This window comes from Eucyclogobius newberryi, unplaced genomic scaffold, assembly GCF_026437365.1.
Source record: "Eucyclogobius newberryi isolate DKJ021-1_F unplaced genomic scaffold, fEucNew1.0.hap1 SCAF_18, whole genome shotgun sequence".
Taxonomy (NCBI): domain Eukaryota; kingdom Metazoa; phylum Chordata; class Actinopteri; order Gobiiformes; family Gobiidae; genus Eucyclogobius; species Eucyclogobius newberryi.
Genome location: NW_027315812.1, coordinates 14,924,846 through 15,069,024, shown reverse-complemented (window position 1 = coordinate 15,069,024; position 144,179 = coordinate 14,924,846). Strand labels below are relative to the sequence as shown.

Here is a 144,179-nt window from a genome sequence, read left to right as displayed (position 1 = left end):
TTGTGAGTGTTGGGGGAACTTTGGGTCATAAATATTCCAGGATATGTACAATGAAGAGAATTTATTTAATTTATCACATGGCTTAAGTGTTTTATTCAACAGCAATGAAATGCAGTAAAACAGGGCCTGCTTGTGAATAATAAGAGTGTCGGAAAGACTGATCATGAGTGTGAATTTCTATCAAACAGAAAAGTGAAAAAGTGCAGGCTACAAGCGCCAGACAGAATCGGGAAGTAGTATCTAAAGTATTACACGATTTCATCATCCATACACAGTGCAGCAGGGCTGGAAGTTTGTGAGAAGTGAAGGGGGTCTCGAACCAAGTGGGACTGTATCCTCTGCACACTCTCTGTTGCGATACAGGCCCCCTGACCAGTCAATTTCAATAAAACTTCAGACAAAGAAAGGTTAGCCTATATGGATTTCCCATCGTAGTCACGCACATGATCGTGAACTGCCAAGCCTTTTCTCTGAACTCTAAATGCTACTCACTCATATTCTCCATCCTATCCCTTACCTCTTCAATAATTCACAAATGGTAGCTTTCTCTGGCCTTTCAAACCTTTGAAATCTAACCTACATCCCACAAAAACACCACTCTTGTTATCCCACTGATGACATGTGTTTATTCCAGCCCTTTGCTTGTCGAGCAGGAGGAGGAAAGGAAGGCAGAGACTTGACACTTCAAACACTATTGATTTTTATTGACAACTTGATAGCAGATAAAACAAAATCACATTTCAGATATGTCTACTTAAATATGTCTTGATATGCCATTTTTTATTAGATTTCTCAATATTGATTGAACAGCAACATTCCCTAACAATATTTCAACCTTGGGCGCACTTGAGGAACTTTTGCTATTTTTTGTGGTGGTTGAAAAATGAAGAAGCTCGTTCGACTAAGAAAAGAGGAAACTACTAAAAGATTAAGCATTTTTTTGTATGTTATGTCGCCAAAATGATTTGAACTTTCAAATTCAACTTTTTAAAACTTTAATTAAAGGTGATTAATATTTAAAACTATTGAACAAGACATTGAAAATAGAGTATAGTATATAAAAATGCATTGCACAATGACAGGTAGTACTCGTAAATCCATTACGCAGGACACAGCTAAATCCCATTATACGCGAAGAACAACGTATAAGCCAAGAGAAATCTACGAACTCGAATGAATTGTGAATATAAAAATGTATTTTCAGTCTAGGGAGAAAGGGCTCTTCTCTGCCAGTCCATCACTCTTATCCTATCTCGTTCTAACACTCGACTTGCCTTTGCACAAAATGAGCTGTGAAGCCCTACAGCAAAATAAGCGCCCATACTGTCATAATGCACATACCTGGACACGGTAATGGACTTTTTGCATTCAATTGTAACATCAGAAATATAAGGGCTATTTAGAATAATATGATATGCTTTGAGCTGCTATAGTGTTAAGAAGCAATTCCAATAAAAACATTAGATAAATGGATAGTTCATTTTGCGTCAATCCCAAGTGTGGATAAAACACATAAAGGTACACCAGAAAGAGCATCTGTTGTAAATATAAATGCCAACTATTTATGCAAATTAAAACACGCTAGAAGATTATATATTTGCTGGAGGAGGAAATTTATTAGAAGGCAAAGGTAAGGAATCAAAATTCAGAGTTTTGAAATATGAGGTGTCACTAGTGTATCAATGTCCAGGATTGCAAGGCCAGGCCAGGAAATAGCAAAAATAATAAATAAAAGCTAACAAAGAAATTGATATTCTGGAAATATTCCCTTGAGACAAAGTTTGGAAACTTATGGGCAGAAACAGCAAGTGTATAGTCTATCGCAGTTTTGTTGGGAGTAATAAATCAGTGCAGCAGGGCTCGTGAAATGGAGGACAGTTGGAGAGTGCAGTATAGGCAGTCGGCGCGAACAGCTCTGTCCAAGACAATCATATGATGTATCATTCATACTGTCAGTGTGGTGTCTCTGCTCCCCCTCTCTCTCCCGCTCTCTCTCGCTCCTCAGACCGTCTCCCTGCCCGTGGACTCCTCCAATCTCCCGCCGAGGTTATGATGAAGCTCGCCTCTCTCCATCTCACGCTGCTCCCCGCCTGCTAAGGGATTACACATTTCAATGATGCATTCACACACGCCGCACCATTCAAATAGGTGCTTGTGTGCCGCAGTCCCCGCAACAACACCAAACTGATTCTCCGTGTCAAACGCACCTGCTTCATGCTGATAATTACCTCCTAAAAAGTCATTTGTAAGTGTGGATATCTGACTTAACATCAAGGACATAACACACAGTAAGTGAGTCCATTTGAACTGTGGGACTAGTTTGGCGGTATGTGCATTCAGCTTAGCACTCCCTTTTACCAATTTATTAATCTCGGAAAAAGCAAAAGGTGTTTTTCCAAAAGAAGCTGCGTCTGAATCATCTGACCTCCGTGGTTTGCTAATGAATGCTGGGAGCAATCACCGTTTTCCAGAAAATGGACAAAAATGATCCCTCATCTGTGAACCTAATCACTCGGTGCCATTACTTGGTGCACATGTGTGTGTGTGACAGTCTGATTACCATCTCCTGAATGAAATACTTGTTTGGAATGATCCCATGGGGTAGGAAGGGGGGTCTCTTCAAGGTGAAACGCAGAGCCAAGGTGGGACGCGACCCTCAATTTTTTGTATTAGCAATTGAAAAAAGGGCGGTGGGGCTAAAATGACCCAAGAAAATTCAGAGTCAATGAGAAAAAGGGGGTTGCACATAAAATATTCCGATTAGACTAAAATGTTTCTGTTGATAAATAGCTGAGGCTGGTACTTCTTTGGTTACACAGCCGAGTAGATGCATGGCCGTGTACGGAAGGGCATCTGACATCAATAAAGGGAGGTGGAACAACGTTTGAACTCTAGAAGTAGACAAATTAATTGAGGGTTTAATGAAAATTAAATAATAGTGGAAGAAGTCATTGTTAGAAGTAAGGAATCCATTTTGTAGCTGAGAGAGATGTCACACAATACTACATGGCCATAACTAGGATTGCTTGTTCAGGCCAGGAAATAACAAAATAAAATAGAGACATTGCAAAACCAGCAACCCTAGGATTCAACAGCGTGTTTTGGGAGGTAGTACCTGGCGTTTCAGTGGCCTCATTTATAAAGATTGCTTGCGCACTCATTTATAAAGCTTGCTCTGCGCCATCCATGGTATTAAATAAAACGTCCACTAGGCGCAGGACCTTGCTTATAACTATGCAAACTAAGATCCTCTTGTATGTTCTGTGCAAAGTCTGGATAAAGTAAGTGTTCATCAGGAAATTGTCAGCAAATGCGATCTCATTTAAACAGATGTTGGCCATGGCTTTTTAATTCCATTCATTATTCTGGACAAAACATAACACATATGAAGCTGTGTCCGAGCGCGTGCACATTCCCAGTGCTCTCTCTCAGTCCACGCGAAGATCCTCCAAATCTGTGAATCTGTGAAACAATAATCGGAACCGAGAGAGAACTCCTCCTCCAGACGGAGCACATGAGCGAGGTTTAATCACGTTTAATGAGGTTTAATCATGTATAATGAAGACCGTACGCAAAATGTTCCTTTGTATTTAGTGCTTCCTGGAGTGAGGATCGACTCAAATGATCCAACCTGAACCTGTGTACGACATGTAGCTCAGTGTGCGAACCTGACCCAGAATTCCCTTCATTATTTTGTAACAGAAAGCTTGCTCTTAAGGGTCATAAATGTCATAAATTTACATAAATGAAATAATGTCTGTGCCAGATCAACGCGAGTGTTTTAAATATCAGGAGTTTGTGTGGCATAAGCCTCTAGTGGCAACTTGGAGAATGTCTACACAATCCTTTATAAATGAGACCCCAGATCCCTCATCCGGTACGATCTCAACGTGTTTTCACTGTGTGGGATGACTGGATAAGAGAGAAAGCAAAAAGCAAAAAAAAATATTTGTTTATAACCAAACGCTGACATGATCTTGTAATAAACGCTCTATTTCCAGTGGTCACAATCTGGTTTTGTCTGCAGGAGCTTATGAACGATTTGTGTTTTTCTGCTCACATAATCAGCCTAATTTCAGGTCTATGAAGAAGACACGCTGGAAAGTTAATGTGAGGTTTAGATGCAGAAAATCAACTACTGACTGATTTGTGTATCAAGCAGGCTTTGGACCAGGGTCTCCTGAGTACTAAGCAGAGGCTGTGACAATTTCAGTGCACTTGGTTGTCCCACAATGAACTCTAGCAAAAGATGCATATTCTGAAAGTGAAAAAAAAGTGGTGGCAAGAAGACAATAATGGTAAAACACGCTTCAAGGATGCAGAATCAAATGTTACACAGACTATTTTGAACAACAATGCCTACATCCACACTTTCTTCTTAACCCCAAGGTCTCTGTCTTACAAGAGGCGAATCTGTTCCCTACAATATTTTACCAGTTCTGCTTTGTTTCCCATCTTTGCAATCAAATGCACATCAAAAGCATATTCTTCCAAAGAGTCTACAGCTGTTTATGCATACAGTAGCAACACAGCAAGACAGACAAAGAGATCCACATAGAAACAGAAGCAAAGCAAAGGTCACACTCGGCATTGTGGGATAAAGCCAGTCTTTTCCAATGTCCAAATCAGATCAGCACCTTCAATGTGGACACAGCTTTAAACCAATAACGCCATAGAAAGGGAATAGAAGGATGAGGTGAATAAGTCAATTACATTTACTTGGCTGTTGTTTATCCTGAACGCTAAAGGCTGAGAATTTAGCAAAAATCACCTTCTGCCATCTTCCAGATTATGAATGAGAACATGGGGTTGGCTGCCTTTTCTCTATCTCTTAAGTAATTATGTCTCTTAGTTCTTTTGTGCACATACATGCAAAGGTCCTGATGCCAAGCCAGTTACTGGAACTCAAAAGATGTTTTTCTTGTCTCTTTCTGAGAGCACAAAAAAGCTATTCAGTGTTGCAAAAGCATCAAAATTAAGTGGTAAGTGAGTATTCATGTGAATTCTACTTTATGTTTCAATAGAGAAGACATTGGTTCAAAAGGATAAAGGGCAAAAGGAATGTGCTATAGAGGGATTCTAGGCAGTGTCAATGCTATTAATGTTATCAGCGTGACAATTGGGAAGCTGCTTTGCCGACTTTCACGTCAGCACTATATAATCCATATTTGTGGCTGGGACTCACCTGCGTGTTTTTGATTAAATGTTCTTTTGGAGTTGTCCGTCGAGTGTCTCCTTGCCCTTGTCCGCTGTAGTGTTGATGTGGCAGAGGATGTATGTGATGATTGCATGTGTGTCTCCGGATAGGGGTCACCTTGTATCCAACTCACCGTTTAGAAAAGACCCCCCGCAAGGATAAAAATCATCCTCTGAACCTAATCCAGGCTTATGCCCAAGATTTCTACCAACCTCACCCAAGACCTGCACACCTGTGATGACGTTTTCACTCTGTTATTAGGACAATTATTGGGCATATTATATTGTACAGCAACATTATATAGTAATGGACATTGGGAAAGAGATACAATACATTGTTGCTTGATAAAAACATCTTAAGAAAGCTTTGTTTTGGATAAATTTGTAATAGATATGTTTCCCATGGTCATGTTAAAAAGCAGGACCCTTGGTTGAGCAATGAAACATCTTGTGTTCTATGTTTAAGTATTGGCTTTTTACTTTATTTGCTAATGCCTGCTTTGTCAGGTAAAAAAATTAATATTTCATCACTCTATAGCACATTTTTAGTTACACCTTACAAATCTTCCGGAATTCATTCCTGGAAGATTTCAGTACATTTATGTTGCGATTTATGTTTTAATATTAGGATTCTGTTCAAAGTTGACATTCACCAACACGTCCATTACAATAAACAGCTCCGAGGGTACGAGGAAGCAGGAAAAACGTGTCCGAAATGCTCTCTCAGTAACCCTGTGGTTACCCCGCTTGGGCTCACTTATAGCCCCGCAGCTCAGCCGCCATGTGCTGGAGTTCCCCCCAGTGAACGAAAGCGTCCCTATGCCTTCAGGTTGGGACAGGTCTCTCACTGTTGTGTCCGCCTACGGGCCAAACAGTAGTGCAGAGTACCCGGCCTTCTTGTCTCTGGGAGGGGTACTGGAGAGTGCACCAACCGGGAACTCCTACTGAGAGACTTCAACGCCCACATGGCCAACGACAGTGACGCCTGGAGAGGGATGATCGGGAAGAACGGCCTCCCAGATCTGAACCACAAATTGTCCATAACGAACACAATGTTTAAGGTATAAGGGTGTCCATTAGTGCATGGGAACCAGGACACCCTGTCGCCTCATCTGACCTCTGGCCGCATGACTTGGACACTCTGGTGAAGAGAGGGGCAGAGCTGTCAACCGATCACCACCTGGTGGTGAGTTGGATCCGCTGGCGGAGGAAGCCGGACAGAACTTTCAGGAAGGAGGAAGCCGGACAGACTTGGCAGGCCAAATTGTGTTGACTGTGGGTCTGTTGGGAACATCTTGTGGAGCCCACTGTCAGCACGGTCTTCAACTCACACCACCGGGAGAGCTTCTCCCAGATCCCGGTGAAGGCTGGGGACATTGAGTCCAAGTGGACCATGTTCTTGACCTCCATTGTCAATGCCCTCAGGCTGAAGGTGGAGGCCTAGCAGGCCTCTTTGGATGCAGGACTCCTGAGGCCGTTAACAGGTATTGGCGGGTCTGGCAGCTTGTGCTGTCGCAGAGGCAAAAACCCAGGGCTAGGAGGAGTTTGGGGAGGCCATGGAGGAGGACAATTGGTCGGCCCCAAAGATATTCTGGCAAAGGAGGGGGAAGCAGTGCTTCACCAACACCATTTATGGTGCGGGTGGAGACCTGCTGACCTCGACTTTGGATGTCATTGGACAGTGGAAGGAATACTTTGAGGACCTTCTTAATTGCACTGTCAGGTCTTCTGAAGGGGAAACAGAGACAGAGGACTTGGAGGCTGCCTCATCCATCACCCAGGCTGAAGTCACTGAGGTTGTTGGCAAACTCCTCGGTGGATGAGATCCGCCCTGAGTACTTAAAGTCTCTGGTGGTGTAAGACTGTCTTGGCCAACACGTTTCTGCAACACGTCTCTGGGTGGTGGTTCCTTGTTCAAGAAGGGGGACCGGAGGGTGTGTTCCAACTACAGAGGGATCACACTCCTCAGCCTCCCCAGTAAGGTCTATTCCAGGGTACTGGAGAGGAGAATCCGACCGATAGTCGAACCTCGGATTCAGGAGGAGCAGAGCGGTTTTGGTCCTGGTCGTGGAACACTGGACCAGCTCTAGACTCTCCATTGGATACTTGAGGGTTCATGGGAGTTTGCCCAACCAATCCACATGTGCTTTGTGGATCTGGAGAAGGCTTTTGACCGTGTCCCTCGAGGTGTCCTTTGGGGGACGCTTCGGGAGTATGGGGCCCGGGGCCCTTTGCTCAGGGCTGTCCAGTCCCTGTATGCTCGGAGCAGGAGCTTTGGTTGCATTGCCAGCAATAAGTCAGACCTGTTTCCAGTGCATGTTGGACTCCGCCAGGCCCTTTGTCACCGTTCTGTTCATTATTTTTATGGACAGAATTTCTAGACGCAGTCAGTGGTTGGAGGGTGTCCGGTTCTCATCTCACAGCTGGGATGAGAATCAGCACAACTAAATCTGAGGCCATGGTTCTCAACTGGGAAAAGGTGGCTTGTCCTCTCCAGATGGGTGGGGAGTCCTTGCTCCAAGTATCTCTGGGTCTTGTTTATGTGTGAGGGAAGGATGGAACGGGAAATTGACAGGCGGATTGGTGCAACGTCTGCAGTGACGCGGTCACTGCATCGGACTGTTGTGATGAAGAAGGAGCTGAGTCAAAAGACAAAGTTCTTGATTTACTGGTCATGAGCTTTGGGTAATGACCGAAAGGACAAGATCGCAGATACAAGCCGTTCGAAATGAGTTTCCTCCGCAGTTATCACTTATCAACGGTACGATCAATAAAATCAACCCAATGGCATCAGAAGTGTTACAAGGAGCATACTTCAATGTGAATGACATACTGAACCCAATCAAACATTTTAACAAAAATGAAAAAAGAAAAAATAGACATTGTATATTTACAAGTGACACATCTAAATGACACTGAACATCAGACACTAATGATGTGTACTGGTTAAAGGGAATATTAATGGAAAGGTTTTCACTCTTTTGGATGTGTATGCTCCACCAGGGAGTGATATCACTTTCAATGCTGATGTCATGGTCCCAATTGTGAATCACTCTGAGTGAACCCTAATTTGTGGTGGCGATTGGAATCTTCGCATTCAGCCTGCATTGGACGTGTCAAGCCCAGGAGGCACTGGAGGGACGATAAATAAGAGGTTCTGTATCTTATTGAAGAATATAGGATTGATTGACATATGGAGGGGAAAGAACCCTAGGGCATGCCAGTATACCAATTTTTCTAATCCACATACAATCTATTACAGAGTAGATTACTTTTTGTTCTCAATAAAGACAGATCTAAAATCACTCAAGCAGATATAGGCAATGGACTTAAATGATCATGCTCCTATATACATTTCTGTAGATTTGGAGACAGACAAAAAAACACTGTGCAATGCCAGCTTTCTTAATGAGCCTTTGTTTAAGAAAAAAATGTCCAAAAACATTAAGGGAAATTTGTCCACCCATCCTTTGGGATGCTTCAAAAGCAGTCTTGAGAGAACAAATTATAGCCATAGCCTCCGAAAAAAGAAACAAAGGGAGTAAAAAGCTAAAAGATCTGCAAGAAAAAAAAATATTCTTGGAACATAGCCATGCCAAAAAGGGGTGTCCTGAAATGCTACAGGAGTGAAAAAGTTAAGAGGAGAAATTAATGATCTGGCTTCACAGGAAATAGTTAATAAAATGCTCTTTACTAAACAAAGATATTATGAGAGTGGATCAAAAGTTTCTAAATTATTAACTCAGAAAACAACAAGCTGAGAGAACAATTTTTAAAAGACGGGACAGGCAAAATTATGTTATCTTAATCAAACATGACCAAATTAAATCAGAATTTGAATCTTTTTTATAAAAAAAAAAACATCTTCAAAAATTCCAAACGATAAAGAAGGTGATATTGATTCCTTTCTGGACACTCTCAATTTCTGGACACTCTCAAAAAAAAACTAACAAAGGCCTATGAACTGACAAACAATGATCACGTATATTTCAGAACATGTTTGTACAGATCTATACAGAATAGGACAGTATCTTTTGTTGTTTGTGGAGGAAATAATGGCACCTCAAAAATTGTAGCCCTTGCGACTTGCCAATTGCAACCATATAAATTACCATTTGTATTTGATTGTGGCTAATCTTGCAGCGCAAGTATCCAGACAATAGTTCTTAAATGAAAAGTGGCTGAAATTCTGTTGCTTTGTTTATAAAACTGTTCTTAAACTAACTCCACATTTGAGATTGGAAGGCATTGATAGTCAAAGCTAATCTGCGACTCTACCAATAAAACTGTGCACATTTGGAAGGAAAAACACTTAGTTAGACCCAACAGAGTTTTGATTTTCTTTGATACAAGGCATTACCACATCTCCCTGTGATTGCCTGAAATGAAATGTTCTCACTGAGTTTAATTCTGAAATAAATTAAGCAGGTAGCAGTGAGAAACAGCAGAGTAATCAGACAATAAGCTGAGTGCCAGACACAACATTGATTTCAAACTATCTCTAAGCAGCCTCAGAGGCGCAGGCCATATCCACCTTATGATATTGACCCTGCCGCTAACAAATATGCTTATATTTATATTGCCTTTTCTGACTGAGACAACAGCACAACCTCTCCTTGGGTGGATATTGGCTCATACACACATGCTTAGTTCCAAATTCATTATTCATTTTCTAACTCTTGAAGTAAATATTTATATGGTGATAAGCTATGATATGGAAAACTAGAAAAAAATAAAGGGAACAAAAACCTAAATTGCCTTGCGTCAAAAATCAATAATAAAATAGTGGGTCTGTTTTCTAGGTCACATTTGAATATTTCTTTTAAAGGTATTGATTTGTGTTGTGTGACCTAGCCGAGCCCATTCTTTGTAATTAAAAGGGAGAGTGGGGTCCCGAGCGTGTGGCTAGTGGCTGTGTTGGTGTGTGCGCGGGGGTGGACGCCGCTGAGGCTAATGAATGAGAGGCAGTTATGATGAAGAGGGGGAGGAGCCCGGCCTTAAGGAAGATTTATACTCGGCTGGATATGACTTGGTGTTGTGCGCGCAGGAGCAGCTGTGTAGATTAATTTCACTATATTAAACTCAGTCTATGAGCCAGACTAGTATGTGACATGGACAAAGGGGAATTTGCAAGTCCAAATATGAAGAACATATATACAAAATAAGTACTATATCATTCTGATACTTTATAATGAGTTAAGTTATTATTATTTTTAGACTGCATTGTTCCTATCCAGTTTTTTTTTATTTTTAAACTAAATCTAATCAATATTAAAACAAATAAAAAAAAAATAGATACTCACATAAACAAAAGCCAGAGAACAGTCTTGATCTATATAACTTGACAATATTAAAGAAACTGTAATTAAGATGGAATATTTTTTTTTGAATGATTAGTATCTGTAGTATCGAGTATTGAGCATTTAGCTATCAGAATCAAGAATTGTGATAACATTAGTCCTAACACAACTGTTATTGCTACTGTCATTGATAATACCATAACTGAGCTGAATGACAATTATTACTAGACCTAATACAGCTATAACTATGACTCTAAATACTCTAGAACTATGTACATGTGTATGTATTACTTCTCTGTCATAAAGTTGAATATTTGCTTCAGTTCCTTTTCAATATTTAAGCAAAGAGAAAGTACAGTATGTTTTGGAAACTGTAACATAAACACAAAATAAAATGCAAGAAACTTATAATGGATTTTATGCACATGGCAAATAAAAATGTTGCTCCAGGTTTTGCTCACATACGACTATAAGTTATATTTCTGCACCTGCTCGCCCCGTTCTCCCCTTAGAATGGAAGATGTCAACCAGAGCATAATGAAAAAGAAATCAAATCATATGCAATATTTTAAAGGGTAGTATATCACATATTTTTTGGTTGTCTATGGGGAAAACTTTTGCAACAGTATATACCGAGAGTTACTTTGCTTCATCCCACACTTTTCACAAAATAATCTAGATTTTCCTTAAAACAAATGCCAAAACTCTTAAATTTAATGGGGATTTGATGTTGTTGTTGATCCCGCTGATATTTGTTAGTATTATTAAAGCTCACAAATTAACTTAAAATGATAACAAAATGTATTTGTCTGGATTTAAATATCTTGATGCATAAATCTATTAACATACATTTTAGCCCGAATCTGATGCACTGAGGAAAAACTGAGAATGAAACATACTAAACAACTAATACTACAATCTAATAGTGATTGTGTGTGTGCCATTGCCCTGTTGGCCCTTTTGGTGTCACCTCCTCCACTGTCTCTGGGCTGTCCCGACCCGTTTGAAGTGTCTATTAGTCCAAAATCAAAGCGTACCATCAAGCCCATCTCAGGCCGCTGCCCTTTTAGAATATTCACCAATGCCCCTCTGGCCTTTCGCAAGCCCCCTGGAATAAAAATAATCAAAATCAGGATGGACCTTCATGTGCAATAATTCTCTGTCTACTCTTATGGCCTCCACTGTCAATGCCATTTATAATTCATGACGGGTCCGGGGCACGTTCAAGAGGTGCGCGCCTCACTGTTTCACAGCGGCTCATCAATAGCTTCCATCCAGGTAGGAGACTGTATTATTGACCAGTGACCATGCTAGTTCTACGCAAACGCCATTCTATAATTATTAGGACTTCAAAAAACTTTGGCTTTTCTCAGACTCCCCACCGCTGTATGAGGCGACCTCCCCTCTCCAGTCTCTTCTCTCTGTTGTTAATTTAAACACTGACCGTTTCATCCCTCCCCATAGGTGTCTGTTTTACAATAAAAGGTCATCCTCATTTGTCTGTCCGGCACAAAAGAGACCACCGCCAGGGCTGGGGTCAGACAATCAGACAGTCGGACGGACAGAGGGATGGCGGGCGCTACACGCTGGCATCGGGCTAAAAGAAAAGAGGAATAGATAGATGGCTAAGATAGATAGTGATAGAGAGACGGTAGAAGAGAGAGGGGGAGAGCACTGGGCGGCAGCGATAGTCAGGTGCGCTGCGACGGAGAAGTCTCTATAACTAATCACAACATCACTTCCAGGCCTCTTCCTCCTCTCCAGGTCCTTCTTCACCTCCTCCCTGTGATTGACGAGGTGCGCGCCAGACCCACAGTGTCCCAGTCCCCAGATTAGAAAGCCCTCAAACAAATGAAGCCTGGAAATGTTGCCCCAGAGAGCACACTTGGAGAAAGATAGACAGGCAGGCAGGACAGGGGGAGCTCTTTGGCTTTTTACCCACATGGAGATGGAGGAGAGCAGGGAGATGGGAGATGACATGTCGTCAGGCTCAGAGGTCCAAGATAGTGCTGAATAAGTTTGAGAGTAGTTTATGATACGAACAAAGACAATTTCCAAAGTCTCCAAACCTCTCGGAAGGATACATGATTTTGGAACTTTTGAAGATACAACACAACTTTCAAATATAGTTTGTAGTTGATAATGTTGCACAATAGATACTTAAAAAGTTTGTAAAAACAAATACATTCTAAATTGCGGAAAGGAGGAAAAACAATGGAATATTATGCAACTTAGCAGTAACAGAATCAAGATGGTTTTGGCAAATAAAAAAACACAACTTTGTGTAGGTAACATCAGCAGCTCTTCAGAAAAAATGTACTGCTATATTTTACCTTATTTTCTAATTTAATTTAATTTAGTAGGCGGTAATAATACACATATGACTTTTTTGATGAAGGCAAATTCAGATTATTTTGGTTTTACTGCACAAATACTTGGCCCATAGCAGTTCTTCACTATACACTGATTTGTTACATACTACTGTTTATTTGGCTAAAAGAGTATTGAGAAAATCATCAATCATGGAAAATGTGTAACGTCTACTTCACTTTTTCCTCCGGTCGGTTTCCGAATTTTGAACATCCTTTTCACGTAGCATTTCAAAGAACTTTCTCTGAGCATTTATAGGCTTACAATGTAACTACTTGATACAGCCATTTACCTACAATGTCCTAAATCATCCCTTGCTTCTTCTGTCAGTCAATAAAAGTAGAATGAAAAAAATATTATTATTTTCTACAAGGTCTGTAAGATCAACAACAGCAGCTCTAATCTAGTAGCATTAGTTTTATAGACATTTATTATGCAGTTGTTGTATTTTTGGTAGTTGTAAGGTAGCGATAATAATAGACTTGAAATTATTACCTGTACACAATAGTTCACACATTTCGATATACAAGCAGAAGCAAAAATAAATAAATAAATGGTAATAATGGACTCAGACTTGAACTTTAATAGCCACGTCAAATCAATAACATCAGCAGCTTTTTACCATCTAAAAAACATTGCCAAAATCAAAAATATAGTGTCAAAACCAGATTTAGAGAGACTTATCGGACTCGGACTCTGAGGACCTCAGGGACCGGCCTCCTGCTGGTGCCAGAGTCAGGACTAAACATGGTGAATCTGCGTTTCAGTTTTATGCAGCTAAAATCTGGAACAGTCTTCCTGAAGATGTGAGACAGGCTTCTACTCTGACAATGTTCAAATCTAAGCTAAAAACAGTTTTGTTTAGCTGCGCATATGACTGAAAGGATTTTTTCTTTGCACTCTTCTCTTTTGTTTGTGATTTTATTAGTTTAGAAAATCAGTTGGATTGATAATTTTTAATTTAGTTAATTTTATTGTAGTTAATTTTTATCTTTGCACTCTTCTCTTTAATTTGTGATTTTATTAGTTTAGAAAATCAGTTGGATTGATAATTTTTAATTTAGTTAATTTTATTGTATTTCTGTAATTTCTTTGTGATTTGAATGCATTTTTCCTGCTGTGAAGCACTTTGAATTGCCTTGTGTATGAAATGTGCTCTACAAATAAACTTGCCTTGCCTTGCCTTGCCTTGCCTTAATGAAATTCAAAATAATGAACGTCAAAAGATCACCTCATCTGACTAATTAAATAGCTTTGTTATATTACAACAGTATAAAAAAATAAATAAAAATAAAGAACAGTTCCAGAGTACTTTCCTCACCATGACTGCTTGTCCACTGTAGTTTGCAGAATAGCCAGAAACTTTGAAAGTGCACTTCATTTAAGGTCACCAGACATTTGGACGCTACACAAAATGGTGCCGCGAGGATCCGGCTCACTCCGCAAGAGCGAGGGTGATTTTTGACTGAAGGAAAGAAGGAAGAAAGTGCGCAGGAGACAATTATACGTGTAAGGTGAGTGAAGGGGAAAGCGTGAAGTCACTTTAATTAGGTTACCTGTGGAGAAGGATGAGATGAGGAGCTGAGCATGACAAACAGAGAGGAAGAAGGAGTGACGGAGGAGAGGAAAGAGAGAGAGGACACCAGCTATGGCTTCAAAAACACACTTGTTCTCTTCTTTCAGAAATTATCAAGTGCACTTTGTCCCTCTTCCGCGCGCCTTTACTAACCTTATGTTACATTTGAGGCTGCGCAAAACATGATAAGAGAAGTCACCGGTAAATATTATAATGGAATTATTGAATGTACCAGTTCAACAAAGAGTAATATAGTTAAATTGATGGTGAAGTAAGGGTGGAAAAAATATGATGTCCCTGTATTTTAGTCATATCTGTCACCGAATGTAAAAACGAATAAGGTTTATCCATATTTACTAACTCAATCAACCAATCAATCAATTTATAGAGCGCCTTCCAACAGCCTAAATGTGTAAAAGGTGCTTAACAGGACAGATTAAGAACACATATAAATAAAAAAGATAAATAGTGGTAAGCACAAAACAAACTAGGTGTCAAAAGTTAGTCTGAGAAAATGTTTTGGTCATTGAAGAGAGTTAGCCTAGATTCACTCCAGATTATTTATAAGAAATCATTTGTGAAACATGACAAACATGTACGTGCTATGTTTCTTTAGTGTCGCTGCAGTCGTAGTAACAGTGTCAGTGGTAAAAGGAGGAGTATTATATTTAAAAAAAAAACAGGCAACACCGTCAAACACACACACTTGCTCCTATCTCTGTTAAATGATCAAGTGCAGTTTGTCCCACTTATGTTCCCCTTTGTAGATCTGATATGGAACATTTATCAAAAGTATCACATCGCCCTCTTACCCTTCGTTCCTTGTCCCTTCTCTCACACACACACATGCTCCGCCTCTTGCATCCTCCCGCACCATATTGTTTAAGATTCAAACATTAACAAAAAAGACAGGGGGAAAAAATCATGTTGATATACGACGGGATATTAGGAAAAGTTTGATTTTATGGCCGTCACGTGACCCTAGCATGAGTGACCTCGATTTTCCCCAAACGGCTCCGGTCCCGGGTTTTTAATGGAGTCCGGCTGAGCTATATATCAGCGCGCCTTGTCTCGTAAAGCTCTCCTCGCGCCGACCCCGCAAACCACCTCCACCTTTATCGTGACACTCGGGGAGGCTTTCACAAGCAGAAAATAGATGTATTAACAGGGAATGATTTTAATATAGTCGGTGGGTGTAGGAAGCAGAAAGGAAGGCGTGGGGAGGTGTTCTCGCGGCTGCAGTTTGCTTGTGGTATATATATTTGGACTTTTTATTGTCAACTGTTCTTTTCCTCTCTCCCGCCCCCTTCTTCTCCTTCTTCCTGTGTCTGTGGAGTGTCACCGTGATACAGCTAGTCAACATGACACTTTCTAAAGTTTGCAGAGGAGGCTGACAGAGCACAGGGAAGATTAACCTAGCTGCCTGCCATAGCACCTGTCCCTCCACCGCTGCCATTTTCCAGTGTGCGCCGTAAAAATAACACAAAGAGAAAAGCACGAGAGATGCAGCTGCCTTAAATATTTTTGTTTGAAACATGCCATGAAAAATGATGGAGATGACGTATGCAAAGAAAGCATTGTATTTTGAGAATGAAAGTGGTATTCAGGCTGTCAGTTGTTGTTGTTGGTGGATGTTCGCGTCGTGCACAAACACAGTCTTGTATTTTATGTGGATTCTGTGTTTGCTTTGTGACGCATTTAAAGATGAAGATTTTTGTTATTTTTGACAGATACAATGACCTTAGTATATAGAATTTTTGGAATCGCTTTTATTTTCATAGCATAGAGTCAATGCAATAGTTGTTGTGTGGTGCTATAGCTGGTGCTCTGCAAAAATGTCGAGGAAACAGTTTGGTTTGGTTTATTTTAGCAGCAGTGGCATTTGTTGGTAGAAAAATGATGGTACTTATTGCAATGGATGAAGTAGTAAGTCAATTATCTGTTACATGAAGAAGTTCTACATGAAAAACGTTGCAGAAGAGTCCAGCAAAAGTGCTATATTTTGCTGAAGCATTGTTGTTGTATTGCAGTTGTCAATTGTTACTGTTCAGTGCATTTTCTCTGCACCATATCAAAGCCTACCTTCCCTATGGCGGTGTTTTGGTGGCTTTGAACACATCCTTTTAAAGCATGATATGTAATCTTATTTATTCTTTGCATGGCCCTGCGTGGAGCAAGACTACACATTTGATAACAGCGCACGCCGAGGAATACAAATTGAGAAAGTCGCAGAGAACCTCTTCCTTTGCCGAGCGACTGTAGAGAGGAGCGCATTGTGAGTGAAGTAAATAGTGAAAGGCGCGTTTAAAACACAGTGCCCCCCAGTCAGAGCCTGCTCTTCATCAGTCAGAAAGCAGAAATGAGAAATGCATCTGAGCGACGCTTTAAAAGGCAAAGTTCAGTAATTGGGAATGACAGATACACACAAAGCATCCATCACTTCTGACCTTTCCATTTCTCCCTTTTCTCTCTCTTCTCTGTTCCTCCCTCCTGGCTCCGCTTTCCGGACGAGGACGAGAAGAGCTGCTCCGGACCCCGTTTATTACTTCTGCGCAAGCGACATTGTGACGGCATTAACCTGGAATCAGCTTGCATCTCTATTTAAAACAACAAGTGGGTACGTTTTATGCTTGCGAGCGCCAACACAATCAGGATTTGGTTGGAAATCTTGGCAATGCATGTCAAAGTGTTGTCAGAGAAAGTGGGAAAAGATAACCAACCTTATTTTGAAAATGTATGTTTTTAAATGAGGACGTTTTTGACACATCCAGGCATGTAATTATACTGAAAGAAGTTGAATCAAGTCCCGCTGTGATTGATTCAACGTATTTTAGTAAAATGTCATCATATTTGTGTCGAAAATAATTGTATTTGACAGAAGTTTACTCCTATAAAATTGTTTTATTGTGTCACTAGTGGAGTTGGTCAAATTAAACAAGTCTAAACTAGATTATTATGTAGATGATTTCTGAAATACACAAATTGTCAAAGCTTACAATGTTGAGTTGTTGTATGGTGCTTTTCAAGAATAAATCCAGCTCCTCTCTTTATAAGGACCGGTCATTTTTCTTCTTTGTCCATCTCATGCCGAAAGTGCACATGAGACATACATGCTTCACATCTGGACTTGTGTTTAATTTTACGTCAAAGGCTGAACAGGAAGCACCTGTCTAGATGAAATCCTGTTGCAGAGTGAGAGAAAAAAAGAAAAGAAAAAGCAGCGGGAAGAGCGTGCACGGGGCAAAGACAAACATTAATCCATCTGTTGTGGAAATACGCGTCACACTCGTCAAATTAAACCCAACGTCAACAAACAGAGCGAATACTAAATTGGTCATGTGAAATTAACACACATTTGGTCCTGTCTAAATGTTATCGCGCTGGTCTGTGTTTGGGAGCTGAATGCGGGTCATTCTATTGCTCCCAAAGCTCAAGGGGCCTCTGCACAATTACACAGCGGTAAAACTTCCAGATGTGGATTGTTCTTCCCCCTCACATTAGCAGATTAAAAGATCACTGTCTGGACTCAGTCACCCACCTGTTACGAATGCTGCACCGTGACAGTCACATCGGTTCAAACTCGGCTCACAATTGTGTTTTTTTAAATACTCTTATTACCTTCATTTCACTCGCTTACGTGCAGGCTTTTCATTTTATAGTACATTATTTGTTACAATTGTTACCGCTTGTTTTATGATGCAACGCATCACCAGAGCACATTCCTAGTTCATGTTTAATAATGTAATAAGGCTTTTCTGATTCTGTATTCATATGATGTAATTCATTAACAATAATGGTTAACTAATCAGTTGGATCAATCACAAAAAAAAAGGTGATGCAAACTATGAATTCATCCGTAAATTGTGATTATACACAAACTGTTCATAACTGATTTCTTTTTTTCTTTTGAGCCAGGAGTTTGGCAGTTCCCAACATCAGATGAACGGAGAAGGTTATGCCAAGGAAGGGCATCTGGCATAAAACCCATGCCAAATCAAAACCGCTTTGACAGTGATGAAAATTTGAGAGTTTTGCTGTGTGCATGTTGAGGGGTCACAATTATTTCTGGGTAGCAACATAGCAAATCACGGTCCAATTCTTGATTCAACTTCATGTTCCCATTACTCTCCCGTTTGGACGAGTCCTTTCCATCGTTCTGTCATTAAAATAATATTTGATTAGTGCAATTACCCCCTTCCTGTTGCAGATTTACAATCACTGACATTTGAAATTACAGCGGCGGTTCCTCAAAGTTCAGCCGGGATTTGGTCGTGCCACAATGCCGCTCCTCCTTTGACATCACACAAGACATAACTGGATGTTTATGAGCCTATGTCAGAACACATCTGTTAATTGATTTGGTGTGTGCTCCGGGTAAATGTTCCATCACGAGAGAAGGGTCCAGCTGTGGCCCCGGTCCACAGCCCTTGTTCCAGTTCAGTGTGCAGCCCGAGACGCTCAGGTTTAGGGGTGCCAAAAAGCGTTAACCTCAGCACATGGTCTCCAGGTGACACAGGACACAGACAACACCAACTTTACAAAGTCACAAAGTTTAAGTCCAAGTTATTTGAGTTCACACTGTGCAAATCCACTCATTAATGGCATTCCAAGGCTTGTCTATTTGCTAAATTAACTCATTTTCTTTTATTGGTAAATCAAACTGACATGACAAACTCTCACAACAATGAATTAATGTTGCAATGCTGCTGATGTAAATTTATCAAGTCTATTACTTTAATTTTCCATCTGCGTAGCAGTGTATGACAATATCTGGCCGTGAGACAAATTCACCAATCAACTGATTAATTAGATCGCTTTTATTGGCCGTAGTTACTTCTAATGTAATAATTAAATACTGGACTGCCAAGAAATATCATTAATAACACGCAATCACAGCCAATATTGACAAAATGCATTCTGAGGTTTGCATTAGATAGAATGAGGCTCAATTAACTCTCTTAGTCATCCATTAGTGTTTCCAGCATTTAAGGCATGCAATCAATACTTCTCTATATGGAATTAGAAAAGTAAACGTATGAACAAGTGTGAAAATACATGACTACTATTTTGTAAATACCTCAATACATTTATTGTTAAAATGTACAGTGTTGGCAATCCAAACATGATATTTGTGGCATGATGGCTCTGCATGTTTCACTGGACGGTGTTTCCTCTGTCTGTGCCTCTAACCACTAAAAAAGTAGGCCACTTGCAAACAAGGCTGAGGTGAAGAAAACTAGGTCGATCGATAAAATGAGTATTTAAAAAACTGTTTTGTTAATTTATTTTGAAATGGATTAAGTGTTCATAGTATAGCATATTTATTGTAAGGGTGTAGGTGATGCAAGAGCAAATATATATTGCCTGGTATGGCCGTATCCGTGTCTCGATAAACACAGGAATCACACCATCTCCACATCAGATTGTGTGCCCGAGACTGTTGCAGTTGATTTTCAGTTGCCTCCAGAGAACATGTCTGGACCTGCTCATGCAGTTCTATGTTTGACGTGTAGGTGGGGACAGTATTTGTGCCAAGGAGCAGGGATAAGAAAAGGATAATTAGTCGAGCTAGGACACATCTTTATACCGTCTACCGTTTTGCAGTGACATTGCTTTAAGAGTTGAATTTTGAAACAAGTGCCCATTGTGTGTATCCTCCCTCCTGCCCTCCTCTTTTCTCTCCTTGCATCCTTTGGTCCTCTTCAAGGTCAATTGTCAGAGTAAGGCTGTGTGTCACTGCTCCTTTGTCTATTCAGATAAAAATTGCTGCATTCATTGTGTGTCAGATAAAACTCAAAAAGCAGGCTATAGTGAAGGCAGAAAGGAAGAAAACGATGAATGTGCGGTGTTGGTGAGCTGGAGGAGGCAGTGGTGACTGGGAGGGGGGCTGAGGCGACACCCCCATATCACGGCGTCCTCCAAACCACAGGCCCAAGTCTGGTTTTATCTGTCCGTGACAAATTCAAGTCTCTACCCGGCTCTTCCCCGCACATTTTCTCTTCAGCTTATCTACTGTCTCAGCACTGCATCACTTGCCATTTTAGAATAATGTCCCCCCATGTCTATAATGACATTGCCTTTGTGTTTCAGATTACCTTGGGATTTTCAGTTCCTCCCCCCACAACTAAGACACACACCACACGTGCAAGGCTGGAATAAAGATACACTGCAGCGCGCTAACATGCAGGTGTCAAAGAAAAGCCTGTCAGTAAATCCGGGAGAGACTGGATGGAGCAGGTACAGTAGACTTCAATCAGCTTTAGATTGGTAAACAAAAGTGTGCCTGTCAAATAATATGTAGGAAATGGTTATTCTCACAAGAGATTAGGAATGCATTCACATTCAGCTATCTGCATCGCGTACTTCAGACGTTACCAGGCAGCAATGCCATGTCTTAGTGTGACAAAAGAACAAACAAACATCACCTACCAATGAGTTACATGCATGTACAGGGGCAACAATAGTGTGCTACACACTCTTAATGCAATAATATGTTAAAGATGAATAATGGATTGAAGTATTTGACTTTTACTTATGTGTAAAGAACCAGACTGGTTAGCAGGCCTGGATATCATCAATAGGAATTACCGTATTTTCCGGACAGTAAGTCGCACCTTTTTCATGTTTTTTTCTTCTCTATTTCTTTACTTTTAGTCCGGAAAATAAGGTAGGTATAAATTACTACTTTGCGACTACTAGTGCGATTCAGTTCAGTTCAGTTCAGGCTTCAGTTTGTTTGTTTATTTGTTTATTTATTAATTGTAGGCTATTTTAGACAGGACTGGTGGAGCGTGAAATGGGAAGAGAGGGTAGAGGCATTCGGCAAACGGTTGAAGCTGGGAAGCAAGTCCACAGATAACAACCACATACAGTAACGGTTCAAACTACCGCACCGCCAGCGAGCACAGTTTGTTTGTTTTTTAAATGTACTATGAAAATGATCTTACCTTTGCTAATAAAGCCATTGACGTAATGACAGAGACTGTTCTGTTCACACATGACTCCTCTCTCCCACATGTCATATTTCTGTTCCCTGATGAGCTTCTTAAATTGTGACAGCTCCTTCTCTCCCCTGCCTGGCCTGTCATTTAATGAGATGGTAATCAGCCAGTCATCAACAATAGGAGTGTGCAGGACACATAATGAGAACATTAGGCTGCAGAGTGAAAGAGCCCCCCGCCGAGTGCCGGATCAATGGGCCGACCCGATGAAAGCTGGATGATGCAGATGATAGTTGGACCTAAAGAGGGAGGTAGTCATAGTGTTGATTGTGCCACACATTATCTATTGTAGCCAGGCTTTGATTCTCAACAAGTCAAAACCTGTGTAGGGAGAAATAATGGTACAAGAAAGTCACAGTCAAAAGTGCAATACTTGCAGTACAGGTGGAAAATGTATCAATTTTATTTTTTGAATGTGGACACAGTATGAAGATTTTGTGTTGACGTTGACTTAAACCCGCACTACTGCAGGCCCAGGACATCATGGACACTGACTGTATAAAGCCAACTATTTACTTTCAATGCTTCGATTGACTCATACTGAATAGCCAGTACAGTTCAGCTATTTATTTCTTTACCTAATGTATTAAGTATAATTTTTGGTGCAAAAATAGTGACTTGCCAAAGCAATTTTGTCAAAAATAAACGTAAATCCTACATCCATTAGCTATAAAATGTACATTAAAGCATTTATTTTAAATAGGCAAATTGTACAATTAATGTAAGTTGCATGCGTGACCACATTGATTATCTGCCAATTTTGTAATAAAATCACCACAACATTTCTGTATTCTGGGTTCATGATAGTTGGTATTCAAACATGGTCGAAGGGTGGAAAAGCAGCAAATCTATTATAAGTATATGGAAGCACACTGGTACCATTGAACAAATCGTTTTATTATTCAGAAATGAGACCTTTAAATGGATTGTATGTCTGTCCTCGAGAGTATAAAATGGATTCAAGAACACAGTGAGAAGTCCTTTAGTTGCATTTACATGCAGTTGTTCAGAGTGCCCGGCACATGTGGAGCCCCAGTACACGACCCCCACTATGATGTGCATCATAAAACTGCTGTGACAACTAATATGAGGCGGATGAACTCTACCCTGACTTCCTCTCCACATATAAAGCATTGGCTAACCCTTTATGGATTTCACATATGTATATTCTTATTTATGTCCACTTCGTCTTCTATCATCACTGTGAAACGCAGCCGCCCTTTGGATCCGGCCGTAAAAACCTGGTGCAGTCACGTTAATTGTCAGACACAGACGCAAGTTCTGATCATAAACGCTGTACTGCACACTGTGACTTTAAATCATGAGCAAATCTGGCCCACCCCTCTTTGGTGCCTTCCAGAGTGATTTGGTCTCAATTTGTAATAAAACGGCAAGCAGCAGAGAAAGGACTTCCAAAAGCTTTATTCTCCTTTGTGTTTTGCATTTTCACCTTTCCTCTGGTCTCAGTGACTGACTTTTAATCTAATAAACACTGCATGAGTCCACTGACCAGAACAAAGGGGGATGAAAAACATCTTTCTGAGCATTTATCAGATCATTCTTGTAAAAAAAGGGTGGTTAATAGGAATAAGAAATATAAGGTTTCATGCCAAGGCCATAAAATTACTGTAAAATATAAGCCATTCATTTCACATGACATCACCGCCAGGATGTGAGCCTGAGCAGCTTCAAAAACAGGACTAACTGCTTTCCTCATTCAGTCCAGTATGACTGCTGTCTTATGAAATACAGAGAAAGTAGAAGCAGGGCCTGGGCCTCAGCCCTTAAATAAATATATAACACTCTTATTACATAGTGCTTTGCTTTGAATGGTCCAAGTGTGAGTTTTTGCTTCAGGCTTGTTTTTTCTTGTAAGATGTCACCAGTGTCTACTAACCACATGCATCATATGGACTCTGGTGGTATCATTTGGAGGCAGAAGCAGCACATGGACACCTGCCTACACTGCACTACTGTTTTAATTGAGTATTTGCACTTATTCCATCTACTGTGTGCCATAAATGCTTCCTACTGATTTAAGCCCCTGCTTCCCCAAGGATTGTGACCATTACATTTATGCTCATGGCTGCCAGTCAGTCTCCATGAGCCCAAGTCAAACCGGTCCTGTATGCATGACACAAATGATACAGGACTGGAGCATGCTCCAGGGTACTAATGGTCGGTCTGAGTAGTTTAAGTCACAATGTCAAAGAAAACACATAATTTACAGCGTGTTCACTCAAAGAGATACATTTGCTAATGGCAAATGCATTGGCACACACAGGTGGGTTTTGTGGCTGTAGTGCATCTGGCTATTCTGATACAGGTTTGTATTTGCAATAGTTCAATATACAACCTGAGGTACTTAACAATGTGCAACATAAACACTCTAATGGCACGCTCACATTGCACTGCACACTGCATTTAAAGACCAGACCTTTGACTGCAGCAGTAACCTCATATCCATTTACTAAAAGAAAATGTTTAGTGGATCTTTTTTACATTTAACAGACAATATACCAACATTTCCTTGAAATGCATTTATGACTTCAGTAGATTACTTTTGAATACAGAGTTGTCCATGTATTAGTCCGGGAGAGTCCATAAATCTGTGTATGCCGTCACATTCGTTTACAGGCATAAAACAAACATGTCAGATTTAAATAAAGCCTGGCGATGTTAACAAAGTATGAAAAGGAGAATTTTTTTCTCTTTCCCAGAGAAATGTGACACATCATCTGGCACAGTATTGTGTTGCCCGGGGTAAAGACCTTGCGCAGTAGATGGACCGCTGTAATTTCTCATCTATCAAATTATGGTTTATTGTTCAGCACAGCGACCCCGGGCTACACACAACCCTGTGCACTGACAGTTATGAAACATTAGATTTCTACTGTCATAGGCCCAAGACAAACCTTAGAGCGGGAAACAGTGAGAAATGAAACTCTATAGTAGTCTTAACACCCGCTGTGTACTAAACAGAGGTCTGATCACTGGATGTGTGGCTATTTGCGGGTTTTGTTAACAACATTAAGTTACTCAAATTGCTATTAGCCACTACTGTATAAGCTTGTTTATTATTGTTATGGTAATGATTTTTCTACCAAATTAAATTTGTTCGGCAGGAAATTGTGTTTAATGCTGGTCTAATGAGTCTGCTGTAAATTAGATGGTATGCTGTGTGGATGACTAAAAGGGCTTTAAGTAACCTTTGGTCTTTGTTGAGGGTAATTTGATACTGCCACTGATGATTCACTTAGTGAGGATAAAAGCTGTAGGCTGGCATCTCAAGGAGGACATGTGAAACTATGATCACGCTTAAACTAGAACACAATGTGAAAATAATCCAATCAAGATGCTCCAAGACAAATGGAGCGACAATCTGGGAACTCACAAATGTATAACACAAATCCAACTAATATTGTTCTAAAGAGAAAAAAGCAATTTAATTCAATCACATTTCATTCTAAAGGAGAGTTTTCATGTTTATATGTTCAAGATACACTTTATTGTAAAATCAAATAAATACTACAAATGCAGAATACTGGTTCTTTAAGACACACACACAGACACACATCGTGTAAAGTCATAAAAAGTGGAGCCCCAGTGTAGCAGAGCATCAAACGTGTGTTGTTTATGAGACTGTGCATGTTTGGCTGTGTGCCAGGCAGCAGCAAACACTGATCTTCCTAATGGAACACCCAATTCATAAAATCGCAACAATGTGTGCACATATGGCACCCCCACAGGTTTGGGGAGGCAGTGAAGTGTATGTTTTGTCACTAAAATGGCGACCACGCCCCTGGTTTATCTCCTGAGAACTGACAACAAGTGTGCATGAGGGAGGTGGTCCGGGCACTGGGCTTTAATGGTGTCACATTCCTCCGAATGCAGGTGGTTCTCATGGTGGGAAAGCCCTTGATCTTAGATACCCACCTGTCTGCACTCAGCGCCTGGCTTCTAAACCCCACACCGCCACTCCCCCTCTTCCCCTCAACACGTGCCCCCTTTTAGTGCCAACATGGCCTAGTCCCTCCCCTTAGTCCCCCCTGTCTTGTCGCTGGTTCCCACGCCCGCCTCTCTTTGTCGTGGCGCGGTAGGAGTGGTATGACGGCACGTGCCCTCTTTTTAGTGCCAACAAGCTCCCCTGTGGCCCTGGCGCCCCCCGCCTTCTTGTCTTCCTCCTCTCGTCATGTTTTACCCCCTGTTTAGCACCCGCCCCTCGACACCTCACACTGTGCTTCTCATTGCTATGTAAGTGGCTACCAGACTGTTTTGCATATGCCTGTTTAGTCCTTAGCGGCAGGCGGGGCACAATGCGAATATGCAAAACGGTGATAGGGAGGCATTTTGTAGTGAGATGTGGAAAGGCAGAGGGCGGCTCTGAGTAAAATGCTGATGTGTGTGTACATGCTTGTGTATGTCGGGGTTTCCCACCATGTTCTTAAGCTAGTCAGAGGATGGCTGGCACAGGAGCGAGTGCCACCACAACCATAGCCCAGTGCAACGTCATGGCGATGGAATAACAGCTTTGGCAGCCATACATGCTACATGGAGGGATTCCGTCATCTTCTGTGGCCTTATTTCCCATTGATGGACAATGGAACGAAGGGGTGTCATATTTTTTCCAACCTGCGTTGTTACTGTAAATCCTCGCAACGCCGAATCTGCAAATATCAGCGGCAAATTAACAAGAAAGGTACGAGGAAGTTCTTGATGCTTCCCCCACCTCTTTGCCCAGATCCTTCTCTCTCCTACTTATCTGTGGCGGAGAGCCAATGGTTCATTATAATTGGTCGTTGTCATCATGCAGATGACACACAGTCAGCGCTCTGAATATCATTAGCGCCTTTGCATACCTTCGCTCTTTTTTTGTCCTTTCATCCTGTTCGTTCGTTCCGAGGCTTGTTTTGCGATTCAATATTCCAAAAGGTAATTATTATCCATGAAGCAGCCTATCAACATGCACAGATAGGTGTAATAGCGAACAAAGCTGCATGCCAGATTGTCGTTTTCTCGTTTGCCATTTCCAGCGCCAACGTAGAAGAGTTCCAACGGGCAAAAGAGAATGAAGCTGTATTTATGTGATTGTATTTGACTCTCCTAAGCAGTACAGTCCATTGTATACGCATCTCTGTGGTTACAGAGCATTCTTTGCTCAACCCCTTCCCCTCCCGTCTCCCTCGTTTGCATACATCAGCTTCTCTTCGGGTAGAATAATAGCTCTTAATTCTTCGCCGCAGCTCTTGCCTTCTGATCCATGTCACAGAGAAAGAGCCAGCAGGTCCATTTGCATACTCCGCATACTGATGAGGTGTGTTTTGCCGGCTGCCTAATTACCAAGTCCTCCAGTCATTCTCTCTCTCCTCCAACAGCTTTCACTTTTAACCCTCGCTCGCCCATTTGCCATCCGTTGTAAACGATTGTCGCATTCAGCATTAATTCATCTGGAGCAGCATTTAGAAACAATAGAGCGATCGGAACAAAACAAACGCATATTGCAATAGCAGCGACTTCGTTCGCTCACCTTCGTTTACTCCCCCGTTTCTTTATTGACTAATTTGCGACTCCTCTCGCTGGCGGCAGCGCTTCCTAAGCTACCCTCTTTGTCTTTGCCTTTGAAATTTACAAAATCTTACAAGAAATCAATACTTAATTGATTATTCACTTTCCTGCAGCCTCAAACGACCGGCGAGTGCATGTGCATAGTAGATCCGGCGTGTGTCTGCTGAGTAGTGTGAGTGGTAGATCCCACGGTATCCCAGTTCTTTCGAGGCAGCTGGCGGGTGAGGTGGCAGAGAGCTCTACTGATCTACATGCACAAGTTAGAGAGAGTGTCTGGGTTAGTGGGCAGTGCAGATGTGCCAGGGTCCCTTTGGTAACACAAGTCAGGGAAGTTCCACAGTGCTCCAGTAGTTTGTCTTAGCCATCCAGAAGAAGATCGGATTGGATAATATCCTTAATTTTTAAAGTCTTTTTCTCCTTTCTTTGTGCGTCTTTGTTTTTCATCCAGCCTTCATCTATGAGAGAGGGGCAAGATGCCACCTGGACCCTTTGGAGAACTCCGTGGCAAAGTGGGCGCGGAAAGAGGGGCGTGAAGAGAGGGGCGTGTGGAGGAGGAGGAGGAGGAGGAGGAGGAGGAGGAGGAGGAGGAGGAGGAGGAGGAGGAGGAGGAGGAGGAGGAGGAGGAGGAGGAGGAGGAGAGAGCGGGGTAAAGGTTGCCTGGTGCCTGCCTCTGATATGCCACAAGGATGGCAGACACATAATGACAGCAAAAGTAGAGCAGATTGGCTTGGTGCGGGAGGAAAGGGAGGAGGAAGCACAGGGAGAGGAGACAGATGGCAGAGCTGGCCTGGTGCCAACGATACCAACACATGACTATGCACAGGAAACTCCCCCGTGTCTAAACACTTGTTGCAGCATGTGTACATACAGGAAATGGGGAAAACACTGAGCCGAGTTAGCAGGTTACAGTGTGGTTTCATGTCCTGTCCAGTTAGGCTTTATATCAGGATTAAAATGACAACATTGCTTAGTCAAAGTATACGCTTTTGGGTGAATTTTGTGTACTAAAGACAAAATGTAAATACATAGAGAAGTGATTGTAATGGTTGGGTCTGGTCTTTTATTGAAGTAATGTGGCAAAGGTCAAATATTGACTTCTCTGGTATATCTGTTATTTTCTATTGACAACAACAATATATGTCACAGCAAGTCTCAATCACCTTTCTCTAGACTTTAGAAAAAATTAATGTGTCTTTGTCTCAGAACGTTCAGGAATAAAAACTGCTGGCCTGTGTAGGTTTCTGACAAGCAGACAGATGGCAGCTAGATAGAGTATTATGATGTTCATATTGAAATGTGCTGAGCAAACACCTTCCTGCATCAGCAGACCAACAGAGAAACACGGAGGGGTTGGGTACAGAGACAGATGAGACAGATTGTTTATGTTATGGGGATACAAATATATTCTTTTCTATCTTTGTGTTCAGCTTTTACAGAAAAAAAGGAGAGATGCATTATATTCAAGCCATTAGAATGTGGACAACATGAAAAAAAAAAAAAAGTTTAGTTCAGATATGCACATTTCCCTTGTTCTGATCATAAATAAAAAGGAACTGTCGGCAGTTAAAACAATGTACATGGAACAAGGCTGGCGTCTGTAGATAAGGCATAAGGCAGTTTGCATAAACCGTAACCGTGTTTGGGGTAGAAGGGTGCAAGGGGAGGGGGCATTCAAATCCAGCTCCACATTTGAATAAGAACGACCAGTCGAAAAATGGAGAAGCGAGGGAATAGCAAAGCAAAGCGATTTGACTTGCGAATCAGGCGATGCATATCTGCATGCTAATTATGTAGCAAGAAGGTGGAATGAGAAAAAAAGCAGCCCCCATTCAGCAGACAGGGAGAGGGCGAGAGAGGAAAGATATAGCAGACATACGAGGCAAACGAGGAGGGACGTACACCAAACGGACAAAACGAAGCATTCGCCGAGGAGCATAAACAAGACGGGTAATTAATTCCCGATCAACCTTTATCCTTCAGCACTCGATTTTCTTTGGAGACAAATCGACGCGCGACGAGAAGGAATATAACGGGACCAAAGAAGAGGACGGTTAGAGGGATGAAGAGGGGTTGGCGGGCATCCGAAAATTAAAATTATTGATTGATCTTAGTGTGTTGGGGGCTGTGGAGTGGAGGGCATTTTGAGGATGTAATTAGAGCGAGCTGGATCTAAGGCTGGAATGATAATAGATGACGTCGGAATTCTCCACGGCGATTGGCCATTAATCTCCATTAATGCGGACCCGGATATTAAAATTTCTAATTGGAGCGACAACAATGATGTGGATGGCGTTCGTTTGCATTTTTTGCAAGTGTGTGCGGCGGGCGGGCAAATGAGGGTCCTGGGTATTTCGCTTTAATTGCCACCAAGGGGGAATTGTGTCTAGAGGTACAGTATATATCAACTGTATTAGCTCATTGATTCCAATTATGAACCGTTCACTATGTTTTCTGCTGTGCCATATCCTTGCACTTGTGCTGGCGGAGGACTTTTCTTAACGCCATATTTTAATTGTACGTCGAATTAGCTCTGTTCAGTTCATATGGATTCACGCATCATTACAAAAAAGTTACTGTTCGTCTTGTAACGCTGTTAAAAATGATTCCACATACATGTTGTTTAGTGTAAAATTAAATAATGTATATTTTAACTGTTTTATATGGACCCTTTGAGAAACTGTACATGTTTTGTGTTAATAAAGCACAATAAAAATAAACTTTATCTGTATTTTTCTCTGTGTGTTTTGCAATACATGAACAAAGCCCTGTCAAATGGTAGTTGTTGCTTAGTGTCATATCCCTGGGGCGTGTATGACGTCATCAGTAAGGGCCCTGGGTTAACTGTAAACCCTAAATTACATCAGACCAGATTAAAGAACATGGATGACAAACCAATACAGTGTTTATCAATAGGCCCACCACCTTGCATGACGATGCTTTGACACTGTCGATAGATTATGAAATCCTGCTGTGTCAGCTATTCAATAATACAAATTGCCTGTGTGTAGCCAGCTCTCCAGTGTCCCGGTGTGTGCCATGACGTAAATATGCAAGAGGTTAATGCATATGTTCCTGTAATGTCTCCATGTATTCACTCTGCATGATTAAGAACTGTCCTTGAATTAAGATGAAAGCGCAACCAATGCACCCCCTGGAAACACACACACACACACAGTGCCGTCTGCTTTCCCACAAAGTTTAGTACAAAGATGTCGCTGGATTCAAGCAAGTCTAACTATGAAAAACACTTCACTGTTACTGCAAATTCATTGTTCATTAGTCAAAGAAGACAATGTCACTGTTAAGAGTTGGTATGGCTTCATGTGTGCTCGCTGGCCAAATGTGTGTGTGTGTCTGTGTGTGTGTGTCTGTGTCTGTGTGCGTGCATGACATGGGCAGTGTGATGTCATTACGCTAATGGTCTTGTGCTAGGGCTAGTCATTAAATGTGGATATTAAAGCGGTAGGCTGTTTTTATATGCATGGAGGGGGTCAGAGTCGCTTGGAGTCATCAGTCATGCACAATGGGAGGACACACAAATGCGCACAGCAACACAATCACACATGTATACAAATGAGAAAAACATGCAAGTTGCGGGGTCAGTTGTCTGTTTATTCCCATGGTTTCTCTGTGAAACGGGCACAAACACTTGAAGAGGACTCGCTCGCCTCCTGTTTGATTACGTGGTCTCCTCTCAAAGCAGATTGATCCTGGTATTTATGAGCAGGGGCTTGACGTGCATATTATTATTATCATTACTGTTATTAAGCATTTGAGGGAGGGAATAGCATTAGGCATGAAGGGAAAGAACCGGAGCCATCACAGCAGCAATCATCAGATGGTGTGATTTATGATTTATGGAGAACCGCACAGTGCCCCAGGTAACGCCCCCGGAGGATTGGGGTTGTAAAAATTTGTTTTAGCCGATTGATTAATCAAGACTAGTCATATACGTTAGTAGCTCATATGTATATGGGCTGTGAGGGGAAATGCGTGTTTATCTGGCGTCTGTATCTGTGGGGGCCATGCGGACGTCTGGTTGGAGAAAAGTCATTTGTCAAGTCTTGTTTTCATTCAAAGACAGCAGGGATTGGTTTGGTTTAAAACATGCATAAATTGAAAGTGACAAATTGAAAACGCCAACCCCCTCCAGCTGATTTGGTTAAAGTATTGTCATGCAAAATAAAAATAAAAAAAATGTTGGATTTTATTTTATTTCATGATCAATGCAAACAACATTATGAATCACTACAATAAACAAGAATCGATACAGGCCTTTGTTTTGATGTTTGTTGATGCCTTTGTAATGCCCAGCAATAGGCATTAGGGTCATGCTCGAGAAATGAAAATAAATTGTATTTATTATTCATAGTGTTAATGGATGGTGAAAAACACACACAATGCCAGTCAGCATTCTGTAGATGTTTTTTTCCTTTAAGCTGGAGGAGGTCAAAAGAGGAACAAACAGAACATAATGACTGTCCTGTCTGAAGCACGTCAAAACATATATGGATTTTACATGCAGTACATTTAGGACAATAAGTCACAGATCTGACATGAATTTTACTCTGAGACATTTTGAGGTGAGGGAGATTGAGCCCACAGCCTCAGTTTCAGGTCAGATTCAACTTTGTTGTCCCCAAAGAGAAATGTGTCTCATTAGTACAAGAAAGGAAGCTAAAGGAGGTTAACTTAACTGCATAACACAATGCAAGTCGAATTTCAACCATAACATTATTTTTAGATCTTTGCCAAATAAACACATTTTAAAATGTTGTTAAAAAATTGCAATTCTGGCTAACTCTTTTAAATTTCTTTGGATACAAAGTTATATACTGTATATACTATAGTTGTTCACAGGAAGTGAAAAATATCTTTATTTTGAGGGTAAGGGTTGTGTTCTTGTAACCCTCTTGCTCTATAATTCTCATCACAGTGTGTATCCCTGACCCCCGGCAGTGTTGCTCTTATTGCTTCTTATGGTAAGAAGCAAAGGTACAGTTCGCCACATGCATGTAGTCCTTACAACCACAAGTATGTTATTTAAGCACAAAGGCGGCCCACATGATTGCCTTCTTTTATTGTCGGTATGTGTCCTTGTAATTATTGGACCTATATGGAGACAATCCAGCCTATAGCCAGGCTGCAGAAAGTGGGGCCAGAGCGTGGCTGTGGGAAAACAGATGAAGAAAAGTACAGCTGGTCATGGTCAGGAGGAAGGAGGAAGCCACTGCTCAGGTGATTACCCATTCTGAACACAGCGCTGGACTCCGAGGCAGAGATTATTATGAATTTGGTCATTGGCAATGAGGACACTACGGGGGAGGGAAAAACAAATATTAGGGCGCCCTTCAATGCCGGGGCTAGTGCGGGCTGTTTTCCATTTTAATGCATTATGTGTGTATAAAGGAAGGAGGAGAGATGAGTTTTCTCCTTTGTGTGGGAGTGTGTGCGTGTTGGATTCAGCAAACTCAGATTTAGATTGCCCTTGTTTTCAGATGTGGGCATAGTGACTGCAATAATAATATAAGGCTGGCTCACGCTTTCGTAGACACGCAGCAAGAGAAGACAGTTTTAGACAATGCTGATAGGGAAGCTGCTGTAATTGCCAGGCATGCAGCCCAAATGGAAATTTATACTTAGACCAATACTTCTGTACTACTCCTGCACTTAAGCTCATATAGACACTGGGATTGAAGTGAAGGTCCCTTAGTGTCAGTCTAACACATCGGTTCAACAAACAGAGTATATAGGAGAAAAGGCCTTTGACACAAATTACTTTCACATTTCTGCTTCCAATTAAATGGAAAAGTAATAATTTTTGGCATTCTTAACATTCACCACATGAAATACTTTCACATGAAGATATCAATAAATGTATAAAGTGAGAAAGCACAGGCTGTTCAATCAATTGTAATAAAGTATGTGACCTAACTTTAGCTCCTTACAGGGTGAACTCCCGTCAAGTTAGATTTGAATTGGTCTTTTACACAAAGCCCCTACATATAAAAATTATAAGGTGTAATAATGCTGCTACATGCTGCTACATACTTCTATTCACGTCACACGTCTGCAGATATTTCAACTATGGATAGGTAGTCTCTGCCCGTGGGATTCAGATTTGCACGGATCTATCACACATCCAAAATCACAGCCATTAAGTATCCACAAATCCATCCATGGAGTCAAACGTCACCCTGGGGCAGTGTTTCCTGCACAAGCTGCGTCCAGCACTTTGTCATCTTAAGTGTAACGCTGCTATTGATTCCATAAGTTTGAATCTGGCTGCAACTTTGTCTTCCTCTGAGAGTTGATTAAACCATTTTGGTGTTGATGCTCATATACTTACATTATACGAGCCAGTGAGAGCCTGGACTGGCCTTCATTTGAATATATGCAAATTAAACCCCAAATGATCACAGAGAGAGAATGAATACAGATGAGTTTGAGTAGATATTTGTATGTTTGAACCAGTCAAATTTGCACTGTGTAACTGCCACCTGCATGCCTCTATAGACATGTTATTGACTTGTCTGGAATGTTCCACAGTAAGGAATTAAACAGCTCTATCTCCAGACAGGCAGGTGACACAATCAGGCCAAGTTAAAGCTCAGTTCTGTAGAGAGGGAGCATGTTTTAGTTTAGTTTTTCTCTAAAAAATGCTTTGGTTTATGGAGACAAGCAGGTGGCGGCCCTCCCACCATAAAAATCATAAAGTGCTTTAAGTTAAATAAATGAAATAGCCACAGTGGTGACCTTATTGCAGAATTATAAACATTTTCTTGTTATCCAACTTAAGAACCTACGATGATCATAACACTTTCTTCCGGGATCAATAAAATATGATATTATTAGATGCAGACAATGTGCTGTGGTCGGCTTTTTACAATATTCTCTCTGGGGGGAAAAGTACATTTTGTAATTTGCAAGCATAACGTTGGATATTCCACCTTTAAACTTTAAATAGATGAGATGTGTTTAATGAAAAAGTAGTGATACTCCAGTCCATGATGAAAACAGTTTGAAATAGCTATGATACTTCTATGGAATAGTAATTATCCATCTATCCATTTTCTACCGCTTGTTCCCTTTCGGGGTCGCGGGTGACTGGAGCCTATCCCAGTGACTTCGGGCCTTAGGCGGGATACACCCTGGACAGTAGCCAACTCGTCGCAGAGAATAGTTATTAGTTAGTTATTATTGGCTTTGTGATAACGTCATCTAAATATGTACCTTACTGGATCACCTTTATCTGCATTTGACCCATATGTGCCTGGAGGAAACCCAACCAGACATAGGGAGAAACATGCAAACTCCACACAGAAAGGCCTGGGCATCGAACCCAGAACCTTCTTGCTGTGGGTCGTGAGTGCTAGACACTAGATTCAAATGTTTAGCCTTTACCTGAGTCACATGGCTTTCTTGCTTCCTGGGAGGCTGAACTTACCTGGTCATCCACAAAGTAAACATCACCACACGACGGAACTAAAAAGGGAAACAAAAGTGAATAAAAAGAAGAAAAAAAAACAATGAAATGATATACAGGAAATAGGTATTAAAACAGTGCAAATTTACAACTTTATTTGGCAGTGGTGATTTGTTTTAGTTACTTGTATAGCAAGAGAGGCAGCCAATTTGATGAAAGAGCAATTTTTATGATCACCAAAGCAAAAACCTGCAAAGAAATCTTGACAAAAAGCAGAATCATCATAGATTAGATAAGAAGCAAAGCACACATTCCATCCACTAAATCCGCTATAACGTGCTACGTAGCACCAATCTTGTGTTTACTTGTGTTTCTTAAGGGTGCTGGCTTAAGAATACAGGAGACCAATCCCTTAAACATATCCAAAGGCGTGTGTGAAGGCCCTTGAATGATAAGTAGAATAGCTCTTTGCCATTTATTTAGCAGTTGAAAATCAAAGACACATATTCACATGAGCAATAAAACTGCTTTTGCATTATCTTCCCTGGAGGAGCATGCATCTTAGCGATAACACTAATCTCAAACTCGCAGCGCTGACTAAAAAGGGCAGGTTTCACGGGTCAGTAAATTAACTTTTAAAGAAATAGCTTATATCCCTGAAAAGCGACATGGCAACATTTTAATTTTGGTGCAAACAGATAAAGAGGAAGAATGGGAGTGAGAAAGAATGCGGCTGTATTTGAGATAGACACAAGCACAAACACACTGAAACGCAGCAGACATCCACCTTGCCCAGGTCCCCAAAGCTAATTAAAGGGAAGGTAGGCGAGCTGAGATGTGATAACTCTGTGAATCATGTAGAATAGTTGTAATGGGTGACCTTTTTTTCTCTCCCCATGCAGCGGGCAGAAATCTCATTTGAGAGTGAGCCATTCCAATTTGCCGCAGCGAGGCAGGTGTCAAAGTCTCAAGCAGCAGAAAAACATCCCTGGTGCCTCCGCTCTTTGTTTGAGATCATGTGATGGCCTGTGTGAAAATGCAAAGAGTTCCGAGAGAGGCACAAGGCACGCTGTATTTCATCCAAACATACGCCTTCAATTCTTCCTCTGCACTCCCACTTAAATGAAGACTGTTTTGTATAGAGAAAGGATTATGTTAGTGATCAGAGCAAACATGAGAATTATAAACACAGTCCATCTTCATTAGGCTGTGGGCCAGATATTACTGAGCTGGACAGTCTGGAATGTTTGGTCGTCCATTTAGCCAAGGGCAGGAGGGCTGCTGTGCATGGCTCCAGCTCCTTTGATCCTCTCTCACTGTGTGTGTGTGTGTGTGTGTGTGTGTGCGCGAGTGCAATGCAATTTCACAACCCAAGTACACCAGCTGGTCCACGTTAAAGTTCCAAGGTAACCATGGCGCCCCGCGGCTGCTGCAGAGTGTACGTGGGTGATAACATGTGGTATACGTTTGGATGCGCTTCTCCACTTGTTCCCCTTTGGCTTCGACTTTTAAGGAGTTTCAGCACTGAGCTCCTGTCTCAGGTAAACAGGATATGGGTCACTGATAAAACAATATATACAAAAACACAGCTCCGCCATGGGAGGATCTGTGAGTAACACCCAACTACCACATAGCCGGGATAGGTCACCTAAAATAGACTGCTTCTACCACATCCAAGAGATTTTAGTATCACCAGTGTAAACAATCTTTGAGCTACACTGCCAAGAAATGTCTCCAGTGAAAACACTGATACAGAAAATATGTACAGGACAAATCGGGCTGTTCTGATGTCCTGCAATAATAATATTATTATGATTATACTCTGAACATTTCATTATTTCATTACACAGCAAAAGTCTGCAGCGTTGGCTAAGAGGTTCTGTTTCTCTGGTGTAATTGAGTCCCAAACCATTTAAAACAAAGTAGAAGAAAACAGTCCTGTTAAAAAAATATATGATGAGTTGTAGATGAAAAATCCCACTCTTGGTTTAAAGTGGATCAGGCTGGAGTAATGGAGTCCAAACTGCCAGGGTAACTTCAAACACAAAGTTCTCAAAACATAATTTCATTGCTGTTAGTTGTCACATTTAAAAGACGGGACTTATGCCTCATTAATCTTCAAACCAGAATATGCATAAAACAAGTCTGTTATATGTGTGTTTCTTTAGGTAAAAACAGCTGAAATGAAATGAAGGGCCTTGTGGTCTTTCTACAGGACAACCCTTTGAAAGCAGCTCACACCAAACAACAGCCTCAGCCCAAATCTACAGGGACCTTTCTCTCTGTAAATAGCCACAAGCTTGCACATTCGCAGGACTGCTGGGCATTAACATGATGAAAGAGCATTGACTTATACTTTATAAATTCATATGTTTCTTCTGCACTATTTTAATTTAAAGTTTTGACTAAAATAGTCATAAGCATCCAGGCTGTAATACAGAGTAAATCTAACCATGGATAGCCATAAAGATGTTTAATCTTTTCTTGAAATGAAAAATCATCCTGCTATCAAGCTGTCCAGAGGAGAGAGAAAAATCTAATGAAAATATAGTGCTACATATTGATAATAATATTCTGTATCTTTCCCCCACCTAATCAGAGGAGGAATACGACGGCGAGTCTCCCCTCTCTCTGTCATGACAGCAACAATTCATCACTGCTTTAATTTAGTCTGTTACTGGGTGTCGATAGGACCAGCCCTGCCCGCGACCCTCAAACACGCACACGTACACACGCGCACACACACACACACGCACGCACATAAACACACACGCACGCACACACACACGCACGCACGCACGCACGCACACACACACATGTATAGGAGTGAGAGCAGTGTCTATCCCCAACATCTCATCACGAACACACGCTTCTACCCTGGTCCAGGAGAGCTATCTGTTGTGTGCTTGGTTGTGGCCCCTAGCTCAAGGCCCTTCTGCCTGGATGTATCATCAGTCATTTAAAGCAATTAAGCACTTCTCAATGAGAATAGCCCGCTCTTCCTTGAGCAAGACGGAGAGGAACGATTCACAAAGCCATTTTCTACCAAATCCTATTAAAGGTGGGAAGGGAGGGGGAAAAACGAGGTTGAAGACTTAAAATGGAGGGCTTTTATTTAAGGACTAGGAGGTATTACAGGCCAGATTACTCTTGGCTTATGTTTCTAGTCTGGGAAATTACATTCCCACTTTTTTTTTTGGAGTGCCCAGGCTTTGGAGTCGGAGATGAGAATCACCTTAAGTCTCTTGTTTTTCACTCTCACTTCAGTGGGGCTACGATAGTGTTGCATTTTACTACAAAGATTTTTGTTCTCAAACTTTTATCCACAGCATTTTACTTGTTGGGCTGTAAAGTAGAGAATTTATTTGTATGTATGAACCTACCATTTCAAATTCTATCATGTATCACAAACTTTGCAGGACTTTTAAATTATACCCTAACATGTAAACAGCCGCCTGTGAAGTACTAAATTCTAACTGTACTTTTCTTCCTGGTGTAAAAAGCTTACTAGTCAATATATGAAACCGTTAACTTTGGTCAAAGCATACTCAGAAGTGTGTTCCTGCCTTTAACAAAGTGTATCAAACAGGTTGTGGTTTATTTTTGTTAAGTAAAAAGCCTTGCTGGGCTGCGCGGGCAAACATCTGCAAAGCATAGACTCTCATTTGCCGTTAATCAAAACAGCCTGCCTTTATCCATGGAGCTGCAGTTATCTCCGAGCCTCTGGCAACAGGAGAGAGGTGTGCTCCAAGACACACACACATTTGAATAAAAGGTCAAATAGCTTTATCAATAACTGTGGAAAATGTGTTTTGTGAGGAGAAGGAGCAACTGATCTGACAGTGGCCACCACCCTGATGAATAACCACCAACACAATCAATAGCAAAGAGGAGTTGAGGTGGAGTGGGGGAACGTTTTGTCATCCAACGGTACACTCCAATATCTTAGCTCATCCATCAAAGACTGCAATGGCACTCCGTCCTCCGCTTTAATTGAAAGCACACCGAAACAAGTTATTTACATGACGGGGAGAATTTGAGCATCTGCCGTCAGACGGCGGCGCGGCTAAATGTTTGTTTCATGAGCTGACGCGTGACTGTCTCCAAACATGGCTGACTGTCAGATAACGATGGAAGTGGAGACAAATAGGCTTGTATCAAGTTTGAACTGGCACCACAACAGAGGGATATTTTTGTCAAGAGGTGGGTGTTTACAACCTTGACAATCAAAAACTAAGAAACAGCGAGGCTCCTAATGTTTTCAAATAGACCCACCAAAATAGCAGCAGGTTTAAACTGAATGTTCTTCAACGACTCACTGCAGCACTTAAAGTTCCACAGGTTCGTTTGACAGCTTACCAGGTGCCCTTCCACATTTCCACATTCTGCCTTGTCTACCTTGGGACAGGAACACGTCTTCATGTGACACACAACATTCTAGATTCCACATAGCATAGAGGCCGGTCACTAATAGTCGGACTCCGGTCTGGATCCAGACACAAGCGCCATCCTGTTCAGACCCAAACCTCTGACACGAAAGTTTTGAGTTAATTGCGTAAGCCCCGCATTCACAGAGAACAAGCGGCCTCCCTGTGTTTGAGATGAAATGAAAATGAACTGAGAGGTGTGCGTCTTTCCTTCGTTCCCCCTCTGTCTCCCACTCGCTCCAAACATGCAGACGTGGAGGACGGCCGACACAGGGAGGCCGACAGTGGGGACAGCACAGACATGTACTCCTCCTCTCTGACCACCCGGGCCTCGCTCCTCTCTTTTACGCTCTCCTTTTCTTGGCTTGTTCACGCCTTGGTGTTTGACTCACTTCTATTTCACTTCAGTGCCATAGCTTCTGCCAGGCTTCCACCGCGTGATGGGCAGCGTGCACTAGACTTAAGAGTGATATGGCATGTTTGTGGAGCCAATCGCTAACAAATAATGATATGGCTAAATATTTCATACATTTTGGTATCTCGTTCGTAAACATTGACTTTAGAGTTATAAAAAGGCTCCTCCCCTCCAACTGAAATGATGACATACTCAAATGTATGTGAATGCAACTCTTTCTCTAAGACCCCTGGTGGTTGTATTTTGTATTCATATTCACTAAGATGACAATTGTCTTGAGTTATTTGGCGATTTAATGCTGCCAAAAGCCCAATGTTTCTTGCTTTATAATGAACAGCAGAATACAAAATCATGACATTTCCCAAACTCTACAAAGTTGATGTGTTTTTAAATGGCACGGGAGGCTTTTCCACAGTGGGACTGGCGCAGTACAGTATATCGCAGCGACTTGCCCTGAGTGAACCTCTATGAACTCCAGATGCTACTGTGTGTCAGTGTCACTGGCAGAGCTACAGAAGGCCACTGGAAGGAGAGGGAGTCTGCATGCGAGTTAGCCAACATCTGTCCAACATATCCACATGTTCAGCAGGTCCGGGGAGCTTGTCACAGCGCGCTCACAAGAAAACACTGATACAGAGCAGGCCAACGGAGGGGGAGTTCAAACTGAATGTCCCCGCCTTAGTAAGGTTGTCAATAAAATCTAAGCGCGGATATTAATCAGTACAGACACTAGTATCAACACTAGATTTGTGAATAGTTTCGAATGCTTTTTGTATTTATCTGAACCATGTAGACCCTTCCAGAACTATAGCAGGTACCGTTTAATTTTGAGAGTGTATATTAATGACCAAAATTGTGCAAAAACTGTTTTCCCAACATCAAATAATTCTGTAACTGTGTTGAATTTTAAAATATGTTGGGTTTTCCTGCAACTTTGCATGGACTGCAAACTGGAGATGCACTCCACGCTGGATTTTACACACACCCCATTTACTGTGAGATTACACTCTTACCTGGACCAAGCGCAAGGACTATGCAAAATTTGGATTATATTAGCCGTGTCTCCTTCTTCACGAGGACTCTGCAGGCGGTGTGGATTTATTATAAAGCACACGCAGACTTTTGACACAGGCTCTGAAACTGAAGATTGTATATACCGCTGTTTCTTCAGCTTTTCTGTCAATGGTAAGATAATACACACCGTCCATCCATCTAAAATATTACCAAAATCAAAGGTATAGTGTCTAAACCAGACTTGGAGAGACTTATCCATGCGTTTGTCTCCAGTAGTTATTGTAACGGCCTGCTCACTGGCCTCTCCAAAGAGCTGTAAAACAGCTGCAGTACATCCAGAACGCTGCTGCTCAGGTCCTGACCAGAACCAGGAAGTACCATCACATTAGTCCTGTTCTCAGGTCTCTGCACTGGCTCCTGTGGCTCAGAGAAGATACTTTAAAGCAGCTCTGCTTGTGTACAAGTCTCTCCATGGCCTAGCACCAAAGTACATCTCTGACATGTTAGTGCCATATGAACCATCTTGGACTCTGAGGACCTGAGGGACCGGCCTCCTGCTGGTGCCAGAGTCAGGACTAAACATGGTGAATCAGCGTTTCAGTTTTATGCTGTGCGTATGACTTGAAGGGTTTTATCTGCGCTCTTCTTCTCTTTTATGTCTTTTATGTCTATGTTCTGTGATTTAAATTTTTTTTGCCTATTATGTGAAGCACTTTTAATTGCCTTATGTACAAATTGTGCTGTACAAATAAACATACCTTGCCTAGATAATATATTTTAAAAGGACATCAGCAGTTTATTTTGACACTATGCTGGTATCTTATGCGTTTCTCTTGCTAAAATACCTAGAAAAGCTCTGATGATGCTTAAAAAATAGAATTCAAACCTAATTTAAGCAGTGTGTAGCGTGATGTAAATTGGGGGTTACTGATCCGATCAGTGGAGATGTGAGCTCAGCACAGAATACATGTTTTATTTTATTTTTCTGAGCAATGTAAAAAAAAAAAAAAAAGCAAGAGAGTGTGGAAAAAATCAGGCAAAGCAAGAACACCACGCTCCACTAAAAAAGAGACATAGTGCGTTGTAAAGTATTCTAAGTATAAATCTAGGCCTGCTTTTAGACTTCAAGCTCATTTTGGTGTATAAAATATTGTTCTTGTAAAGTATGTTTTCAATGCTGGTGAAACATTGTGTGAAACTGTTCCAAATAACTAATGTCGAGCCTATGGAATTATGTTGGAATCTTAAAGGCCGGAGCCAGCTATCCACAGTATTAAAAACTAGATTTCCCCTAAACAGTTAAATTGATTGTCAAACTTAAAACAATAAATTTGACGTGCCAACTGGCTTATATAATATTTCAGGAATGGTTTGCTCGTGCCAATCGTGGCTTGAAGATGTTGGCTGGTTGAATGCTTCTGGCAAATGACCCATGGCTTTATTATGAGAATGTGCAGATTGGCCCAGGAGCCTGTGCAACCTATTAGCTGGGGGTCCAAGGGGAAATGGTCAGATTTGGACATTTTCTTTCTTTCCTTTTGTGCTTCCAAACCAATTAAATAAAACAAAACTGAAATTCTCCACAACTTCGAGCCCTTGGATATCAAAGGTAATAGATAAAACATATGTGTCTGGCAAATGTATGGTCTGAAATTGATGTACACTTTATCCCAAAATGTTAAACACTCTTTCCGGTTATTGTCTGCTTCCTGGTTGTGTCACCTACAGTGGATGAGGGATATGGAATGCACAAGGAAACCACAGTGAATCGGGCCAGCCAAGTTCATGGGGGAGTTCAGGGCTAAATCAATGCAGCCCTTTTAAGTCTATGTAGGAGCCCAGGCTAAACAGTGCTGGGAACAGACTCCATACAAAGGGATGCATTTCACAAAACATAATTAGCCATCCACACAATACCACAAATTCTTTATTTCTCTGCCTGCCTAACTTCATTGTCAAACTTATTAACAGGAGATGGCTGAGGGCCACTGTTTGTCTACAGCAGATGCACTTATGCAGCCGACATGGGAAAACCTTGGCCGCTCTTCTAAATAGGTTTTACTCAAGTGTCCAGATATATTTTCTCTCTGGTCGGAGCTCTGAAGCAGCCTTGGCTCGGCCTCTCTTCGTACACATGTTAATGCTGAAAAGGTTCACATATTTTAGCACCACGTTTAAAGTATGTTGACATAACGCCAAACTCTGCCTCACCACTGGCCTTGTTCGATGTTCTTGGAACAAATAGGGCTGTGCATTAAAGCTGCACTCCAAGAGCCGCTCTGTCTCTCAAAATGATAGTTGCTGCATGTGCATAATCCACACCCACCTTTTAAATGAGTTCTTTTTCATAATGGTTTTATAGACCCGCTGTACACATATACAATATTAAGGGAAAATAAAGCTCTGATTTATTCATAGACAAGTTGGAAAGCAGGCTCTATTGTTTTGGTGGTTTCATTTGCTCTGCCTGAGGCTTTTTGGGGTAAATGAGCCTTGACAATTATTTTCATAAAAAGCAATAAAGACCAGTAATTATAAAAATGCCAATAAGAATTCATCTTTCAAAAATCTATAAAGCTATTAAGAGCGTAATTAAAAAGATGAGCAGCTAAGACTGAGAAAATTGCATTTTCCTGCACAAGTGACTGTGAAGCCCCGGCTCATGTTTGTTTTGCAAATTCTTCAACAAAAACATTAACTTTGAAATATTAATCCGATCTATGGTATTGATAGAATTTTCCCATTACAAGAGAGGCCTGTACTTCATACACATATGCTTCATTAGGCTCACCTCAACTGAACACCCAAAGGGTCATTAAGCTCCATATAAAAGATTGCATACACAAGCAGACTCACACACACAAGGAGGGAAAATGACCAGTGAAGCCTTTAACCTACTAAAAGACTGTAAAAGTGGTCATTTACATAGATGACACGGTAACTATCATTCATCACTGACCTTTCTAATATAACAGCCCTTTTGGTATATTATTTCCTGACTACACAGCTAACGCATGTTGGCTTCATAAATCTCAGATTGTATGTTTGTTGTTGCTCTAATTGCAAAAAGTATAAAAGTTTAATCTTACTGTAGTAATTAACTGTACACATCAAACTGAATGTATTGGAATTACACAGAGTCTTGAAGGATCAAAGCTGATTTGAACATATTTATTTTTCATCTGTCCCCTGTGGAAACATGAGTGTTTCAGCTCTCATCTCTGAGCACTACACAGCATCTTGTTTGCACCAAGTATGTACATGCGGGGCTCATCCTAATGTTTTGATCTGCTGTGTGTTCACAGTGGACATTAGGCCATCTCTCAGCGCAGTAATGGGCTTTGATTCCCCAGGGTTGCAGTGAGATGGCCACTCCTTACATTAGCCAGTCAGGTATGACAGCGCCACGGCCTGCCTTCCCCTCGGCCAGCATGGATAAATAATAAATGAAAGTGGTATTTCAGTCCTCCAAATCATCCGCAGGGTCAAGACTCTCTTCTCACAGTGAACTTTGTAAGATGCGCCCAAGCGCAGCAAGATGCTAAAGGTTAGCGTCTCGGACAAGACAATGGTGCATTCGGCCTGCAAGCACAAGTGCTTTATAAACATCCCCCACTCCAGCCCCTGAGCCGGTGGAGAGGGGCTTCCTGCCTCTATCTCTACCTCACAGGGTAAATGGCCCGAACCAGGACAAGGTTGCATTCTCACACACATTTCGCTACTACATTTTCTATTGACTTTCCAAAAGCATGTCATTTCAAATGTTTGTAATAAAAAAAATAGGCAAATCATTTAATTTGTTCAAATGGTATTAGATTTTATTATTTAAATTTAAAAGGCAGAGAAAGGCTAAGATGTAACAATTTTGTATAATTGTCTTGGACCATAATATATTAGGGTTATTCTAAACTGTAGATTAATGGCCTGAAATGGACTGTGATATGAGAAAGCACTTACTGCTCAAGTCACTGACAAGTTTTAGACTGAGCTGACAACTTTCCACCATGTCTCTGCATTTATCCAGCAGTCCAACAATCAAATGTAAAAGGCATCTTTGAAACGAGGAGCGTGCTCAAACTATAAACTTGTCTAGTAAATTGTATACATCAAAGGCTTGGGTCATTATTAAACATGTATATTTTGTGTCTAATCTAATTAATCTTCCCAAAGGTCTTGAACCCTTTAAAAATCCTTGTGTGCACATTCACAAGTGCCAGAGCTTAATAACCGTAGAGTATACTGCGAACTGCCTGTTCATTTTGGTATTTATCCCTGAAGGTGGAGTTAACCTTCTGCAGCTCATTGAGGACGCTGGTTTGTGTTGGTCATGGTGATGTGACTGTGCATAAAATAAACGCTCCGTGCTTGGCCGATCAGTCAGACTGCTCACACAAGACTTTACATTATCACTGTTCAAAACTGACATCGCTAATATGTACATACCATATACATCTTCCATTAATAAATAAAGGTGTATCGAGGAAATAACTCACAGATATAAGAACGAAAAGATAGAGCAGCTGAATACAACTGTACTTAATATTGATCTTATCTTTCAATGGGAATTTGGGGAAAGACTTACAATAAATAGTGTTTTGTTCTCTTGTCTTTGGGTCATAACACCATTACAAAATGTTTGGCTTTATAAAGACACCCTTTACACAAGAACATTGAGAACCAATGTTCTTTACACAAGAACATTGGTTCTCAATCTTTCTATCGCAAGTACCACCAAAGCCCTCCAAGTACCACATGGATCCAACCTGGTTTCAATCAGGACCATTCAAGTTCTGAACTAGGGCTGGATAGGACAAAATGGGACTACACAATGACCTAAATGTGGATTCAATTAATTAATCAAATTCAGTTCACCAAAAACTTGGAACGGCAGAGAACCTCAAGTGCATGCACACATACTACAGTTTGAGAAACACTTCTCTAGAATTTAATAAAATTTCTACATTTGACTACTGGATATAAAATGTCTTTTCACGACATGCGGATCAAATAAAGTATTTTTTACATTTTACACTTCACTAAAACTTTTGCACATGACTACATTTGAATAAAATCTTAATATTTCAATAAACAACAAAGACCTTGAGTTTTCTTCCTGCAAATTGACACAGCAGCGCTCTTACCTTCAAACAGTCATCCATCTTTGTGTTCACGTACACATCAATCAAGGCGACTACTTAAGCGCCAAACTCATCGGAACAAAGCAATCTACAGCGTATGTCCGTCCTCTTTTCATTAGCTCGCATATAGACCACAGTGAGTCCAAGTGTGTGTGTGTGTGTGTGTGTGTGTGTGTGCACGTCCAAAGTGCTTATTAGACGGGGTCAGCTAATTATTTGTCCAGGCTAATGAAGGTCACTGTGCTTGTCTGTCTACGCACTGATGGCCAGTACCTGATTGAGCTGGGTCCTCTTGATTAACAGTGGACACTTTAAGCTAACCTTTACATTCACTTCTGGACAGTATGCTCCCTTCATTTATGATATCGTGTGCTGCCTTCATGTGCACACAATAGGGTTTAATTACAGCACATATAGAAAATGGTCTGTCATTAAACGGGCTGGGGTTTTAAAAGGTATATGAACAAACAAAGGTCCATCACTTAACTGAAAGACAAATACAAGACAAAATAATAATAAAAACGATAGCAGTGTTTGGAACAATACAGAAAATGTATGAATGACAACGTTTAGTCACAAAATACTGAACAGCTGAAGTAAAATGTATATTGTAACATATTCTGTGACTTGATCTAATCATAATTCTGTATTCTGAAGTAATAAAAATGCTATATATGTGTTTTCAATAAAAAAATTAACCATAAGAGCAGTGTTAGTAATATCGTTTTCAGCTTTCAGTGTATTCCTTTGATTTTAGAAAAGTAATTGTTGAAAAAGTAACGTTAAAAGTCAGCCAAAAGCTCAGCCAAAGCACTGGTCCTACTTTGCAATGTATAGTTTGTATATATCCCAAATTTACAGTGCAAATATTGATTGTATATTATTTTACTGTCCTCAATCCGATTTTCTTTATCAGTGAAAACTTTCTTCATCACCTCATAATTTCCCGTACAGAAAGGTGGATATTGGTAGTATTGTTCAAATGTACATTTAGTGTCAGAATTGAAAATATCTCCAAGGCCTGCTGCCATTACAGTGATGGATGGCTCAATCAGAATTAGCCAGATTTGAAATTACAGCTCCACTTACCTGGATGCTTAATGAAGTGAAAGCGACATTGTCTATTATTCTTGTATCATGCTTGATTAGAAGTCTTTATGGATATGTCGAGCTATCTCCGAGTCCAGATCACAGCAGTACCTGCCATTATAGACTATGAACGTAGGCTTATTGTAACAGAATCAAAGGAATACTTGACCCTGGGAGAAAGTCATTCAAAGCAACAAAATTAAAATGTCACACTTCAAACTTGAATATCTATTAACCATGATTAAAACGTTCCTATAAAGACCAGTACTTGTTCATAGATGACAGGGTGTAGTATGCTCTGCTGTACAGTGTATCAGTTAGTCAGAGGTTTCAAATAGCGCGCATATGAAGAAAGGGCTTAGTCTTTTGCCATTAGTTTTAGCCCACGACTGGCTACCTCTGCAGCCCTGTGCCGAGGCCCCAGCATCTCTAACAAGCAGCGGATACAGCGCTGGATTACTGTAGGCGTTAAATCAATAGCTGCCGGTCTCCCAGGCACGGCTATAGATTATGAATCAGTGTTGGTGAGCAGAGCGCCACGGTGGCGAAAGGGAGAAGGGAGACGGACAAGGAAGAGAAATACGAGGAAGGAAAACCTAACCACCACAGAAACAGGCTTTCCAAAATATAATACATCAATATATCAAATGTGTTGTCACTTTTTGTAAAAAGTGTATGTATAATCTTTTTTTTTTTAAACAGATGGAACATGGTGTAATTACAAAGACATAGCCTGATTTGTGTCTTATAATATTATTTCTATGTATGTAAAGCTTCCAAGTAAACAATCAATAATAATTTTCTCCATATTTCATCAAATACAAGGCATGGTGTTATTGTCTCTAAAAGTGCAGCCGATATCTAACAGATCTATGGCTACAAAGCTCGTTAACCCGTGTTGGACCTCTTGTGATAACTGCAGTGTTTTCAGCCGCGCTTTAATTCAGGCCCTCTGAGCCTTGTTTACAGATGCTATCTAAGTGCCTTGATTCGACTGCCAATGAATATTGGCATGTGTCTCCACCCCATAGACCCTGCTATTAGGCAGGAGCGCAAAGGGTTAGGCAAACACAAACTGAACATGACATCTGCCGCACCTCTCTGGGACCTGCACACATGCACATATAACTTTATATGTTCAGATCTGCCAAACACTCCAAATGTACTTGTGTTCCTCCTAATGTAACAGAACATGTTACAATCAGTATAAACAACAGGCCGCAGCACAAATAAATAGCCGGCGCTTCAACCTTGCTATAGGGGGCGGTTGGACCCACACTGCCCCCTGGCTCGCCTCCCTCTCTGTGTTTGTGAGCAGCACAAACGCCGCAGGAAGAACTTGTCTCCCTCACAGATTCAGGGTCAGATTGCCCTGGACCAACTTCCTAACCTTACCCATTAGAAGGATAAGAAAATATCTGCTCTGGGATCAGTGGCTGGGGGGCTGCAGATGATATTGAAGAGCTGTCAGAGGTGACAGAGTTCAGGGTTAGGCCCACGGGACCGATAAGGTGAGATTAGGGTCAACCCAGGCTACAGCCTGAGTCTGAGTTAGACTGACAAGTCTGTGTATTCTGCACTTTAATTTTTAAACATAATTCAACTGATTTATACTATAGACAAGCATACAATAGAGCTGGCATGATGGCTTTAAAAGCTGGACACTAATGATAACAATTAAAGTGATTAAAATATTACTAATTATGCTAAGATTGTAATTATAGCCCAGTGTGTTAAATAGCTTTAAGTGTTACATGGGGAGGAAAAGCAATTATAACGCCCAGGGTTCTCTGTATGGATAATTGTAGAGCACATGTGGAGTTAACTGGTACGCAGAATATGGAGCTGGGTGACTGACGGACTGTGGGAAGTGGCCGGTACACGTGAAGGTCGAGCCAGACGCTCGTACTGTAGCACCAAACACACACTTTTTACTGGGTCCCATACACACAGCAACACAATGATTAAAGTGTCAATCATCAAGCCCATTTCCTGCGGTGAACCCTCGTCTTTTCCCTGCGAGGGTCCACCAGCTGAAATGAGAGTTGGCCAGATTGGTGCTGTATGCGCAGGCCTTACTTTTTCCTGTGTTTGATTTGTGCAATCAGAGCCTATTCACAGCAGTTTTCGCACTGGAAAGGCTGACACAAAAGTAAACTAGAATGACATCCAGTGTATTCCTAAACCAATAGAATTTACACTATTGATCCTTCTACTGACTATTGATTATTTGGCTGGTTATCTACAAGTCTAAAACAAAAGTTATAAACATTGCAGAACACTCAACACAACACAAACCATTTGCCATTACCATCAAACATTAGAAAATACTCATTAAATTGTAATAACAGTTTTGCTTCTAGCTGCAATGTAAATTAACTAATTACAGATGATGAGAACAGTTCATGTAGCTTCCTTGTTTATTGTAAAATATCAGATTAATTTCATTTTAACTCTCATCACATTCAAATGTTTGTTTCTCTTTACACGGATGCGTAGTTAGGCGATGATAATTGGAAAACCATCATTTATTTAGTTTATATTATGTCATTAGTTGAGCATACCATTATGTTAAATCAATATCATTATGTTCGCAACATCCAGATTTAATAAAGACCGCACTCAATGACTGCATATACATTTAATTAAATGCTGCATTCACAATGTAGCTTTCCATTTAATCAATTGCTTGTTGCAAATGGAAATATTAATTTAATATAGTGCCATAATGGCTTTTTATTATAACATCTCTTACACATCAGGGTCTTTATTAGATACACTATTGTAACAGATGGTCTGAGAGTTAAAGCTTGTTCCTTGTCTAATTTTATGCACAGGACATTAGGCAATGGAGTCACACCTCTTGTATGAAGAAACTTGTGGATCAATCAGGCCTAATCCATCTGACGCTTTCATTTGTGTGTTTCTGAAGGTGCTCTAATGGCTCGTATCACAACCATCTCGGGCTAATCAACTCTGCTCACACTTCCTCATGCATGTCCATTTAGGCCTCCACTCCCGCTCGTTGTCCGCAACACATCACCCTCCAACCACCACTGGCACTAACACTAATTACACACGCGCTGTTGAGTTGAGACGATAAAGTTGTTGAAACTGGGGACATTGTCATTAGGGCTTACTAGAAAAGCTAAATAGTCACAACCTTATTTCACTGGATTCAATGTGCGTCAATAACATTGGGAAAATTGGATTCCTGTATAAGAAGCCCCACGAGGGGACTTAGGCGGGCCATCTGGATCAGCAGAAGACTCTCTCCTCTGCCTCCTCTGTCTTCCTCTCCACTCAGCCACTGTGGCAAGGCTCTGTTCTCACTTTAGTCAACCAATAGGGCCATAATAAGTATTGATTAAGCTATTAGCCAACATTACCCAGGCACTGGCAGCAACTGTGTTTAGAATCAGCACCTCAGGAGTCTGTCACACTCACAGGAGCTGATTGTGTGTGCGGCTGTGTGGGTAGTTAGTTAGTGAAGCCCCTAAACTACTATTCTCTTCTCCATTTCCCCTTGTCGTCCTCAGCCCATCTCCAACAACTCTCTATCCAGCACCGTAACTGAAGTCCAATCAAGTGAGGAGTCCGCTCCAGAATACACGCTGTACTGCAATGAGACGAGGGAGGGGGGGGGAGTCCGACACTGCAGCGGGGAATCAGATAAAAGAGGCTTGATTACAAAGGACAAGGTCACCGCCAGTAGTGACACAGGTTAGAGGCGAGAGGAGCAAACACCTGCACAAAGCGCTCACACGTCATTGTTTTGGAGAGGCGCGTGCGCTGCGGATTCTGAATACATGTTTAAAACGAATGCTAATCGGTGTCGGCGCAAGGACGCAACTTCAACAGAAACAAGGCGGCCCCGGCGACAAGAATGCTAATCTGAATTCAGTCCCGACAAACTGATGTACAGGGCCAGGCTTCTTTAAAAAATGATGTCACTGGTACAATTGATGGTGCACAATACATTTATTTATTTGTGTGTTTTATTTCTATTGTAGTTTGACTCAGGGGCTAGATTTGAAAACTTCTGCCCTGATTTCGATGTGATTTCCTTCTCAATTGGTCCTTGGTAGGTCTGGTTTAGTCCTGGTTTAATCCTGGCAAGAGATGTCAAGATAATATTGTACCACAAAATAATAATCGGGACAGTTTTAGTTGTTTTAATTCAGTTTTAATTCAATCTAGTCCAAAAATGTACCTAAACGTGTGTGTATATTCATGAAGCTGGGCACAAACATGTTAGACAACGAGAAGGATTTCACTGTTTGATCATGTTCTCAGTTGTTTTGAATAATTGTTAAATTGTTGCTCACAACATTCGTAACCCTAAAATTTGATATTGTGACACCCCCAGTCCTGGTTAAGTTCCTGGTCTAGTCTTTAACCTTTCTCGAAAAAGGTGGCAGTGCCTCATGGTCCAACCCCAGGGCTGTGCCACGTCTCACCCGTTGTCACCCAAACACCCGTCTTCACCCCTTCTTCTTGGGCCGTCCGCTGTGCCCTGGCCCGCTGGTTCTCCCGCCTCCTTCCTGATCATAGAAGAAATTCAGTGGCGTGGCAATTACCTAAGTCTTTTATCAGTCATTTCAAAGGAGGAAAATTAGAGCAATTGTGTCAGGATGGTCATATGGGCAGAAATTGCACACTTATTGGGTGCACTTACGCCTGTGACTCCACTCCCTGCACTGATGGGGCCTATTGTTGTGGGATGGTGCTTCGGCGGCTGCTGATTGGCCCCTAGAGCAGATGCACCAGGCGCCCCCCCCGACACACGCACCCCTTCACCCTGACGCCCAATTCTCCCTCCTGCTTTACCTTACCTTCTTCTGTGCCCACATCGCCTTTGTCTTGGTCCCGCAGACCTGGAGCCTAATTGAATATAAATTACACCAGCATTTTTATGGGTTTACAACAGGCTATCATCAAAGTTAAGACCAAACCAGTGCTTTCTTTGTCGGGTAATTCATTTGACCCCAATTCACTTATCCCACTGTCCCTGTTCCACTCATGCCTGTATGTCCTCTCTCGTTTTAAGCCATTTTATACAGTTTGAATCTTTTTCCAATTTTAATGAAGAGCTATCAATTTCACCATCTACATCTGTGTAATTTACAATATGTACTTTTATATGTACATGCTCATTAAGTAATACAGTATAACACTGAGCATACAGAAATACATGTGGCCCCAGGTGCAGGGCCTTTAGCTAACGAGTGAAGCCTAGATCTAAGAGTAAGTGTGTCTGCTCACAGGGATCTTTCCCTAAATGCTAACTAGATTCAGGCAGTGAATCCTAGCAGTAAATGCTAAGTCTATGGCTTAATCGTCGACTCTAGCCCCTCCGCACCACAGGGAGCTGCCAGGCCTCTCTATTCCCACTCCACTGGCCACACATCTCCACTCAATCTGTCTTAGCATATTGATTTCCCAGCTGTCTCATTGGTTCCTAACATAATTATGGCTGGCTGGGCTAGGGGCACAGGCGCAGGGCTAATACATTTACACCAGGCCCCATCAGCACGGGCTTATATTCATGTCATTGAGAGAACTGGAGATTGGAAGCCCCAAAGAGGCATAGCTACTAAGAGAATTTGGGGGCTTTGCTCTAATGAAAAAGGGAATTAGCTAGCTCGACCTCCATCACATCACAGGATCGATAAAAACGGCTATGGAAATAGTCAGGGGAAAATACTGGCTGTATTAAAACTGTCATTATTGTTGTTTATTTGTTTGATTGTCAACTCATGAAAATCACCAAGCATCATGCCCTCAGCCACATAAATGTACCGTGTATAGTCCTGTTAATTCTGAAGAGCTCAAATCTTTCCCACATTTAGTGTGATGCAGGAGAAAGGTAAAAAACCCATAAGGAAGCACAGAGAAAAGAAGGTCAGAGTCGATCTATTTCAGCGTGCCTAATTGTTGTCAGAAGCTGACCTAAAACGCAGAGACAGTATTTTTCAAAGTCAAGGATGAGGTAGAGGAGGGGTGGGCAATTCATCACGCTATCTCCCTTCCTCCTCCGCCCACCATCCGGGACCAGCGAAGGTCTGCTACTTATTTAATTCTATGGATCAGGTCCTTAATGGCAAACTCCAACCCCATAAATTAGACATGCACTCGATTAGGATATCTGGCCTAAGAAACAGTGCTGTTCATGGTCCAGACATGTAAGGTCACCCAGCTCCGGTCAAATAAAGAGCAGAGACGTCATCAACAACTCTGCACTTTGAATTACCTTCCAACTCACGCTGTGATGAAAAAAAAAAACAATCTTAGAATCCATTATGTTAAATTGTATGTACACAATCAGAATGGCTATAATTGCAGGCAAAAAACAAAAGAAATGAATAAAGATTCCTATTTGTAATTATTTACATTATGCATCTATAGGTTCTTGTAAGAGCTTGTAATCAAACTTAGGTTAATTGTGCCGCACAGATGTGGTGACAGCAGTGCTACACTTGAGCCACATAACGCTGTCTGCACATTGAAGTGTGATCAGCGTGGGGCTACTCTATTGTGTTTTGCAGAGCACATAAAAGACAATTTTAATGGCTGTAACTGCTTTCACTTGGGAAAAATTGCTTTATTGTATTCGTTATTAGGGTCCCCATTTTCCATCACACCATAGCAACACCACTCTTTCATGGCTGTTATATAGACGCAGTTTGATGCACTCAACAATACAGTTCAGCGGCCATTTCTGTGAATTTACAATCACTCATAATTTCATTTTTTCCTCTTTTGGAGTTCTATTTGCCTGGACTAAACACATTTATTTGCTTGTCTCTTTTCTCTCTGTGGCATTTTGGACAGTCCCCAACATGGGCTGACAGTTATTTTGGCTCCTGGCAGCGCAGACATTGACTGTCAACGGGACGTCTCCTTTCTTTTATTCATTTCTTCTTTCCTGAGAGACGCCGCTGAATGCAAGTCAGCCTTTCCTCCCTGGAGGGCGGGAGGACAGTGTGGTGGTGGTGGTGGAGGAGGAGGAGGAAGGCAGTGTGGTGGTGGAGGAGGAGGAGGAGGAGGAGGGCAGTGTGGTGGTGGTGGTGGAGGAGGAGGAGGAGGAGGAGGAGGAGGAGGAGGAGGAGGAGGAGGAGGAGGAGGGCAGTGTGGTGGTGGAGGAGGAGGAGGAGGAGGAGGAGGAGGAGGGCAGTGTGGTGGTGGAGGAGGAGGAGGAGGAGGAGGAGGAGGAGGAGGAGGAGGAGGAGGGCAGTGTGGTGGTGGAGGAGGAGGAGGAGGAGGAGGAGGAGGAGGAGGAGGAGGAGGGCAGTGTGGTGGTGGAGGAGGAGGAGGAGGAGGAGGAGGAGGAGGGCAGTGTGGTGGTGGAGGAGGAGGAGGAGGAGGAGGAGGAGGAGGAGGAGGAGGAGGGCAGTGTGGTGGTGGAGGAGGAGGAGGAGGAGGAGGAGGAGGAGGAGGAGGAGGAGGGCAGTGTGGTGGTGGAGGAGGAGGGCAGTGTGTGGTAGGGTTTGAGAGAGGGAGGGGTGATAAGACATGTCGAGAAGGTGCGCGGTGCAGTGGCAGGCCGGCGCTCTCACAGGACTTCACTTTATTTGTGTGCGTGTTTGCAGGTTTGTGTGTTTCTGAGGAGTCTGTGTCAGAAGCCCTCCACTGACCATTACACCCTTCATATTTAGCCATCCCTGCACTCAGAACAGAACTGGGCTGAACTATACATAATTGGGAATTTTGTGATAAGCATGGCAATTGGAACTAGATTTGTGTAACATTTCAACACATTTGACTGAATTATGATGTACTAAACTACTATTGTATTGTTTGTGAAGGTATAATTACAGTTTCATTATGAAACTGTAATTATACCTTTACAAACAATACAATAGTAGTAATACAACACATTTTGTTGTCGCAGAGGAAATGATGTTATAGCCTTTGTGATTTGCTAATTGCGACCAAGTATTTTGTATATGATTAAAGCTCTATTATGCAATATTGTAGTTTACCACGCAGCGTTTCTAAATATAGGCTACATCATAACTTAAAAATATATATTGTTTAGATTTGTTTATTTATTAAAGCATTGGGACGGAGAAGAAAATGATCGTCCAAGCCGGGATAAAAAAAGGACCTTGCATCAGGAAGTCTGTAAAGCAAGAGTCGTAATTGGTATTTATTTTGTGATATGTGTGAATCCATTCTGTAAAAAAACAAACAACAAAAAAACATCTTCAATTCCATTCAAATCTTTAAATATGGACAAAACACAACATTCCGCAAGAGAAAATCCAAAACGTCAGAACATTCCTGGACACCGGGTTGTGTGGAAAAAACAAAGTGTACGCGCGTGTGTCTCCATGACCTGTGTGCGAGTCTCCTCGTCTGTGTTGGCATAATTGGGTTGTTGCGTGTCAGGGGAACACCAGCAGATTTTTGTGAGCGCGTCTACAGCAGTCAGGCCCCATAATGGCTGTTTTTGCCTGATGAAAGCCTGGAAGCACAGGTGCAGTGTCTGTTTTGATAAAGGGAGCGTGCATGCCATTGAGCGAACCCTGCATTGATGCCGGGATAAAAAACATGATCAATAAAATAAACAAGTCCATCACCTCTATTAGTGACACAACACCGGGATCAAGGTATGTGCAAATGGAAACACGGGGCGGCGAGCAGGGCAGGGGGCACATTTTTAAGCAGAATTAGATGTCACCGAATACATTGAAACAGCGTCATTATTGTACACTGAGACCAGGAATAAGTGCTATGAGAAGCATGCCAGAGACACTAATAAGGTGGATTAGGGCTCAAACAGGTGGGGGAGGGGGGGTTTAATATTTAGAGTATATGTCATTATTAAAAGGATATTTATAGCAAAGATGTATTGAAAATAAAATAAAAATCTAGTTATCAAGCAAGTACCTTGTCTATTACTTATACTACCAATGATACTCATAATTAGGCCTGTCACAATAACGAATGTTGGAGTGAGATATATTGCTACAGAAAATCGAAACAATAAACGATAAAATAGTAACTAATATGCTACACAATAACCCTAAAGCAGGATAATCCTAGAAAACCCTTTTCTAAGTAAATAGCAGAATGAAAAACATCTACAGCTCCAATAATATTTTTTCTACAGTTAAAAAACTTAAAATGTACAAACAATAAATACTTTATTGAACGAGAAGTCAATTTAGTAATTACTCACAATGACTAGTTGCAATGTTTACTTAGACATGAGACAGGTGTTAGGTATAATTGTAAAATGACAACTCTTTAAAAAAAATTAGAGCGTTAGGTTGTTTATGCGTCCAGGGTGAGCCCCGCCTAAGGCCCAAAGTCACTGGGAAAGGCTCCAGTCAACGGATAGTACTAATGCACAGATATTGATACAATGTTATTGGAAAAGTTTGGGCCAATAAACAATATTAGGCTGACATTTTCTAAAATAACGATTTTAAAGTGTTGAGTTGGAACAACTCTTTTATTTAGCCCTATGTTTGGATATAAATCTAATTTCAGATTTTCTGATAGGTAGGCTAGAGATTTTTATACTTTTACACGTTTCCATTCTGTGAATTTCCTGTTTTATTTATATTATTTCTCAGACTAAAGTGTCTCTCTGAACCTCTCCAGTCGTGTGTCATCATCAGCAGCAGCAGCAGCAGCAGCAGCAGCAGCAGCAGCAGAAGCAGAAGCAGCAGCAGCAGAAGCAGCAGCAGCAGCAGCAGCAGAAGCAGCAGCAGAAGCAGCAGCAGAAGCAGCAGCAGCAGCAGCAGCAGCAGAAGCAGCAGCAGCAGCAGAAGCAGCAGCAGAAGCAGCAGCAGAAGCAGCAGCAGCAGCAGCAGCAGCAGAAGCAGCAGCAGCAGCAGCAGAAGCAGCAGCAGCAGCAGCAGAAGCAGCAGCAGAAGCAGCAGCAGCAGCAGAAGCAGCAGCAGCAGCAGAAGCAGCAGCTACAGCAGCAGCAGCAGAAGCAGAAGCAGCAGCAGCAGCAGCAGCAGCAGAAGCAGCAGCAGCAGCAGCAGCAGAAGCAGAAGCAGAAGCAGCAGCAGCAGCAGCAGCAGAAGCAGCAGCTACAGCAGCAGCAGCAGAAGCAGCAGCAGCAGAAGCAGCAGCATCAGCAGCAGCAGCAGAAGCAGAAGCAGCAGCAGCAGAAGCAGCAGCAGCAGCAGCAGCAGCAGAAGCAGCAGCAGCAGCAGCAGCAGCAGCAGCAGAAGCAGCAGCAGCAGCAGCAGAAGCAGCAGCAGCAGCAGCAGCAGCAGAAGCAGCAGCAGCAGCAGCAGCAGAAGCAGCAGAAGCAGCAGCAGAAGCAGAAGCAGCAGCAGCAGCAGAAGAAGCAGCTACAGCAGCAGCAGCAGAAGCAGCAGCAGAAGCAGCAGCAGCAGAAGCAGCAGCAGCAGCAGCAGCAGCAGCAGAAGCAGCAGCAGCAGCAGCAGCAGCAGAAGCAGCAGCAGCAGCAGCAGCAGCAGCAGAAGCAGCAGCAGCAGCAGAAGCAGCAGCAGCAGAAGCAGCAGCAGAAGCAGCAGCAGAAGCAGCAGCAGCAGCAGCAGCAGAAGCAGCAGATGCAGCAGCAGCAGCAGAAGCAGCAGCAGCAGCAGCAGCAGCAGAAGCAGCAGCAGCAGCAGCAGCAGCAGCAGCAGAAGCAGCAGCAGCAGAAGCAGCAGCAGAAGCAGCAGCAGCAGAAGCAGCAGAAGCAGAAGCAGCAGCAGAAGCAGCAGCAGAAGCAGCTACAGCAGCAGCAGCAGAAGCAGCAGCAGCAGAAGCAGCAGCAGCAGAAGCAGCAGCAGAAGCAGCTACAGCAGCAGCAGCAGAAGCAGCAGCAGCAGAAGCAGCAGCAGCAGAAGCAGCAGCAGCAGCAGCAGCAGCAGCAGCAGAAGCAGAAGCAGCAGCAGCAGCAGAAGCAGCAGCTACAGCAGCAGCAGCAGCAGCAGAAGCAGAAGCAGCAGCAGCAGAAGCAGCAGCAGCAGCAGCAGCAGCAGAAGCAGCAGCAGCAGCAGCAGCAGAAGCAGCAGCAGCAGCAGCAGCAGCAGCAGCAGCAGAAGCAGCAGCAGAAGCAGCAGCAGAAGCAGCAGAAGCAGCAGCAGCAGCAGAAGCAGCAGCAGAAGCAGCAGCAGAAGCAGCAGAAGCAGCAGCAGCAGCAGAAGCAGCAGCAGCAGCAGAAGCAGCTACAGCAGCAGCAGCAGAAGCAGCAGCAGCAGAAGCAGCAGCAGCAGCAGAAGCAGCAGCAGCAGCAGAAGCAGAAGCAGCAGCAGAAGCAGCAGCTACAGCAGCAGCAGCAGCAGCAGAAGCAGAAGCAGCAGCAGCAGAAGCAGAAGCAGCAGCAGCAGAAGCAGCAGCAGCAGAAGCAGAAGCAGCAGAAGCAGAAGCAGCAGCAGCAGCAGCAGCAGCAGAAGCAGCAGCTACAGCAGCAGCAGCAGCAGCAGAAGCAGAAGCAGCAGCAGCAGAAGCAGAAGCAGCAGCAGCAGAAGCAGCAGAAGCAGAAGCAGCAGAAGCAGAAGCAGCAGCAGCAGCAGCAGCAGCAGTGACAGTCTCTCCTCCTCTTCTCCTTTTCTTCTTAAAACCTCTCACACTACAGTTATTTGGTGTAAACATGTCTAAACTGACCGTTTAGGCAGAAAACAAATCAAACAATGTCTGAAAAAACGTTGTGACTGAATTCATGTCTAAAATGTTTCTAGACCGTTTAAAAGTCTGTAACTGTCTTTTGTGGCTCTTTTGCCTTGGAAAAAGACTGGGTTAAAGTTTACAGTGTGTTGTGTTTGAATCTAGCAGCAGAATCCTCTTTCCATGGCAGAGTTAACATTCATTACCAAGATATAACGGCCTGATATCAGTGGTTTTGGCTGATACCAAAATTACTCAATGACGCAGATATATCGGTGCATCCGTAGGTAGAAGATGACTGAATGACTAGTAATCTAAATACTACTATAACTACTACTTCTACCACTATTTCTACTACAACTACTACTAAAATTACTACAACAGCTACAACTAGGTCACTTTCTGCCCCTTGTTTAAAACACACTTTTACTCACTGGCATTTAACGCAGCATGAGAACTTTGCAGTCTTTTATGGATTTTTTTCAACAGTTTTCTATTGCAATTTTTTTATTTTTCATATTTGTTAGGTTTTTAAAGTTCTTATTTAACTTTGAAACTACTGAGCTTGATTGTTATTAACTTGCATATGTTATATCATTCAGTTAGTTCAAGAATGTATCCTTTAATAAAATAAGAAAATATATAGGAAATTACCCTTTAAAAAGTGTGTAATATGGTGCAAAAAAGATGAAAAGTGCGTCATTTCTTTCCACTTTTGCAAACAGGAAATGACTGTATATGACAAAGTTTGTGATGGCGGCTGAAACAATAGGGAAAACCTCTTAAGTCCAAATAACTCGCGCTTAATGTGGATCCTAAAAGCCCTGAGAGTGTAGTTCTTCACTCAGCCAAATTGATTTCTGTTTGCTCTCTTTCTGTTTACAAGGTGTGTAGATTAATTTGCAACATACCCCAACACATCCGAAACTAAAACTCTCCCCTTTCTAAATTAAGGTAAAGTATTTTTTTTCTTCTTTTTTTTTCTTCTTGAGAGCAGCGGAGATGAAATAATGACAGAGATTAGATTACTATTCTTAAGAATCCATTAGTCAAAAATGACACCCAGGAAATCACACAGTGCATTCTAGCCTAATGCAATAAGGTGCCAATTATAACACTCATGTGGAATAAGTGCGCTGCTCGGCCCGTGTCGGCTGAGAGACCACAAATCATCATTACTGTGTTTCTTAATGCTGCTGCACTGAAAGGCATTACAACTCACTAATAAGTTTAGGTGCAGCTCTCGCTCTTACCTCCGCTCTGTCATCAGCGCCTCAGACCTGCCTTACTTATCACTTTACACAGTTTTACGCTTTATAGCAAGGATTTTTACAAGCCATGCGCTGATACCATTCTGGAAAAAAATACTTGATCAGGTGCAGTACCGGGGTATCGGTTCAGGCAGAGCAATCATTTAATCGGATGGTTTGTACAAGGCTCTTCCATAATAAGATAAGATAAGATAATCCTTTATTGTCCCACATGGGGAAATTTCATTGATGCAACACAGGAAGATACAGAAGAAAAGAACAGATCACTTATAGGAAGTTTGAAAAACACTCTCAGTAGAAGATCTCTTATAAACAAAAACTCCCATAGACAAAACCTCCCATTACCCAACAAGGGATGGAGGGGAAAAAAAATAAAGATAAAAATAAATACATAAAAACCATTGCATGTGATCACGACAGTAAGTGCACATGAATATGTTTCACGACGGCACATGGATTGCACATGAATTTCACAGTAATTGCACATGAATCACGGCAGTAATTGCACATATGACGGAATTGCACATGGTTAGGTCAGTATTGCGAGTGTTCAGGACTAACAGTGTTTGTTATAATAGACAATAACATGATATGTTTTGTTCAGTTTTGAGATACCGAACTAAAAAAAGCTGGTTTGGTGCACACATAAAAGCAAAAAACAAAACAAAACATATGGACAATAATAAGATTCTATTTTGTTAACAGAAAAAAATGGATAGAGTTTAGTTAGGCAAAATTATGTTCAAAATATAATATTTTAGACAATTTCAGTCAAAATCAATGTTTATCTTGCTGTTGCGGCCAATACAGGTGATATTTGCCAGTATTATTATCAAGTTTTGTAGCAAAGCCCACAAATTGCTCTCAGGTTGCAGCAAAGTTCACAAATGAGCTAAAACATGAATTAAAATGTTTTAATTCGGGGTGTATGATAAAAATGTCAACATTAAGCCACTTCCTTATTGTTCTTTTTCTAATTCCATTGAACTTATTAGCTTGTTCAAAACTGCTGCTTATAAATAAATAAATGGCATTTTGGTGCCAAACATCAGCCCTGAATTGTATAATACAAATACAAAATGTGAGAAAAAATCCCAATATCGATACCAATATTAAAAAATATTGTCAACCCCTAAAACCAATATATTATGTCAAATTTGCATATTTTCATTTTTTTTTATTAAACTGTGAACACTGCATACAAATATATATTAAACAACTATACCTACATTGGAAAGACCTTTAAATACTGTGTACTGTTAGTAACCTTTAAACTGTGTGCAGATGCCAACACAAACAACGCGGTTTAAGACAGCCGTCGAACACTGTCGTTCGTCTGCTTGAAGCTAATGCTCATTTAAGCCATCAGCTAAGCTCGCACAAAGCTGGAGAGCTAATAGCACTGTGCGACTTTGCCAGTGGGGGCCTGCGAGTGGGCTGTGAGCGGCTGCACATGGGAAGGGCATTAGCCGCTAAAAAGGATCCTGTTGGGCTGAAACAACTTTTCCAAACTCTAGCTCATTGGAGGAAAAGACAAAAGGAAGGAAAAGTTTGATGGCAGAAAGGCAAAGCCGTGGGGATTCTGAGCCGATGATGAAAGCAAACTCTTGAAGAAGCACAAAACAGCACACACCCCTCCATTACATCAAGGCCCAAGCAAAGAGAATTATATTAACTCTGCCTTTTCGTTTTTAATTAATGAACAGTGTTATTTGGGAGGAGGCAGGGCAAGCTGGAAGCAGAAGGATGATTGGCAAACATCAAACACAATGTGAGTGTTTGTGTGGAGTTTATACATGTATATGCGGCGTGTGAGAATGTAGCAGGGCGCAGTACACGGGAGAGCCTCATCTGTGCCTTTAGTAAATAACAAATATCTATCAGCGCCAAGTGGACGATAGCGCCGTGTTTTCATGCACGGGGCCCGAGCTTTTCTGCATTAACGATTGAAGAGGAGGAAATGAGCAGAAGAAAACATTATTCATACAACACATTATACAAGTTATGGAGACTTTGAGAAGTTCTCCGCCTGTCTCCAGTGAAGGTGGTTTTAATAAGGTTCCTTGGGAGTTGGTGCTTGAGGGTGTTGATGGGGCGTGTGCGGATGCAGATGCGTGCGCTCGGGGTACAGGGGCGCTGTGTGGAGCCGTGGGCCGGCACGTGGTGTGTATTACACATCAAAGAAAGGTCAAGCTCGAGGCGAAAGGCGGGCGAAAGGTTAGGGCACGGCTCTATATAGAACAGAGCGCGGGACGGCCCTTATCAAAGCTATCACTTGGAGAGAGGCTCCAGAGGTCACCAAACCCTTGACATGACGTACAGATCTAATGTCTTAGCCCAGGATCAATACGACTACACACGGACAGAGCAGATAGGCTTAACATCAGCACAGACCCACAAGCTACTGAAACCAGCAGCTCACTCAACTCCACCAATAGGAGGAAGACGGGCTTGTGAAATGAAATGAAAAAAGACAAATAATCAATTAAACAAGAGCACAGAAATGAATAAGAGAAAGGTTTCTTTAGATGCAAACGAGAGCTGGGAAAAGTGCTTCACAATTTTGAAAATTTGATGCTGATTTTTTTGCCCTTCATGCTTTATGTATCGGAGCATCAGATGGAATAATGTAATGAATAATACAAATGAGAGGTGTTGGGAGATCATTGCAGTGGATTAATATGCAGCCATTTTGTGAGAAACGTTATGACTGACGGCTGGAGATGGACACGCTCAGCCTTTGTTGTGCTACTTTCTCCTGCACTTAATGTCTAATCACTGGACGTTTCACTGCATTCGGCGGCTGGTTCTACAAAAGTAAATTACCTCCATTGACAGTTAAAATGGCTAGTCTGAAAAAGAAAAAAGTACATGATAGAGAGCGACGGCATCATCCTTCTTCCTTGTGACTTCCATTCAGTGAAAGTGATAGGACGCTGAGTGTTTTTGCTTACTCATCAATATTTCAGAGCACTACACATGCGATGCTCCAGTGACTTTAAATATAGGGCCCCTCTGCACACCTCTGCACTCTTAGTGATATGACATCAAGTAATGTGCAATGGGAAAGTTGAAGAGCCGGAGCACGAGGTCCCCCGTACACCCGTCTGGTGGAATGGGAGGAAACTGCTGCGAGGCGTTGTAGCCTGAAAATTGAGGGGACGGAAACATGGAGCAACATAAGTAGGATTGGTTCACAGGTGCTAGTTTGAGTGCGGCTAAAGGCTAAGCATTTGTCATGGAGGATCTGAGTTTCATAGATAAATGTACCACCACAGGGGCTTACACATGCAAATGGACAGTGGTATTAAAGAGTTAGTGCAGACAGACTTCAGGTTGAAATGAACTATTTGTGAGAAAACTACTTTGAATCATGTGACTAACAGACATATGCACCTGTGTCACTTGGAGCAGAGAACATGTATCAAGGACACAGGCCAAAAGTGTCAGAGACAAATGGGCGTCCTCTGTCCAGCGCTTCCTGCTGTGATCAGCCTCAGAAATTAATTAGCAATAACCAATAGAGAGCCTTTTTCACCCCACTCTCATTTATTACAATGGTAATTGCTCTTCCCTCATTGTAGGTTGAGTCTTTAAACACTGTCTTACATCAAGAAATGCTCCTCATTGCCATCTATAATTCATGATATACTTTGCACCAAGCAAAGCTGTTAAATATTTAGTGAATCATTGCCTTAAACTTAATCACCCTGTGATAAATGCATGTTTTTTCCCACTGCTCTGCCCTTCTCGCTTTAAGCTCTCCAATCAAGAGGATACACTACAAGCACTTGTATAATCTATTTTTAATTTCTCTGTCAGAAATTAACATAACACAACTTAGCATAATGTTTTAATTACAAGCCATTGTTAAGTGCTACATTATGTTTCTGTGAAACAAGCTATTATCTTTGTACTTCATGAAGAATTAAATCCAATCCATTATTAACGAATGCTTAAACATTCATTTGCTAGACTTGCTGCTAATGTCTTTCCTAATCAAACTCAATTGTTCCACAATTGTTAACTAGTGTGAAATCTGTGAGTGTTCTGACCTTGTGTTTGGAACTCAGAATATGAATGGAAAGTATCAAGAGTACTGTCATGTACTCAAGTCAAGAGGATAGTACTGTCTGTATCCTATAAAACATATTTCAGAGTTGTCTTAGTACAATCTATTAGTCGTATTCAGTATCATTGTCTCTGTGACTTCACTGTACCCCGTAGAGAGAAGTCTATCACTAAAGCTGAGTATTAGGAGCAGCCCTAACGCTGTGCGCCCGGCTCACTTCCTGTTTTGACTTGCTGATGCACAGGCAGACTGCTGTCATTGGCTGCAAAATAAGAGGCGGGACCACAAACAGTCTCAACATTATCATAAAATCACCCATGTTAATACAAGGTATACTTTCCCTGTATTGTACAAAGACAAGAGCACATCTTTAGCTTCTAAACATCCTATTTGAAAGCAGCCTGTCTCTTCCTGTGTCTCTGGTCCCTTTGCATCTCTTTCTCTCTGAGGCACTCAGTCTTCCTGATGTTTAATTCATCATGCTTTTCCATCATCCTTCCACCTCTCTGTGCGCCTCTGTCAGGTAACAAACAATGAGTTTTTGATGTGAATAATTTAATGCGTGTACTGCAAATGCCGGCACCACACATTACCCATGCTGCACACTCGGCTGTCATTAAGACACCTGATTTCCCCCAAGATTCCTCTCCCCGCCTCGGAGATGAAAAGGTAACACACATGTCGAAATTTTGAGCCCTTTTTACATCTAGAGGAGGAAGGCTATATTTTTAGACAGGCTAAATGAGACGATGACAGCGGTAAGCAGGGAACGAGAGAGGTGAGAAGAAGGAGGAAAAGAAAGCCACGCAGGGAATGGAATGAGAGGAGAGGAGGGGCGGAGAGAGCCACTGTTTCTGCGTACATATTTTCTTTTTCTATGGCTTTCACCCGATGTCGCAGCATCAAACAGTAACCCTGCTTTCAAAAAGCGACGGAAGCATTGATTCAATATTTTCACCCCCTAGTTGCTGTGATCCTCAAACTGCTCTCTGGCAGCACCGCGGCTGGCGCACGGAAAATGACGATGGCGACATCAAACGCACCATGTTGTGGATAATAACACACGTATTCGCTTCCGCCTTTCTTCCCTTTCTTCCACGCTGGCCCTACCTATCCATCGCTATGCTTTCCCCAGAGCCCCAAAAAAATGCTACGAACCTGTGAATATGTAGCACTGACACCCAAAGCCAAACAATTAATGACCAGAGCCATTCCCACATTTTTTGGTAATGGGTCTGTATTCATCTGCGAGATCATATCTGTGCAACCAAAGAAAGCAAAGGAACGAGAGGAAATGGAAAAGAGTGAGGGTACAGAAGGAGCAGCATTATGTGAATCAAGGCGGCTGGGCCAACACAGACTCATCTATCCTATTCAGGGGGCTGCGCCTTGGCCATTCTGCCGACAGACAATCAGCGCTCACTGGGGCTGGGGAATGAGGATCACCTCCGCTGGCAGTAGTGCCCGCGCTTTCATTAAAAAGGATTAAAAAAGGTGGGGAGACGAAGAGAGAGGGAAGGCAGAGGAGAGAGAGAGCGAGAGAAGAGGAGGGGGAGACAATGACAGAGATTTGGGGAAGATGTGAAGCCAAAGGGCAGTGGGTTTCATGAAAAAATATGAAGAGCGTGGAGAGGGGACGCACCACGAGGGGAAGTGTGCCGACTCTGATCCGGCACGGAGCGAGTTAAAGAAATATAACACTGTGTAGCCCTGTTATGTAGAAGGGCGGCCAAGAAAAGAAATGAAGGTGGCGGAGGTATTAATAAGCCATTGTGGGGATAATTGAGGTACAGGGTGGGCTCTGAAAAGCCTTTTAAAACCAACTCTCCCTTCAGTCTTTGATTCACTTTCATCACCTCCAGTGTGGCCACGTTGATTGTGTGAAATCAGCAGGAGGCCGTTCAATTATTGCATCTCGTCTGTGGTCTTCACGCACAAACACACGCGCGCACACAGGAACACATTGCACACGCACAACACAACACAAAATGCATATTCCGCACAGAGCAATAGGCTTCTGTTTTTTTTGTTTTTTTTGCCTCTCACTCAGAAGACTCTCTTGATTTTATGGAAGAAGCAGAAAAAAGCGGACAGAAGATGCACAATAGCAGGCAGAAGAAAGCAGTGGAGATGGGGCGAGTGTTGATTATTCTCTTTGTCTATTTTGTCATTAGGAGATGGGAGCTCGATAATGTGGTGTGCGTTTAATGGTGGTCGCACAAAAGAAGATGAAGCCCATACATAATGACACTGTGGATGTACTGGACCTTTTTAAATGTATGTGAGCACGTGCGCACACGCCGCTCTTTTGACATTAAATTCTTCAGGTTCAGAAAGACACACAGGAGGTGCAGAGAAACCAACAAGTGTCAAGGTTGAATGTGATAGACAACGCAATTGTGTGGACGCTAATGGGGGAGATCAAGATACTAATTGTGAATGTTAGAGTTCTGCAGATCTCAAATTGATGTCGCGTCACTTTATTTTAAGTGCTGAAAGGATGCTTTAAACCGTTCTATTCTTGCTCTTACACCTGGAGTATTTACGGTATTTGTTATGCAAAACTAAACCAAACTACCACGTCAAATTCTCTGAAACTGAAATTTGGAGTTTGTACTTTGAAACAGTTAAACTTTTACGGGAGAGATATTGTTCAGATAAACTTAACTAGATCAAGTATTGTTTTAGAGTTTGCCCAACCATCGTGTTAAAGACTATTTATTGGCCATTGTTTAGTAAAACTCTCACTAACGATCATTTTAATCATTTTAGAAGTTGACTTGTCATATTTCTACTGTAAATTGAGACCAAATGAAGGTTGAAACATGGCGACTGGAGGATTCTACATAAGGAATATTTGCAAATAAAATGTATTATTGATTGATGAAAATCAGAAATAGTTTATTAATTTAATAATTCCACAGTTTTTGTCATAGAAGTGTCTTTTTCTTTGTAATTTAGAGTCTGTATAGTCCAGAGAACAGTTTAGATACTCAACTTGTCACATTGACTCGATTAATCATTGCAATCCACTGTTGAACATCTCATAGTGTTTGTAATTCGGTTTACTCATTGCGGTTGCAAAATGACATTCAAGAAATTCACATCACATTTCAATAGGTTTGTATATATTAACATTATAAGGTCCCTGCAATGATGTCAATTGGTATTGGATATCGACAGATACTCAATATTGACATGCCAGTATCAATATCTGGACTGAATAAGATGGATTGATGCATCTGTAATCTAAAACCTTAGGCCAATAGTGGGTTAATTGTGAATAAGCCGTGCTGGCTATGCTTCATATATATATATATATATAATATAAATTATGTCCTCCAATTGAGTGTAAAATATAGCACAGGTACAATGTAAGGAAACCCTTGGATACGCTCATGCTTTTGCTCTCACATCTTCACAGTATACAGCGCTGCTCTTAGTCATGAAGGGCTGTAAGTCCTCTTTAAACCAAGCCTTTATTTCCCCTGTTGCTCACAATGAGTGGGAGTGCATTCTCTGTGTTCTCAATGTGCAGATGCCGATAGTGTGTTTTCATATAGGAGCCGTTGTGAATGAGCAGATGTGGGCCTTGTATGGGCGTTGCTGTGTCGCTTAATTAAAAGTGAGCTCCTACTGGATCTCCATCACAGAGAAGCCACTGGGAATATTTCTAATTATGTCCCACCTTTCACATCCTATTCACTCTTCTATATGTGATTACTGACAGCGAGCGGAGATTAACTGACACCGCCACGTATTTGCACATGATTACTATTTGTTCAAGTTGACAGAAATATCTCGTGTGCCCCTCCAGGTGAGTACTGGGGAGAAGCCCAATGCCAAACACAAAAATATGTTCAACCACCTATTTATTATTTCAATAAATGCAAAAACAACATTCTAAATCCCTTATCCATCTTCTGCTCTTTTATGAAACCAGCGCAAAGTTATTACGACTCCACAAAAACATGTTAGCTCATATTAAAACATACTTCTATGGCTTTAGCTGACGAGCATTCAAGTTCTGGTATCACACTCTGACAAAAGATCCCATATATTTTCACTCAAGTGCAAAATACTACCAGCTTGTCTGCCTGCCTTGCATGATTTAGTGAGCCACATATATAATGCTGGAGCTATTCATTAATATGTAAACTAGTGCGTTGCCATTAATATGGGGTTAAGGTTGAGGGACTGGGGTGCAGAGGGGAGTCACAGAGGCCATAGAGTCAAGTCTGCCTCGCTTCAACTTGATTGAGCTCAGCACACGATTTTGAAAACTGCACATGTGCGCTTGTGTACGTGTGTGTGCATGTGTGTGTGTGTGTGTGTGTGTGTGTGTGTGTGTGTGTGTGCATGTGTGTGCTGTTAGGGGGTTGTTGGTCTCTTATAAGGTTTGCCGTAGCACTTGTGTATTTGTGCATGCAGCCTATGCGTGTGCCTTCCAGAGGTCTCCAGGTCCCCAGGGTGATTAAAGAGAATAAATATGCTTGATTACAAATGTCCTGCCTCCCCATCAACTCCCCTAATGTATGCAGTTTAATTGAGCGTCACGAGTAAAGTATGAGTTATGGAATGAACAGACAGGCCAATATCTCATAGAGCAGAGGGGGGAAGGAAGGAGGCGGAGGGAAGACACAGCAAGCAATAACATCCTACAACTGGAAAATGTGACATCTAATGTTAATGAAATGCACTAATCAAACTCAAAGTTTAACAACACTGCTTCCTTAGTATATTGATTGTTTAATGCACATAAACCAGCCCCATTGCTGGCTTGTTCTCAAGATGTACAATTTAGCCACTATTTTAGAGAAATAAAAAATGTTCCAAAGCAGACCAAATATACAGTACAACATGGACAACACGGAAGTGCAGCGGTTTGCCCTCTTGCTCCACAGCCAGAAGCTCCTGGGAACAATTCCGGGGCACGTTCTCCCTATGTCTGAGTAGGTTTTCCCTGGGTGCTCTGGTTTCTCCTGTCACTGGTTTGTGTGAGAGTGGATGTGGGACAACAGATGGAAATTAGCCAATGCCTACAATCTGTATTTTACAGCATATATTTCATGTATGTTCATTGACATGCACTGTTGTCCCGAACAAATGAATAAATAAACAAACAAACAAACAAACAGTTTCCTTCTCACAGACGTTAGCTCTTATATCAGTGGCACTGGTTAGACTTAATATTTTAATTAATCAATGATGTCAAATGTTGCTGTTGAAAAAAATGTAAAAAAATATGCAAAATAAATAAACATCTATCAGTTAATCTGTGTTGGGGGATACAGGTGAAAAGTGGTGTGAATGTTGTGAGCCCTCTATACTATGTAATTTGTGTAAAATCACTTGAATCCATGATAAAGTTTTAATCTTAACTGATCTAAGATAATACATTATCATTAATAATAAGTAAAATATACACAATATTGAATTACATATATTGAATGTGCAAACATTCAAGCAAATCTGCCTGGTAAAACTCTTATATACACTGTCCCATGATGTACTATTGTTGTTAATGGCATGAAAAAAGCTGAATTGCACTTTTTAGAAAAGTAAAATTGTTGAGTGGTTCATAATAGGTTTCATTTTAACAGGTTTATGTGTCTTTCAAAAGCCTTTATAGAAGTACCACTGGGTGAGTCTCCATGTCCTCACGGGCCAGCAGAATTGTAGGAGATTTCCATGGATTATTACTAAATCTTTGTCCATATACAGGTCCCTATATGAGCAGAATTATTAGTAGAAGATGTGCTACAATTGGACCATGCTCTCACCTCTAACTCTCACTCACAGCCGTCCACAGAACACAGGCCCTGGCCCTGAGCTGGGCACGCTCTAATTGGCTTATTGTCTTGAGGAGCCGGTGACAGAGGAGTGGATGGAGGCAGACTTTCATCGGAGGTTATTGAGAGAGAGAGCTAATTTCCCCGTGTATCCCTGTCCAGGCCTCAGCAGCACACGGCAGCCCTCTCCGGAGGCATCATTAAGACTTGGACATTCTCTATCCCGCTGTCTCTCTCCCTCCCTCTCTCTCTCTCTGTCTCTATCTCCCTCTCTCCCCCTTTTCTCAGTCAACAACCAAAAACACTAGTAACCTTTGGAGACGAGAGAGCAAGAGCAGAGGAGCATTTGAGGAGCAGTTATGGTCAGGTGCAGACACAACACCAATGCAGATACAAATAAACCATACACAATGTAAATCCATCCATTCAACTCTGGAAGTCAAATGTTCACACTTACCACAGATCATTGTGATGTTCTCCATGATAAACCAAACAAAACTATTGACTTAATATGCTTAAGTAAACTTGAAAACAAGTTAACAAGCCTTGTCCGTGCATGTTTATAGCCAGGTTTATCATAATACATAAATGGAAATATTCAAGACAAACCATCTCAAATTAAAACAGAACTTTAAGTTGTTGTTGATTCCAAATGGCTCTAGCAAAAACATGCTTTGTAGAAGAAACTCCAAAATCCCTGCAGTTGTTGCTCTACTAGTCAACAACAACTGTGAAATGTCAGAGCTAAAGTATAATGAAATGGTGTACATTTAATAGTATTTGTGCTTATACTTGTGTAATAGTGCACTAATGATGGCCAACTACAATAAAGACACTGAATTACCACCTTATCTCTGTGTTTGGCGTATTGGCATATGAATTAACAGACCCATAGTGCACATGTTCCTCTGCGCCTCCTGGAGGCTTTACCTGGGAGTGTGACTCATCATTGTGAAGCTAGAGGGAGCACTATGTGACTCTAGTACTATTTTAGGTCAAAAATGGCTGAGAATGGGCTCATTTTGGAGAGGAAAAGTATGAAAACATAACAACAAATCCTGTCTTTTATTGATAGAAAATGTTTGTGCTCATTTTATCATCAATTGCCTATTTTAAAATAAACATTTTTGGTGTTTTTTTGGAAACAGGGAGTACTTGAGTCAAAATATGTTATCTGTATACTTTTAGGATAAAACTATACCAACCAGTCCATGACTCGACACCCATAGATTTTTTGCCAAAAAAATGTATGCAATAAACTTAAGCTTTCCAACCATATATAGTCTCTGTAGCTTAAAAAAATATATTCTATTGGATTCAAGGGGACCAGAACCTCAAACAGGTTTAATGACCTCTTCTAATTTCATTTAAAAACAGTGTTTCAAAACTACACTAATAGCATGTGACGGACTCACCTATGCACGATAAAGATGCAACTCCATCTTTATAAACAAAGAAAGATCATGCTGCCCAAAAAAGCTGGACCGGTGTGGACAAAATCAACGGGCCAGTAGTTTAAGTGGGGACTGAAGCTTGCTTTACTGGCCATAAAAACCTCAGTGATCCTTTGGGAATATGGAGGGGCTATGGCCTAGGAGGGAAGGGGCACTACTAATTTACAAGCCCCTCTACTCCATGGTCAACAAAAATAAAACAGCTGGGGTAATTACTTATTCATTATTAACAGGCCATATTATTTATGAGCAGCAGAAGAGGTGCTATAGGCCCACACTTTCTTTGGCATCAGAACTAAAGTAGGGCTGATGGGGAAGAGCCAGCCTGGGGCACTACCACGGCCTCCCCAGTCTGACGCCTCGTCCCCTGGGAGCAGCCAGAAGGACCAAGGGTGCAGGCTGGAGAGAGAGAAGGATTTGCAGAGTTACACCAGATACTTTATGTTTTATCATTCTGTTTCTGAACAGTAAGATTGTTTATATGTAGCAGAGTAAAAGGCAAGCAATATGTGTTTCTTGAAACAAACAAATGTTTTAAAAGACTGTTGGCATCATATAGTTATATAGTTTCGTTATATTTATTTAGGCTTGAATCTAAAGTGACAATGGCAGAAGCACTGGAAGAAGAATTTTGACCGACAATTACATATTTTTCTCATGCCTGATCCTGTCAGAAATTCAATTGTAAGTGCATTTCCCCCAAAATGCCACCACACACTGTCACACTGTACTAACTGCTCTCCATCTGATGAGAATACTAGTATTTTTAGGCATTTGATCCATCCTGACGTTCATGGATTTAAAAGCTTTTGCGTCATGGCTGTGAAATGATACATTTGCAGCCCTGCTTAAAACTCAATTTAACCGTAGCTGCAGCATTGCCATAATGGCTACCCTCTATTTCCAGAGCTCTCCCAATCAATAACAAATTGCTGAAAGCACAAATGATTCCATTTTCTGCTATGGGGAAACGAGAATGATGAGAAAATAGGTGAAATTGATATGTGAGGGAATATTATCAATGCTCTAAATGTCAGCAGGATGAGCCCCTCTGACCTTTTGGGGCAGAGGGGAAACTGAACAAAAAAGACCAGCATTCTAATGCAACAAACAACTTCAACCATTACCGTTTTTAAGCAATAGATAGGAATAACAGTATGATAGCCGTCACTTTTAGCCAAGACACATTCTTTTTATTTTTAAGTAAATATACTTTATTGAGCCTTATTCAATATTTGCTATGGCATTTCCTTATCCTCTTTATTAGTAGTATTTATTATGATCATTAGCCTGATGTTAGCTTGAACTTTAACTAACTTTTATCACACAGCTACAAAGTGTATCCAAGTTTTCAAAGCTGCTTCACAAAAAAAGATTTGCAGTAGTCTCAACAATCCAAGGTAATGCAACAATGAAGCCATTAAATCACCATTTCTTCTGTACACACTCTATGAGACATCCATATTGTTTAGTGAGGCCTATATGTATACACATGTACGACCTTTGGTCCTTTGGTTGAAGACTTATTGTTCAGCAGATGTCTAGTTAAGAGCTTTTGTGCTTGGGGACAATTTCTTACTTAGTCTAGGCCAGGAAATGTTTCGTACAGGCTCTCATGTACTTTGCATTGTTAGTTAGTATTTGCAAGGGCAAACAGTGAGCCACAACACTCTATAGAAATACTTTGTATGTTTGTTTCATTGATAATATGGTTTAAACTGCTGTGTATTGATTATATAGGATATGTTCTGTGTATTTAATAGCATTTCTGGTCACCAGCCCTATATTTTGAAGTGCCAAGACCTGGATGGTTCATGCATAAATTATCTTTTATTGAGCCATTTCGTCCTCTCAAAATAGACTTTAACATTTTTAGTTAACATGACACCTTCCTTAGTGTTGTACAAGAGGTCAACAAGTAGAAAAGGATGGAAGACTCCTGGACAAATGAGGGATTTCACGAGAGGTTGACAAGATTATATCACGGTTTAGATCACATCATTTTACTAAATCATTCAGAAAGTGTGCTTTCATAAAGCTGCTCACAAACTAGAGGAATTGTATAAGGCAATATGAATGAAAGAAAATGTAATATTTTACAATTACTTTTCCACAGTGTCAATGATTAGGAACACAATTGGACCACTGATGTTTCTTCTTACCATAATTGTAACACAAAAATTGTAATTGTGAAATCCCTAGAGGGTGAATGGGAAAGAGCTATTTTATACAGAAGGTCATGACTTACGTTCTTTTTGATTTGTTTTTATTTTTGAGTAAACAGCTTACTCCAATGACTCAGCCTAATCATTTCTGTCACTACATATTGTCTCCCAGCAATAGGCAAGGCCAGTGTGAGCTAATTTTTTATAAGGAACAAAAAGGAGTGTTTTGCATTGTCCTCATCATAGAAAGCACTCAGTAAAATCAATAATGACAGGGCACATAAAGCTCGGCCAAGGCCCACAGAAACCTTGTTAGTCCAAATACCTCCAGGAGATGTGTGCTAATAAATGAAAATAAAATTAACAGGCACCCACTCCTGCTGCTACGCTGGACTGGGCTGACCATTGCACAGACCTAGCCTACGGTGTTTCAAACCATCCCACTTAATTAGATTTTCTAATGTAACAGACTCGGATGGAATTAGTGGCATACGCATCTGGAGTGGAGGCAATTGTGTTTTTATTTTCTTTTGCTTTGGGGGAGGAAATTAATCACATGACCTCTGAACTGGGATCACGGGTGAGATGTGTCAGGAGAGATAAGATGCACGCTTTGTTTTGTTTTAAACAAATGCAAAATGTGTGCAAACGCAAAACTTTTTTTGCCCATTGTTTGTAGTAAAATGTGAGATAAATGCAAAGGCTAGAACTGTTGGTCGTTTAGTCAGTGGTGTAGGGCCGCAACAAGCCATTTGGGTGCCCCAAGCAGAAATGCTCAAAGGTGCCCCCCCCCCGTGTAACAAAAAAGTGATTTGATATCTGTAATACAACCGTAAGTTTTTATTTTTCAAATATATAGGTTATTTAAGTTTATACATTGCTTGAATCACAATCTTAATGGAGGTCTGGGGACCATATAATTTCCTGTATTCTGGTGCATTTGAGATATTATTAGCAACTCATTAGTTTATAATGAGGGTCACCCACAGTCCCTAAATGTTGATGCTCCGCCCCTGCTCCAGCGTCACCCGAGGCCCTTCTCCTGCTCCTTGAGGCTCTAGAAAAGACAACAGGCTGCACGTGCTGCCCAGTGTTTGAGTGGTTAAGGGGGCAGCACACCTGGTGCCCCTCCGAGCACTTCATGCCTCACACACTGCATGTTATGTGCGTACTGGGACCAGTGGCATTGTGAAGCATTTCATTAGTTGACTAATTATTTTATTGGAATTTAAGACTTGCGATGCATTAGCTGTATATTTGGGAGTGAACAGTAGACTTAATGTCCCATTTTACCCTATCCAGGATTTGTCTTTTCTTAAGTTATTTATGTAGGCACTTAAGTTTTGCTCCAAGTCATCTGGAGCAAAAAATGTGTAACTTGAATCATGTTTAAATTTGTAGATCCCAAAAATGTGGATTGAATTTTATTTACACGCAAATTTCATGGCATTTTATTGAAATATTACTTTAATCCATCCATCCATCCATCCATTTTCTGCCGCTTATCCGGGGCCGGGTCGCGGGGGCAGCAGTCTGAGCAGGGACTCCCAGACTTCCTACTCCCCAGACACTTCCTCTAACTCCTCCGGGGGGATCCCGAGGCGTTCCCAGGCCAGCCGAGAGACATAGTCTCTCCAGCGTGTCCCGGGTCTTCTCCGGGGCCTCTTCCCGGTGGGACATGCCTGAAACACCTCCCGAGGGAGGCGCCCAGGAGGCCCCTCAGCTGGCTCCTCTCGATGTGGAGGAGCAGCGGCTCTACTCCGAGCTCCCCCCGTGTGGCCGAGCTCCTCACCTTATCTCTAAGGGAGCGCCCAGCCACACGGCGGAGGAAACTCATTTCGACCGCTTGTATCCACAATATTACTTTAAATGTTACATAAATGTTTGTTGTAATAAACAAGTTTAACCTAAATTTGCTCAAAGATGTGTTTGATTGAGTTTTGTATCCTCAATTTTTTCAACTTACAACTAAGACAGCTTATGCAACAAGATTGTATCGCTCAAATATGAAGGGTATGAAGAAAACTCTGTACCCTCTAAGTGATTTTCAACAACGTACAAGTCAAAGTCTTGAGCCATTTGTTCACAAGAGCCAGTCCTGTATTGACCATGTCATAAGTGCAGCATGTGCGTCTTCCTGATAGTGTAAGTACGATTTCCCATGCTTTTGTTTCTATGCATCCCTATGTGGAATGTCTCATGACTTTTCCATTCTGAGGCCTGTGCAACAGACAGACAGAGCATACAGTGCACAGACAGGTATGGTGGAGGTGAGAGGAGGAGAGGAGCAGGTGAGGTGCATGCTGATGCGTGGCCCTGCGCGTGTGTGTTGACCACGGGCCATTTGTATCGGCCCAGTGCGCTTACGAAATTGCCTCTGGGTGTGGGGGGTGCTCACAATGTTCTGGACCATTAGCTCAAATAAGTCACAGCCAAAACTCTTAGTATCTGTCTCAGTAGCCAAATGACAAACTGTGCATCCTCCCAAAGGCTCACCGCAAAACAGGCAGGAGGAGCTCATGAAGTGTACCCTAATGTTCACTATGCACATAAACTACACATGGGATAGGGTCTATATATTAATGAAATATTGGTGTCTTTCAGATTGATTGTGGACAGGAGCTAGTTTTCTCAATTGATTACTTTCATGAAAAATATCCTGTAACTTGTATTTCATATGCGCAGTGAGGTTCCTTGTTTAATTTGTTTGTGTGTACTGGACGTTCTGCTCTCACTCATCACTTTTCCTATAAGATTATTTTCCCTTTGGCTAATTAAGTATCACCAAACAAAAATCTGCATAATAACTATAGCTCTATTAAACATTGCATACCTTGAATCTTAGAATCCAGCAGTTCTCCCATAGAGGCACCAACCATGATAAAAAAAAAAAAAAATCAACCTCCATTTACTTACTTTTTAATGCTTTAAAATAACTGCAATACTCATTTGCATTGTTGGCTCAAGTTCGGACAATATATAACTTTATTTAAATTACAGGTGTTTTATTGCTAAAAGTTTTGACCCGTAACTTGGCCTGGTGGCAGATCCTCCACCAGAAAAGTTACATAGTGAGAAACACTGTTGCACATTGACAAGTCTGACGCTTGCACACTTTAATTCAAGTCTTGACTCTTGATGCCTCATATTGTCTCCCATACAGACATACAAAAATAAATGCAGCAGCCAGAAAACTATTTGGAGCCAGAGCTTTCATATTGTTTATTCTGTCTTCTCCCTCTTTCTTGTTGTCCTATAATTCATTTTTCATCTGCTCATCACAGTTGTCTGTCTGGGGCAGCCGGCACAGCAATCCCTCGCCTTTGTATGGATATTGTATGACTCTTATGTGCGAGTCCACCACAGGGCTAACTCCTCTGAAGCCTGTGTGGTCATCCTGGCTGCTCGCGCTCATGAGATCCATCCTCCAGTGTACATGAAGCCTCTGAATTGTTGAAGACAGCCCTGAACACGGACACACTTTGTTTTATTCATCTTCTCGTGCTCCTGCTCTTCCCCGTCTTGCTCTGTAGGTCCAGATGAGAGGTTGATGTGCATCTCCTCTTGGGGTCGATCTCTGCTCAGCAAAATGACACACCTGAAGCGTGTTACGACTAGTTTCATCAGGCACTATCTTCAGACGCCTCTGTACTGGATGTGGGTGTGGGATGTTTGGCTTTTGTCCATAATGTGTGTGGAGATACTGCAAGAAACCAAAGAAACAACAAGATCTGCAATATATATCTAGAGCTTTGTCAAAACCACATTTTCTCTTCATGTGTGTTTTAAATAATTGATTCAAACATTGTGGTACATTATCGTAATAGTTTAGTTGGATTTAGTCCAGATCAATCAATCAATCAAGAGTTAAATGTCATTAAAAAGCCGTTCCCTCATGGTATCACATCAGCCAAATTAAATCTTAAGGCTGAATCTTACTTGACAATTTGAGATGAGTCTGATCTTTTCACAGGTAAGTCCCTGACCACAAACACAGCAGTGGTAAAAAGAGAGTAAAAGCGAGAGTTGAACCCCAGGCTCTGCAGCTCATTTATCTGCGTCTCAGAGCCAATGGAACAATGGCTTTTGTTTAACCTTGTTTGATTTGCCTCTTAGCACTGATCCCCTGACGAAGAGGGCCATTATTGGGCCCCTTACAGAGGCATGTTTCACTAACGAGCGATCACTAATGAAGCCTTTGATGTAGGATTAATTACACTCCAAATTGAATGTCTAATTGCTTTTATTCCCTGCCGATGAAATATGCTCCGGCTGCCACTTCAATGCCATCTGTTGTAATTAGAAACAGAGAGGAGAGAGGGGGGCTCTTATGTGCGATGAAGGAGACCTTTTTCACTCCACAAACTTTATTCTTTTGTCCTATTAACAGATTACTTCTTTGGCACTACACATATCTCCTGTCTGTCCCCGACTCCTCTCTCCTCGTGCTGACACCTCTCTGATAGATGATGCCAGGTTATCACGTTCCTCTGCTAATTGTATCCTCTGATGAGTTTAGGCAAACACATTAGCTAATTGCATTTGTGCCTCTCAGTTTCCTCGCACACGGCCTGATTGATAAAGTGCAAATGATGCTGTGGTTATTCATCCAGATGGCTGGGCAAATAAATAGACACACACAGGTGGGTTTGATGTTGCATTTTAAGGCCACGTTGATAATCTTATTAAAATAATTGCTTTCTTGTTAATGTTATTATTGAGGGCAGTCGGCGTAACAAAGGAGGAAATGTCAAGACACTTTTGACAGATGGATGCAAACTTTTACTGTATAAAGATTTTACACATAATTATTATTTTCTATTTTAAATGAATAAAAGTGAATAAATGGTACTCCAACACACAATTGTCTGCACAGTTGCTCTTAAGAACCAGCTTGAGCCCAGCTCATTCATACTCCACAGAAAAAACACATCTGGGGTGTGCCATCATCAACAATACAGTAGTCCATGTTGAGGGCCAATAGGTGGCCTGAAGGCTATTATGCTCATAATGGCATTATGCTCTTGAGCCTGCATTAGCATCTGAGTGAATGGGCGTGTGGCAGGTGTGCTTTGTAGCCACACACTGGCTCTGTCTGATAAGACAATGACACAATATGACGAGAAACAACGCTGTGTGTCAGCGATTGTCTTCATAGAAAAGATGACACAGTTGTCAATAAGCACGCTCCATATGTGAGTGAGTTTGTGTGTATATTAAAAGCACTCCCCCAGGAGCAAATGGCTTTAAGCAACACAAGCAGCTCATCAATATATCAATATTTAGCTTAGGAGGTCTGATGACACACACATGCATGGCTCACTCACAAACAGTCAAACCCAAGGCAAGTACACACTTGTGCCCACACGCTCCAGGCTTAGAGCATGACCCTTGGCTAATCAATGTTTCGCCACATGATCGAGATGCCACACGCCGCCATCATTACCACAGCATCATTACTCAGTGGCAAACATGCAAGCCCCACTCACACAAAGCAGTGCGCAGGTTATCATGGTCAATATTCACTTCCAAAGACAAAGACAGAGGGATTATGAGAGTATGAGGAGGACACAAACACATCCATATTCAAAGGAGCAGCCCTGACCCCTGCAGCGAAGGCGTTCGGCGTGATGTCGGCTTGTGGCAGCGGCCTATGCATTGTGCTTATTGTTATTCAAATGACGGGTGAAGATAATCCTACTGTCCGGGCCGCACGCACCGATTGGTCACAGTTTGGCGTCTGCCAGCTCTGATAGTGTCCTGTGTACTGGGCCAGCCTCGACCTGGGAGCGGAAAATACATGCAGAATATTCAGCTGTGTAACATTTAACGCTTTGTATGATTTTGCTCTGTATGATTTCTGAACAGCATGAAATGCAAAAATATCATTGTTTTCGATAAGCGGGCCACATATTTGAACATTTCCTGCACTTGGAAGATGTGAACTCTTGTTTAACCAATTTTCTTTTTCTGTCTTCCATTTTCTCAACAGCATACACACAAGAGAGCCCATCCAGTGAAGTAAACATAATTCAATTGCATAGCTGGCTAACACGATTCAATTACACAGAGGCATTTAAACCAATCACTCCCATGATCTTCATTCATATCAGTGACATCATTCTGACTATTTGTGGCACCACTTAGGCCATAATGAGCCAAATGAAAATGGAAAAGTGGCTTTGGAAACATCACTACAGGCCTCTGGAGCTCACGTCTTAAAAGGAGGCTGTTTTTCTGCTTTATATTAAGTGAATAGTGCAAGTCTCCCAAACAAACATACAAACAGATGAGGCTGCATCACTGGTGCACTTAGAACTTCTCTCTGTTGGAAATGCAGTATTAATATCACATGTTTGATGTGGGTCGGGCGCACTAGACACTCCGTAGCCATTTGGGTTGAACCATGTGACCCAGAGGTTAAGAAGCACAGCTCAAAGTAAACAACTCTATAATCTAAAGTAACAAGGAAGCCTTTTAGGCAATTAGCTCAGTTTGAAATTAAGTTTGGATTCTGGCCTCGACATTTCTTCAAAGTTGTCAAAAATGTATTGTTTGTGGTTGATGCCGTGACCTTCTCTCTCACACACACACACGCACACACACACACGCACACACACACACACGCACACACAAACAAACACACACACACACACACAAACACACTCACAAACAAACGCACACACGCACACAAACACATGTACTATAAGCAGAAGAGGGAAAATACATCACAGCTGTCAGCAGACTTTCAAATGGCAACAGTTATTAACTTTGAAATGTTAAAAGCCATAGTATGTAGAATTACTGTACACTAAGTGGTTTCATCACTTAAGTGAACGATAATTGTAGCCTGCTAGTGCGGCATGTGGACTGGCTGTGCTTTGTTATTGTACTGAGATTGACCAAAGAGCAGAACCACTCAGAAAACGCCACGTGAGATGATTTTGTAGCAATAAAAAAGCCAAAGACCTTGGTATTAATCCAGTGACTCCCTGAAGGAGACAGGGTGATTAAAATGGCTGAAAAGTAATGAAAATGATTCTGTAAAGTTCAACCTTTTTAAAGGGATTAACCTTCCAGAGGTCAGCCGACATGAGCCGCAGTCCTGGGAGAGGCTCAATGTTTTATTTACGGTGAGGCAGGTAAATAATCCTGTGGCCTTATTAAAACTGTATTTAGCATAAGAGGTCAGCAGCTGCATATACCAGCACCTATGGAAGACATCAACACAAAACTAGATAAACATATTCTTACCTGAATACATAAATCATCATTTTTTCATTGCATACTGCTCTATAGCCAACTAACACAAAGTGATGATTTGAGGACTTCAAGGTCATAAATATGAAAAAATATATGAATAGAAATAGAAATATAATGATAATTGTATAATAATAACTACAGCAGCAACAACAACAACAACAGTTTAAGACCAGTTGTAAAAATTGGTGATGAACAAATAAAAATACAAATAGTAATAACTGAAATGGTAAATATGTATAATTTAAAGTTTAAAGTTATTGTGAATAAATAAATATCTCTACTAAATAGTTGAAGACTCAAAGAGCTCTGAATATGTAATAGTCTTTCCTTTGGATTGCATGATCTCATCCTCTGGCTGGTTTTTGAGAACTAAACTCAGAGGTATTGAAACATCAGTTCAACTCCATCACTTGTCCAGTCACAGCTCCGTTCACTTTTAAGTTCCATCAAAGACTCTCTTTGATACATTTGGACGAATGGCTCGGCCTGTACCGGGTCTTTCAACGTGGAGGAGAGGGCGATGTGTTTTCAAATTTCACATATCACACGAGAGGCTGTACCTTCAGTCAGTTACATTTGCTTTCTGGGGCCAAGTGTAAAATTATTCCTGTTTTGTAGTTGTATGTTCTCTGATTCAAAAGCTTTTGGGCTGCGTAAAGGCAAAGTGCCATATAGGGTATGTTTTGTTTATTGTAAAGTAGGCATGTCACAATATAAAACATTAATAATATTGTGAATATATTTATATATTAAATGCTTCAAGAAGAGCTAATCAAAAATGTAAAAGTGATATTTCTTCTTTGTGGGTCATTTTACAGTCCTTTTCTAACTTCAACTAATACAGTTCATTTACATGCTTTAGCATATTTATGTTGGATTGACATAATGTAGTCGGATACTTCAAACATTTTTGGATATATTTTTAAAGTATTTGGATGTATCGCCCAACACATCAAATTCTAGTCTTACAATTATCATCTACACAGGCCAAAAGAGGTCAAATCTTCCAGCTAAGGTCCTGACCAAGCAAATGCCAAGGATACATTTCCCTATGGAGACAATAAAGTGTATCTTAACCGTAACCGTAATCTTTTATTAGAAAAAAATCAGAAACCTCCTCATTTAATGATTATTCACAACTATTGTCACCATGAACAGCAGTGAAATCCTCATTTACTGTCTAATAGATCACAATTCCTTTACTTCATGATTATTATTTAGGTATTTTATTGTGTAATTAACTTGATATTGTGAAGTTGACTGAAGTTAACTTGACGTACCACAATCTTGCTTCCAACAACAGGATGCAACATATTCAGACGACACCTGCGTATGTGTGAATATATAGGTGTGTTCAACAGTAATTTCACCCTGTCACAGTCACACAGACATGTACTCATCTTCACCTCCTGTTGACATTTCATCCATCTTCCTCTGAATATCACGAAGGATGCGACCAACACCAAATATAGATTGCACTGTCCATAATGTGTCGCCTTACGTGTATTAATCAAGTCTATTGACCTGCGTTTCTCGACGAACGCTACTCCAATTGTTTGTTTACCATTAGGGGCAAGTGTCTCGGTTGTTCAATAGCCCACCTCCATCTGCATTTAAACAATGAAACTATCAGCAAGGTAACAAGAGTGGGGACAGCAGCTCAATACCGCTATGAGAGGTCTCCAATAATCATGTGTGTCGGAGGCAGGAGGACGCAGGCAAATACAAGCAAAGCAGTATCGACAGGCGCGCGCTGCCTTCAATCAGCTTATATGTACTGGCAGGAAAATCAGCCACTCTGCATGGGCCAGAATTATCACTGATCAAGACGTCACATCGCTGGGGGAAAGAGGCCAGGCGACCGGAGCAACAATGGGCCCGGGCGTTGTGCACCGCTGTTGTGTTTGAAAAATGGTATAGAAAATCAATACGGTTTTAAGATATGAACAGAAATGATAATTCGGTACGCCTTGTTGCACACGCGTTCAGTCCTGTGAGAAGACTGGCGAGGGGTCACCTTTATCAAACCTACAGGATCAAGTTTGTGTGGAATCAATGCGTTCCAGGAGTTTACTTTGAAACATTTCCAGGTTTTTTTCATTGCAAACTGTGGGTTCATTACATTAGAAGCACAAATTTGTCTTCTGTTCATACTTTGTGTGATCTAATTTCTACATTTTGTATTTTGTCTTGGATGAATTTAATGCCAACTAAACAAACTAAGTGTAGGGTTGTACCATTAATTTAATTGTGATTACTTACTGCTCTAAAGAATAAAAAAATAAAAAATAATAATTCTGAAACAAGGCCACTCACTCGTTATGCAGAGACTTTACCAATGAATTATAATTAAGGCTTACTCATATGTACACAAATATCATGATATAAGTCAATATTATGATTTTTTTTAACTAAAATTGAGCATTGTTATTTATAAAAAGAATACAACACCCATTACTGGCGTCCCAAATCCTTCAAAGCCCTTTTAGGTGTAAGAAAAGCGCTTATTTTCAGACTCGCACACGTCGGCACACAACCCCCAGAGGTACTGAAGCTGCCAACACATCATTTACATAATCAGGTCTTGTTAGATGGTGGGCTTCCTTGTTTTGGTGAAATATGCTTAACCCTTTCACACACACACACGCGCAGAGCAGCACGATAGCGCCGCGCTGGGGTCACGGCGGGGTCACGGCTAAATTGGCTGAAGGCAGCAGGCCTCACAGCTCTCAGTTTATGGAGGCAAAAATTAATTAGTGAGACATGCAGCAAGAGGCAGGCAACACATTACACATGCAGCTCCGATGACACTGGTGGCGTTAGATGTCTAAATATGACTAAATACAGTATTGATACTCATTTGTCTGCCCAAGAAGCAGGAATCACAATCATGATCCTTGACTCTTAGGAAACCAGGAATCACAAACATGGTTTACAGGACAAATGTCATCTGTACGTCCTTCTTACGAGTTTGTGTATTTATATGTTGGCACTACATCCATTTATCCAGACTTTGGACCATTATAATACCAAATGAACATTGGAATTAGGTTTGTTTGGGTTTTTTCCCCTGATAAACAGTCTCCACAAAATAGTTATAATCTACACTCGTCCATGATTATTTTGTATTTTGGACACTTAAAAACTGCAATATTGATCCAAAGCGACTTGATTAAAGAAATCCACTGACTTCCAGTTGAAAACAATAGTGGCTGTGAATCATGGGACGGTTAAAACACATAATGGAGGTCGTTCAGATGTTCGAAGGAAACGAAAATTGATGTGAACCGCCCGCCCTACTTGACACACCTCGATTTTTACTTGCAAGTTTACACCAGCTTTATGATCAAATAATAAAACTGTAAATCTTGTATGAGTTCAGACAGACCAGTTCTCAGCTGAAAGACTTAGCAGCGCGGCGGTGGCGGCAGCGCGGCGGAGCTCTGTGCCCAGTGCAGTGAGTGCTGAATCATCAGAGGGCGTCCCAGAGCGAGGAGTGTCAGTCAGCCTCAGCCGGGGCCCTTGACAGGGAACAGTTGGCAGCTCAGGGGCCCCGGGACAACCCCCTCCATATGGCAGACGCTGTGGCCGCACTGTGTCATACTCGGCATGTTTTAACGACCAATTAGGCTCATTAGGACTTGATTGGAGACGAGGAAGCCTTGGGGGGGCACAGGGCGGCCGAGAGGGGAGGGGGATGACAGTGATGACTTATCAAGAGGAAGTGCAACAGTGACGAAGAGCTGTCACTGAGGAAGTCATTAAGAGGAGGTGTGACTCTAAGAACAGCAGCCAACGTCGCAGACACAGGACGGAGCAAAGCAGGCCGCGTCAGGGACATTAAATACGTCAAATACTCATCCAGAACAGTGCTCTGAGGTCACCCAGGATAAAGCAATGTTATGATTTTGGACTTCCACATAAAGATTGTCGGTTTAATACAATTCTAATCACGTTTGAATGGTTTGCTGCAATCACAATCGTCAACTTGAGGCTATTTTAATGGCATGGTCTGTGAACCAATCCTGTGGCAGCAAAATGATGTATATGGAGGGTTAAATGGCACTGACTGTATGGTGTGTATCGTCTATGGGTTACTCTTTAAAACTAAACATTATGATGGATTAATACAGGGATTTAAAAAATGTGGGTTTTTTGCCATATCGCCCAGACCAACTTTAAACGCGCAATGGACGATTTTTCGGCGATTTGAGAACGCAGGCGGAAGTGCGCATGCGCACTCCCCCGTGCGGACTGATACAACACATGTTAATTAGCGCAACAGAGCGCAACGCATCTCTGGTCTCCCGTAGATTTCTGTCCACTTCTGCGTCAGCTCGAACTGTCTTTCTCCGTCTTCATTTTGCCCCGTACACTGAGGGAACTATATTATGATAGATCCATGCGCTTAGGCACGCGGAAACATGGGGAGGAACCGCACGCGGCTGCAGGTGAGCGGTAGGTGCGTTTTATGATTGATACGTGGCAGGACAAATGATTTATCCACGCCACGAGGAAATATGATAAAAAATGTGCTGAAAAAAATCGTCCATACCACCTTTAACACCAAAAATATGTTAACACTACTAAATGCCAGGTACATAAAAGAGAGAAAAAGGAGAGTGTCGGATGTAATCAAATACATTTCCCATGTTCTGGTAAGAATGTGGGTGCATGTTGGAGTCAGAATCAGCCGGATATGTGGTGCTCTTGGAGGCAAAGGAAAAGCAGCAAAGTTTGGAGCGAATGAGGCAGTGAGTGAATGAATCATGAAATAATGGAGGCCACAGAGACCGGAGAAAGAAGAGAGAGTCCACATAAAAACCTATAAAGTTCAAGCCCAAAATAAGTAGAAAGAAATCTACTACTATCATTATACAAGCTCAAAACACAAACAGCCGATTGTGTTCAGTCACACAGACGCATAACAAACCTACCCTCTTGGTCCATTTTGATTTTTGTTTTTTTAGATATCTGCTGAAGATTAAGGTTGTTGTGATGATGATAATTGTACATATGGTGACGGGATCACCCAGCCTCAGCACTGAGATCATAAATCTAATCTGAGAATTATAATCCCTTTGCCAGAGGAATTCATACCAAATATTTTGCCAGGGTCAGAGAGAGGGAAATACAATGTGTAATATAGGTCTGGATCTATTTCCCAAAACATAGGAATAATATATTAATATTAATATGAATTTATTTCAATCAGCCATTTCCTGTCCTTTGCTTTACTGACTTTGGGTGTAACACGTCTGTATTCGCAGAGGCCTGTAGTGTGCATCAGCAGCTCAGTGTTTTTCTCTATTTTTCTTGTGTGAAGTCACCCTGCACTAATCCCAGAGCTGTTATTAAGCTCAGGGCCATGGAAATGGACAGGCTGTAAGACATGCAGAGTGCATATAAGCCAGATTAGCAGCAAACACCCTCATGAACACTGTTGCTATATTCAAATTCATTTTTCTATCAGTGCTAAGCTCAATAGGCTGTGTGTGTGGAGACTGTGTCAAACACCGGCTGAAGGAATAAGATCAAAAGTATCAGAAACAATTAAAAAGGAAGGTTTGGGCCAGGGAAACAATACTTAACATATAGTTATAAAAGTGCCGCTGCAAGTAACTGCAGTGACAGAAGAAAAGAAAGAAGCTTTAAGAAGAAAGCATGAAGAGTCTCAGTGCGAGGAGCAGGAGGAGGTTAGTGCTCAGAAAGATTACAAGTCGGGGGATAAACATGGAATTCACAGAAGGTGGAATAAAACAACAATCAGCAAGAGAACAGCAGCTCATTTCAGACTTTCACTAAAAGTTGAGTCCGAATCCCAGACGAGAGGAAAGTGTGAGCGCAGAGAGGAGAGGGAGATGTTTGACATTTCACCTTGCACAGTTGATAAGGGGTGTCACCCTCTGGTCCTCAGGGCTTCCACTGCTGTCTGCAGCCATCAGCCCTCCCCAGCACAGACACTATTGATCAGGCAGACAGGCCTGCCTCCGCTCTGTGTGTGTTAGCTGTGTGCTCATCACGAGTGTGGGGAGAGGAGCTAAATATCACAATCTGCATTTGGCAGCAGACAGCCGGGCCTGCAGGACTGTCCTCAGCCTGGTTTAAACCCTCCTCTGGCACAGAGTGATGTCTTCACTTGTGTTATCATTATTGTGTTAGTGGAGCTCTATTAGGGCTCGAAGGTCTTGATTAAGTCCACTGTGATCAAAGAACTCCAGACTATACCATAGGAAAACCAATAAAACCACATGATCTTAACCATTTTAACCAAAATGTGTCCTATGACAAAACTATTCATAATTCTAAGATTAATAATTGCCATGGTTATTATTTGAATCAGAATAGAAGAGACAAGGATCAATTTATGAGTCAAAACTATTAGGCCCAAATGCATAACTAAAGGCTAAAAATGTCTACATGATGTTCATGAATACCACAGACACAATCAGATCCTAAGAACAAAGTCACATGACACTGCTGAGGTTCTGGTTCATGAGCCAAACCCTTCATACACAGACCTGTGTGAAGAGGTAGATAAGTAGTGCTGTGCATTACACGTGTGTGAGGTGTGAGCTGAGGCCGCTCTAGTCTAAGGGAGCACTCATTCTGAGGCTCGAGGGAGACGCCCAGGGGGGAGGGAGAGAGAGGGGGAGAGGGAGAGAGAGAGGGGGAGAGAGAGGGGGGAGGGGGGGAAATGGGCAAGCACAGACTCATGTTAAAAATGACACAATTAGTTCAACTCTGAAGTGCATGTTATTTGCGCATGGCTTCCCTTCTTAGACTCACATGAGGTGATCAGACAGGCAAATACTCCAGGGCCTGATAAAGTAATGCACACACACACACACACACACACACAAACAAACACACAAACAGCAGTGTGCTTTTAATACAGTGCCCCATATACTGCATATAATCACACCTGCAAGCTCAATATTTCACGGAGACTCAAATAAACAGGACTAAAAGCCTGTCTGTAATTTGTGATATGAAATTTTGCAAAAGAAGAGGGATAAAAACAATCTATGCATAAGACACCGGTGGAAAATAATGCCGTAACTACAGTGAAGGAGTTTGCTGGTGAAGAAAACACTGCTCTAATTCCAAAAGCCTCGCACACTGAAAAATTGATCTTTATTTTCAGGGCAATGCACTTTGAAACAAAGGGAAAAGGAACTTAATATGCAGGAAATGAAGAAATGAAGACTACAGTACACGCAGCACTTTGAGTTTGCACTTTCAAAGCCGCGAGAAACAAGCGTTTGAATTCCCCCCACCCCCAGAGAGAGCAAGGAGAAGGCAGGCCCTGATTTTATTAATTTCATCTGTAGTTATGTTTCTCCTGAATAAAACATTAATAGTGCCAGGAACAAGGGAATAACAGAAAGAGAAAGAAAGACAGCTGCTTCTATTTTAATTAGCTGCACGACTCTGGTCCTCTGGCTCTGTCCCAAAGCTTTGAATCGCCCTTCAAGTGTTCCTCTGTCAATCAAGCTCTGCCTCCCAACTACAATCAGGACAAGTCTTTAGCAACTTTGAATCGCAGCTCGTTTATACTGCCACTTCAAGTTACACTCCATGAAAGAGCTAAAGACCGCAATGTACAAAGATTCTGATAGACTCATTTCAGGCAGAGTTAAAATTTAAGTATGGAAAAGTACAACATCAACTATAACTTATATAGTAAGAAAACTTTCCAAAAGCAGAAAATCAATAAAAATGTATAATCTGTTAAATAATGCAAATAAGTGATATTTCTGCAATTTTGTGTTCAAATCTTTTCATTTGTGTGATATTTGAACCTTGAAACAAAACATTTACAGGGACATTTGAGCACATTTCTGATGGATGGAACGGCACCAAATCATTTCTACAAATTCGTTTTTGTCAATTTTCTTGACACCGTTTTTTTTTCACTTTTACAAAATGTTTGTCAAAAGTGAATCAAAGTTGTAGAGTATAACTTTTCTGGAGGGGATGCATCACCTGCTTGTCTCCATAGAGATGTATTTGCTTTGCCTGGAATGATCCACAGTATGACATTCAATTTCTGTTTTAATTTCAAATGTTATTACCAAAAAAAGAGCTGCAACGATTATAGACTAATTGTAAATATTGGGCCAAAAAAATATATTGAAGTCATATTTTGATAGTAATTGTTACCTCAACTATATAAAACTTACAGAAAGAGCTTTTGAAACAAACAAAATTGCCTTATTTAATTAAAATGTCACAGAAAGAATAAACTATTTTAAATTTTCATCAATAATACACACTTTTTTGTAAATAAATACATTTTATTTGGTTGATAATGTATTTAAAATGTCTCAAAGTACAATTAATTTGGAATAATGTGTCGACCAATTTAAAAACTATTCAAAAAAAAAACCTATTCAAAAACTTCCACAACAAACATGATTGTTAGTGGCAGCCCTAATCAAAAATACTGTAAAGAAGATTACGTAGTGTACCTTTAATACAATACAGTGGGGCTGTCATTGACTGAAGACATTCTTGATTGACAGAAGACTTGCTCAGTGCTGTCTCACCTAAAAGTGGCACGGCGCTGGCAAAAGCTCTCAAACCCATCAAACATCTCAGTGACTTGTCTCTGTACCAAAAGTGCACTGACGACACCTTGAGATCGCAAAGGGTCCCGCAATTAATGATTTACTTTAACTACTCGTACACAGTGTATTTATCAGTAAAAACCTGACAATTCTGTCCCAAATCTTAAGATAACTCACATAACAAATCTAAATCCTAATAATAATATGATGTAAATAAGAGTGTTTACTTTACCATTATTATTATTATTATTATTATTATTATTTGTCTTGCCAGCTATTTTTATTATTATTATTATTTTATTTTATCTTTATTTCTATTTTATTCCCTCCATTCCCTATTAAGATATGAGAGGACCTGTTTACAGGAGTTTTGTTAATAACAGTTTTTTTTTTTGTTCATAATAGTTTTTCTATTAAGAGTGTTCTTTTAAACTTCCTATAAGTTATCTGTCCTTTCCCTCTATATCTACCTGCGTTGTAACACCAAAATTTCCCCATGTGTGGACAATAAAGGCATATCTTATCTTATCTTAATAATAAGTCGGCTAAAACAAATTTTGGTCGACCGATTAATCGACAAAACGACTTAAGAAAAGATCTACGACTCTTAACATCCAGTCAAATCTGCATCGGTGCGACTAAACAGCGGCTCCTCGAGAGGCAGACGCACATGTATGGAAATAACACGCCTCAGATCCATAAGTCGCTTGGTGCTGTACAGAGATCATAATATCAGGTCTCCCTTCTCGCTCACCTCCAGACGGCGCTGCCTCGCCCCGGGGTGCAGCCAGCCTGAGATCACACCGGCAACTTCACAGCTTCACAGGCACGAGGGCACAAAGGCGGCGCTGCAGGCACAAGAACGCATGTGTTTGGATGTGCACGGGCGCCACTGTTACACACGGTTGTTATTCAGAATACACGGAAATGTTTATGTCGAGGTAAATGTGTGCATCGCCGAATCAATATTGTTTTGTGGCTGGCTGCATTGTGAGGCTCACTTATTTGTTTTCTGAGACGCGTGTAATGATGAAAAAAAACCACACACAAAAAAACATCTATAGATTGTTGTCTTGCCAAAATGTCATAGACTAAAAAGGAACGTGTTGATATCTGGAGTGTGTTGCAATTTTGAGGTGCCAGTTTTGAAACGTGTGCAGTCTTTTCACAATTTGTACTCACTGCAACACAGTCCTTAATACTAAATGTATTAATCACACATATTTGTATTTGGGTGGTCAAAAAATAAATTAAGACACCCACATCCTAATTTACTAATAACAGAACTACACACTCATTGGAGCATGTATTGATACTGATAAGAATATATATAACAAATAATGGTTTATAATGGTTTTCTTGAGCAATATCCGAATTATCAAGACAACATGGTATTGTCTGAAAAAAAGAGTGATGTTTATTATGATTGTGGTATTTAAATTTGAATAGACTAAAGTATAAAAGCTTTTTCCTTCGTAGGGAAATTGAGTTTGACATTTGAACTGTATTTGCGTTGAATGTTCCTTTTCAACTGTTGTTTCACCCCGTCTTAACGTCACCCTCCTTTCTAATCTCACTATTTCCGATCAATTCGAATACTTGAAATATTTGGGAATGTATGGAAGTGGTTGCAGCAGAAAAAGGAGAGACAGAGAGGAGGAGTGAGTCCCGTGAAGAGTGAAGGGCCACAGTAATGATTGAAGGGGATTTCACAAACCCAGTGGACTGGCTCTGAAAAAGAGAGGAAGGAGGTAAAGAGAATATACAGTATAAGAGCAAAAGCAAAGGATAAAAGGATGAAGAAGCGGACGAGGAGAGTGAGGATCTTTGTCTGGGTTAGGACAATCAAATCAATTTAATGTATACACAATGTCATGTGTACAAAAGAGATACTTACATGTTATCTAGCTGAATGTATAGGTTAAATACATCCACAGTGACGTAAACGGTACAAGGACAAGAACATTGATATACCCAAACTTAACCACACTTAAAGCACCCATAGAAAGTAAATCTATACAGTCTTTGTGTAACTAAATGCTGCACCTTGAGTAGACAAAGGAGGTACTTTTCTATTTAATGTAAACATAATGTGAGGATAAAGACATCCAAGGCTCAGGGAAACAATCATACTGAATGTATAATTCAAATCAGTTTACATGAACTAACAAGGCGCTGCACTAATGAACTGACAAAGACCTCAATTTCACAACTTCAACATAAATGTAAAAATCAAGTAAGATATTGATTATTGATGTTTACATTATTTAGCAAAAAACAATAATCAAAAGATCATTTTATAATTAGCAAAAAGGTGAGAATGTGTAGAATTACTTACATGTGATATTTGTTACTGCCTGAATAACTGTCTTTTATATCTAAATCTATTCTAAGGCTGCAATTATTAATTATTTTAATTGACTAATCAGTGATATTTTTTCTGAATACTCAAACAATTATTTCTATTGCATTATAAGGCAAATAAAAGGTAAACAAATTGTGTCTGAAGATGGAGAACATATTATTAATGAAAATCAGAAATTGCTTATCATTTTTGACATTTTGATTGAAAGCTGCTGCCGTCTTTGGTACATACAAGGGTATTAATGTGTGTGTGTGTTTTATCATAATGCAGTAAATTATTACAAATACCAAAATACAACTAGGAATATTTTCCAGTCATGATTAGTCGATAAATCAATGCAGTCCTATGTATTTTTGTGTTTGTTAAAGTATAAGTGTTTTGTCCTTTTCAAACCGCATCCCTGTTTGTGCCTCTCTGTTGCCGTGTGTGGTTATTCTGTGGTCTACCTATGCCTCCTATTGGTCTGTGTGCTGCAGTCCACAACAGCCACAGGAGAACGAGGGACGGTAGAAGTCAGACACACGGAGAGAGAGAGCGAGCGAGAGCGAGAGCGAGAGCGAGAGAGAGAGAGAGAGAGAGAGAGAGAGAGAGCGAGAGAGAGAGAGAGAGAGAGAGAGAGAGAGAGAAGCAGCTGATGCTGAGTGACACAGAGAGGAGGAGGAGGAGGAGGAGGAGGAGGAGGAGGAGGAGGAGGAGGAGGAGGTAGATCTTATGAATGTTGACCACTGTCCCTCTACATAAATCTGCACATTAACTGCATCAAATGAGGCTCCGTGTTCTCTCCGCTCCTCTTCCCCCTTCATACATTTGCAACAAACCGGGCCCAGTTTGCAGCCGGCGCCTGATTGGGCCGTGGTGTCATTTATAATGTCTGTCCACATCAAAGGGACAAGCAGGGACCCCATCCTAACAACACTTCCCCCTGACACGCCCCAGTGGCTGATGGGTAGGAATACGCTAGCCTCCACAATGTCACACAGCTGATATTGACCGAATTCTGTAACGCTGTTCGATTCTGTTCTGTGTTTCATCAGCTGATAAAAAAGGGGAATTTGAAAAATGCAGATTTTTTGTTTTTATTTTCTGATAATATACAATATTAATTAATGTGATTATAAGAGCTAAGAGCATGTATCTCCTGCAGCACTAGAAAGACCAGGTTCAAAGAATCTAAATCAAATTAAATAATGTTATTTCCGACGCAAAAATGTATCCTAAATTAATTAATATTGTTAAAACACATTTTAAATTTGAATATATATAAATTATGTTTTTTGATGTGTGTAATATTGAAATTGTAAGTTTCAAATTGATTGTATTTTTGAACACAGAAAGTATGTGATGCTATATTTATTATACATATTTTCTAATTAAATTAAGAATGACAAAATAATTAAATTGCTTGTCATTCTACAAAATCGTTATGCTTTTAAGTATTACATATTCTTTTAATATATTAATTTTAAAAATATATATTTTTTACAAAAGATTTATGATAATGTTTGTCTCAATGGTGTTTATTAATATTGAAGTATGGTTTTCAGATACTGTTGTAAAATTATTCAAATGCATTTTATCCAAATATGATTATGTCATTTATAAAGTTATTGTTCCCTCATATTTGTGATGTATGTGTCATATATGTATTTCCATCTGGAGATCATTGATGTGCATAAACGTTTATGTGATGCTTTGTAGTAATCATGTAACCTTAAAATATACATATTTTGTTGTGTGTAAAACATATTCCTGTTATTATTTATTTATTTCTGTTTTAGTTAATCCCTGGCTGTGTGATAGCCTCCTGCACACATGTGTGTTGTACCTTTGTGAGTAATTCTCCTGTATATTTGTATGGCAGGAGCAGGACATGAAAGATCGGGGGACACCTTTGAAGCAGACGCAGGGCCATCGACTCCCTCCCATCGCTCTGCTCCTCCTCAAAGCACCTTCTGAACATGAAACGTGCCCAGCTAAATCTAATGGGCCTCTAGATTTCGGACCACACAAAACAGGGGGCAGCCTCTGATTTGCATCTCCCCTCCTGGTCTTCAATCTCCATGTGTAATGAGTGTGTTGTTTGTGGCCTTTCTGGTCAATAATTACCTCTTCGCTGTCTGAAGTGAGCCTATTTTCAGAGAGAGAAAAGCACCAGTTCAAAAAGCTTAACTCGGCCATAAACACTCTCTTTCTCTCTGGTGGTAATCCCACTTTTGTTGGCTGTGAAGAAGAAGGTGAGGAACTATAGTCGAGGAGTGGAAGAGGCTAGGGGACAGATCAAGAGGGCCATCTCTCCAGCCTTGTCTAATCATATATCTCTGCTTTTGCACACTGCCTTTGCGTCGGTCCAACGGGGAGCGATCCGAGAAAGCACCGCCGCTACCGCGACGCAGGTATTTTTTTTTAATGCACACGGTCACACATTAGGAGTAAGTCTGGCAGATTGACTAGAAACAGTCGAGTTGATTGTTCGCGAGCCCCCAGGAGTGGCGTTATGCTAATGTTTGCGTCGATTCCTCCAAAGCCGCGCGCCGCTGTCCGAAGGCACATCAAGGAAATGAGAGTGCGGCCCGGGCCTTTGTATGCGGCGTGTACAATAAAGGGGGGATTTAGGGGCCTCGGCAGCTCGACCGGAGGGGATGAACAAAATGAATGAACAGTCTAAGGGCTGTGGGGTCGAGGGGGGGCGGGGGCCAGGCTAATGTAACCCCCCCCGTAACCCTGGAGCCTGGCCCGTCAGCGCACGACAGCCCATATATAACACAGACACGTTTGGGCTCCTCCAAAGGTCACAAAAGGGTAAAACTTAAGAGGAAAGATGAGAGTGCGGCTGTCATAAAAAAAAAGGAAAAACGCGTGGAAGGGGAGAGGAAGTGCCCATTCCCCTTAAAGCGCACATAAAATATTTCAGATTCACCACGCTGCGGCGTCCCAGAGTCCGGCGTCAGATTTACTGCCGGGGTCAAAACCCGACGCAGATCAATAGTCAATCAGACTTATCAAACAGCAATTATGAAAAGGGGTCATGCTTTTATGACGGCCAGGCGTGGAACATGTGCTGCACTTCAACAGAGCAGGCCTAAAATGTTGCAGAGTGTAAACATCAATAACGGTTGACATTTTTTAACATTTTTGGAATCTGAATTATTATCATTTTCTTATTTTTGCATAATGACCGGTCAAAAATGCAAACAAATGTATTTTGCTTATTTTCTAATCAAATAATGACAAATGCAACAATCAAACACTGTTAACTTTGGCGGTCTCAAAGTAAACAAACGGAAGAGCGGATACTTAGGAGCAGAAGAAACGCTGTGTAATAGAAGCACTTAACAAACATGAGAGCTTTAGTCCTGAAAGCCTCTTAATGCATATCCATTTGTTTTTGTTGAATGAGGTCTTCATTAAAAACAAGTCGGACGGAGGAAAAATGAAAATAACAATTAGGCTGATGGTTTAGAAATCAGTGTTTATTACGAAAAATCCATCTGTTTCATCTACATGTTTGTATAGTCGTGCATACTTTGAGCAGGGGAAGAGTCTAATTGCACCTGTAGACTGTCCCGGACACATTTTATCACAGGCCTCATTACGTTTTGTTCCATTTGAGGGCCGTATAGTCAGAGTGTCCTTGTCTCTACAGGCATCTCCACAACCTGCTGGATGTTAAATTCATACTTTCACCACTGACAGCACCCGCCTGGACAAAATCAACTGAAAAAAAGAAGAAGAGGAGGAGGGAGGGAGCGGGGAGGGGGGAGAAAAAAATGCTTTGGGTGTGGGGTGGGCCACAGGGTGATTTTTCTGCCCCCGTAACCATGACAACCCTCATCTCCAGAGTGCGGGAAGGAGATGGCGACTCGCACCGAGGGAGATCTTGATGTCTGAGGCCCCAAACGTTTCTTTTGTTGTGCGTTTATCCGTGTGTCTGCGCGTGTGTCTGCGCGTGTGTCTGCGCGTGTGTCTGCGAGTGGCCACTTCCAAAACCGCCACACTTAAAAAACATGTATTTGGACACAATCGTTTGTATAAAAATTACATTCGACACTGTCAAAATCGGCAGCAATCTAGGGAGGCTGTTTGCTTGACATGTTCTTTTATCTTTTTTTTTATATAACCTACTTTAAGATGTCTTTATTTTTAAAACAATTGATCAATACATTTCTGCACTGAAGGGCATCCTGATGTCTGAGGCCTGGACAGGTAATGTGTCTGAAAGTCTAAGCGTCAATAAAGCAACGAAACCTAAAACTACAGATTTTATTTAAAAGTATGAACAAGCAGTTTTGTCTCGTGCAAGCGTCTTTATTCACTGGTCAGAGCTCTTTATGTGAAGCAAGTTGTGGGTTCAAGTCTGCGTCATATCGCGAATGTGTCTCTCACTTTCTGCTGACACATTTGTCTGGTACTGAATAAACTATAGAACTATTTCCTCTGATAGTTTTTTTCCCAGAATACTATGAATAATTAAACTCAAAAGCAACATTTTAACAACATTGATTCAGTCTTTCCTCAGTTTTCTGAACGCATTAGCCAAATTTAAGACTATTAAGAATATTAAATCGATTTAATCTATTCCTTATTAAGAATATAAGAGGTTTTTGTCTATAAGAGTTTTGTTTATTACAGCTTTTCTATTAAGAGTGTTTTCTTTTCTTTTTTTATAAAGATTTCTATAAGTTATCTGTTCTTTTACTTCTGTACCTACTTGCGTCGCAACACCAAAATTTCCCCATTGTGAGGACAAATAAAGGCTTATCTTAATAATAATAATGTAGCACAAGAACTAAAGAAAGAATACAAAACAATAGTTAGTTAATAAAGTTTGTTTTATCGTCTCATTTGGCAATTTTTTTTTTCAAACTTACAATTCCGACTTGATCTGAATTGTTTCAAAGCTAAAGCGAAAGCCTCACAGCCAATTAGCGAGCACATTTACATATTTGTGTGTGCATAAACACAAATTTCACTTTGAATCTGCCTTCTAATCCACATCTTAAGTGATTGCCGTGCCACATCGGCCCTGTCACTAAATGCAGCAGGTCTAAATTGCGTCTGGTTCATAAGCAGCGCGGCTCAGATCAGATGTTATAGAGGCTCGTCTCTGGAGTCGTATTGCACGGATCCAGATAGAGCAATATGAATGTCACACGGAACATTTTAATCATTTGGCAGAGGGTTGGGAGCCCAATCTCCAAACATCCACATTTTGACACACAATCTGCTGCCTCGCTCTCTCTCTCTCTCTCCCTCCCCTGGTCTAACCTCTGGTTTCATCATCTCATCTCACACCCTTCGTGTCTCAGGGACCTATTAAATCCCCCTCCCTCGCTCACCGGCGCCCCCTTCACTCTCAAATGTCACCTTCATTTTTCTGTCCATATTCCGCCACTGGAGCCGCCCGTAGATGATGCTTTCGTTTTGCGGGCCTTGGTCAGTCCCCCCCTTTGCCCGGCCCACGAACTCGCCCCCAGTGTTGCCCGATCGACGCCGTTTTTTGCATGACGTGCGACTATTACGGCGTAAATACTTCTTTTCGCCCCAAATCCCTTTAATGTGGCAGTCATTTAAAAAACCAAGAACTGCACTTTGTAGTAACAATCAACAAACTTCAGAAGGGGGCCACTATCCTCATTCGGCCTCGACACGATCAAAGTTTTGCTTAAGTACGCTCTCATGTTGTAATGGATTAACTGTTCATAAAAAACAGCAACACAAATGGTTCACGTTAGCGTCCGGACTCACAGGCTTCTCCAGTTTTTGGCTGAACCCGAGTTTTTATCTGCCAGGCCTTGTGGAGTTGATCACGGAGTCTAGCGCTGACCTCACTTGTAAAATATAGAAAAGAAGGGAGGAGAAAGGAAAAAAAAAGGAAAAATCTGAATAATGAGGGTTATCGGGCAGTGCTAACGTTAAATGTCAACTCTTGGGGAATTAAAATATATATTATTTTCTACCCGACATGTATAGCATTAATATGGACTTTATATTGTACAAGTCATTAATATCTAACTGCTCATAACCTTTACTTGGGATCTTTTGGTAAACCTCCGCATATTATTTCTTTTTATGACACGGTCGCTCATCGCAAATGTGAAGAGGTGGAGGTGGGGCTTTTTATCAGATACAATTCTTCGGGTGTTTTTATGTGTTGTCGACTTGCTTTTTACCTCCCAAATAAAAACAACATATCTGATAGCCGAGCCTTTTCTTTTAATGGCTCTTGATAATGTCACTTTGCTGTTATAGAGTTATGTGGCTTATACCTTTCCCTCTGCTTCTCTCTCCTTCACACACACACACAGAGCTCTGCAGGCTCCAGATGCTACCAAGCACCGCATGAGGGCATAAATTGTTAGGTGTTGGCCAGTAATTCTCAAAACGCAATCTTCTCTGCTCTTTCTCTGCTATCTCTCTCGCTCCCCCTCCTTCACTCTCTCTCTCTCCCCCCCCACCCTGCTTTATTTTCTCTGAATCGTCCCCGTACCTTTTTGTCCCTTTGCTTGACCTTTCGGTGTGCATCTCTAAACGCATACTTCTTTATGTCACGATTCCGTCCGTCCGTCTCATCCTCCTCTCATCCCCCCCCCGACTCGCTTTTTATTAATAATAGCAGGGAAAGGTCACATGATAAATGAGTGGCAAACAAATCAAAGTGCGCTCGACTAGAGTTCTGTTATCGCCCTGTCAAACGGGGGACACACAATCTCAATTTGGAGTGATTGTGTTTTGCATTTTTGACACATTTCTGTATAGCCTGGTGTTGTCATGACACTAAATTTCAATGCTGAGGAAAAGGCTTGATACTCAAAACCGATTTGGATACCACTACAGTAATAATAGGACAATAGGATCTCATTTTAAACACAAAATAGAAGTAATTTATTCATCTTTTACGAGTTCTGATGAAACTCAAAGCCATTCTAAATTGATTCAAGGTCTTTTTCAGTATTGATGCATGTTCTATTAATTAGTAATTAGTACCAATTAGTAGTCGAGTATTGATTCATTAATCTTACAGTCCAACAATGAGAGGAAATTACCATAGAGAAATGAATGCTGCTGGAAAGAGTCAGAAAATAATGGAAATGTTGAAAAAAGGGAAAGGAAAAAAGCAAACTATCCCTTGTCCCTGAGGAGGTGAAGTGTGGAGTGTATGAAACGCAGAATAAGAATGAGAGAGAGAGAGAGAGAGAGAGAGAGAGAGAGGAATAGCAAAGACAAAGCCAATGTGTTTAGTCTCTTGACACGATGGGATGATGATGCATTTTAATGACAAACCTGGACTGGTTTTATGAGCGGGTCCCACAGACAGAACAGGGACAGAGAGGGACACAAACAGAGCATCCCTGTGGCTCCACTTCACTTCTGTTCATCGCCCAGAGGAGGGAGGGAGGGAAGGAGGGAAGGAGAGAGAGAGAAAGGAGAGTCCACACAGAGAAATCAGCAGTAAAACGTGGGAGCTCGGAGACCCTTTAGAAGCAATCAGAGGAAAAAGTGAGGTGTTTTGTCTGAGGGCTTAGAGGAGCAGAACCTGTGCCCGTGTCTATGAGAGGCCTTCATCAACATCCTCTCCAAAAATTATGCCAGCTCTTCTCCTCTACCTCAGCTTCATCCCCTCCTCCTGCTCTGCTCTGGTTTTCCTACACTTCACACACAACACGTGCTCGTATCAGGCGCAAAGACGGGAGTGCTACGTTACCAACATTAGCATGCGGCTCAAGAGGTCGTCAAAACAAGCACAATAAGAGCGCGACTGTGGACCTTTAGTCGTTTAGGCCATTACCATAGGTGGTCGATGGCGTATTCTTCGAGTAAATGTATTATTAGTCAATACATTATTCAATTAAGATTTAAAACTGGTTTATATAGACCGCATCAGAAGGAGAAAATAGTAAGTTAGCTTGAGTTTTGAGAGTGACTGAACTGGTGATGTTACTTCTCTGTTTACATAGTAGTTTTGCAAGCAAAATTGTAATCATTTTTGAGAGTTTTTGCCATTTTAGTCAGTTAGCCGATGCTCAGGGCATGACTATAGTTGACCTCGGGTTTCTAGTTGACTACAGCCCTAAAGGGCTTAAATATTAAAGTTCACACAATATAATATTTTCTTGGCATCTTATACCAATCATAATATAATTGAATTAACCAGAAAATGTACCAACGTTCATTAATGTAAAAGTACAAACCACCATCACCAATCTGTTGCCGTTAAGTTTCTCCTTAACTCACTGGTTGTGAGAGAAATAAGTTTCATTCCTTGGGCCTGTACAGTACAGTAGAGTATTCAGCGTGGGCTTTAGGTCAATGAGTGGAGAGAGAACGACTGTGAAGCCAAAGAGGTTCCTCCTGTACTTAAAGCTACCGAGGCCCACATTAGATCTACCTCAGAATGAATTGATTTGGTCTCCAGACACTATTCACCCAATTTCCCATATTATCTGTCCCCACCTTACATCAGTTATCATTGATATTCATTTATGAGGCCCATCTCATCTGTGCACAAGTCTCCCATGATGGAGAACTGATCTCTTGTGCTTTGGTATTACTTTTGACTGTGGTCCAATCTTGCAGCAGCCACCACTAAAATTGCTGTATTATATTCTCTGACTTTCAACGTGTTTCTGCTACAGTGCTGTGCATTAGAGGCACTAATGCGAGAAAAATTTAAGTTAACTTCACATTTTCAGCTGCCCAAATCTGCAACCTCCCATAATAGCACAGTAAAGTACATTATATACTGTTCCAGCACACTAAAAGTATTTCTTTAGCTGCACTGAACTTTTTCTATAGCATTACAATAACAACCATATTTGTGTGACAGTGAGTTAAAACGTAAAAAAAACAGATGTACTTTAGGGCTGAACTCAAACATAATTTACCTGTGTTTGATTCAGAAATCCAACAGGCTCATTAGTACTTTTAGTGAGGTATTCATTCCCAAATAAAGTACATGGTAGGAAGCAACGGACTTTGGACTCCTCGACTTTCGCATTTCTGAATTCCATAATATTCCATTTTATTTCCAGTTGCCTTTCAAGATACTCAATGTACAGCCAAAACAACAATTCAACTAAAAATAAAAAATGTTTACACTGTACAATGTGTTTCTTTGTGATGTTAGTCGGCACAATTCGGGCACAGTTCTGAGTCAAGAAGAGCTATATGCTAATGAAACCAAAACAAACATCACATTTCCATTTTTATTGAACTACTCACTCACAGTAGCACTTAAACGCGGCTCACTAAAACTTTTGCATAGTTTCCTCCTTCCACGGTTTGCGCTGACGGAGGCTGGCTGCCCGCGAGCAGATCTGAGCTAAATGCTGGTGTCATTAACAGATGTTTGCTCATCGCTGGGAGGCACGGCTCACGCTGAACGGTTAGCATTAAACTGCTAACGAAGCAGATGTGAAGCCATGCATACATGACATTTATTACATGAAACAACAACACCGGCTGCTGCTCGGAGCCAGACACTGATCCCTGGCAGGATAATGCATAATTACTGCAGACGAGCTCAAATTGGCACTGGGAGCGTACACCTTGTATTTATGGGCCTTAACACAATTACAGATGCATGACCGAGAATTTGACTGGAGTTTTAAATCTTTTATCACCAAATATTACATCGTACATGCAGATTCACAGATGGGTTGTTTGATTGTTTTTTCCACTGAATGGTTTTAATAATTATTCTCCATGATTCATTTCCTTTTTTTTTACTTGGATATAATATAAAGATATAAAGTAACAGAGGGTTGTGTTGTGAGAGCACAGCAGCATGAGGCGAGAAGTGTCTGAGGTGTGGATATAGAGACGGATGCCTTTGAGCCACAGCAATGGAGATCTCTTGCTGAGATGGAATTAGCCATAAACTCATTTGCAGAGCCGTGACCCGGATTATGAGAAAGGTGGGTCACGCCAGATATGATACTGTTCATATTAATATTCAATAAAACAGTGGAGATTATGTGCTGCAAATCAAATGCTCAGCAGGTGTTAGCTTTGACTACCAGACAGGATTAGCATGGTGATTAGCGCTGTGGCCGCTACCTTAGCCTAAGCTATAGACTTCAACGCATGGCAGGGCTGTGCAATTAATCGAATCTTTGAGATTGTCAATGATATACTTGTCTTTTTAAAAGAAAGATCTACAGCCAATACTCTGTCAGTAAAAACATGTGGTTTGGAGTAGAGTCCAGACTTAGGAGGGAAAAATGTTAGTATTTGTGTGTTAGATGGAAGTGATGAAAAGTCTTATTTATGTTCAAGAATTTAATATGGAAAGCCATTGTTATTTGGTTTTAATAAAAAAAAACACAAATCAAAAAAACAAATCAAAAGGATAAAGACTTTTCAGAAATCACGTCATAATGAAATCGAGTTCTACCATATTTCTTATATATATTTGTAAAGCACATTCCGTTGCATCGATGTATGTGCTCTATAAATACAGTTTCTTACTATTCCTCTTAAAAAGTAACAAGCTCTTTACAGCTCCATTTACAGAAAACGTAAAATAAGCATCACTGTTTCATTAAAAATATCCAAAATCTTACACCAGTTGGATTTTGTAGCAAACGTGTTACTTTTTGAGTTCTGTGGGTTTCTTAATGTAAGAAAAAAAAGATTCTTAGAGCAACTTTCTAAACAAAATCCAACTTCTCTTTGTCCTTTCTTTTGGAGGAGTAAAAAGTAAAAAGTCCGTGCGGTGCATTCATCTCAAAGTGACAAATCTTTTCGGTGCACCTTTCTAAAATCACATGCGCTCCTTTTAGCGGCCGACAGCTTAAATGACTCGGAGAAGCCGGTTCTTGCCACTCCTGAATACAACGCCATTTCCTGCACTGCATTTTCATTACCGCCGAATCGCTGGATGTTTATGTGAGATATACAGCGGAAAGGAGCGGGGAAACAGAGAAAGGAGTGTGCATACCGTGCGGAGGCCATTATTTTTGGTGTGCTCCGAGGCTGGGAGAATTAGAAAATATCATTCTGTCAGGGTGATTTGATAGTGCGATGAAAAATGTCAGAAGTGGAGATGACAAATCACGGTGCTGAGGAGAGGGGACTGGGAGACAGGGGATGTCATTTGTCATGAGTGCCATTTGACTGCACCTCCCTCACCCCCCTGCTCTTCCACATCTCCCCCTCTCTTCTCTCTTTCTCTCCCCTCTCCCTCACTCATTGTCTGTCGGTCTGTGCGCTCTCCTCTTTTCATTGTAATGATCTATTTTAACATATTGTACATCTCTTATCCTTCTTCATGCTCTGCTCATCTCTCCTCCAGGTTTCTTCCTCAACTTCTTCTGCGATCCTCCATTTTTGCTCCGACCGAAGGGGGTAATGACATTTATTTACGTTTTGTTTTCTCCTCCTTATCCTCTTCGCATATCCAGCCCTCCTCCCTCCTACAGAAATCTTCTTCTCACTGAATGGAAAGGATTAGATTGGCACACACAAACACACACGCTTCTGCTTGGATGCACAGGGGACTGGAGGCTGAGCCCAACACTTCATATACCTACCAACATAACACACGGTCAAATGTCGAGCCCACTGACATTTAAGCATTTTATCTCATGCACTGTCTCCTGCACATCTGGGAACACGGGCTCATAATCAAGCCGTCCAACAAATAGGACAGAATATGCATCGTTTGCGACCGTCACTCGCAACAAAGTGCAATCCCTAAACAATTGCTTCTCTTATTAATTGCGTTGTTTGGAATTAAGGTCACGTGTGCTTCACGCTGGTTCCAAGCCTGTACAAATGAAAAGGGTTAGAAAAGCTCCCGATCGATAAACGACCTCTACAGAGCAGCTGAAATAAACTCTACGTTGTTTTGAATAAGATTACACTTTAATGAGCAGCCCATTTGAGTTTTCCTATGAGCGTATGAGCATTTTTTGAGAACTTGGAGAGGCCTTCAAAACATTACCATTCTAAATTGTCATTATTCATCTGTTTTTCTGGGATAGAATTGAGCCCTTCTGTTTGTTCCTGCTGTATCTCAGAGCAATAAGGACAGACAGGCATAACTGCATATCTGCCTCTGCATATATTCACAGGGAGAGTGGGGGTGCTGCTCCCATGAGGGGGACAGGGGGGACAGGGGGGGTCTGGGTGGTCCCCCCCGTGTGGCGTGGGCTGTTGCTGCTCGTCCGGCTCTTAATGCTGGGGTAATTAAGGAACAGCTTCAAGGTTGCATGGACACAAGACAATCCAGTCCTAATGAAGTATCGATCGGCCACATTGGGGCCCATGCTTGGACTAAGGCAAGCTGACATTCATTTAGAGCAGGGCCACAGCGGGGACAGCGCACGCACACACACACACACACACACACACACACACACAACACGCAACACACACACAACACACGATGCAGAGGCTGATGACAATATAAGAGACTGGGTTTTAATCACATGGGAAACAATGAAACGCCTGCTTTGGAGCCTGGGGTTTCACAGCTCCTTTATCTCCCCATCTCTGTGTGAACGGCCACTACATCCTCCCAGCAGCCTCCTCTGAAAACACTCTGATTACACCAATCATGATTATGGCAATAATAATCAGCCCGCCATCAGCCCGCTCATTATAGTCTGTTGAATATACACACAGCATATGCAGCACTTTACAATCAATGTTAGCACCGCTCCAACCCAACAGGGGGCTCACAACCCACCTCTCATTAGGCCAAGCCATCATATAACAGCGCAACTTCTACCATTTAACACCACCACTGATCCGAGCTGTGCAGTATTAGGCCCAAACCTAAACATTCAGAGAGACAAGACACAAACTGTGACGATGAGCCAAGAGTATATACACAGCAGAAGGGCTGCGATTATTTTAGTAATGGAGCAATCTATTGATTCTTTTCTTTAAGTAATCGGTTCATTTTTTTGTACATTCCATAAACCATTTAAAAACATATTAAATAATTTTCTTTTAGTAATAAACAAAAACTCAATAAGGAGTTTCTGCTTAAAATAAGAAATGTTATTCTTAATTCCACATACATTTGTCCACAGAACAGCAACATTTCACTTCACCAGTGCAAACTGTTCTGTTTGTATATAAAGAATATATATAAAGGACTAATTAACTTGTCACCAGACTGTGTTTGTAAACTGTTACAGTAGCTATTTGCATTTATGTCTCATCACGTAAAATAAAGAAACGTTATGTTAGTGAGACAGGTGATACCTGGTGTTTTGAGCTGTAACTCTGCCGTCATGTTGCAGCATTAGCTCCGTGTGTTGTTCACTTTGGCCTCTGTGTCGTCGACCCCTTCATCGCTGACTTTCTGTTGCATAATTGCGGCCTTCTGTGCTCTTTCACACAACAAAACTATGCTTCCCAGAAAAACTCGTGAGTTTAAAAGATGCTGCTCTGTTTGGCGCCACAAGTTGTTCCATGCCCTCTGTGCCACAGATAGTGTTTTTTATTAACTATGTAGATGAAATTAATTGAGGCAATAAAATAATAAAAGCTTTTTTGGAATCAAATTACTTGATTTACTCGATTAATCGAGTCAAACCCAGACCGTACTGTGTAATCAGATGCGTTTATTTTTGTGACTATTAACAATCTCGTTGTTCATCATTTAGAACAAAATCAAACTTCTCTCACCTCAAAGTTTTTGCTTTGCTCACTGAGTCTGCAGAAATCTATGATGTTTTCCTTTTAAATGTTTTGGCTTTCTTTTTTCAGCATGTTCTTGATTGGCCAGTCCGCCTGTCAATCACGCCCATCTGAACTTAGTTTACAGTGTGACCAGACTGATCAAGCTGCATAAACACAAATATATAATTCTGGATTTTCCAGGCAAAAAGTTGGCTACTATCTTTGCAAAATCCAATTTAGTGAATTAGCTTCTAAAATTATTGCACAAATAATTTCTTACGATTATATTATGACCTGAACAGAGTTGAGCTAGCGCGTTAGCTGGTAACGCGTTAGAGTACTCTAATTACTTTTGTGTGCACCCATGTAATCCAGAACTCAAGTTACTTTTTCATCATCTCTGTGCCGGTCTCATCTCCTCGTTGCAGTCCCAGAGCCAGGTTTGTTTCACAGCCGCAGCAAACACTCGGTGTGGTGTGACATTCGTGACGCCAAAGAGAAATAAACTTTCAGATGCACAACGTTTTGAAAAACTCCTTCTCCACTTATAACCACTATTTGTAGCTGAGGAGTAAATAAAAAACAGTGATGTGGTGAGTTTGATTTAAATAAACTAAAGGCCTGGTTCAGTTGTTGTGCCACTCCATTAATTTTGTTTTAGCATGTTTGTCATTGCTTGAAGACAGGGCTACACAAACTTATTGTATTGTATTGTAGAAATCTCTCAACATCAAAGATAAATAAAGCTCAGTAAAACGCATTTACTTTGCTTGTTTATTTGATATTTTAATGATTATGTTACTGTGTTCAGCAACAAAGGGATTGTCTGCAAACTATATAGGTTATACAACAATGTTTAATATTGGTAATGTGAGTACTCTAACACTTTACTTTGAAAACACAGTAACATAACGCGTTTTCCAGGGCAGTAATGATTTAACGTAGCAAGTGAATTTGAAAAGTAACGCTACCCAACACTGGACCTGAATAATCACATTTATTGATTGATCTAATGACCTTATTTTTGTCCTTTAAAACATGTTTTGGCCATACAAAGTCTTTGCTGGCTACTACTTTAAAAATCTATCATTGAAAAGCAAACGCCTTTTGTTAAAAACATTACAAAAAAACAAGACAAGAAAACTGCAAAATGATGTTGTGGCCCAGCTATATTTTGCTGTAGCTGTAAACTGTCATTGTAAACAGTGAGATTGATGTGCGTGTGTTCCACAGAGCATCCTGTACATTTCCCACCTCAGCCAGGGGGAGGGTCATTATGGCTTTGATTGACATATGCTTGGATTCCCATCTATTGGCCTACTTCTGCACTGATTGAGGACTTGACTTCTCATCTCCAGACAACTTTATCAAGGCAGTAATGGTCAGACAATCAGACAGACACAGAGACAAAAGAATACAGGAAGCCATGGGGACAGCGGCACAGAAAAGGATGGGCCAAGCATGAATGATCCTGATTGTAATGGCTCTAAGTGCTGTTTATCCCCAATCCTACGACCTTAAATCCACTCAGCATTCCACTTAAACACACAGGGAACAGACATCACTGAGTCACATTTCTCTGCGCGCAACTTTTCCATTAAAACACTGATAATTGTGTAAAAGTGCACAGTTTGCACTCTTCACTCCCACCACAACATAGCGACACGTTCAGAGCCCATTATTTCTCGGGCCTATATTCAAATGTATTTAAATGAGAAATGTTTAGATCGGCTCTTCACTGGACGGGGAAAAAAAAAAACATTAAAGTGTTGAAAACTGAAAAGAAGCGGCTGCTGTTGTCCATCTTTTATTTGCACCAATAAAGACACCAGCGCGCTCTCTCCTTCACCGCGGCCCTCGCCCTGGTTATTCCTGTAACTTTTAAACCTGCCGTTAAGAGCTGACTCCACATATTACGCCCCCCTTCCTCTTTGATCCTGCAGCGCTCTGTGAATTTTTGAGCAGCGCCTAAAATGCTCTCATTTTAACTGATCACTCCAATCATATGCAAATGTGGCAGCAGGTGGGGGCATATCTTTCAGCAGTAATTGGCGGTTTTCTAATGGAGACTTTGGGTGTCAGTTGGAAATATGTTTTAAGGCTTAATGAGTTTTGACGGGTCAGATCAGAAAGCGCCCATTGTGCCGCTGTGCATGTGTGAGCGTTTGTACTCGTGTGTCTCCGCTACCGACGCCGAAACCTGATGCATTTTTAAACAGCGCCAATTACCCCGCATAGTGAGTTTTACAGAAACATTTGTATTGTGTAATACCTGTCACGTATAGAAACATCAGCGCTCATTAGACTCACAGCCGTGGCCAGGTGATAACTGAGGTAATCGTGGACAAAGGGAGAAAGCAGGTGAAAGTGCGAAAGTTAAACAATGCAGATTCTGGAAGGTCAAATTTTCTTTCAAATCATTATCACCTGCATTTAGAGTAATGCTCAAAGTCAGGGATCATCATCAGGATTCACAGTGAAAGCAGCTCTTTATGGCCATAACAGATTCAGAGCTAAAAGAAGACATAAAAAGCTTCTGTCTACAATATAGTTGGAATATATGACACACATGGATCCTTAATTTATATTTTGGACATTTAAAATCACAATATTGATCTAAAACGCCTTAATAAAAGAAACAAGTGCACTGACTTTAGGTATTACAATTCCTTCATCATGTCGTGCATCAGTGTAAGCCTCATCGCAACAAACTACAATGCTCCTGAACCATGCAGACTGAGGAGAGCTACAGATCACGGAACCATGCAGTCAACTGCGTGTTTTTTTTTTCTATAGGACTAAATGGCTATGCAACTCTGCTTAATTGTACATGTATCACCGTTTGAGAAAAATTTATCTGAGAACAGAGAACATTTTGCATTGGCCTACCCCACATAGGGGAAAACTGAAATTTTCAGTGCAATGGTGTCTTGACTTAACCTTGACTGTGAAATGAAATCTTGCGATTTTGTGAGTTCACAAACTTTTGAGAATCCATCTTGTTAGGCTCCAGCTGATTCGTAACGTAACATCTACGTTTGTAGATGAGAACGAGGACTGTACTTTTCTCAACACTGGATTTAACACAACTTTTCTGCTTCTTCCACTGTTGTGACGCGTTGACCAACCACGTGAAGTATTTTTTTTTTAACATCCTGGCAGCTTTTGGTCATGTAAAGAACTCAAATTAGATTTCTAATGAGATTAGTCAAACATGCATCACACATCAATATCACTCTTAATACCACTTTGAGGTGATTAATGAGAAGTGAAAACCATTATAACATAGTTAAAAGCTCCTTACAGTCTATTTTGCACAATCTGTCTCCTTTAACAATCAGAAGAACTTTGTGTCTACGCTTTTTAAAGTTTTTTTTGCACAAATAAGGCCTGTTTCATGCTAGAGACAAAATTAAATCTATAGCTAGCTCGTCTGAAGCTTTAACACAATTTGTATTTGACCACAAACCATTGACTCGGTTTACACCTCGCGCTGGTCAAAGCGCACCACCACCACAAATGTGCCATTATTATGCATGTGTCGCTATTCCAGCAATTTACAAAGTAACTTATCACTTGGCATGGCAATAACAGTACGGCAGAGGCTACAGATTGCCCTGACACTGCGAGTGGTTTTAGATTTATTGTGCATAATAAACACATGAGCAGGTTTTGAATGAAATCCTCCCATGCATCTACATCTAGTTTGTCTTTATCTGTGCAGGCTGCATGTGTAATGTGTGGTGAGGAGAGGGCACTTTGAAAGGTCATAAATCAGAGGAAGGATAAATCATGGTTTGTTTGGACGTGCGGGAGGGAGCTGAGGACTTCCACTGCTGTCCAGTTTATAAAAGTGTGCATTCATAACAAATGTCCTTCTGGTGGCCGTAAATACACATGCGGTAGCAGCTGAGCATCAGGAGTCCGCAGCCAAATCAGACACAATACAACAAACTCAAATCTCTGACAAGTGGACACCTGGAGCCCAAAGATCCAGCAGACCAAACTGAGATAGAGAATTATGCATTCATCAGTAGTTTACTAAACAAACTCCAGTCAGGTTCTGTCATGTGAAAAAGTAGGACAGCGTAATCCTTTCGCACAATCTCAATCTGGGAGATCTGAAGAGTATGTGATTAATTCTTGGGTATTAATCATGTAATTCTTTCACATAAAACAAAGCTTAAGCCTTATTTGCTAAGATATTTGACCTTGGCCAAGAGTTAAGACATTCCGGCTTGGATTTAAAATGCATCTAAAGATTAAAAATGATGGTTGACTATTACTGCGGATTATGAAGCCAAGGCAAATTGCTTTTTCATATCGAAACAAAACTGATTTAAGGAGAGCAGCTGGGTCAGGTGGTTTGCGAGGCGATAATCACTACTGGACAGTTCATGTTACATAGGTCTTTGTAGAACTGCCATACATTTCTCCTTTTACTCAAGCTGAGAAATTAAAGGAATACCATTGTAAGCGAAACAAGATTTGTTCTAAATTTATGCCGCGAAAGCTGGAGGCTACGCGGCACCTCAGACACACCGACTTTATTTGATCTCGACTGGTTGAGGGGAAAAACTCCTTTATGACTATCAAATCTGTCTCTCTCTTCCCCGTGAAGCGTGTTTACCAATGCTGCCGCGTGTTTATCTGTGAATGAGAATGACTCCTGAGACGCGCCGCGCTCCTTTGCCCCCACAACAACACATCTTTCTTTCATTTCATGGTCTTTACAGAGAGCGCCAGACAAGTCCAAACTACCGGTACAAGGTCGTTCAAAGGCATGGCGTTTATAATTCATGCCAAAGTTGGATGCAGGTCCACAACTTGAACCGGAGGCCTCCCTAAATGTTTTATTCAGATTCTTTGGTCAAACACTTGATTTCCAGGGGCACCCTCTGCTCTGTGTCCACATTAGAAATAATCATGAAATTTCACACCCACACATGGCAGGACTTCACCAAACGCACAGGAACAAAATGATAGAACTATATTATGTCTTATTATTTTCTGTATCTACTGTATGCGGGACGAAAAAAATAAATCATTTCCTGTTATTGCATCTATTTTTTTGCAACTTGGCATAAACATTTCGATGATGGGTTTGGAATTAATATTTTAATCCCTTTCTAGATGATTATTGCAGCCTTCTATTTCTTTCACTCCGAGTTAAACCTATAAAGAGTCAGATTAAAAGATAAGATTTGTCTGCCGCTGCAGCTATAAAAATATTATGCAGTAGAAAAATGAGGACAGTAGGTGCAGTTCAAACAGAGAGATTAATCCTTCCTATAGGTGAAGCCTGGTGGACATAACTGTATAAGAAAAGTCATGGTGGTATCAGTTCCATGTGTACTTCTTATACAGTTATGGCTTGGCAATAGTGACAAACACAAATATATTTATAATGCCAATAGAGTTAACCAGATGATAATTTTGAAATCACTCAGACCTTTCGCAATCTAATGACTAATTGAATAAAAGAAAAAAATAAATCATCAACACATGAATTCATTGTAGCCCTATGTAGGTGATGTATCGCCCACGTGGAGTCAAATCTCGTGGCTGCACTTTGAAGGGCACCCGTTTGTTACGTAAAATGGCTGAGTCTTGAGGCAGCTGGGCCCAAGGGACACGACACAAACATGTGCTGTTGACCTTGGAGCTGTGGGCTTCAGGTGTGTATGCAAAAAAACAACCGAGAGGAGCCGCGTTTGAAGTGTGCGCGTGTGTTTGTGTGTGTGTGTGTGTATGTTTGTTTGTTTGTTAGTCTGTTTAAGAGAAGGGGGCAGCATGCATTTTTCAAAAGCAACCAAGGATACCCATAGGCCTGAAGTCTGTGAAGCTCTTTGATATGAGCATCTCAGTCTTTATAATTACAAAAAAAACGTCATGATTAAAACATGGCTGCAGAGTCCAGACCAGTGGACATCTAGGGAGAAGTCATGGCTGATATAGTATATCGTTAAGTTAATATTGAAAGTGTTATTTAGAACATATGCAGTACACATTCGATATTAGTTTGATGTCGATACTATTTATTTCAAAACGTGGCAAACAAACAAAAACAAAGATAATTCCAGTGTAATCTTCCAAACAAGTAAAAGCTGGTTTGTTTGTTTATTTGGTCCGGACAGTGCATTTTAATGAACATACATGATGTACATGATGTAAACAGGCCGGATTGTAGCCATGGGCTAATTTCCATTCGTCGTCCTGCATTCTGTGTAAAAAGGGGTGTTTGGTTATCGCAGTGGTATCAAAACTGGGTATTAAGTTTTTTCTTTAGTACTGAGAGAGAGAAATGTTAGTACTGTGTCAAGACTAGATATCTCCAACCTCAGAGTGAGCTACTGTGTACATGAGGCAGCCAAGGCCACAGTCCCCTCCAGGAGCACGAGGACCATAATGACAGGACATCCCTCACCAGGTACATGATGTGTGCATGCGCCCCGGCCTTTAAGGGAAGACTGATCCTCACAAATGACCTGTTAGATCAACATCCACGGGTTTAATTAGAAGTCTAATGGAGGTTCTGAAGCAGCAGCAGCACAACGCCCCTCCGATTTCCCCACATCCAAATACGCTTCAGAGAATAGTATCCGACTGTGTTACAGTTTTTATTGTATTCACCAGCAAAAAGGCAATGCCTGTTCTTACTGAGCGTACTGAACTATTCATGGGAACTATGAACTATTCAGTTAGGGATGTGCAATATTCACATTTCAATAGAGATTGAAATTCAAATGTGCCTATTTTCTTGGATTAAATGACAATGATTACTGTAAAGAGTAGGAAGAGTAGGAAATAAAACAGTTTCAAAAATTGTGATTGATGATTGGGAACAAACTTGACTTGCATTTTAATTTTATGTTCACATATTGCCTAGCTTGGTTTTACCATTCAAGATATATATTCACATTGGCAAGAAAAATGTGTCATGTCAAAGTGCTCATTACTCACAAGGAAATACAGACTGTTGGAGGAGATGTGGCAGCAAGGAGGCAAACCACTATCATGTGTTTTGGGACTGTCCTGTTGCTCAGGAATATTGGACTGAAGTTCACAATGCAATGCAGAGTGTTTTTGTCATTGCAAACGCTCAGAACTTTAGAACTATGTACTTGGGCCTCAAAACTCCTGCCATGGACACAACAGATACAGTTGGAATATAGGTTTGGCCGCAGGAAAAAAGGCCATCACTAAGAAAATGGCTGACACAAACCACGAGGACTGGACTGACATCGCAACAGACATTAAACATTAAATAAATGGAAAAAATGTCTTTCGGACTTAAATTGGAAATGGACAAATTTGTGGACCCAGTGGGATTCTTATTTTAATTCATCTGTTCCATGATTGTGTTTCCAATGTTGGTTTATGTCTATTTCCAATTTTCTATTCTTAATTTCGCACACTGGTCCTGTTTTATGTCTGTTATGTGCTCTATATTTTAATCTTTTAGAAATTAAAAAAATAATAATAAACATGAATTGTTAATTGCCAAGCAAGAGTGCTAATTATCCATCACTATGATAGATGTGATTGTTAAATGTGGGAATTAAATAAAATCAAAATGCATCTTTCTCTCTCTTTCTCGCGCTCTCCTTTTTTTTTACAGTATAGTGTAAAACACATACATTGAAGATGTACATCTACAGTTGGAGGCGGTAAATGCACTGTTTCAGTTGGCTGCCAACCGCCACTCAAAGTAACACAACAACAAAAATATCAAATTACCAAGTTTAAAGTTAACACATCTGTTTTTGTGTGTTTTTTTGTGTGTGAAAAGTCTGAATACAAAATATCCAGACATTCCAGTTATAATCTAAACATATGGTCTTGTCACAGTATAAATAGGAGGGTCTTAATGTTATTGAACTATTGCCTTCTGCTGTGCGGCTTTGAGCTTGTCTGTTCCTTACCATTTCTGGTGTGCGCTGTCCATTACCATTGTTGGTATCTTACTATTATTGCAATGTAATAGTTAAGCTAATAGTTAAGTAACAGTTACTTATTGTAATCAATTGCAATACTCCATGGTTACAGCTCATTATGTTATATTAATAATATAACATTTTCATCTTTGTACTCCTTATTGGAGAGGAGTAAAAATAAACATACACATTAAGCATGCGTAAACATTTCTTAATTTCTTTAAATAATGATGCCTAATGATATCCTCCATCTGAAGATTTGTACATATGAAGTGAAAAGAACCTCTCTGTCAGACACTTGGACTCGAACTGTTTCTCAGTCCATGTTCTTGTTGCACACTTGTTGGCAGTGGACTTGTGAAATGTAATCCTCCACGTCACGAGTCCAGTTCCTATTCAAAGTTCGCTTCTCAGCAAGTTCACAGGAAATCCTCAGATGAGGATGCATCAGAGGAGACTTGTCTATACTCTGCTCAGTATATTAGTAGTTATACCACAATGCACTTTATATAGCTCACACTCTGGAGGCAGATCACGGTGACCCGCCGTCCTCTGCCCTCCGCCCTCCGCCCGCTGCCCTCTGACTCAGCGTGCACTAAGAGCAGAGAGCACGAAGTGGACAGAAGCACAAGCAGAACCACGCGCTGTAGTGAGCTGATCAATTTTATGACATTATCAAATGCATTTATTTGTAAACATTTTCCACAATACTGTATATTTTTCATTTTTAACAGATGTAGAATAACATGGTCGAGTGGTTAAGGCACAGCACATGTTTTCCGGGCTCCAAGTGCAGCCGGAGTTTGATTCAGTAAACTGGAATTTTTTAAACAGAATTAGTTTTTCTATCTGAAAGTACAGTTTCCCCCCTTATTTTAATAACAATATCATTATTAATATTAAACATTTTAAAAAAATAAACTGAATGAACCTAGGCCTAAATTTAGCCATAAAGGTTATTAGGCTATATTTAATGCAGACACTTGCTTGATCTTTGCAGGGAAGAATAGCCTAATTAGAAAATGTATTTATACACAATAATGAGCACACAGTGTTGTATTCGGAATACGCTACCTGTAGTTAAAATACATAAAGTTGCATTGTATAAAACAGAGCAAATGAATAAAACAGCTTTATGTCTGTTTGACCATTTATCATAAAAGAGAGAAGAGAAATGTCACACACACTCACCACAAGAGCTGTAGTACTTTATTTTAATTACTTAGTTAAAATCAAAATTTCTTAATGAAATACAACAATGTTTTCCTTTGAATTTAGAAAAGTAACTGTATTCCGAACACCACCAGATAAAATAGGGGCTTAAGATTTGAATTCTGAATATATTTTCAGTAGGAGCATTGTATTCACTTCAACACTGCACCTGGAAGACAATTCAAGGTACCGGTATGTTATATTCTTAAGTTATTTGGACAATAGCTTTCAAGAATAAAAAACATTCAAGAAGAGGAGGAAAAGAACTGATGCATGAGTTTTTTAAATATTTTTTTTCTCCCCACAAGTGCAATATTTTGGATGAGGATGCTGATTTGTATTATTGTTTAAATATTTCAGATTCACTATTGGCTTTTATTATAGCGATGGTGCAGCTTTATTTCCTGTGAAGTCCATCTGTTCCAAAGCTGAAAACGCAAAAGTACGAGCTTGTGAACTTCTCAAGTCCATACTCCAAGTCTGCACCTACAAGTCTGTATCGCAGAGTACACGAGTACAGTGTCTGCATACTGAAGATTGAGAAACGGCCCCAGACTCAGACTCAGAGACAAACAGAGACAGGTGAAGGGTAAAAGCTGTAGAAGAGGCCTTGACTTCAAAGTGTGAGACACAGTGATTTGTGAAACCACGAGGAGCAGAGAACCTCAGGCGTGAAACCCAATCGCCTCGGCTGTGGTTTTCACCATCCTTCTCCAGAAACCCTGTTTGCTTTTGCTTTTTGTACTCCTTTTTTGAGGAAAGAGGATGGAAGCTGCGGGAGGGTGGGCGGGGACAAGTGTCCGGGCCACTGTCAAATGCTTAAGAGTGTTTCCATGGAAACGTAATGAAGGGTCTTAGGACACCCCCGAAGGGACAAGAGGGAGGGGTTTGAAGACGGATCAAGGCACAAGGCCAAATGAGGGGAACAGGACTAGGGGGAAACAAATTAAAACTAGACAGAAATATGCACACACAGAGAAAAAACACAAATTGGATTTTTAAAACACCAAAAGTCACTCTCAAGCTTCAATGTGAAATCAATATTCAAAAAACAAGACAGCAAATATAGTTCTATCAATAAAAACTATTTTGTATGGACATTTTTCAAATCATTTTTACAAATTAAAATAAATACTATAACCAAAAATAGAGGTGTAAAATATTTTGAAAAATGTATAATATTTGAAGTATTGTTTTGGAGATATGCAAAAATATATAAAGTACATACTGTTTATAATAAAAACAATGGCTGAAAATAGAACCAATTAAAACTTGTGTTATATTTGACAGTCCATTCAAGTTTGCACAATATTTGAACCTCAAACAAGAAATGTATTCTGTATATACGTAATGCACATTTTAAGAGATGTATGATTTATTGCCATAAAAGAGTCTAATACTTGTAATTGGGATGATGGAAAAAAACAAAATCATTCTTTGACACCATAACTGAAAGTAAAAACATTTTAAAATAAGAAATCCAATCATTTTCAGTTAACACAAAGCCCGATAACATCTTAGTAGACACAAGAAGAGACAAATGAATCAGAATGGCCCATGTGATTGAATAAACTATAATATGCTGGATTAGCTGTACATTGGTGCTCCAGTAAAGCCAATAATCTTGCCCTGGAGGTGATGTGTAGCTGAACCTGGGCCCTGTGTGTGGTCTCCGCTTGGCCCTTCACTGCATCAGATCCTCATCCCTCATCAATACTTGGATCAATGTGTGGACATGAAGCTATTGACTGGGATAATGATGAGAATTGTGCACCAGTTGAGAAAAAACACAACACAAATGTCCATATGTTTGTACAGATGCATGTGAGCATAAAAGTGATGCACAGGCCTCATAGGGAAACATTTGATTTAGTTTAGAAGAGTTTGGGTCTGATGCAGCGCTATCTGTGTGGTCAGTGTGTGTCAAACCGCAAACAAGCATTCTCTTGTCAAAGGTTATTATGGACGTTTCGAGGCGGCGTGCATTTGCTCCATAGTGACCCAGACACAGACGTGAGGGAAATGCATTGACCTACACAAGACAACATTTCATGCTGACATCTTAAATCAATTTTCTTGATGTCTTCAAATGCGGTTGCTTGTTTTTATTCATGTGAACAGGTTAACACTAAAAATATGTAAATACTAAATCACAACATACAATCTGACATGCATTCTTTTAATTCCACTATGACTGTAACTGTGTTCCACCTAATTACGACATAGTTCCATTGGTCAACAGCCGCATTTAGTCGCACAACAGATAAACAAATCCAAGTGAGGATGAGCGCACCTTTACTCATTAAAATAATGGGGTCTCATGTTGTCAGTGAGAGCAGCGACACATCACACGGTGTTCACACAGGCCCAATAAAAGCAGCTCTGACTTAACAGGCAATTGTGTCCGTCTGCAGCCAGCGCACTCTTAGTCACGGACAGTGAGTTTATTGGGCGGATCAGTGTCAAGTGCCCATGTCCACACACACACGCGCACACACACACACACAGGCTTTAATAAGCCACACTTTAATTTAGGCCCCGTCACTACAATGAGGCTTCCAACATCAGACAGCAAATTGTTCTTGTTCAATGAAAAAAAAACATCCTGTCTTCCGTCCTGACACGATGGCGAGCGCACAAAACAAAAGGAGCGGGGGAGGAGAGAGAGTGACTGTAGGCCCTGTGTGTGTGTGTGTGCGCGTGCGTGTGTGTGTGTGCGTGCGTGGTGTTTCCACAGATGTAAATAAAGAGTGCAGTTACAGTAAAGCACGTGTAACAGGAGGCACTGGAGGCGCTGCGTGTGGGAGTCTGTGTGGGAGAGTTTCATGTCTCTACAGCCTCTTGAATGTGTTCAGTTAAATAAGCTGATTGTTCTTTAAAAGCTTAATCAAACTCTAATTAGCATAGCTGTAATTGCACTTGCCTCGTGGCTGTGGCCCATTGACATGGATTCCCATGTTAATTATTGTAATTGCCTCTCTAATGCTATGAATACTTCAAAGTTATGCAAATGATGCTGATGAGCAATCCACCAAGTGTTTGAACGGCTGTCATTACACACTTGTGGTAAGAACGCTGATTGAGATGTTGCATATTCACATAACCTCACTTTAGATATATACAGCATTCATTTAAATACTATAACAAGAGCAGAGTTTCACAGTTCTTCATTAGAAATAACGCATTATACACAGAGGACATATCCTCCGACACAGATCACAAAGTTAAAGTCAGGCATGTGAGAATCTCTAAGAGATAACACACTTGTTTAAGCACAAAGACTTAATGAGGGCACAAAAAAGCAAACGTATAGTGACTCCGAAGACACAGGATCCACGACACATGACGGGAGCAGCATGTAGACTATTCTCTGACTAATTACCCCTGGTTCATCTCTCTCATCTCACACATACAAACACACACAGCATCAATGAGGCCTGTTGACTGGTGTAATCTCAGGCTAATGCTCCAGGGAGTGAAATCAATGTGACCTCACAGGCCCAGTGCATAATATGCCTCAGTAATGAGCTGGCACTGAGTGCCACAGACACACAAGCAACACGAGAGGCTGTTTTTGTCCAAACACATTCTTTAAGATGAGGGGGCCAGGGTCAACACAAATGTGCGCCACACAAATAATCCAGTTGTACAGGTTTGGATCTAAAGACAGTGACTACAGTCTATGTAAAGACAGTGGAACAAAGAGCAGATTAATGCATGAGAAATGCATTTTCTCACGATAATATACATTCATGTACGCATGCCCCCTCGCTCACACACACGCGCACACACACGCTAACACACACTGACACAGTCTACAGACAGCTCCCAGGAGAGTGCCACTACAACTTCCACCACTTTATTATTGGTCAATTTGGAGGCTTCTTTCACAGGGGTGACATGGCTTAGGAGATGTCACAGCCCAACCAATCAATACCACTCTGAAGAGCCCAGGACCACAGTGTGTGTGTGTTTATGTGTGAGAGCCCGCAGAGCCGCAGCAGCTGTGACTGGACTCTACCCTTCTGACCTGTTTACCGGACAGTAATTACATGGGCTCCTGCTGACCAGAACCACTAATGAACTACATGATGGACAAGGTACGCAAAACACTCAAACAGCGTTGTGTTAGACAGAATCTATGTTGTTTATCTTAAATATAAATACACATGTTAGGATTGAGACTTTGGGCTGGTTTTGTAACTGTGAATCTTGACAAATGTTTTTATCGCCAGGGCCTGTGTCAGAGTGAGTCTGGAAGAAAGAACAAGCCTCACAGCATGTGTGTAATCCCAGGCGTGAGTTTCCCTGACAAACCTATTGATTCTATGGATTTCCACCCAAAGTTGTGATAATGATACATCATGGGCGGATTTGGCAGGACACAGGGCTGAGGGAAGAGGTGGTCAAGCAATTTGCAGCCGTAAAGACGAGGGGAGGTTCTGATTCCTAATACCAGCGCTCAGACCACAAGGAAAATGTCCACTGCATCTGTCCATGTCCCTCTGCTTGGCTCAAGTTTGTCTGATGGGTCAATAATACACACAACTTAAGTAAGGACAGCCACAACAAGAGCTTTTGAGCTGATGCGGATGAGGCCTGGACCAAACACTGATAAAACTGTGTAATTCAACCAATATTTACTACATTTCACTTTTCTGCTCCTATCGTTTGTTTAACCAATCCATACAACGTTTTCCATGAGAATATAGACAACGCTGAAAAATGGAGTGTCAGATGAAAGTCACACATATTATGCAACACAAAATTCACATCAATTCTTTTTGTGCATTTTTTAAATTGCATGTTCAGAAACACATCTGTGAGTCCCAGAAGGCAGGTTATTTTGAGTTTATCATGTAATTCAGAGAACCTTACAGTATCAAACATAATCCTTTTGAGTGAAATATACTTGAATGATTTTAATTCCTGAGTTCCTGAACAAAAATAACTATCTTTTAAGCCTCTTAAAATGCTGAAAAATTAGATTTGTGATGCACTGGTGCATAAAGACAAGTTTGCATGAAAGGCAATAATTTATGGCCCATATTTCACTCTGATTAAAAACCTAAGCAGCGATTATAGTGACTACTCAGCAATCTTCTCTGACATCAAGGCATGTTGTTTCCTCATTCTAATCCACTACATTATAATTATTCAGTCATTTCAACTTTGAGAGGGGAAAATAATCATCTTTGGGTTATGTAAATGATTGGAGCACTAAAAAGCCCTCCTTGGCAGATGGCTCAAGTCTGAAATAGGCCCATAGTCATTTGAGGATTTCTGTCATCAGATACATCTTTGTCTTGGGCTTAGGCACTTACTTTAATACACAGGGACAATGTCATTACTGTGTTATTTCAGTGTGTCTTTAATGTGTTGCCAGGGCTGCGGTGTAAGCCAGTTTTACTATTTCATATGAAAGGCAATACTGCATTTTAATAGTGAATAGAGAAAATAACACGCCTTTAACCAAACTAATATAAATGGTAGAGCTTGATTTAAATACACCCCACATAATGACAGATTCTCCATTTCCAGAAGTCTCTTTTTAGTCTTTTTCTTTAAAGGCGAGTGTCTGACTGTCTCCAACCCCCAGCAGTTATGGCCAAATCAGGATAATAACACCTCCCTTTAAATGAAATGACCGCAGCACTGACTGCCAGCTAAAATTAATTCCACCTCTGACCAGAGGCAAGAACACAGCAGAGCTTAACCCTCAGTAACACAGCCCGGCTTCACACAGACTCACTATGGAGCACAAATGTACAGGCACAATCAAGATGGCTCTTACACACAGATAAAAGGAGGTGCTATTTTGTTTAATCGCGTGACAAATGGAAAACAATCAATCTATTTGTTGGATGTTATCGAGGCTGACATATTAATACAATCTAATACAAATATGCCAGTTACTATTAAGAGGTCCTCTGCATTTTGTGCACTTTCGAATAAGGCTATAGGGTGATATTTCTGCACTTTAGTGATTCATTTTACAGACATTTCACATTTGTCTGATAATTAAACTTCAACTAATGCATTTAAAACCACGTGTTAACACATTTCTGTTGGATTTACATAATATTGTCTGAGTAATATTGTTATCAGGACACAATATCGCCAACCCCGCGCACTGTATGTTAGATTAGCAGTACATATTTCACTCTTCTGTTATAATGTAATGCTTCTGGATGTTTTCTTCTTATTTTTTAACGTCTTGCAGTAATTTCTTTTATCAAAATCATACAGCCCTATGAAGCTGTATTTTTAGGATCAATAAAGAGGATATATATGAAATAACATTATATTTACACAGCTATATCATCACAGTCATTTGTAATATGGCATTGATAATAGACTCATATAGAGTTCTATATAGAGTGAGGAGTAAAGTGGTACAGTAGAAAGCACTGTGCACCTAAAAGTACAGTTTTAAAGGTAAGACTTGGTGCTGCCCTGCATAGCTCTCCAGCCTTATTGATTCTGAGCATCGATACAGGCGGCTCCGTCTCTTAATATATTTAAACTCTAAAAACAGCAACACGTCACAGCTGCTTGACTTTGAATGCTTAAAACAAACACCATTTTAAACGCATCCATAATATACATGGTCGGGATCTCAAATTCACTTTTATTTTTGCCTGTGTGTGGGAGGCGACCTTTCCTTAACTTGAATTTAAGTGACATTTGCAGGCCCAATTTATCTTTGTTACATTTATATGCTCCTCATACTTGAAAAAATAATCAAAGTAAAGTTGTAGCGCCGCGTGGAAAGTTTATAGTTTACAGAGTGGACAGGATCAAATGATGAGGATTTATCGTTTTCCTGTGGTCGTGACAAACCTGTGTGGTATTATAGTGTGACACAGGCTCCAGTGACTGTGTGATGAAGATGTATAACGTGTACAGATGCATACATGCGAGAGAGGGGGGGGGGGGGGCAAAAGAGAGGGGGGAGAGCGTTTCTAGGGCAAGTCTAAACTCTGTCATGTTGATTAGCTGAAGGTGTTAACGCACTAGATTCTGCCTCGTCCCATTGGCCTCGCGACTGATCAATGTCACTTCTCTCCTCGAGCTGGCCCTTATTTCCGTGACAGCAGCAAGTGTGGACAATTATCTACACGGCCACATCACAGAGAGGAGGGGAATAGAACACATTTACACATACTTGTATGCAAATTCTTTCTACATCATTTTCATCGTCTATTGTACACAAATTCAGTCCTGTAGAAATAAACAGAAAAGCGCCACGAGATCGTCCGCGATGGCCTTATTCTTTTAGCATGATTTAATCACACTGACAAGTATTGTATTGCCTTTAAGAGGGAACTAAAGATATCTGCTTCTTCTGAGTGTTCGCATCTGGTTGAACCCACCTTGTCACTCAAGTCAAAGAATAAGGAACACTTTTGCTTTTGGATGTGTTTGAGGCGTAAGTGTGCAATTAAATTTCAAGCTGGAAACTGCTTAAGAAGTGTGTGTCTCACCTCTTACCACTCTGGTGCTGCTGCTGCTGCTGTGGTGGTGCTGCTGTGGTGGTGCTGCTGTGGTGCTGCTGCTGTGGTGCTGCTGCTGTGGTGCTGCTGCTGTGATGGTGCTGCTGTGGTGCTGCTGCTGTGTGTGGGGCTTGTTGCAGTGGCTCAGCGCAGCCTTCAACAGATTGTGGCTCTGCGCTGCCAGCTCCCACCAACTGCCTTGTGCCACTTGACATCTCCATTGGCTCTCTGTGATGATGTAAATAATTACACTCAATTAGCACTTAATTAACAACGCTGAAACAAAAGGACAAGTCCCGGGGCGCAGATCCTCCTCCCCTCGCTCTCTCTCCCTCTCCCTCTCCCTCTCTGTCTCTCTCTCGACACACATCAGGGAAAACAAAACATGTCAGCTTTTGACAATGTGCCATCTGTCCTGGAGCCGGCAGATACAGGGCTTAGACACAGGCGCACACAGCCTCAGCCCCTCAGCACATGCACTGCTCTAATCGGCTCTTTAGGCCCACATAATTACAGCTTGCTATGTTAATTACCTAACAATTAGCAGCCATCTTTTTCAAGGGCCAATCAATGAATTAGCTTGTGCTGTCGAGCTGCCAGAGAACGTTCCATTCACACAGCAATCCACACACACTTCGGTTTGGCCACTTATTTTTGACACTCTTCAATGCATGTTATTCAAGGGAAAGAAACATTATTGTAAAAAGAATCGTTTGCAGGTTTATTGCTGGAAGTGACCAAGGCTGTGTGTTCCTTCCTCTTCCTTGTAGTGGATTCAGTTCAAAGTCAAATCAGCCCTAAACAATAAGAACAAAAACACATTGCATGTCTTGTATTGTTCTTTGTCATTGTAATTTCCACTCATTATTAAATGAATAATGACAGCATTTTCATCATTGATCCCCAAAATGAATCTTAATGCCAATTTTGATTGGAAACAAATTGGTGAAGCAGGTGCGGTCCCGAGACTAATGATCAATAAAAAAATCTCATATTTCATAATTTTTAGAGGCCCCAAAAAGCTATCAGTATGAAAAATGTGCACCCTTTACCAGATAAATCATTCATCACTGCTCCTATTGAATTTCCCATATTAAAACTCCAATATGAAAGTCATATATAGGCCGATAACAGAATCAGATTGAAAATTGAGAAAAATTCCCCTCCTGCCAATAAATGTATATCAGGGACTAATGCTCATGGACGGCTGCTTCCTCGAGAATGGACGCGCTGACCTCATGGAAGGTGAACAAACCTACAGCGTCTTGTTGCATTCAAATTAAGTAAAACCAGACACACAAATCATATGCAATTTTTCAACATGACACAAATTTTGCAGGGAACATATTTGTCTCACATTCACGTAAAGGACAGCAGCACCACACACAGATATGATACAAGTGAAGGTCCAGGAAGTGTCATGTGATCAAACACGAGGATACAAGGTGAGTGGCATGAGCTGCCTTTACATGCACTCTTATTTAGAGCGAAAATGACACTAAAATACATGGAAGGGTTAAATCCTACTCGTAAAGATTCATTGTTTTATTTTGTGCGACCATGAACTTTTCTTTTTCATTCCGTACAAAACCTTCACTGCTTTTCCTTCTCGTTACTTTTTTATTTTGTACAACCATATCAAAAAAAAATCTTGTTGTTTTCCTTCTCGTTGCATTTATTTGTACAACCATAAATGGAAAATATTCATTGTTTTTGGTTCTGTTACCTCATATTTTTGTACGACCATAAACAAAAGACTTCTTGTTACCTTTTAAATGGTACGACCATAAACAAAATACACTATTCTTTATATTTTCCTTCTCGTGTGCGACCATAAACAAAAAACTAACAAAAAACCACAAACAAAATGTACATTACTTGATATATCCTATTTAAATTAAGCTGTACAAATATAAATGATTGTAGCACGCACACAAACGCGACATGAAAGGCCTTGTGAGAGGGTCTTCACCACACTACAGGTGACACGAGGGGAAGGACCTTAGAAGTGAATCGAATGTCCACGTATACTCCTTCTCAGCACAAGATTATCTGTATTGTTCACATTGTGATGTATTGTTCAGTTCTTTGGACTGACACTGCTCAAATAAATAAATAAACTAAAGACGCACAGGAGCAGTTTTTTCCCTTTTCAGTGCGAGCTGGAGGTAAGGAGCCTGTTACTGTCATTGAAGTGGTGATGATACATTCAAAAGTTAGCAACCCTCTGTGTTTGTGTCCTTTCTAAGCTGTCACTAGGCAACGGAGACTGCTCTGATTGGCTGTTGTAATCATAACATTTCAATAATAAACTTGGAAAAATAATAAATAAAATAACAAGTTGGAACCTTGCGACTTGACCCAAAAGTAGTGGTAACAGAATGGCACGGGCCCCGCAGACATGAGGGGGACGCCACAAATGATCCCTGATGAGACGCACTACCAAACTCAGGGAGAGTTTCCCCACCTTCCTCCCACCGTAAAGTACACAGCAGCAGGCCGTGCAGCAGGTATTATTTGATGTATATAATTGAATCTGGGTGCGTTCACTTGCTCTTATAGAATATTTGATTCTCTCATTACTCTTCATATGGCTGTGGATATTACAGTGGATGTTAGAGCAGGACAGATTGGCCTTTAACTTCTTTTATTACTGAAATCCTCAGGCAGGCGAAACTCTCAGGTAATTCATTCAGCTGATTGCTTTGTGCTATATTCGTATCATATAAGCTTGAGCCACTTTGCTTTGCCACAGCTGCTAACATATATTTTTAATTTGAATCCACCAATTTAAATATGAAAATGAAAATACAATAGCTGACGTCAAAACAGAATAAACATTGCCCTGCATATGCTTTGGCTGCTCTTTCCAGCCTCTCCGTTTGAGCCCTTAGCGACCGTGCTAGTGCTAGCCACAGACAGCTCTCTAATAGGCCCAGCTGTCTCCTTCTTAATTTGCTGAAATTGCAAAATCAATAGGTGTAGTCGTAGCCGCCGCTCCCTGTTTTAGTGGGAAAAGATAAAGTCTATGGGAAGGCAATCTTCACTTTCAATTTGCCTGGTGTTCAGCATTGAGGCCGTAGTGCTTATCACTCTACTTAAAGAGACTGTGCCGGTGTCATGGCCGACCACCAGAGGACCTGCTGCTCAGTGCTCACACAGCACAACACAGCACACACCGCCTCAATGTGCACAGAAACAACTAAGGGAATAAACACAGGTGTGAAAGAAGAACATTAACCGTTTAGTCAAAACTCAATCCATTTAAGTTCAAAATGAGTTTTCTTATTGTGGCCTAACATGTGGTTTATTGATCTGCATTATCTAAGCACGCTATTTATTTTCATCCATTTAAATCCAGATCAAATGATAAATCATTCCAGGTATTGGTTATTGCATGCTCTTTTGTCTCAGTGAGTCTTAATCCCTCTGATGCTGCTGTGTCCATAATCCTCCCTTTCATTACCTGTCCTCCTCGCACAGCGCCACCTTATTTGCGCTTTGAAACTGCACCAGAAAGACCAGATCGGGGAGAGAAGAGTAAGGGGGGGAAAAAAAGCACAATCAAACAGACGAGGTGTGAGTGTCAGGGCACTGCGCTTGATTGCAGAAATAATTTGACACGGTGTGGAAAAGAGCTTAAGGAAATGGTAATCTTCTGGATATTAATAAGAACTTTACGTTTTCCAGTTAAAGGGACGGGAAATCCACAGAAATGAGAGCAGGGATTTTGATGATGATGCTGGAGCAGGACAGAGGGACACGACTTATATGGGCTTGTGCTCTGTTACAGACTGAAGCGGGAAACGTCTAATGACTTTGTGACATTAAATCTTTTGCCCCAAACCACCATGACGAAGGGCGAAAAAAAGAAAAAAATGTTTACAAAATGTCCTTAGAGGCTTACATATTAAATGCCTTGTTTCGGCGTAGTTAGTATGAGGAAAAAGTGGGCAGGCGTACACGGGAGAAGGGGAGGGAAGGGGAGTTCAATTTTGCAAACATGCGACTGCTGCATATTTATGACTGCGCGTCGCAAATGCACTTTATGATAAGGCAAATCATTCAGCGCACACATCACACACACGGCGACTTTAACAGATTGGAGGAGCAGAGTTAAAGAGCGCCTTGTTTGCCGTTTCCTCTCGCACAATAAGCACCCCAACAATGCCCCCCCTCCCCTCGCTCTCTCTCTTTACCCCCTCTCTCTCTCTCTTTGGGCGCCCCACCTGCTCCCAGCCTTTCTCCGCTCTCCACCAATCACAGCGCGCCTCCGACAAACCTCATAGTTGGTTACACACTGGCCCCTATTGGCCGTCCCACCGCTTGGACAAAAAACGACAGCGTTATGCAGATCAAATGCACTTGGATCGGTTATTCTTAAATGAACATGACTTCTTTTCTTTTTTTTTTGACTACTTCAACTGCCTTTTTTTCCACACAGACATAAATATTTGTACAGGTTTGACTGAATTAAATCTCTCCACCAGAAACAGGGAAATTGATCCGAGCAGTAATATCCCACAATTAATGTTGGAGGCAGTTCTTTTCCGGGCAGAACGTCTGTCAGTGAATTCTGCAGCTAAATACATGATTGCACTTAAGCCCTGCAGTTTAGGTGTGTCTCGTTTCCCCAGCAGCAGCGGCAGGACCAAGGTCACTGACAGGCACAGAGCTCAGCACACAGGGGCCAGTCTGTGCATTTATCATTAGTGGATTAACTGTAATCAGGTGTACATTCCGACTTGCAAAGTTATAGTATTTTCAAATAAAACATGTATGTGCAGTCTAAATCTAGCAATGTCACAAAATGTAAATTATTGCGAGGAAAACATGATTTTATGATTATTGATTTTTCATGAGCAAACGTGAAATCCTTCATTCACACTGTCTGATAGATCCTCTCCTCTAATATGGGAGCAGCTTTATGGAATAAAACTTTATGAATGATCAACTTAATCAAATCACTTTACAACATTACATTGAAGTTTACCTGTTTGGATGGAATTTAAATGACTTATTTTTGCTCATGATTATTTTTTTTAGTTCTCACAAATATATTGTAACCACCATGATTATTGATTAAATAGTTAATATTGACATTCCTGTTTTTTTGTTTTTTGTTTTCAATCAAACGCATTCCTAAAAAAGCTTGATTGATTTCAAGAAGTTATCATGTTTGAATTACAAAAGTGTAACTAATAACATAATAAAAGCAGTAAAGTATAGTATAGTATAGTATAGTGCACTCCTCGCTTATATTTCAGTCTAAAGTGTCATTATTACTGATCCCTCTTGAAAGCCGGCCTCCACCTTTTTGTATAATATTTCAAATGCACAGTAGTTCAGTGGCAGTATAGGCAAGGCTTAAGGCGTGACTGTAGAAGACTGGAAAACCAAGAAAAAAAATCAGCAACAAAAATGCCTCAAAAGCAATGCTCAAGTTTCCCAAAAGACCTTTTATTCCTCGTCAGTGGCGCCGCACCGCCCTGTCAGCAGCACACACACCCGAGCACAGACAAAAGCCAAACGCACATTATCCCGAGCTGCACACATTGAACAAAATGCCAAATGTATACATCAGTGGAGCCATATATTTGGTTTGCTCTGACAGCTTCTCAACAGTTCTCCTGCCTATGCAAATGAGCTCAGCCTCTCCACTGCCAATGATGTGATATGAGGCGCTGAATATAAATGATTGGGAATGATTGATGGACCCTCCCACTCGCCGCCCTGGCTCCGCAGACAGATACAGATTCAGACCGGCACCGGCATCCCTCCTGGTTCTCCCATGCATTTCTCAGTCTGTCATTCACTCTATAATCCACACACACCGCTAATCTACAAGTTAGCAAACGTTAATAGTAGCTTTCTTTCTGCACTCTGCAATTTCAGACCTGTACACAAAAATCATTAGCGGGATACAATGTCCAAGTGTACAAGTGAAAACATATTTACAGCAATATTAGGCTATTTCTTTTGCCTGTTAATAATTTACAGGGCGTATAACAGCTAACAGAATAAAGACATTTTGACAGCACGCCTCCAGAGAAGTTGAACTCTGCGGAGGACTTTACCAGCGTACATTAATAAACCAACTCAATGGACCGTGAGAGTTTGGAGCAAGTCGCTGGAACTCCCTCAACTTGTCAACTTTCCTCCACATCAAGCCGTAACGTGTGACAAGGAAGAGCGGAAACTCATCTAAAGGCGTCTCAAACATCTCAATTGACAACATGACTCCACTAGCATTTCGTGCATTACGCTCCATTGTACAAATTCCGGCGTGTCCAAGGCCTCATCTATACAACACCAGCAATACCAGCTGGAATCACAACAAATGCAGGCCACCATCTTTAAGAAACTGAATCTACACAACTAATACAGCTTGCTAAAGAACGATATGGACAATTTACATGAACAAATCTATAAACGATAGCATGCGTAAGACAAAAGGTGGACAAAAGCGCGTATTTACCGCCTGTCTGGCGTCGTTCCCCTTCCCCTTGGCTCGACTGGCCAGGTGTATGTGTGTCAGACTGGGTCGAGTGTGATTTCTTTCAGACAGGAGGAGAGTGGAAATGGGGTAGAAGCCATTACGCTGGGAGAATCACCCAGAGCACCCCGAAATGAGGGGCAGGGGCCTGTCAGCACGCGTGGATGTGTGTGAGGGAGTGCACGAGCGGGCGGGTGGGCAGGCGAGCGAGCAAGCGGCGCAGGGTCCAGCCGTGACCTTCTTCTCCCAACAAACCCCCCTCCCAGTATGATTTATTTAGCGCGGACCTTATCCCACCTCTGCACATAGGAACACACGCGGACACATGATTTCCACCGTTTCACTGATAAGGCCTGCCGATCTGCAAATGGTGCTTTTTTTCGGTGGCGGCGGGGACAGGGACGGGCGCGGGGAGGGGATTGGTGTTTGGTGCAGGAGAACACATCTGTCAGGCTATCTCGCACCGCAGTAGCATCTCATTTTCCCCTCCGTTTCTCGGCGCGGGCCTCCTCTGTAGCTCGTTTTAGCCGGCGCTTCCCTCTCACCCTTTTCCTCAGCGTTTGGTAGCGGTCCTCTTCGCTCTCATTCATTCATTTCCTGTCTCGCCGCCTTACTGTCTTCTGTCTCTCGCCGCTGAGGGGGTGGGGTCTGGCTGTCGAGGAGCAAGATGAATTTCTGATTGCTGTCAGGCGGCACGAGCGCTCCCATTGGTCAGGAGGAGACAGGGGAGGCACGGGCGGGAGGAAAAAAAATACTTCTTTTTTTTTTTTTTCATTGGATACATGACCATAATTGCGCCCCCTCTCTCCCTCTCAGCAGAGCGGCGGCAGGCTATAATTTGGACCACCGGCACCAATTATGCAGATGAAGCTGACCCAGGTTGACCAATGACCTTCTTCCCCCGGTTTACATTTGTTTACAGTATGCAGATGTGCGGCAAGTCCGGAGCGTGCTGGAAGGCGTCTCAACAGCGTCAGACTGTAATGGCACGATTGCCTTAAAACAGCCCCCGTCCCCACACACACTTATGTTCCAGTCAGAGGGGAGATTCTGGACGAGGGGCTTGATGAAGTGTTGGGCTGTTTCGTGCAATAAAACATCATTCGTATCAGCAGGAATTCCCCCCATGTTCTTGTGACGCACAGTTTAACCAAAGACCAAAGTGAAATACATAATAAAATCCAGTGCATTCCTTTATCCTATTGTGCTTGTATCTTTCAGCACTTTCTCTCCTCTCCACATGCAGCGTCCCAGGGCTGGAGATAGGAGCTGCTCTGTCTAATTATCTGTATGGTTTACCTTGGCTCGGTGGGGCCTGAGCCGGAGAAGGGTTTAAACAGGGAGATGGACGGGTTGAGATTCTGAAACTCTACACTGTAATTAGAGACAGGCACATGGAGGGCACCACAGTGCTGACACAGAGCCTCTGTTCCCAGGCTCTCACACAAGCATACTCAACTTGGGCTAAACTGACACAATGTCTGCAACACATGGGGCTGAGAAACACACTGTTTATCTCAAAGTTTGTCCATTTGTTACATTTGTTCACTTGGCAATTACTTTTGTCTTGGTGCACTGATTACAAACTTACAGCCAGAGTCCTGTGCTTAATACTGTTCAGTGTTTCATCAGACCAACAACACACAGCAGCACATACCAGTTTTGGTAATTAATCAGAAATTGAAATGAACCTAAATTATTACTCGGGGTGTGATCGACCTTATACCTTAATAATCTCTCTATGATTTTACCATATATCTACTACTAGAAAACAGTGTCTCATCAGTGAGAAGGCTTAATAAACTCAAATGCACTTCCAAATTTAAAGATAACTTAATTAATATAAGGTAATTTAAAGAAATACCACAAAATAATAAGCCGGCTCCAAAAAAACAAGACTGATTCATCGACTAAACAACTAAAGGTTTACAGCCATATTTATTCAAACGATTATTTATATAAATTACAATCACAAAAAAAGCATGTAGACTAAAACTCACATTCATATTTTGAATAAGTAAAAAAAGTCCTGTTTCTCTCACTCCAGCTCAAATTCTGTGGCTGATTCTGTGTCCCACACACAGTGCCACTTGCACCTTCTCTGGCTTTCCAGCTCTGCTCTTTTTAAACTCGGTGCCCTGTGATTTATAACTGCTTCTTCTGATTGTGATTCTCTTCTCTCTGCAAAGACTGTATGCTCAGTGCTATAGGAGCCATTTCTATTTCTTCAGTTGGACAGATTAAACAAACAAATTGACCAGAGACAAGCGGCAATGGCACACACACGAGTGCACACTGGCGGCTTATTGCACTGGAAGTGTTGTGTTTATTCCTCTCAAAGTTAACTTCATCAAAACAATGAACAAAGAGACAGAGCCAATCAATGAAATTCATTAATGAAAACTGAAATGCATTTTATTCTTTTCTAATTACACGCATTGTAGCTCATAATTGAGCGGGGTGTATCAGAGTGGAGATTACTTCACCCTTTTGTGCAAGTGCGTGTGTCTGTGTGTGTCTCTGTGTGTTTGTGTGTGTGTCTGTGTGTGCCCGTGTGTGTGTGTGTATGTGTGTGGTGATATGTGTGCCGTTTGGTGCTGGAGTTCAGCAGAGGCACAGCCCGGGCACCAGATCCAGACAAAGCTGAGGAGCAGAGGGAGAGAAAAGGAAAGCCACTGATTTCAATTAGGCCTCTTTTCTCTGGTGTTGCACTGCCCCCTTTTGTTGGAGTTCAGAACTGCAGCCTCAAGCTGCAGGCTCAGAGCAAACACATTTAATGCAATACTTTTTAGACACTCCAGTCACAAAACTCGGGTTCACTCTGTGGATCTATTAACATACAACCTTTACTTTTACAACTGACAGTTTAGCCACAATAAGTCGACTCTGCATCAGGCGATTCTCCTGGGACAGAAGTTGGCAGTGGGCTCAGACATAAAACTGTGTCATCACAGAGAAAAACATATTATGAATATAGATCAAGGTAGATTAGATTAGATTGTATGTACCTATGTCTTTTTAAAGTGTCTGAAAAGTTGTCATTTGTGTCACACCACCACCTCTGCATTGTGTTTGATTGTGTTTACATGACGTTGTTGCTCAGATTAAAGTGGACTGCTCTTTGTACTTACAGGTGTCACTGTGCAGTATTGTGTTGTGACAACTGCGTGTGTCTTCAGCACTGCACGTTGCTCTCTCTTTACAGAAGAACACAGTGATTCATCACATACAGCACTACAGTCCAGGCTTTGTATATGGAGCCTGTACTTTGCCATCTGGCCCCAACTGCCCCACAATAACAAATGTTCCATGTTTCTGATTGGGCAATTAAAAGCAGCGGGGCACAGTGTGGACGGGTGAGATTGTGACATCCATCATCTGAAACAATCGGCCACGACTGAGCAGTGTGTGTGTGTGTGTGTGTGTGTGTGTGTGTGTGTGTGTGAAAGCAGAGAGCCCCATGTCCCCATATCAACTGTGAAACCAACACACGAGTCCTTTTTCCCCCTGATGCACAGAGGCCAGTGAAATAAAACAATCAATATGGCCATGTGACCAAACCAGGAAGTGCTACAACCTAGTGTCCAACTGTGACACAGAAATATGGACAGTCTGTATGAACTGCTGGTGGAGGAAGGTTTAGTGTTGAACTTAACGTAAAGTGCACAGGATCTCAGATGTTGCTCCTTCGCTCTTTGAGAACAGGATTTTATCATGTTTGATTAAACTTTGCAAATGCCTTTGAGAGAAACATACATATATGGCAAAGTTGTCCCTCATGGCCTCACAAAGTAAACTTTGTCATACTTGAGCTCATATCAAAGTGCAGCTTCAGTCTTGGTCTGTTGATTGTCTCAGAGTGTAATTAACAGGGCAATAATCCAACGTGGCATCAAGCCTATAACCCAGAAGTGTCTCAGATTTGTGTGAAAAGGCTCAGAGCTGAGCAGCTTTAGTTTAATCATGACCCCATTAAGGCAGAAAACACTGGGCACAAGTCTGATGAATTACATTTGTGGCCCTCTCTGAACCTTTGTTTAGCTAATTCCCTGTTGACAGCCTAGTGCTCCACTGGCTCCAAGAAAACTTCCTCGAGAGGAAAGATTACTTTTATCCCTAATTAAAGCAGCACATTTACATAACTCACCAAGTCATAATATATGTTAATGTGCATTTACATTGTAAAGTGCAGCATTTGCAGTTAATGTGGCCTAAATATGTCCATAAACATAATTTAAAATGTTATTTTAGGCCCTATCAGACATCACCATTTACATAAATTATACTCAGTTCCACTGTAAGGTTCAAATATAAGAGAAGTGAGTCACATGTGCATCAAAATATACTTTAATGTGTTTCAGCAAGACAACTCAGGGCCACTGTCAGTTACTTTAAATCAGTCCAGAATATGGCCAACATAGTTATCAAAGCAGCACTGTGCAAATGTACAAAGGAACATAAATACACAGAATTGTAATATTGTTACCGAAAGTCTTAATATAGTAGAGTGAAAAAGCAGCCACTGCTGTGACTGTGGACTTCCTGGTGACTAAATTAGAAAAGGGGATAAAACAGATTTGAACAGAATAAGGGGAATGAAATAATTGAGTCCTGTTCCACTGAGCTGAAGGCAGTGCACACAGGTCTGTGATCTCTCCTCTCTCTGGCCATTTGCAAGTATCACTTATGATCCTGAGTGATTTCATTTGGTCTGAAGAGGTTTGGAGAAGAGCATAACACCAGATGAGCCCAGGGTAAAACCTGTAGCTCATAATTTTACGTCCTTCTTCTACATATTAAGTGTAGACAGCTCTTAGCTATGATAAAAAGCTGTGCATACATTTCTGTTTCTATACAAAGACGCAGGAGGACGTACGGAGCACTTGCTTTGATTGGCCGCTGTATGTTGCAGCACTTTTCAGGAAACCGTTTTTTCCTTAAAGATGGAAATAATAAAGAAAGCAACCGACATGTTGGGGCAGAATAACCGATGTTGTAGTGCGTTTCCCTTTGATTACCCCTTTTGCCTCCAGCTGCTCTGATTGCATTTCAGTACAGTTGTGGCACGTGCCTTGGCCTGGCGTGACCACCCGCGTCTGTGTTTTCACCTGTGCAGCCCACTTCCAGAGCTTCTTCCCTCTTCCAAACAGAACAATAGCATCGAAATGAGTCACCTCTTTGATCCGACTGCCTCTCCTCTCGCTCACTCCAGTCTCCACACCTGGCCTAATGGATTTTCAAATGCAGGTACACAATTTGTATCCAGACTTGACAGGCATTTCCCTTTGTGTTTAGAGATGGGGATCAGCCTCAGAGTGCTTTGCTGCTGATGGGTTTGTTGAAAGATTCTGCATACAGAGTAGAAACGTTTTGCTGAACTTTTCTGAGGGCTAAATGTGAGACTTTATGCACATTTCCACATCTGGCCAAACAAAGGTTTTAAGAGCACCTCTAAAAGCACGATGTCTTCCATTCACTTCGATGCCAGGCTTCAGAGCAGTTTGCTTCTGCTCCTGATCCACAAAACAAGGAGCTACAGATGACATTTGGAAAATATTAGGAGTTCAAAACAGAAATTAGCCAAACAATGGCAACATGTTGGTGGCAGCAATGATGTTTTCCTTCTAAAGATAAAATTGTGAGTATATTTGTGTGGCTTTTGCTCAAAAAGTGAACAGCGGAGGTGCGGGGGTGCAGAGGTGCGGAGTTGCAGGGGTACGGAGGTGCAGAGGTGCTCTCGGGTGCCGGATCATTTCCGTTGGGTAAAATATTCACGGCTGCCGCCCACCGCAGGCCTTCACAGTGAAGTTGTCAAAATGAGACGGGATCATCGTATGAGCGCAGGTGAAATGCATTCGATGTTAATTGTTCCCAAATCAACCCCATATATTCACGTTACTAACTTGACTACTTCTACACATGTACATTACGTCATAACCGGTGATATGGGGTCACATAGTATGCACCACATCAGCTGTTATTCGAGACCATGGACAAGAAGTCGAAATAAAACTTCTGTGCCAATTGTTCGAAGAAAAACAAAGATGAGAAAGAACAGAAGCACAACACGTAATACTTTGTTTACCAGTACTTCCTATATACACCTTCGTGGACTTGTGGTGTCACAAGGTCAGCAGTCAGACCCTGTGACAGCATCAGCCCCGCAGTGCTCCGCTCCTCGTGTGAGTGGTACACTGCAACCAGACTCACTGGCGTATAACTTCTCAACGAGATCATTCTCCACACTGGTGCACAATCTTGTGGCAATCTGATCCTGTGAGATCTTGGGGCCCGAAATCTTGTCCCATCCCATATTGTGACTGTATATAAAGGTATTATGGTCAGCATCAGATAAGCTGTGACAGGTTGAGTCGCGGTGCCAAACTCATGTTATAACCTGAATGTAATTGACTGTGATTTCTGACTGCCCTCTCTGAGCCACAACGGCTATGTCTTCTAATTAACTAGAGAGCCCTGACAGCCTGGTGCCACCTCCATTTGGTCCCCACTTGAAACGAGTGCCATGTCCTGAGGGTTCCTGTCAGAGCCAGTGTCTGTGGATGGTATGACATGTCCCTTCATGTCTCCATTTATCTCTCCCTTCCTCTATCCGCTTCTCCATCTCACTCCCTGACAACTATTTTCTTCTAATCATGCTCAGGAGGAAAATGAGAAGAGTGTTTGGCTGGAAGGAAGAGGAAGGAACGAAGCCTGTGCCCACTGAATGTATGTGAGAGAGAGAGAGAGAAAGACAGAGAGGGGAAGTGAGTTGGAGAGTGTGACCAAATCAGACAGAGACAGAGTTGTTCATGGGCCTGTCATCTTATCAGTCTGTCTGTACACTGAGCTTCATTATCTGCCTGGCCTGGAGAGTAATGTCTTCCTGAAGCAGCTGCAGAGCCATGGGCCGCTCCAAACTGCAGCCACACACACACTTACACTGAGCACACAGTCAAAATGAGCCTCCAATTACAGCAGGAAATATCACCATCAAGATTCACCAGAACACTTGGGGTGCTGAATGCTCCCTAACACCAGACATCATTTTGCCTCAAACGCACATGAATGATAAGTGCCTTTTTACTTTACTAATGTCTAGTGTAATAGTAATGTGTAATCAAACTTGTATATCAAAAAGTAAAAGTACAATTGTTACAAATGTATTAGAATTCTATGTGGGAGGTATAGCTAAAAATGAATAATAGCGATATCTTTACCCTTTTGTGGTTAATTGTATGGCCTGTTCATGTTTTGTGCGATATTTCTAACTCAAGCAGGACATTTAAGCAGATTCCAGATGCTTTGATCAAATATAATCTAAATATCGTCGCCCAGCATTACCTTGAATATAACAAAGGTTTAGCCATCTTCAAGCGGCTTTCTCATTTCTTTTGAATGGTGGAACACACACACCTTCTGCTGCTAATGCTTAGTCATTTTACTGCTTTTTCAAAGTGTCACTCTTTTCAAATGTGAGAACTTAAGCACTCAGAAACAATTGCATTTTACTACGGAATAACTGTCTGTCTTAAATGACTTTCGTAAACCTCAGACACCCTGTAATTCGGCGGCATGAGACGAGAGCCACAGCAAACTGACACAAGAATTTAGCAGTGCAAAAGTCCTTTGTCCTTTGCTGACAAGTTCCTCCATTACCCCTCAGTAAACCTGGATTTACAGAAAAGACGTTTGTCACAGAATGCAAGCCCGTCCCTGGAGAAGCAGTATTTAGTGTGCTTTGCTAAATCTGAGCTCCTCGCCACAGGATCCATCCGCCGGTTTGAGGTGCATCACAATCAGTCTAATTGGACAGGTGTTTGCAAACTATTATGATCCCAAAGCAGTGTCAGGAAAAGCGCCCCAAAAACAGCACGAGCCCCCCCCCCCCCTTAACCTGCGCAGAGGATTAGTGCAGTGGATGAGATGGAGAGTGGGGCTTTTAGGTGTCAGAGAGGAGCGAGCTGATGATGGAGAAGAAACACAGACACGGAGAGGGGAAAGGCAGATTAAAGAGGAGCAAGTCTCACAGTGTGTGGTAAGCTCCAGTCATCTGTTGTCAGCCCCCCCTGGTGGGAGAACGCGCCCCACCGAGAGACCAGACAGGCATTAAGACTGCACTAAAAGACACACAACACACATTTAGATTTAGACTCTGGAGAATCAACTTCTCATCACACGCGGACAATCATGGAAATGTCTCTATGGTGGGTTGAGATATTATTGTTGTGTGAGAAAGTTTTATTATTGTGTGAGAAAGTTTTATTATTGTAGGTTTTATTATTGTGTAAGAAGGTTTTATTATTGTGTAAGAAGGTTTTATTATTGTAGGTTTTATTATTGTGTAAGGTTTTATTACTGTGTAAGGTTTATTATTGTGTAAGAAGGTTTAATTATTGTGTAAGAAATTATTGTCTAAGAAGGTTTTATTATTGTGTAAGGTTTTATTATTGCGTAAGAAGGTTTTATTAGAAGGTTTTATTATTGCGTAAGAAGGTTTTATTAGAAGGTTTTATTATTGCGTAAGAAGGTTTTATTATTGTGTAAGAAGGTTTTATTATTGCGTAAGGTTTTATTAGAAGGTTTTATTATCGCGTAAGGTTTTATTATTGTGTAAGAAGGTTTTATTATTGAGTAAGAAGGTTTTATTATTGTGTAAGAAGGTTTTATTATTGCGTAAGGTTTTATTAGAAGGTTTTATTATCGCGTAAGGTTTTATTATTGTGTAAGAAGGTTTTATTATTGAGTAAGAAGGTTTTATTAGAAGGTTTTATTATCGTGTAAGAAGATTTTATTATCGTGTAAGAAGATTTATTATCGTGTAAGAAGATTTATTATCGTGTAAGAAGGTTTTATTATCGTGTAAGAAGATATATTATCGTGTAAGAAGGTTTTATTATCGTGTAAGAAGATATATTATCGTGTAAGAAGATTTTATTATCGTGTAAGAAGATTTTATTATCGTGTAAGAAGATTTATTATTGTGTAAGAAGGTCTTATTATTGTGTAAGAAGGTTTTATTATTGTGAAATTTTGCTTATCTGAATCAGTAAAATAAATATGTGGAAAGTTCATAATCCAAAAGTGTGGCTACAGTGAAAGCAGAAGTTCAAAGGTCACCATCCCTGCTGGTATTGCTGAGCGGGCACGTTTCCTGTCTGTACGCGTCATCCACACACAACAATATGTTTGAGCACTTGTTATTGGACGCGGCACAGGCGCAGGGTGTGAGGCTCTCATGAATAGATATTTATTGATTTCAACTAAACTGCGCGTGCTGTCAGACCAGAGCAACCTCTCAACAACTCATGTGTGCTCCGCCGCTCACTACACACACACAGCGAGCTCACACAAACGCCACACACATATTTTGTACATTTGCACAAAGAGAATATGGCCCACAACCACTACAAGCTCTCGGAAATGACCCCATGAAGACGAGAGGCTCTTCACCGCGGTTGCCGACAGTGGGGCAAAACGGCCTCTCAATGGCAGCACCCACAGGTCAACAAGGCAGGAGCAACTTACACCAGCCGGCGGGAGTGTGTGGAGAGGACACACATTTTATACACAAACAAGAGGAGCAAGTGTTGTATCTGAATCTGCATTTATAGTCACCTTCAAAAATGCCAGTGATAATATGAAACCGTCTTTGACAAGATCACCAAAACTGTGTAGTAGCCTTAAAGCACGCTATTACCAGCTGCTATTATTATTATTTTATATTTTGCACTAGATGTTAGAGTTTATAGAGTCTAAACACATGGTTGTAGGTCAATAACAACATGTCAATAAGCAACAACAGTATGGACAGCTGTGTAACTATTTGTTGTGAACACAAAAGAGGAGAAACATCTTTTAAACATCATATTCATCTCTGAAACATGGGAATGAGGCAAGATCTCAAGCCACAATAACTCAAGATTAAATTGCCACAAGGTTGTTACAAATGAATACAAATGATCTTGTTATTTTTATGTGTTTTATTTTCTACCGCTTGTTTCCTTTCAGGGTCGCGGGTGACTGGAGCCTATTCCAGTGACTTTGAGCCTTAGGCGGGGTACATCCTGGACAGTGGCCAACTCGTCGCAGGGCCAACACAGAGACATAGACATTATAGACAACCATTCACTCTCACATTCATTCACTAGGGCCAATTTAGAGTCACCAATTTTGCCTAACACATGCATGTCTTTGGACGGTGGGAGGAAGCCGTAGAACCCGGAGAGAACTCACGGTAACACGGATGGATGGATATTTGGGTTGGACAAAAAAAAATAATGACCTGTTTGACCGGAGCAGGAGCTATGTCACATTGCTCGGGGTCGGGGGGTGTCCGGTTTGGGGACCAGAGGATCTCATCTCTGCTGTTTGCAGCCGAGTGTGAAGCAGCTGGGATGAAAATCAGCCCCACCAAAGCCATACTGGCAATGTCAAATAAATATGGGAAAGACTGTCTGGAGTGTCTGCCAGTGTGGTCCAATAGATTTTGTTTTCCATCTGGCAGATCGCTAAGCACGGACAAAATGTATGATTCACGTCATTGTTACATTGAATGAATAGGAATGAAGGTTTTGTGATTTCTGTCATGTCTTTGGGATTTTAATGTATCTTTTTTTCCTGTTGTTTGAAGCAATTTGAATTGCCTTCTGTACAAATTGTGCACTACAAATAAACTTGCTTTGCCTTGCCTTGCCATGGTTCTCAACCAGAAGAAGGTGTCGTGCCCCCTTCGGGTGGGTGGGGAGTCCTTTCCCAAAGTGGAGGAGTTCAAGTTCGGCATCTTGTTCACGAGTGAGGGAAGGATGGAGCGTAAGATTGACCGGTGGATAGATGGAGCGGCTGCAGTGATGCGGTTGGTGCATCAGACTGTTGTGGTGAAGAAGGAGCCGAATCGAAAGGCAAAGCTCTCGATTTGCCGGTCAATTTACCGGACGCCTCACCTATGGTCATGAGCTTTGGGTAATGACCGAAACGACAAGATTACCGATACAAGCGGCCCAAATGAGTTTCCTCCGCAGGGTGGCTGGGCGCTCCCTTAGAGATAGGATGAGGAGCTCAGTCACACGGGAGGACCTCAGAGTAGAGCCGCTGCTCCTCCACGTTCCGGGCATGTTCCACAGGGAAGAGGCCCCAGGGAAGACCCAGGACACGCTGGAGGGACTACGTCTATTGGCTGGCCTGGGAAGTGTCTGGGGTGGAGGAAGTCCACCCCAAAACATTTTAAATTTATAGATTGCACAGTCTAGTTTGTTTTGGGATGAGTTAGCTACACTCTTGCTAATACAGATCCCTGGCATAAACTAGTTTTAACCAGACGAAGTAGGGATAAGGGTTAAGGTTACGGTTAAGGTTAGGGGTTAGGGTTAAGGTTAGGGTTAAGGTTAGGGGTTAGGGTTAAGGTTAGGGGTTAGGGGTTAAGGGTTAGGGGTTATTTTTTTCATTTATTTCAATAACAAATTACCATGATGACGATCAATAACAATGTTAGTGTTCGCAGAGACAGGAAGTCTAGTTTCTGGGCTCCAGAATCGAGGTGACGGTCTGTGTATAACTCCACGTTTGCAAGCCTTTCCTTGTTCTGCCTTTATTATGCCTTTTGACATGCGATGATAGCTATATTTCCCTATATTTTCATAAACTTAAATATCATGGGTCCCCAGTATTTATTTGCTTCACTCCGTCTCCCACGTGTTGGGTGCTGTGGGTGTCACTGGGGTAATTAGCAGGAGAGAGGAAGAGATCAAAGACGTTACACTTGTGCTGGGCGTCTCGTGATGATCTGCACCGGGCTTTGATGCCGTAAGCTCTGCCGGTTAATGTACTACGGATAAAAATACTACACCATGTAATCTGGCATTTATCCCTGGAGAGCAGAAGCCCAAAATGTGACACGTGTCAGGAGAAGGGCGCCCGTGGGGGAGAGAAAGAGCGAGAAAACAAGAGCAATGACTGACGATAAGACACGAGATATTTGCTGCAAGCTAAATATTATTCCAGGAGTATTAAATTCAGGTAAGACCCTCGCAGTTGTATTTATGAGCATTCACGAGTCTATTCACTGAAAAGGTGTGCTCTAAAACAACTTTGTCGCAGAAAGAAAAATAAATAGCTAAAAAAAAACACAAAAAGCTAAAACACAATGCACGGTGTAAAAGAAGAAACGCATAACAACAGCCAACAAAAACTCTGGAAACTCTCCTACCATTTGAAGACACATCTGCTGCCAGTATGATTCGAAGAAAAGGGTCCAAGATGAGTAGATTCTGTCGGAAACTCGTCTGCCATCTGCTTTAAGGTCATTCTTCTTCGTGTTTTCCTGTGTTCACGTTCAGCGTTCTTTCTTCTAACACAAGGACGTATTTTCTTTCGTAAAAAAAATGTCGAAAGTGCGATGTTGTAGCCTATTCTTAAAACGTACAAAGCAGAGCGGCCTGGATGGACTTAAGATCAAAGGCATTTTTCCCGCCATACTTTACGCACACCTGCGCGCACTGTACGTTAATTTTCGCGAAATTGAGCGGCTACTTCCGGTTTCTGTAAAAGTGCGGAGCTCCACTTCCTGCTCCCATTCGTGCCTTATGGGGGATTGAGAATTAGCTAGTTTTGCTAAAATAAATCAATAGTTAATTAACACAGAGCGAGTTGCGTGTTAAGACCTTGGCTTAACTACCAAATTTGATAATCCAAGGAAGCATTTGCCTAATCTATTTATCCGATTGTTTCAGGGAGAAGTCGGCCTTTTCGTTTGAGCAGATTTTCTTGTGGATTAACCATTCCAATAATTCCACCCTAGTGTCAGATGTTCACACTTGCACAAACAGTACATCAAAATTGGGATTAAATTAAGACTAAACCAGGAATAAATCAGCACCAAACCAATCTTTAACTCCGGACCATACCAGTACAGAAGTGTGTAGGCACATTTTCTTTAAGGATGTAAAAAGTTATAATGAGATTTTGACTTTTTGTTCAAACTCCAACTGTTCCTCCAGGATGAAGCTGTGGTTTCTATGGCGGCTTCTTCCAGAGCGTCCAACGAAAAGATATGCAAGTAAACCGGTTTTCCATACACTTGGTAAATAAGCAATTCAAATAGGTCTGCATCCCAAATGGAAGAAGCCAAACTGCAAACTGGTGTTAGTCATAGCATTTATTTTGAGCAATAACGTAACTTAACACTGCCATTGCTTTAGAAATTCAAAGAAAATGAACTATTTTCCTTTACAACAATGGTACGGCTAAATTCAGGTCTGCAATTACACAGGAATACTATAGGAAATGGTCGTCAAACTCGTACGCCGCGACAATAGACAGGTATAAGCAACTTGAGCTTAAGTCTGCAGTAAAAAGGTGTCAGGCAGTAAATGAGTGCTGTAGGTTCCTCCACGCCTGAGATGGATGGAATGACTGTATACCGGTAATGAAGACAAAAATGAGTCCGAGGCGGCGTGAGCATTGTGTGTGGGAGTTTGAGCTGGAGCTGTATGTGACTCAATGTACCAGTCACTGTTACAGAGTTAGGTGTGAGGTGGTCCATACTTCAACAGGGCCTAATTGAGAGTCTCGCGTTGGCTTCTACACTTGCTTCTGACACAGCGCCCCGGGGCTTATTGTGAGAACGCCAACTTCGTGTCACAAAGAAAATGAGCGCGATGGAAGTTTATGCTTTTTTATTTCCTCGGGCTGATTTGCCCCATAACTTTTATAGAACTCAAGCAGCGGTCTTCGTCCTAAACACTGCAAATGGCGGCGGCCTCGAGGCGGAAGTGGCTGACCCTCGAGGAGCTGTCCATCAAGTGTCAAGTCATTCAGTTATTCATTTTATAACATTAAGATATAGTCAGTGTCAAGGTTTAAATCATTTGTTTACATTTTGCTAACGGGGACAAAAGCAACACTAAAACACACTAAAGCACTAAAAACAAACTTGATTTCAATGCTACGAAGAAGCGTTGAGACTCAATACCATTTTCAATACCTTTTTATGATCAAAAACAAGTTAAATATTAGTAGGTTTCTTTATTTTGCCATGCAGTCTTTTAATACTTCTGATATATGTCCAGACCATTCTAAAACTGTTCAGGAAAGGTCCATGTGATGTCTTTTTCTCTGTTCAAATGAGTATCTTGTTTTGATAGTAGTGTTAGTATTGATTAGTATTTGGGTATTGATTTTTTTTGACATTCCCATTCATCAGTGGTTCTGTGGACCGATTCTATGGCAAGGCATTTTTCCTTCATTCCTCTATAAATCCTTCCTTTTAACACCTTTTAATGGTGGAATGCCACTTCCATATTTGCCTCTCAGGTCTGAACAAGTTTGCACCTGCTGTTATTTATAAACCCTCATGTAGAATTCCTAATTTTTCTTCAACTTAATTTTGAACAGTGTTTGCAATGTGGACATTTTGATGGGGGGCTATGGGGGCGCACTGTCCATCCCACGCACTTCTAAACTACATCTTGGGTGGAGATAGATCACTAAGATGAGCAAAGTACATGTATGTTTTGCTCAAATATATTCAGTGTTTCATATTAAGTGTTTCATACTTACTTAGTCAAATATCTCATCTTGAAAAGTAAATGTAGTTCCCTTTTCACTTTTTGTAATTCAAACAGGTCGAGGAGTTTAATGGGCGCTGGGGGCCGTGCAAAAAAGAAAATACATCGGATTAATGCGTGAAATTTGAAAGTCAAAACTTTGAAAGATTTATAGTGCTAGTGGTGAATATATCAAAAATCACACTTTGTCAGAACATTTGGGCAATGAGAAGCAGGTGTAGTGCTGGGTAATAAGTGTGTGTGTGTGTGCGTGCATGCATGTGTGCGTGTGTGTGTGTGCGTGTGTGTGCTCGCTGACACACCCACACACAATTACTATCCACGCAGCACTTTGTTCCCTCGGGCGAACCGTGGAGCCGTCAAATCCACTCTGATTCTGAATTAGCAGTGATTGGCTGTCATTGCAGGGTGTCCCACACAGCTGAGACCACTCATACACCACTCACACACGTACAGTTTCATATGGCCAGAGCGTCATGTTTCAGTAAACTGCAGAGCTCTCCACTCTGTAACTAGGGCTTTTTTAAGAGCTGTGGTTTAGCATAGTTGTGCGTGTGTGTTCACATCTGTTTACACATATAACAGTGGTGAATGCGGCAAAAATGTGTAAGTGCGTGATAGTACAGTTCTCCAAAGTACATAACCAGGCTGTCCCTGCACATTACTTTTGACTCTTTTTTTTTACAATGGACCCAAAAATCCGAACCAGAATTACTTTTATTCATCCCCAAAGGGAATTAATACTCTTAAATTAAGACAGTCTTGTTATTATTACTCAAAATGTAATATCAGTAAATAAATCTGTTTGTTATCATATCAACGAAACCCCCTGGTATTAAAAATGTTTTTCTTACATGCTCATGTACAGTTTTTTACAAGTGAACTGAAAATTGCACAATAACTTTATAGGAGGATTTTACAGCAGAGTTCAGCAGTTTAATGGCGATGGGCAGGAACGATTTCCTGTGTCTCAGTGGAGCAGCGTGGCAGTAATAGTCTGTTGCTGAACGAGCTCTTACATCACACATCCTCCTCTCGGACACAACAGACAGTCCAGCTCCTCCCCACAATATGTCCGGCCTTCTTGATGATTTTATTGAGTCTATTAGCGTCCCTCACGTGTACTACAGGGTACTGATGGCACTGGCCACTATAGATTCGTAGAACATCCTGAGAACTCTCCTGCAGATGTCAAAGGGCCTAAGAAAGTAGAGACGACTGTGGCCCTTCTTGTAGACAGCGTCCACGTTCTTGCCCCAGTCTAATTTATTGTCCTTATTCACCCCGAAGTACTTGTACTCCTCCATCGTGTGTACAGTGATCCCCTGGATGTCATTGGGGATCACAGCAGCTTTAGTCCTTCTCAGGTCCTCCACCAGTTCCATAGTCTCATGGTCACATTGAGCTGAAGGTGGTTCTTCTCACTCCAGTTGACAAAGTTTTCCACTGCAGTCCTTTACTCCTAATATTGTACCTAGAATCTTAAATCAGGTGTTACTCTTAATTTTCTTAATTTTCTTTCTATTGAACCTTTTGTTTTTCGGTTTTCCTTTTTTTCAGGGTCACTTGTGATTGTAGCCTGCTAGCACTTGTGGATCTGAACAACGAACAGTAGGTCACATTACTACACAGTGACATTTACACAGGCATTATAAGAAAGTCTATATAGGTCTACTGTAGTTTTGTCTGTATTTGACTCTTTTGACTTTAAAAAATATATATTTTCAAAGTGTGTTAAGATAGCATTTCCCTGGCTAGATGGGACTAAAAACTAAAGAAACTTTATT

At 41.3% G+C, this 144,179-nt stretch overlaps 1 long non-coding RNA gene across 3 annotated transcripts; it reads left to right on the top strand.

Annotated features, from left to right (window-relative positions):
* Window positions 1-25,755: 25,755 nt before the first annotated feature.
* LOC140364486 (uncharacterized) lies at window positions 25,756-125,934 on the top strand. 3 transcript variants are annotated; one of them, XR_011927710.1, is made up of 4 exons: window positions 25,756-26,375; window positions 27,457-27,553; window positions 27,623-28,025; window positions 125,918-125,934. It is a non-coding gene; the product is annotated as an uncharacterized lncRNA (long non-coding RNA). The 3 variants fall into 3 exon arrangements; XR_011927709.1 differs by lacking the exon at window positions 125,918-125,934 and having other exon boundaries at window positions 27,626-29,695; XR_011927708.1 differs by lacking the exon at window positions 125,918-125,934 and having other exon boundaries at window positions 27,623-29,695.
* Window positions 125,935-144,179: the final 18,245 nt, after the last annotated feature.